Below are 144179 nucleotides of genomic sequence, written 5' to 3' on the forward strand. Positions count from 1 at the left end.
AAGCACGATTTAAAATTAATACCACAAGAGAAAACAGTAGATCTTAAAAGAGGTTGTGTAGACTTGAACTTTTGAATAAAAACTATTTAAATGCAACTGAGAACAGGTTGGTTAACCAGGTCTTTAACCAGGATTTAAATAAACTGAGTTTTTCAGCTCATCTGAGACTTTCTGGGAATCTAGGTGTAAACACCTATTGGAAACTAAAATAAAACTTGTGACAATATTTCTGTTTTTATATATTTTTTCCTATAACTATGACTGTTTTATCTTTTCACTCACCTCTCTCAGTGACATAAAGGCTTTCAGTCTGTCATATTTAGGACTATAATATTAGGCAAATGCTGACATAGCGTGGAACATTTTACAGCAGATAATGATGGTCCCCCCCCAAAAAAGCTAAACTCACTGTCAGTGAACTCCACAGATATGTTTTTTTATCATAACTTTAAGAAAAAAAAATTATAGATCTTAGGAATGGGGGTGTGAGGATGGGAATGAACCACATGCCCCCTGGGGCCAGTTTTACTTACAAGCTCTTGTGGGAGAAAATGGGCCAGCACATGGGGTAAAGTTGCCAGTAATACCAAGAGGATGCTTTAGTTATGACAATCATGGAAAGAGAAGGGTAAACAGCTGATATAGAATAACAATTCCAAGATAAGATAGCTGTGGTGTGAGTGTATGGATGCATGTGATTGGTTGGGACCCAGGAAGCATTATGGTTACAGAAAAAGTGAAGGAAATGATCAGATTTATCGAGAGGAAGAAAAATCTATTTAGGTCTTCTCTCAGCAACTGAGCTGCAACAGTTAGACCGTCCTCACATGAACAATGCTAGTTCCCTTTTAAATATTATTGATTGTGTAAATAAATCTGCATGAAAGATGAACTCTGTCTGGTTTATGTCTGTCTGTTATACTTTAAATATAATCTGAATAATACAGTAACATGTTTCTTCTACACTCTCATAGTGAAGTATAACTGGTTGAGTGAGCAGCACAAACAGTCCAAGCTTGACTTCTGAATGCACGCTTGTACAACAGTTAAGACTGTAAACATTTGTAAGTTTATCAACCTTGAAACATTATTCTGTTCTTTTTATTTTAGCTGAACCCTTAAAGAAGATAAGGGTACCAGTTTCCCTGTCTGGAGAAGAATTCAAAGATTTTCTCCAACAATCCTTTCACTGACTGGGAAATTCTGCATTCGAGCCGGCTAGAGTTGATGCACAGCGCAACCTTTTGAAACTCAACCTTCCTTTGCTCCCCCCATCTGCTCTGAAAGCCAGTAGAGTCCTGAAACGTTCAGCTCTATATATCCTCCCCAAGGTTACAATTTGTTTGTACAGATTTTGATTTAATTTGGGTAACTCTGTGTGGAAGGTCCCTGTAAGTAAGCATAAATATGTAGTTAAAAGTGACCTAATACAGCATTGTAAGATGTTTATAAGACAGCAAGAAGCTACTCAAAATACTTTTAAGACACTTATTACAGCTAACTAGGGATGTTTGTTGTGATAACCACTTATTTTTTTCAATCACTGGACCAGATCTCTGATGAGCACTTTTAAGTGTTTTTAAAGAAGGATTAGTGCCCTCTTACCATTTTGTAAATTAGCTCCTAATTAGCTACTTACTTATGCCTGTGCCCTCTATAAGGTGTAACCCTGATTTGTGATATATTTTCTATGCATTTTTACTATTGATTAAGTATGGATTGATTGTACAGCCCTTTGGTCAGCTTTTGCTGAGTTATAAAAGTGCTATAAAAACACTACTTACTATTTAAACAATTGTTTTGTGATAGGAGCCTCGTGGGCGGGTGGAGAACACTGTGATGTAGGAACAGTTATTACTGTTTGTGACACTGTTACTTTTAAAGTTCAATTTCTTCACAATGACATTGTTTAAGAGAATTTGTTGTTATTCAACATGAAAATGGTTAATATATGGCTACGCGTTTCTTGGAATTTCTACAGAAATTTGGTTTTTTTTTTACCAATGACTCTTTATAGGAAAATCTTGAGGAGGAGGCAGAAAGAGATACCCAGGAGCGAGATGTAAGACAATTCCTAGCACCTTGTAAAACTTTCAAAAGTAGTTCTCTGCTTGTTTTTGGTCTTTTTTGGCAAAACAAACATGATTCCTACAAGACTTCCTTATCTTACAATGTTATTGCTGTAAAAACTTGTAATTGTTACTTTTTTTATTTTAATATTTTGAAACTTTTATGTGTTACCTCTAACTCACTGTAGGACAATATGGAGGAATCTGAAGAAGATTCCCTGGAGGCAGAATGCAATGTAAGACTACAGCTAGAAGAAAACTGGTGCAACACATACTGTCTAAATATAATGTTTGTATTTTGATGCAAGTAATTCATCATTTAAAGATGACTGCTGTTTGGACTGGAAGTGTTCATCTGGATTTCTTCCAAAGCTGCCTTTCTTAAAACCCACCATCTAAATTTTTAACAATAACTCTTTGTAGGACGAGCTGGAGGAGGCCGCAACAGATCCTCCGGAGCCAGATAATGATGTAAGACAATTTCCAGTACCTTGTAAAACTTATATTCAAAGGCAGAGCTTTACATTTTGGAGTCTTTATGGCAAGACAAAGATCAATCCACCAAATCTTCCCTGTGCACACTTCCTCATGTATGTCCATTGTCTTCTAACTTTATATTGTGCAGCCTCATTATTCAGAACTGAAATGTGCATACCTGATGTTTTGCATAGGATGTTTGTCAAAATGAGGTAGAATATTTGTTAATTGTCATGTTATACTATTCTGCAGGTTGAGGAAATACCAGATGATGTAAGATGTTTTTTTAAACACCTTTTATGCTCTTAAATAGTATCAAACCCAGACATTTGTTTCCATTAATGACCTGATTTATTTATCTTATTACTCAGCTTTTCTTGTCTTTTAATCTTTTATTTTATTTACTTATTTATTTTTTGGAGGGGCGGTTGTGTGTTCTAAACTCCAGTGCTTCCTCATGGGGACCCTCCATGCTGGGAATGTATCTGGTTTGCCTGCTGGGATGCCGTTGAGGATCCACCTGGCCTGGGGGGACTGGTGAACTCTACATCATTTGTGGAGTGTTCCCTGGTCTTTCTGGGTTGGGGTGGTCTCTGGTGGCACTCCGTGTGTGCGCAGACTGTGTTGACCCTCAGCGTGGATGGCCTCTTATGGGTGGTTCTTCCTCACCTGGTTTCTCTGTGCCCTTTTTATTATGTGCTGTGTATGCATGAGTAGGTGCATGAGTGTGTGTGTGAGTGGGTCTATGTGTTGTGGTGGGAGCGAGGGGTTATTTCACTATTGGGATGAACTTTGTGTTGCATTTAAAGTATGAAAAGTGTTATATTAATAAAGTTTGATTTGACTTGATGCATGTTTGGTGGTGATGGGTAAAATTCATCATGACATTGTTTTTCTTCAACAAAACGTGTTCACAAGGGAAACCGATGAGCACATAATTGTGCAAACGGAGGGGTTAGTTTAATTTCATGTTAATAATAATGAATAATGAGATGTGATGATAACATGCACCAAAATCATTGCTGATGGTTAATATATCATTTTGGTTTCTGAATGGTACTAAATATATTTTATGTACTGTCCTTGTAGACCACAGTTGAAAGACTTGTTTGAAGGCCTCGCTGCACAAGTCCGCCACTTTGACATACCAAGTGGTAACATGGTCAATGTCTGCCGCAGTGCCATCTTAGAAGGAGCAAAGCGAGCATTCTACCGCCGGACCTTCAGTCCTGAGGCAAGGCTAAGCCTTGTGTTTCTGGATGACTCTATGCAGGCTGAGGGTGCTGTTGATGAGGGTGGGCCCTCTAGGGAGTTTTTCAGACTCCTTTTGAGGGCCATCAAAGATAGTACCCTCTTTACTGGCCCCGAGTCATCAAAAAATCTGTCTTTGGACAGCCATGGTCAGTACTTTTGTCTTTCCTCTTGTGTTTTTGAAGCCTTTCCTGTGATGGAGTTGTTTTCTCACTTGCCTTTTTTGTATTTTAGCATTGCAGAGAGGGTTGTACAAGACATTTGGGACAATGATAGCCGTGGCCTTTGTTCACGGAGGAGTGGCCCCTCTGTTTTTCTCTGAGAGGCTTTATAACAGCCTCTGCCAACTGACCATGCAACCTCCAACCCTGGATGAAGTCACTGATGGAGACCTCAGAGAGAAGCTAAAAAAGGTGATATTGTCAGTATGTGCAGACTTTGTAAATAAATGTTTTATATTTACCTAAACTAACAGCTTCACTCTTGTCACAAAGATAAGTGATGCAGCAAATCTCATGGAGGCCAGAGCAGCTGTTGAGGAGGCTGCTGAGAGTCTATCTCTGTTGGGGTCACTGAGGCACATTGTGTCCATGGAGGGGCAGGACCAATTGGTTGAAGCTGCAACCTCTTTTTATGTAGAGCGAAGAATTAAGGAGCCCTTGGAGCAGTATGTTGGTTTTTTTTTATGCAGTTTTACTTCACCCAACAACCAGTGTGCTGCACTATGCAATGTGGAAATGCAACACCTGTAAAAGTAAATTGTGTATGATCTAAACCAGAAACTTGTTGCATTTTGATTTAAAAAAGCAGCAACAATAAGCTTAAAACGTCTGTTTTGTTTGTAGATATCTTCCTTCACGTGACCACTTAATCAGAGATATTTTAAAAATCTTTTCCAGATTTGCTATGGGCCTCAGCACCGTGGGCGTACTGGGTGTAATGCGGTCCCATCCAACTTTGATGCGCGATGTTTTTGCCAAAAGCAACGAGGCCCTTCAGGCGGCAACTCTCATGGATTTATTTAGGGTCCAAGGATCCTGCCAAGGGACCAACAGGTGGCATGCTGAGAGGCGTACAGAGGGATTTTGGAGGGACTATCTCCTTGATATTGAAGGTGAAAAGGATGTTTGAATTTGTGATTTGCTCTTTTCTTAACCTGCCTAATATTTATTGCAACTAATAAGGCAAAACTGCCACTGAACACGATGACAATACAAAAGTAATAATAATAATAATAATAATGGATTAGATTTATATAGCGCTTTTCAAGGCACCCAAAGCGCTTTACATTGTGTGAATCCATTATTCATCCACTCCTCACTCATACCTGGTGATGGTAAGCTACGTGTGTAGCCACAGCTGCCCTGGGGCAAGCTGACGGAAACGTGGCTGCCAGTCTGCGCCTACGGCCTCTCCGACCATCACCGAACATTCATCCACACATTCATACACCAGCGATGCCAACACTGGACAAAGTACAACAAAATCAAAAAATCAAGACAAGTTAAAAAGGTTACTGTAACCCTAAACACAAGAATAGAAAACACCACTAACCTTCAAAACAGAAAAAAAGGTATGTGGGCCGTATGATTGCATCATTATATATATACTTAGTTACTGAATGACAGATGGCCATATAGCAGAAGAATCTAAATTGAGAGTGTCGGTGTTAGTGCAGATCTTGATCTTGTTTTAGCACCTTGTTTTTTACAAACGTTTCTCAAACATACTTTTGTGCTAACAGTTTTGCCTTTGTACTTTGAGCAATTTAAAATAAAAGATGTAAAGGACTGCTCTTTCTAACTTTGTGTTAACAGATGGTGCGATGGAGGTGACGCTGGAGCAAGTCCTTGTCTTTGTCTCTGGTGTGGACAGGATCCCGGTGCTTGGATTTACTCCAAGGCCAACCTTGTCTTTCCTGCATGAACACGGAAAATATTCCCAGAAGCAAACACTTGCATTGTCAACTTGAAGTTGCCAATTCACCAGACCTATGAAAATTTCTGTAAGTACATGTCAGAGGGGATCATACAGTCCCCTACGTTTGGCATGGCATAGAGCCCCCACCCCACTACCACCTGCCATCACCACCACCTCTGAGTTATTGGTTTGTTTTGTTGGTTGGTTTGAGTCATTAAAAGTGGAGGCAACACATTTACTGGTGTCTGTTATTTTTGTTGTAGAGGGAAAGACAATGAAATTAGTGATGGAGAGTAATTTTATTATCAAAGCTACAATGATTATTTATGTGCTTAAAAGAGACAAAGGAGTCAAAAAACTTTAAAAAATGCCATTGACATACTTTATTATTTGTGTTTAAGTCATGTACAGAAGCATAAAATACTTGCAAAAATAATATGAAAAGGAAATTTCAGTGTCTAACTTAACATACATCATCGTTATCTCCTCTTTGTTCGTCATCCATGTTTCTAAACTATTGTTTGGCAATGGTTTGTGAGGGTACAGCACACAGTGGTGCATAAATGTTAACAGCATTTGAAATGGCGTGAGAATTTTCTTTTGACCGGGCATGACAGGCAACAAAAAATGGAATAATGCCATAAAGGTTTCCAAGTTTGGCAGACCTGTATAGTAGTTTACTTTTTCATCTCCAGAGAAACCATCAGACATCCTGCGCCTAATGCACGCCTGAGTGCACACAGGTTACATCGTCTGTGTCACTTACTGCTGTTGTGTGTCTCATCCTCTGTGATTAATTGATCACTTTCTTCTCCAGCCTTACGTGTCTCCTCTCTGGTCTGGACTGCTTTACTCTCCAGCATCAGATGTCCCCTTCTCACTCAGTTGCACATAAATATTTTTATGTATCAATATGTACATAATTTTATCTATTTTTGATTGTATTTTCTAATAAGTCAATAAAAAATAAAGAAAAAAAATATTGACCACAGGACTCTTAAAAAACCGTAGGATGCGACTGGCCAGTAGGTGCCGCTGTTCTGCTTAGTGTATTTAATCTGCGGTCCCATGATGCCAACGTGGAACTGCTGGCTGTTGGGCTACGGCCGTATTACTTGCCAAGAGAGTTTACATCAGCCATTGTGTTAACTGCTTACATTCCCCCATCAGCTGATGCGGAGGCCGCCGCTGACGTCATCAGCTCCGTCGTCTCCCGGTTGCAGACGCAGCAACCAAATGCCTTCATGGTAATCACAGGGGACTTTAATCATGCTAGCATGGACAGAACACTGACTGACTTCACTCAGTATGTGGACTGCTCCACTCGGGACAATAAAACTCTGGACCTGCTGTATGCAAACGCACGGGGAGCATACAGTGCAACCGCCCTTCCCCCCCTCGGCAGGTCAGATCACAACCTGGTTCTGCTTTCACCAAAGTATGTGCCTATTGTCCGGCGGCAGCCTGTGCCCACAAGGAGAGTGAGGAGGTGGACACAGGAGGCTGAGGAGGCCCTGCAGGACTGCTTTGACTGCACAGACTGGGATGCACTCTGCCTGCCTCATGGGGAGGACATCAACAATATGACGGACAGCATCACGGAATACATCAAATTCTGTGAGGACACTGTCATGTCCTCCAGGACTGTTAGATGCTTCCCAAACAACAAGCCGTGGATCACTAGCGACCTGAAGACCCTACTCAACAAGAAGAAGAGAGCCTTCAGGTCTGGAGACAGGGAGGAGTTGAGGAGGGTGCAGCACCAACTGAGGGACAAGTTGAGGGAGTGTAAGGACGCTTACAAGAGGAAGCTGGAGGCCAAACTCCAGAAGAACAACATGAGGGAGGTGTGGTCTGGAATGAAGGAGATCACAGGATGTGGGGGGAGAGGCAGACTGATTGATGGTAATAGGGAGAGAGCTAACGAGCTTAACACCTTTTTCAACAGGTTTAGCTCTCAGACTCCCCCTGTCTCCTCTGCCCCTACCCCAGCCATCCCACACCTCCCCCCTCCTCTTCCAACTGCTCCACTGCTCTCCCCTCCCCCCCTACAGTGAGCCCACTGGATCAGACTGGACTTCAACCCATAACACCTCGCCCCGCCCCAACCCCTTCCCCTGGCTTGACTGTAACAGCCTGGCAGGTGAGGAGACAGCTGGAGAGAGTGAACAGACACAAGGCTGCTGGCCCGGACGGTATCAGCCCCAGGATACTGAGGACCTGTGCCAGCCAGCTGTCTGTAGTTCTCCAGCACCTCTTCAATCTGAGCCTCAGCCTGGAGAAGGTGCCACAACTTTGGAAGACCTCCTGCCTGGTTCCTGTTCCTAAGAAGTCACCTCCATCTGGCCTCAGTGATTACCGTCCAGTTGCCCTTACATCACATGTGATGAAGGTGCTGGAGAGGCTGGTGTTGGCCCACCTGAGGCCACTGGTGAAACCTTCTCTCGACCCTCTGCAGTTTGCCTACCGGCCACGTGTGGGGGTGGATGATGCTGTCATCTATCTGCTGCAGCGAGCTCACTCGCACCTGGATGGTAGTGGAGGCATTGTGAGAGTCACATTCTTTGACTTCTCCAGTGCCTTCAACACCATCCAGCCTTCTTTACTGAGTGGGAAGCTGCGGCTGATGGGTGTCGGCGGGTCCTCTGTCTCCTGGATCGCTGATTACCTGACAGACAGGCCGCAGTTTGTCCGGCTGGGCGGTGTCCTGTCTGATGTGGTGATGAGTGATGTAGGAGCCCCGCAGGGCACTGTGCTCTCTCCATTCCTGTTCACCTTTTACACCACAGACTTTCAGTACAACTCAGGGTCATGTCACCTTCAGAAATATTCTGACGACTCTGCAGTTGTTGGGTGTATAAGTGGTGGACGGGAGGAGGAGTACAGGGGGCTGGTGGACGGATTTGTGGAGTGGGCGGGTAAGAATCACCTGCTGCTTAATGTGGACAAGACCAAAGAGATGGTGTTAGACTTTGGGAAGAAGGGATCAGCTCCACAGCCCCTCTGCATCCTGGGTAGTGATGTGGACACGGTTGAAGAATATAAATACCTGGGAGTGACTATCGATAGCAGACTGAGTTGAAGACCAACAGCACAGCTGTGTACAAGAAGGCCTGCAGCAGACTCTACTTCCTGAGGAAGCTGCGGTCGTTCAACGTGTGCAGCAAGATGCTGGAAATCTTTTACTAGTCTGTGGTGGCCGGTGCCCTGTTTTCATCTGTGGGCTGCTGGGGGGGCAGCATTGCAGCCAGTGACACCAACAGACTGAACAAACTGATCAGGAAGGCTGGCTCTGTCATTGGCTGCAGACAGGACACTTTAGAAGCAGTGGTGGAGAGGAGGACACTGAACAAACTGTTATCTATCTTGGATAACCCGGACCACCCTCTCCACCCTGTGCTGGACAGACAACGAAGCTCCTTTTCCAAAAGGCTCAGACAGCTTCGCTGTCTCAAGGACCGCTTTAGGAAATCTTTCCTGCCACACGCAATAAGACTGTTTAACTCATCATCATGGTCTCAGAGATAACAATATGAGTGACTGTTGTAACTGGTGAATTTTTGCACTGACTGGATCAACCTTGCACAGTTAAACTCCTCATCTTCACTACTAATCATTGCACTGGACTATATTATTTGCTGGCTATTCTCACTCTTACTGTATATAGCTAAATATCTCCATGTATAAGTCTTGTAAATATTGAAATTTTTATACTGTTTTTTATTTTTTTTGCTACCTTAAGAAGCACAACTGCTAAATGACTGTACCGCTGCAACACCTAAATTTCCCAGCTTGGGATGAATAAAGTACTTCTATTCTACTTCTATTCTATTCTATTCTCTGCTAAGTGTTCATTATCAAGCTGAGGTACATTCAGTAATCAGGTTAACAAGATGGCACTGGAAGTCTTTTTCAATCAAGTTCAGCAAACTTTTTCCAGCTGTTCGAGGAGCTTTGTGAGGGATAATTCATCCAGTGATGGACTCAGGATACTTCTTATAAGGTATTTTTTTACAAACACGATGTTTCTGAAATGAGATCAGAATTTGCCTGTTTGGAGCACGCTAACGACTGTGGTTGTACTTTGGCCTAATTATTGCAGTCCTACCATGTTGCCTTTTAATTTCGCCTTCATGTATTGTTTATTTAGCAATTATTCAACTTATCTGCGCACACGTTTGCTGACGTAAAGTGTATTATAGTACATCTAACTATGTTACCTGGCAAAAGCTAAGAGAACCTCAGCTATGTTTTCAGCGGCAACCTCCGGCTGGAAAATGTGAAGCCTATATGGATGTGCAAAAGAATACAGTTCCCCCCTCAGCCACAGTGGCTCCACAAGGGAGTCGATTTCCATAGACTCCCATTTTAAAAAGACCACAGGTCACAGCATAAATTAACATGTTTACAACCTGGTCTTAATAACATCTGCTTAGAAGTTGTTTAATTTTGAAATACGGCATAATTGGTGTTGTGACCTTGTTATTAACAGCAATGCAGCTGCAAGAAGGCAGTGTAGCACAACCGCGGATTTTAGCCTGCGTACAGCTGCCTCAGCTTTAGCCCGCATACCTCTGTTAGCTGGTTAGTTCCGAATTAGCTTGGTTAGCTCTTAGCTACAGGCAGCTTGGCGTTTGATAAATGTCAATCATCAACCGCCACACCCACAGCCCCATAGACATACTAAAGGCTAGATGACTCACCGGCGCTGCTGGCCAATGGAGTCGAACATCCGCACCTGCAGCCATGTTGTCACAGTCAGCTAGCTCACTCATAACATTGGCTGTGTCCGAATGTCCCCCCTACTCCCTAACCCCACGTTCAATACATAGGGCTGCACTGTAGCTGTGTCCCAATTCAGGGTCTACACACTTCAAAGTCTGCTTAACGTTCGTGAAATGGGACAGCCTACCTAGTCTAGAAGAATTTCCCATAGCAACAACACAGGACGTTGAATCACGTAAACCTCTGAAATTACTTGTAGGAAATGTCAGTAGACGCTGAACACGGAGCGGCAACACCGACAGTAAAAAAAAAAAAAAAAACGGTTTGAGGCTCTGTTGTTTTCCAGCCGGTACACACTTCATTAACCCCTTAAAAGTCACTGAATATCAAATATTACCGAATTTTAATGTCACCATTTAACAAACATGCTTTAAATGTACTTGATTTTGTAACGTTTATACTAAAGTGTAGTTAAAAAAACGTACTTTTTTTAAAATAAAACTTTATTTAAACTAAATAGAACTCTTCTGAGGTTGCTGATTTGCCACCGTCCTGTGCGCAATGAATTGTGGGAGAAAAGCGGCCGCGAAGGATGCATCACCAGCAGCTACGTTTGAGGCTAAACGAAGTGCGGATTCGAAGGGTGGATTCGGAAGGTCCTTCAAATTCTGTGAATTGGGACAGTACTTCACGCACCGCGATGACGTATGTGGCCGACGAATCCGCACTTCGAAGTGTGCAGACCCTGAATTGGGACACACCCCATATAGCACACTACATAGTGACTCATTCTCTTGGCGATTCGGACACGAAGCTGCCTTATTTTCCCTCCCTCGCCACAGACCACGTGACTACCAGACATCACCACGGCAACTACAACGTCAAGATGCCATTTCAAATCCAATCCAAAGTTGTGTGTAAATATTTTTATTTCTTATGTTGTATTTTATTCTTTGTTGCATATCTATTCAATAAAAATGTTTTTTCGCCTCCTTGCACCATGTTGAGCTTCTGCCCGCAATGCATTGTGGTCTATATTGACCCGTCTAGTGACCATCGATTCTCACTACTTTTCAAGATGCTTTGTGGGTAATTTTGAGTACCCTACTTTTTTCTCTCTGGACATTCGGACACACTCCTATATAGGGCACTATGTAGGGAGTAGGGTGTAGTGATGGTAAGTTCGCCTCTTTTCACTAACCCAGGTCCTGACCTACTGACTGAGTTTATGCAGCTGCCTGCCATGTGGCAAGAGGAGGTACCACATGAAAATGAACGAATCGCTCACTGAGAGGACCCGTTACTCCTGAGTTATATAAAGGATTAGTTCATACTGAACGAATCGTTCGGGACCGACACATCACTAGTAGGGTGCACATTCTGACACAGCCATTGTTTAAATGCTGCATTTACTTTTTAAACAACCATAAATTGCTCAGTTGTATAGCGATTTTCAAAGGGTTTGGTTTGTTATAAACATCAGAGATGTAGCACGCACAGTTAGGAATAATTATAAACAAAGAATTTATAGTGGAGCTATAACCATGGACTTTCATATGAACATCAACTGATGGTTAGGTATGTATTTTAATTTTGATTAATTGCATAATAATATTTGTCCCAAAAAGCAGCTTTTTTTATTTAAATGGAATTTAGTGGATTACTAAATCAAATGATATACAGACATTAATAATGTAAAGTTAAGCTCTATTAATAACCTAAATAAAATACCTTTTTAATTGCATTTCCATTTAAAACAAAGTATAAAATCCAGACCTAAACAGACCTAAAGTTAGTGTAATTTTAAGTACGTTAACAGCTCCAGTCTACAACATGTTACAATCATTTTAACCTTTTAAATGTTTTCATCCACATGCTTCAATAATAATATCTGACAGTAAACCAGGGTGGGCTCAACCACTAGCAGCTTCAGTCTGGTCATGGTGCAGAGGTGATCACCTCCTGCTCTGACTGCAGCTTGAAGCAGGACGCTGCCTGACGACCAAGCTTCTGGTATTTTCTTCTGGACGGGGGAGGAGCTTACACAACAGCCGCTGCTGCTTATGGACAAGAGTAAACTATACATGCTTTTGTGTTACCAAAAGTCTCCAATATCGCCAGAAAAAAGTCACTAGACCTGTTTAATAGTTTTTGTCATTTAAATGGAGTTCTAAGAGGGGTCTGAAAAATCGATAAATATATCATCAAAGTTGCTGAATTACTAGTGGAAGTGAGCATATGTGAACTTGTGCACTGACAAACGTTGCATACGTTAATTTTTCTGTATTTAATTAACCGTGCCAAACGCGGTAAAGGCCTATCTTACCCACGGAAGATGTCTTCTGTTGTGTATTTTTAGGCTGGAGACCCTTTCTAGGAGCCTCACGTGGGCCAGGGGGAGGCTTATACAGCCTGGTGATGCAGACGAACTACAGTCATTAGATGCTTTATTCAGACGGTGGAAGCTGACCTTGAAACTCAGCAAGGTAACAATTTTCGGTGGTGTGAGAAATAAGACTATTTTTAACTATTAGAAAGGCATTCAAGGTGCATGAAAACATTAAGTGTATTGATGCACTGTAATGGCATTGACTTTGATTTTGACTGATCCTTTTATGAACATTTTTTCTTGTGTAGATTTGACCAGCAGTCGTTATGACGCTCCTTTGTTATGGACACACCGCTTTGGAAGATCCAGCTATAACATCACTGAGGAACAAGTGAGAATACTCCAGTCATGTGGATTCACGTCTGTCCAGATGGCTGAAATTCTTGTTATGTCTCACAGGACAGTCACACAGAGATTGAGGTATCAAAAATGATTGCATACACTTGTACATAAATACACCTATATAAATACAGACCATTTACCGTTTGATATTCATGGGCAAGGGGTCTATATTGTTGAGGGTTTTTTTTTTAATACCTCCTTGGGTTTTTAACAGATACTCAGTGTCCAGGTGTGTTTGCTGAAGACGATAGCTTATTTTGTGGAATGATTGTGCCTCCATTTAAATGTCTCTGTAACTGCAACAAATGTGTATATTGCCTGGTGTGCATAATGGCTTTTTTCCCCCTTCTTTTATTTATTTAAAAAAAAATTATCTTTTGTGTTTAGTGAGCACTGAAAATAACTCAGTGGATGTGGGTCTGGGTTAACAAGACTTGGAAATTAAGTCAAGCCTTTCATGTTTTTTCTCCCCTATTAGGCAATTCCATTTGAGACAGAGGAGATCCACAAACATTTCTGATCAGGGCTTGGATGAGATAGTCAGGGAGTGGGTTGGTGAGAGCGAAGAACTGGGAGCCAATTCTGTTCGAGCAAGATTGGTTTCTACTGGCATTCGTGTGCAGAGAAGAAGAGTGAGGGAGAGTTTGATTCGTGTGAACCCAGCTGGAGCCGCACACAGGGTGTTGGCACACCGTCTACACAGAAGAACCTACAGTGTCAATGGCCTCAATTTACTGTGGCACATTGATGGAAACCATAAGCTTATCAGGTATAGTTAATAAGTTGAAAACACAACGAAGCCATTCTCCAGTAATGTAAGAAGTTGTTGATGATGGCCTCTATTAATGTCTCATTTTTAGGTGGAAAGTTGTTATCCATGGTGGAATCTGTGGATTCAGCAGACAGGTCGTCTTCTTCCGTGCCTCAGATAACAACAGGAGCAGCACTGTCTTTGAGCACTTTGTCGAGGCGATTGCAAGCCATGGTGCACCTTCACGTGTCAGGTGTGACCAGGGAGGGGAGAACAATGACATTTGTCTGTTCATGAACGTGTACCGAGGAGTGGAGTGAGGAAGTGTGTTGAGAGGGCAGAGTGTGCACAACCAACGAATTGAAAGACTCTGGGGAGACGTTTGGCGGGGCCTGACAAATGTGTACCATCAGCTCTTCTCCTTTCGTGAGCAGGAAGGGATCATAGACTGCAGCAGTGACTTACATACGTGGGCCCTTCATTATGTGTACTTGCCCAGAATAAATCAGGACCTAGATCTCTTCAGAGGACAGTGGAACAATCATGGCTTGCGGACATCTGGTCATACTACACCAATGCAGATTTTTGTCCAGGGTTGTCTACAACGGCACACACAGCAGCTCACAGCCATGGCTGAAATATTTCAGTCCAGTGCCAACACATAGCGTAGACCTGCTGCTCCTCCTCTCAACTGGCCGGACGTACTCACTGTTCCTGCCAACCAGTTTGCTCCCAACCAAAACCAGCTGCAGCGACTGCAATAGGTAGATCCATTGGCAGAACCAGTTGGCAGTTTGGCCAGTATGGTTTATTATTTCCAGAGAAATTCCTAATTTACTACATGGGATTAAGTTTTACTTCATTGGAGAGATTTGATGAAGCTTGGAGGACACTTGTTGACGTTGCACCCTTTAAGTAGACAGGACCACGTCTTTGTGTCGGCAACTTATTTCTCCCAGTCCCAGCGGTGCATAAAGCCTTTATAATTTTCATTTTTATTGTCAGGAGACAACATATTAACTGAAAGCAGCGCACACACTCTATTGCCACTCAGATACATGCACGCACCGTCTCACTGCGTGCAGACAGGTGACGCACCGTGTTGCTTATAACGGTCTTGTGTACAATAATAAACCAGGTCTACACCAGCCTCTTAACGACCCATTATTTGAGTCAGGTGTGCTGCAGTATGGACATACTGAAAACCTGCAGGACACTGGCTCAAGAGGTCCCAAGTTGGGGAAGCCTGCTCTGTGGCAATTCAGACACACAGGCACGCACCGTGTCACTGTGTGCAGGCAGGTGACCTACGTGTTTCTCATAACTGTCCCACATTTCTGTACAACAATAAACCAGAGTAGAACAATTAATCATTGTCAAAAAGAACTGAAAAGTTTCTGCTTGATGAGTTTATTTTCCATAGAATGTATTTTGCTCCAATAAAGGTCGTAACAACATCTGCATACAGTACAGGCTATGTTCTTATAATATACTTATCACGTTATAACGTGATACGTTTCACGTTACTACAATTAAGTATCACGTTATAACGTGATACGTTTTTACAATAAAGTATCACGTTATAATGTGATACGTTTTACGTTTTTACAATAAAGTATCACGTTTTAACGTGATACGTTTCACGTTATTACAATAAATTTATCACGTTATAACGTGATACGTTTCACGTTATTACAATAAATTTATCACGTTATAACGTGATACGTTTCACGTTTTTACAATAAATTTATCACGTTATAACGTGATACGTTTCACGTTATTACAATAAAGTATCACGTTATAACGTGATACGTTTCACGTTTTTACGATAAAGTATCACGTTATAACGTGATACGTTTCACGTTTTTACAATAAATTTATCACGTTATAACGTGATACGTTTCACGTTATAACGATAAAGTATCACGTTATAACGTGATACGTTTCACGTTTTTACGATAAAGTATCACGTTATAACGTGATACGTTTCACGTTTTTACAATAAAGTATCACGTTATAACGTGATACGTTTCACGTTTTTACAATAAAGTATCACGTTATAACGTGATACGTTTCACGTTATTACAATAAAGTATCACGTTATAACGTGATACGTTTCACGTTTTTACAATAAAGTATCACGTTATAACGTGATACGTTTCACGTTTTTACAATAAAGTATCACGTTATAACGTGATACGTTTCACGTTATTACAATAAAGTATCACGTTATAACGTGATACGTTTCACGTTTTTACAATAAAGTATCACGTTATAACGTGATACGTTTCACGTTTTTACAATAAAGTATCACGTTATAACATTTCTGAGATTTCCTGAAAATTTAATCAAACTCTGTTCAAAACTTTTTGAATTATGCCGCTAATAGACATACACACAAACCAATGCTGCCGAATACATGTAATAATAATGGGGTGGCGGTGGCTCAGGTGGTAGAGCAGGTTGTCAAGTGACTGGAAGGTTGGCGATTAGAATCTCGCTCCCCCAGTCATCTGTCTGTTGTGTCCTTTGTCACATTACATTACAACACTTTGACAACACACCTTACCCTCCTTGCCTCCAGTATGCCCCAGGATGAATAATAGATCCATTATAAGCACTTTGAGTGCCATCAGCACTAAAGCTCATAAATCTAATTTATTATTATAATAAATACAAAAAAAAAAAAAAACTTTCTTTGCATGTCTGTTTTCTGACTTTGCTTCAGATGGTCAAGGCATTGCCATAAGACTGTCCAAACAGGTGGCCAACTCCAACAAAAGACTGAAACATGCAATAAAAGAATACAACGGCATACAATGGCCACCGCAGAGGAGCATCTTCCCTGCAACAATCCATTTTGATGAAGCATGTGATTCCTCTTGGCCTGTCTACTTCTGTCTTCATGATGCTGTGAGTTTAGTTACTTAATCATAAACCACCCAGGAACCATATTCCATATAGAAAATACATTATTTTAGGGACCACCTGCTAATATGGCCTTGCTCTTTGGGTTTTAAAGTTGCGGTTGTTGTTGTCTTGCCCTTTCTAGACTGAAGAAGATGAAGTTCCAAGGAGTCTGAAAAGACGAGGGATTGATGCCTTGCATATGAAGACATGGTGAGGAAAAACTCATGGTTTGCCAGGAAATGAGAAATGTAACAGATCACCTCCATCAGCAGCACACCTGTGCTCTGCCATCAGTGACACAGAGCAGCCTGATGCAAAAGCTGCTCTCATCCAACGTCTCAGACAGCTGGAAAGAAAGCTACATGAAACCACAGTGAAGTTTAATCAGCATGTACCACAAACTGTTCCCACATCTTGTCATTACATCATCACAGACAACTCCTGCCTGCCTCAGGACCTCCAGACATGAAGTGCACAGACACTGGTGTACAATGACGATTTTGGTGATTAAGATGAGGGTGATGGTGACGGTGAAGATTATGGAAATGACAACAAAAGTGATGATGATGATGTTGATGATGATGATAGGAACTAGGCAGAGTGTGGTTTCCTTTCTTTTATTCCTGCTTTTTCGATTGCAATAATATTCAATATTTTCTGTGCTTATCTAAATCTAAATGTCAGATATAACTGATCTTCTTTACTGTTAAGTTTGATGTTGTAATGGCAATAAAAGTCTATGTTGGTGGACCCATAAACTGTCCTGTCACTTTTTGAACAGCCTTTTAGCATTTTTTGTTTTATGAATAACATAATAGATATTGTTGTATCCATGCATCATGTTTATGTGTTATACATATTAGTTTATTTACAAGTGTAACAAAGTACTTGGCCTTTATGTTTATTTGTGTAAGTGAAGTTTACTGCAACAGATAAATAAGAACAGTACATACAGCTTAGGCAGGTAGATAGGTAGATTTTTTTACTTTATCTTCTTCCGATTGGATGCTGTCTGTTGACATCATGCGAAAGTCGTAATTTACTAAGGGTTTTTGTCCAAAATACCTTTAAAATCACACATTTTTACTATTTCTCATCATGAATACTTTAGGTAATAGTTAGTTCGGCTGTCCAATGTGGTAGAAATACAAAGTGAGCATTTGTTTTTATGAACCTAACAACGGAAAGAACCACCAGTCCGCACCCACGTTTATAAAATATAAACAAAAATATCTAAGATAAACGATGATCTTTACACTTTTACTAAAATATATCACTCTTAAGTAGTCAAAGTCAAAGTCACTTTATTTGTCAATTCTGCAATATGTACAAGACATACAGAGGATCGAAATTGCCTTTCACTCAGACCCAGGGTGCAGACAATAAACATTTAACATACATCTTTAAGTAAAAAAAGGTCTCTGCTATGCTATACTATATATAAAAGACTATACTATGCTATATAAAAGAAATAAAAACAAGAAATATAAATAATGAAAAGGCACAAGTGGCTGCAACATTAGGTAAAGAAAAACCAGATAGTGTAAAATGAATACAGTAGTGCAAATGGCATGGCAGTTGTGCAGGTTTAGCTTATATACTGGTAAGTTAAGTGTCCATGAACAGATCAGAGTTGATGGGAGAGGGGTTCAGAGTCTGGAGGTTTTGTGGGCAGGAGGCAGCAAGGGGAGGGGGGGCAGGGCAGGGAGAGAGTTTAGCATCCTGACAGCCTGGTGGAAGAAGCTGTCCTTCAGTCTGCTGGTCCTGGAGCTGAGACTCCGCATTCTCCTCCCTGAAGGCAGCAGACTGAAGAGGCTGTGTGACGGGTGGGTGGGGTCACCAGCGATGCCGAGAGCTTTGCGGGTGAGGCGGGTGCAGTAGATGTCGTAGTAGTGCAATAAGTAGTTCGGCTTTATTTGTTATATGATTTACGTAACATATAGCTTTTTACAACCCTAATTTCAAGCTCGTTTTGAAAACCAAAAAACCTGGCGCTGATTTATTTTCAGGATCATGGTGCTGCTATAGGGAACTGTAGTTATAACATAAATACTTTTACATGAAAATCAATTTAGTAAATGTGTAATTAACAAGATACTGGGGGTGTTAAAGAGACAGTGAACTTAACTGTGGATTAAATATTAACAATCTAATTGTTAAATTAGAGTAAATGTATTTCATCCATATTTGACAGCACCTTCACTTGGTGGGTATAACACATGAGTTATTACATGACAGCTCAGGTCAGGAGCTCTCTATAAAAATTACTCTCATGTCTTTAGCCTCTTTTTTTTGTTAAAATATAAGCCTTCAAATATGCACTGAGGTTAAGGTTCAAAGGTCAGTTTTACAAAGGAGTCGTGTAGAGTGTTATTCTCCAGAGGAAGACTTTTCCAGTGATGTATTTGGTTTAGTTTTTTTATTTTACTGACACAGCCTTAGTTAGAGAGAGCACTTGAGTGCAGTTTTTTTTTTCCTTCAATATTTTGTGATGTATGTTCCAAAATGAGTCATCTTTAGACTTATATTATTCTCAACCCAGGACATAAGTTTAAAAGGTGCACGTACGGACCGCCCTGTGTTTGAATAAATAGATGGATGAGGAAATGGGCAGAGCTCTGTGGTTTTTATATTTTCTCTTGACCTTGTAGGCTATTGCGTATTTTCGCGCATTAGTGAGTCTCTGTTGGATTATCAATTTATTCTTTATTATTAGACTACACCGACTTTGTACCTGTATTGGGATGGAAGAAATGTATAGCTGCTGACTAAGGTGGTTTGTATTTTTTATTTATTTATTTTTAAACTTGCGTCTAATAGATAACAGGCTTAGCGCACTGCATCGTTTACCAAGCAACACCGTCAGCACCGTTTTGCCACACGGGGTTCACTGAAAGACCGGTATAGCCCCATGCTCATCATTATAGTAAAAATACAGGGCAAACGCATGAGCACACACACACACATGTGCAGTGCGTATCTGCACTGTCCTTGTAAATTAATTTATCTAAATTTCAAGTTGCCAAAATGTTAAAAGTGCTGCACTGAATGACATTATAAATTGTTAATAAGTAAAGGGAAAACAAAGAAGTAAAATTGGTGTGGTTTTTATTCATGTGAGGTCATGTTATTCATCTTCTGTTCCTGAAAATATACATAAGAAAACTTGTGGTGACTTACACAGTCGCTGGTGAGGCAGAGGATGGGTTAGCTCTTTTTGTATGACGCACCGTCGATGTCCTAAATAACGCACATAGATCTGATGCGTTTCTCCCATTATTAAACGTCATTCATGTGACCATAGGTGAGGGTAGGAACATAGATCGACCGGTTAATCCAGAGCTTTGCCTCCAACGACAACCACATAAATGAAATAATCCACCATGTGATAATTACTCCAAAACACTTTGTATGGCTCATACAAACTTCATACGGTGGTCCGCCAGTAATTAGAAATGGAACGCAGCCCAAATAGCGTACAACATTCTTTGCCTTGTGGACCAGCCTGTCCATCTATTTATCCTTCCATGTATGTAGATATGTGTGAATAAAAATCTATGTTGTTGATATGATGATTAAAAAGATTTATGTCCTACAGATTTCTTCAAATAAAAATAAATACTGTATAAGCGTGCATCACATGAACTCAAATAACTCCCCAATTCAAGGTGAGTCAGGCAGGCTTCTTAATATTTTGAATTTTTAATTCATGTGTACTTTTTCCATGTGCAGTGCAATTATTACAAAAGATCTGCAAAAACATTTTCAATAAAACAAACAAGGAAATATTTCAGGTGTTTCAACACTGGCAGTGTAGGCATCTGTTGCTTTTAAAGCCACAAGCAGCATGCGACCACAAATGACACACTGTACACTGCAACCATGAACGCCACTTTTTGGTAGCATTGTTCCTCTTGTCATCAAAATGGATGCGGCAGACACAGCTCACATTGTCTTGATCTGCAAAGAAAAAAGTATGTTGTTTTATGTGAACTTATCAGTCAATTATCATATTATACATTTAAAACAAAGTCTTAAAAGCAGCTATTTCTGTTACGTATCAGCTCCACTAAAAGCTTCCAGGCTCAGTGGGTTTGAGTTGATCTGATATGGTGGGTGACTACTACACAAGGCATCTCTTTTAAGTGACAACACGAAAAAATGTACTAAGACTAACAAGCCTAATGTTATATATGTTCAACTGAAACATTTTCATACAAAAGACCCTGGTCAGGACAAGTTTTTTTGCAGGAGCAATTATTAAGGCACAAGTAATCAAAACTGGGTTCTCCGGCTTCCTCCTACCGTCCAAAGACATGCATGTTAGGTTAACTGGTGACTCTAAATTCTCCCTAGGAGTGACAGTGTGTCTGAATGGTTGTTTGTCCCTATCTATGTTGGCCCAGCAATGGACTGGTGACCTGTCCGGGGTGCACCCTGCCTCTCACCTGCTAATGCTGGGATAGGCTCCAGCTTACCCGCGACCCGTATGGACTAAGCGGTTCAGAGAATGAATGAATAATCAAAACTGCTAAATGCACCAGTTTTAACATTTCACAGGATTATAGCAAATCCCAATACCTGTCAACTTGTACCGACTGGAAATTTAATGACTGTAGATTATTGATTTATTATGTATTTATTACTAATTGTGAAGACATTATTCACCATATGAAGTTATATAATCAGATAGTTTTGCCTAAGGCATATACACAGTTATGTATTTACTTAGAGAACAATTCTTTACATTTCCCATTAATCTTTGTTTTGTTTTGTTTTGCAGTGCTGAACTTTCTGTCTGAAACTAAATTTCTTTATGTGTTACTGCCTGATGTTCCTTTGAAAGGCATCATTAACGTCAATGAGACGTTCAGGTTGCCAGGATAATGTATATTTTGCTGTGAATGACTACAGTTTAGATACATACTGTCATCTGCAGTCATCATGATGAGAACACTAGTGGCTGAAGACGTTTCTGGGGACCCCTCTGCTATCTGCTGTGCACCTACAATACAATACTTATAGATAAGCTTGATTTCAAACAAAAAGAAATACTGAGTTGTAGCAATGGACATTCAAAAAATCAGTAACAAAAGGAATTACCATTTCCACACATGGGTTCCAGTAGCTCTTCCACTGACTGGCATCCTTCCTCTGTAGGGATGTTGTCTGCCCTGGCTTCTGATTTGAAGAAGTTATACCATGACATAGAAGGGTATGATTGGGTCATAACATTTGCATTATACAGCAATGTGAAATTGTGGCCAAATGTGAATTACGCTGAGGTTAAATGACCTAAGGAACATATACATATATTGTAAGGGGATATTTACTATAAAATTTAAGAAGTACTTACTCAAAAATAATGTTGCATACCTTCCGGGTCCATGTCCTCAAGATTACTCTCTGCCATCTCAGTTGCTGTGTCTGCTTTACATGTTTAGGCAGAAAAGGCACACTTAATGTATGAAGTACAGGCAAAACAAGTAATTGTTGAAGAAAAAAAACAAAAAACAGAGTATCATAGAGGAATATGTCACAAGAATGAAGGGCATAGATGTATTCATTTCATAGTTTGTAGAAATGTAAAGCATTGTAAAGGGCAAATCCAGAGTGTCCAGCAGGTTTTCAATGCTTCCCTGCTCCAACACACCCGACTCGAATGAGTCAATTTCAGAACTTTATAGGCTGTTGGATCCATTTAATTTCAGTCAGGTGTGTTGAAGCAGGGAAACACTGAAAACCTGCTGAACGCTGGCCTAAGAGGTCCGGATTTGGTGATCCCTGCTTTACATAAATAATTTAACAAGTTACTTATAATGTCAAAGTTTCATGGAGGCATATTAGCTTATCAAGACATTGAAGTATTTGTAATTTGTTTAGATTTGTCTGAATTGTTACAAAATATGTGTACTATATCTTTGATTGAAGAGATCCTGCACTTTCTTAACCAGCTCGTTGACTTGACCCTTGGTACTGTGGGTGGTGCAAGAAGAACTGGCTGCAAAAGTAACAAACCAAAACTTTTATTTAATAGATTCGTATTATGCATCTTTGCACTATTACAAGCCAATAGTGTAGCTTTTCATAAAACTAATATCACCTTCGAAGTGCAGTGCAAAGTTGTTTGCTGTGTCTGTGGAGTCGAGGAAGTCACTGGCCCCTTTGCTGCTGACTTCACAGACCTCTAGGCCAGACTTTTGTTGGTCAAATAATAAAATGGCCGTCTCTACACCCAAACCCTCAAGTTTGGACACCTTTACCATATTGAGGTAAACAAAAAGACCAAAATTTAAAAATCAAACATACATACCAACAGTCCAACATACACTGAAGAAACATTTCATTACAAGGTTTGGCAGTCTATATAAAAACTTACTGGGTGACAACAGCGTGAGAACCTCAGACACCATGCTGAGGGAAATTACATTAATTACGCATTAGAGTTCGAATGGTGTGCTGAAGAATTTTGTGAAATGTAATCAGTGTGAATGTTGAATTAAACTATAAACACAAACAGTCATTGTGTTATGTTTACATCAGAATTATGGTTAATAATCTTTAAATCTAATACTACAGTGATGCCATTTATCAAATCACATTAAGCTCCCTTCTTTCCATACCTCTAACTTCAGCTGTTTCAGGGACTTTTTTTTTTTGAGCTCCCTCATTTCAACGCTACGGTCTTGCCTTGTGCCCTCAGCGCTGCTGCTTCTTGCTTATATTTGTCTTTGTCTTTCTCCTCTAGTGTGGACCACCTGCCTTTTATATCCTTTATAGTGCCTGAGAAAAAACAGAAAGGACAGTAAGCATCAAATCAAATCAAATTTTATTTATAGAGCACTTTTCATGCATAAAGCAACACAAAGTGCTGTACATAATAAAAACTATTAAAGAAAAATTTGAAAGCCTTCACACATCAAAGAATAGGACAAAAAATAAAAATTTACAATTGTACTCAAACTCACTCTCATGCAAACCGAGCCTATGTACACTCCCCCCACCTGCTCATACCCCATTCTGTACAAACATGAACTCCCATCACTAATAACTGTCTCTGAAAACATAATAAAATAAAAACATCTGGCTGATGCTGTTGTGAGGAAACAATATCTTTGGGATCCAGTCACAACAGAAGCCAGCCCACCCATGACCACAGACGGTGCCACCACAGGAACCTCCCAGGTGAGGACAGGCCGGGGTCCACACCACAGCCACCCAGACAAGGGCAGTCACCATGGCAACAACCCCACAGACAGAGCAGGCAGAGATACCAGTGTGAAGGATCCCCAGGAGGAAAACACTGAAGTTTAACAGTAAAAACAAGTATAAATACACTTAGAAACAATAAGAAATGATAAGAGAGGCAAGAATAAAGATACAAATAAAGGAGTTCAGGAAAAATAAAATAAAGGCATTTATAAAAACTGTACTGGATAAAAATAAAGCAATAAACAATACACAGTAAAACAATAAAACAGAAAGTCATATAAACAGATGGTAAAAATAATAGAAGAATGTATGATTAAATAAGTGAAAATCAAAACAAAATTAAATTCAGCTATAAGCTAAAAGGTCTTGAGCCTCTTTTTAAAAACATCAACAGTCTCTGCAACTCTGAGGTTCTCTGGCAGGATGTTCCACAGTCCAGGCGCGTAGTGGTGGAACGAGGCCTCGCCAGAAGTCCTGGTTCTGACTGCTGGAACAAACAAGAGGCCAGTACCAGAGGACCTCAGGGTTCATAATCTAAAAGTAGGTCTGATTAGTAAGAAGGCCCAAGACCATTAAGACATTTATAAACAACTAAAAGAAGCTTGAAATCAATCCTGAAACGCACGGGGAGCCAATGCAGTGATTTTAAAACTGGTGTATTGTGTTCCCGCCCTCTGGTCCTCAAACCTAACACTTTACAGTTTGCAGATAATCTGTATGACAACCTGGTTTGGCACTGGGTTTGAAATCCACCTCTCAATCACTTGTACATACATCAACAAACAGAGCAATCTTACATTAACATACAGTATGCAACTGTGCCTGCCAAATAGTATCCCAAAGATTAGTTTCATGACCCTTGTGGACCACTAATGAAAATCAACAACATAACATTTTAATAAAACAAATATTCTCTCTCACCTTTCTTTCGTAGAACATCCCTACTAAAAGGTTGTATGGTGAAAACTCCTGAGTATAATACTTTGGCTTTGAGGACCGGGTCTCAGAAGCTTTTTGGGATCTCTTGTAATTTCCAATCCAATTCTGAAAGAGAATACACAAAAATAATGACATGGTATTATGGTAAAGGGTGAGCCAACACCTGTCATTCCCTCCTCATAGAAGGACTTCAGAGTGCTTCTCTGATCCTCCCTTATCTCTGTTCTCTCTTGATGAGTAACAATGAAAAAACTAGTCAGTAATGAACCAGTAATTAAAAAACGTAATGCTAAAGGGAAAAGAAGATTGTGCATAATATACCAGTTTTCTTGTACACACTAAAACAAGACTTTGAGATTATCAAATGTACGGTTTTCCTCTCTGAACCATCTTCAACCTGAAACATAAATGGAGATAAACTTGTCCTTACACATATTTGACAATTAGCCCACTAAATCCAGCTTGGTTCGAAACCATATTTACAATAGTTTAGTATAGACGGATATTAGTAAGTAAATCAGATTTACCACCGCGATCTTGGAATGTACTTCACAATCTGTGAATCAGAGGAGATGCAAGACGTCAAGTACAGAGATATTACATAAGCAGGAAAGCAGACAGACCTGTGTGTACATGTTTCATATTATAAGTTCAAGGTTAATGACGGTAATGAATATCTATTTGCCTGTTGTTGCTTACTTACAAAAATACAACAGAGCAACCACAAACCTGATATCGCCTTATATGAAACATTCTGTGCTAACTCAGTGAGTATATAGCTTGAATCAAGAGTTTGTATGGAACAGACACAAAATATATGTACAGTGTAATCACTGCGTTTGAGGCTAAAGGCGAAATTTAAGAAGAAACTTAAGGTGCAATTAATCGTTTTCTCACTTATCTGCTTACTTCTCTAACTAAACAGTTTATCAGTTAGCTATAGTAGATGCTAATATTCGTGAACAAAAATTAATTAGCATTACTAACCGCTTTGCAACGATAAAAGCGTTTTTGCAGTAATATCAAGCTAGCACTGTGATGCTAGCTTGACCGCTATGTACATGCAATTATTTCAACTCTTTTATGATACTTTATTAGAGCTCTCTCTCTCTCACACACACACACACACACATATATAGTTTATCTTTTTTACATTGTTCATTAGCTCTCAGAAACAGCTTAAATGTTTTAATTTTTAACACCTTTTTACCTTGAAGTACACTGCAACGATGACGATGATAGGTCTATAGGCGGACTGGAGTCCTGTTGGAGTGGATCGGGAGTCTTTCTGTATCAGTTCTGCTGATTAGCCATGTGAATAGATGATAACGACCTACTGGATCTGCTAGTAGCCACAGTAGGGCCCTACTGTCCCATACGAATGGGCTGATAACCACAGATAATGTCCATTCAATCGGATGATAACATCCGAATCGGGTGGCAGTAATGCAGTGGCTGTGGATATTAGCAGAATGACGTTATTAGTGAATTAAACCTATGTTGTGTACTACCACAGCTCATTTATTGAAATTACAATAAAGATCAATATTCCAAACGTTTTTTCATCCTGGCCTTATTGTTCAAAATGACCTGCTGGGGACATAAATAAGTGTTTATTCCTACAATTTCATTGAGAGACCTGAAAGAATGTACACCGAAACAAAAAAAAACTACGAAGCATATATTAGATACTATGAAAATAAAGTGTTCATTTGCTACTAGAAAAGTTATCAAAACACGCGTTCTGAGCGCGTTCACGACGTTCACGACGCGCTCAGAACGCGCATTTGGACGCACGTTTTTGTTTAAAACGGCTTTCCATACACCAAATCGTCGTATTTTTCGGTGTTTACGCCGTTTTTGCCACATAAAACGGCGTATTTAATGCCATTTTATTACAAACATGCCAATAAAGTGGCGAATTTTGACCACTTTGGCTTTGGCTGTTTCAAACTGACATAACTGGACTGTACTTGGTCCGAATTTCTTGAAACTTGGAACAGTTGTATTCTTGCTTTTTGCGGCGTTAAATGAATGCGCGTAAAAAGCCCCGTTTTGTCGCACTTTAACGCACGTTAAAAACGGCGTTTTGTGCAACTAAAACGCGCGTAAAAAGTGCTGTTTTGTTGTATTATATTTATCCCAGCCCCTTTTTTGTACAGCCAGTAAAATTGAACCGTGATCATCCAATCAGTAAAGAATAAGAGCAGACCACACCAGTTCATCACTGATCTCTGCTGAGGGATTGTCTGCATTGTTCCAGTAACCCTGTGGTCTGCTTGTGTGCTTACATCTCCAGTCATATTCAAATGCACTGCCAGGATATAGATTCAGATATTGCTCAAATCTGTTTTATCTTTTCTAAAGAGAAAGAAAGAAAGAAAGAAAGAAAGAAAGAAAGAAAGAAAGAAAGAAAGAAAGAAAGAAAGACAGAGAATTCTTTCTTCACAGATGTCGACATACATACATTATTGTCTGAAACCACACTGAGCACCAACCTATTGATTGCAATGAGACAGACTAAATTAATAGCGTCTATATTTAATATTATAGATAATAAAGTGTATTTACTACTATATGTACTATAGTATCTTGTACTTAAAGAAGAACAGCATAAAATATAAGTTTTTGCCACATAAAACAACGCTTTTAAAGCCGTTTTTTAACCACAAAACGTGTATTTAATGCCGTTTTATTACAAACGTGCCAATAAAGTGGCGAATTTTGACCACTTTGGCTTGCCATAAAACGCACGATGTACCGAGGTCCATAGATCCTTTTCCATTGCTCGGTCGTTTCTCAACGGATTGTACTGAAACTCACAGGGTACATTCATGAGGAGTCGAGGAACATGTGTGAAAAGTTACACGTATGTTGCACAAAGCATGGCCGAGATATGACAATGTACTATAATAATATAGTAATAAATATTCACTAAGTGTGTTTGTGCCCCTGGTACTCTAGGGAAAAAGGTGTAAAAATGAGTAAAATTAAGTAAAAACATTAAATAAATACTTTATTGGGTCCCTGTTATAAGTATAGTTATATTCATTCTGCCCCTGGTACTCCACAGTGAAACACTTTGAAAATATTCACTAAGTGTGTTCGGGCCCGTTATTCTCGAATGAACCATGCATACTACACCTGATTCCAAAATCCAGTCAAAAATCAAGTTTCTCAGATTTCCTTCAAACTTGGGTGGATGAAAGAGTGTCCTACAAAGAACAAGTGGTGCAACTTTCAGCTCTCTAGCATCAAAAATGACCGAGCCAGACCAGTTTGAAAAAAAGAGTACACGTCTAATACTTTAACATTGGAGGTCAGGTGGACTTCAAGTACAGAAGCCATAAAGTGGTCATTTTCAAAGATATCGAGCTGGAAATAATATCACACACTCAGTGGACTTATCTGAGTCGACCTAGTAAGTTTCAGCCCTCTAGGACAAAGTATGACGAAGTTATAGCCTGTGTCCATGAACTTGACCTGAGCCTCAATGTTAAAGTTTAGCCGTGTACATTTTTTTTCCAAAACAGTATAACTCCCACATACTTTGAGCTATCGCGCTGAAATTGAAATGTGGGGTTCCCGGGGGCCTCAGGAACATGTGGTGTGAAGATGGTGATGATTGGACAAAGTTTAAGTTTTCAAACTCGTAACACTTTAAGGTCATTTTTAGGCGATTTTTTGACCTTGTCTGATTCACTCCAAACTTCAAACTCTGGTAGTACATGCCACCAGGCCCACGTGGTTGAAATTTCACCCCCCCAGACCCCAGGACAGGGTAGTTATGGACGTGGAAAGTGGGCCCATGGCCGCCCTTTTGTTTACATGTGTGTAGAAGGCTGGCGTTTTGCAAACAGACTAGTTAGCTTCACCCTCCCACTGCACACTTGTAGGCCATGACTTTAGTGATTGGTGACCCGATTTTGGGGTCTCTAGCCCCTTCCCAGGCCGAGATATTAAGATGTGTGTTTCTTCCTATACTTTAACATGGAGTCCTATGGAGGCTTGCTTTTTAAGGTGAGAAACGTGGTGGCCTTACGCACACGAATGATTTCGCGTCACCCTCCCACCGCACACTTGTAGGGCATGACCTCAGTGAATAGTGACCCGACTTGAGGGTCTCTAGCCCATTCCCGGGCCGAGATATTCAGGTGTGTGTTTCTTTTCCCATACATTAACATGGAGGTCATGGAGGCAGGGCAAAGCCTATTGGAAATTCATTGGACGTGGACGGTCATTTTTTTGTACAAAATTTGTCCAATTTTGATCAAATTTGGACAGCACACCCTTTCTCCAGGGCCCCTATCAGAATCCAAGAGCTGGGGGCGCCAAACCCTCCCGGGGGCTACTTCTTTTTTGGAGCGTCGTAGCGACATAGCGTCAACGATAGCCCACTCAGCACGTCCACCTGATGACCCTTGTCCAGTTTGGCGACAATCAGACGCAAAACCAAAAAGTTATGGCCTTAATTGATAACCAGGTGAAAGGTCATCTTAATGAAGCTGCATTGTATTTGCATTGGGGGATTTGGGTAGATTTTTTGGGTAGGCAGCATCAGGAGGGGCCCTCTGAACAGGAATCGAACGTCAAACGGGACCCCGGATCACTTTTGGGCAAAAGTTGCTCGGATCAAGCTGTTGTCGCTAGGGGGCGCTGTCTGAGTTCCCCGGAGGGTCCCCTGCGAATGGCAGTCAAATCGGAGCACTTTTAGAAAAAGTGGATATAATTACAATAAAATAAAGACAACTCAGATTTCCACTGTATTAAGAACTTTATAATAAAAAAAGTCAACTTTAACAAAGTATTTGCAGGAAAGTACCAGTGGAGAAAACTAAACATGACTTCTGCTTATAGAAACATTTTAAAATCATTAGCTTGCTGAGCTCTGTCCCAGCTCCGCGGGGCGCTGGCAGGTAGCTGGATTTCACTCAGATCAATTCATTTTCAAACAAAGACAAAACAACAGTAAAAACACCAGAAAATAAAACAAAAAAAGAGCAAACCAGGAGAAGTACAGCTCATTTTCTACCAATCAGAACAGTGCAGTAGCGAGTCCGAGTCCGGTGTTGACATGGTGCTACAAACCGGACTCCAGAGCGAGTTGCCAGCGTGACATGTGGAAGCTGAGCTCACACAGCTTCACCGCCTCTAAAAACTTCAGATAAAAGAAAAGAAAGACGTGTTCTGTGGCTGTTGACTGGACAAGGCTGGGCCCTCCCTCTGACGGCGGCTCACAGCATGTCGTCCTCTCCTCCTCCATACATGTCGGCCAGCTTCTTGAAGCGAGGCCCCCATTCGTTCAGGCAGTTGTAGTCCTGGTCGCCGCTGCTTGCTGAGTTCAGAGACGAGAGGCTCCCTGCATCCGAGCCACCGCCCTCGTAGTCAAACACCAGCAGTGAGTCGTAGGGGGGCGCCGTGGGGTCGTTGTCGGCTGCCTTCAGGTTCTGTGGGACATCAGAGTTTCATCTTAATGAATTCTACTCCGAGCTGAGGAATGACAGCAGAAATAAACCAGGTTTGGTGAGATGTGGTTTTTCACTCACGTCATCGATGAAGTTTCCGATCTCATCTGGGTTGGCGGGCCGGGGGCGGTACTGAGGGGCCGGCATGAAATTTGGGATCACATCATTCCTGAACACCTCAGGCCGGTTATCCAGACCTCGATGGAGAACACTCAGATCAAAGTCCTGATGGAGAGAGACATAATATTTACACACAGAACCAGCATCTCTGGGGCGGGGGGGATCATCACATGATCCAAACATGGCCTCCCACTAACCTTTCTGACTCCCCATCAAATATACACACGTTGGCCCCTCCCTTGTCAATCACGTCTAAAAATGAGGTTACGGTTCGTTTCCCTCTGTGTTTATTTCTTAACATGTTGCAAGTAGAATAAACAACCTGCAAATTTATACCATTCTCACCGCATACCTCAGGCCCTCATGTACCTCAGGCCGCGTACCTCAGGCCCTCATCCTGTACCTCAGGTCACGTACCTCAGGCCCTCACCCTGTACCTCAGGCCGCGTACCTCAGGCCCTCATCCTGTACCTCAGGTCACGTACCTCAGGCCCTCACCCTGTACCTCAGGCCGCGTACCTCAGGCCCTCATCCTGTACCTGAGGTTGCGTACCTCAGGCCCTCACAGTGTACCTCAGATTGCGTACACCAGGCCCTCTTAGTGTACCTCAGATCGAGTACCTCAGGCCCTCACCATGTACCTCAGGTCGCGTACCTCAGGCCCTCATCCTGTACCTGAGGTTGCGTACCTCAGGCCCTCACTGTGTACCTCAGGTCCGGCAAGTTGTTGAACGAATGAATAATAAATAAAATTTTCAGAAATAGAATGAAGATTTCCCAGATCAGAAACTGCGTTAATGAGTCTTCGTGCATGTAGAAAAATTCAGTTCCGGTTTCAACATCCTAACTCCTACAGTTTTTCAGCAGGACCTGGTCCAATGTGGTCAAGGTCCCAGGAAGCAGTGCTGAAGGTTTCCCATTACAAATCAGAAGCCAATTTCAGTAGCATCTCTGAACATGTCCCACCATTAGCTACAGTTCACATGTTCTCATTTTAAACCAACTACATGTCATTTCATCTAACATCTAGTTTTTCCTATTGTAACTATTTAATTTTCTTCTGCCTTAAGTTTTAATTAACATGCTCTATAAATAAAATAAAAGCAGCATTTGACTGTTTGTCCACACATTATGAGAGCTGGGATTGTCATCCAGACAGCAGGTTAAACATGTTTGACGTCCTCTCTGGAGAATAACTGGAAGGACCGAGTCAGATAACAGGCAGAGAGAACCCAAACTTACCAATGGCTAAAGTAAAACCTCTGGAACAGCTGTGGAACTTTGAGCCTGATGTGGATATAAAGTGGAGCTTTTCTGTTCCTGAAGTTGGATTATTTAAACCAAGTGGGACCAGAACCAACGAGTTACCTGATCGTCCTCTCCACCTCCTTCCTCGTCGTAGTAATAGATGTCGTCTCTGATGTCGTCGTCTTCCAGCAGCAGCTCCTTCTTCTCTGTTCTCCTTCGCCGTGCGAACAGAATCAGCAGCAGGGCCAGCACTAAACAGAGATAAATCATCAGTAACCCAGCAGGCCTGAGACGGGATCGAGCCGACCGTTTGCGGCTAAAAACTGTCCTCTGCTGTCCTGCAGCCACAACCTGGCTGGTGTGTAACAGGAGGAGGGCTCCAACCATACCCTGACTTAATGATTAGTTAATTAATCCTGACAATTACACATTTATTGTGTTTTCATGATGTTAACATTTGATCAACATCTAGAACATGCTTCAGTTTCAGCTGGTTTACATTTAAAATGTCTGATCAGGAAGAACGTTAAGTTCAATCAGCTGTGATGTCTCAATCGCCACGGTTACAGGATGTTTTTTAAATTAGGAATTATTCTGAATTAAATATTCTGGAATTAAAGTATTCGCCTTCGCGTTTCCATGGAAACAGTAATTCCAAATTGAGTTTTACATGGAAAACACATTTAATCGTCTTTATTTAATTCTGCTTTAGATCTGGGGGCTGGGAAGCGTTCTGATTGAACGGGGGAAACGTGAGGTATTTACGTCTACTGAAACAAAAACTCCAGTTCCTGCTTCTTCATGTTTCGTTTACAACATGGAAAACACATAAGAACCATGTTCACTCAGATGGTGATTCTAGTTTTGAAGCAGCAGCTCGACACCAGCATCACTTTGGTCAGCTGAGGAGGAGGGAGGAAGAGAACCGTATCGTCATGGCGACAGGACAAGGGAACGAGCATGCTCAGAAAGACCCGAATTCAAGTGGAAAAAACATGAGAAGTTTTACCTTCATGTTTTGCTTTGTTATTACAACTGGACGCTGCACATTTGCATTGTACACACACACACACACACAATGTAAAAGATTAAAATACATAAAAAATAAAGCAGAATGAACGTTTACATGATCAATGAATTATTCAATTCAGATTTAAAATCAGAATAAATTGGGAACAGTCATGTTCATTGGGAATTTGGTGTTTACAAGGTCATTTTAAAGAGGATTTAATTCTTATTCTGAATTAAAACTCATGTAAACGTTGCTGCTGATCTCTGATCCCTTTAAACATCAAATCCACTGTACTGATGTATCAAACTTTTAGTTAATGTTTCTTTTATGAATCAGCCTGTAAAAATAAGCTAGCGCCAACTATCTGTTTACACTGTTCTGTGTGGCTCATTTAACTCCCACTGAACAAAAACATTTTAAACAGTTCAAGTAAACTCGTGACCTTCTTTCATTTTCCTGTTCCTGGACTTTAGAAAAACCCCAAAATAAAAGCAGACTCACTGAGCAGCAGCAGGATGCCTCCCAGTATTCCCAGGATGAAGGGCAGGCCAGAGACGGCGGCAGCCCGCATGTCCTGGCACTCCACGTCCTCTCCTGTGCAGTCACATACGGTGGCCTGGACGGTACTGTCCTGGTCCAAACCCCCGACGTCTGCAACCCTCAACATCACTTTGTACACTCCAGGTTCCAGCTCTAAGGCTAAACCCAGCTTGATGGACGTTTCTGCAGGAAAGAAACGACTCGGTTGAAGATGGAATGTAGTCAAAATCATTTCAATTCTTTACTGCAAACAATTTGTTAAAAATCGGGCTGCACACATTGACAATCATCTAACGCATTAATAACGTTGACGACGATCACATTAACACCTTTTTTATTTTTCCCCATTTCTTCCTGCAGAATATGCAGAAAAAACTAAACAAAAAGAAAAAAAAAAAAAACGGTGGTACTGGCTGGGGGATGGGGATCCTTCTGCGACTCAGCCATTCAGATCACCTGTAGATGCTGTTGCAGCATAACCTGAACACGAGGAAACAAGCTACACTCGAAACTCCTTCCCAACGTACTGCGATTCCTTAACAGAATTACTCAGGAAAGTCTAAATTGTTAAACATGTTTATTTCTGCTGTGAAGTTGGTCTTTTTATGTGGATTTGCTCTGTTTTGGAGCCAGCCCCTAGCGGATGGGTAGCGGGGGGCTATAAATTTTTTACTGGTGGAGGTTGCTGATTGGTTCACACGGTTACTGAAGGAAACGTAAACGGACTCGTTAGGTCTGATTACAACTTTTTGGGTCAAAGGTCATTAGTGATAAACAGAGGTGAGAAAAGGACCTTTAAAATTTTGACATCCAGCTGGAACGCTGAGGTTTATGCAAGTCTACGGAGGGAAAGCATTTATCGACGCAGCGAGCCCCGCCCACAATGCCTCCACTTTCACTACGAAAAGGTCTCAATAGAAAACTTTGGCCCTGAATCTCCTCCCAGCCGTTTCCCTCCATCAGTTCAGGTTTTACTCCATAGGATCTTATATGGTGTTCACAATAAAAAAAGATTCTTGGTGATACAATAAAGAAACTTGTAAATTAAATTGTTTCTAAAATGAAGCCGGACTGAGGAGGAGGTCCGTCTGTGGTCCGTTCACCAACCAGCAGGTGGAAACTTCGCTGGTCTGCAGGCAGCAGTTCTGGAAAAGTTTCTTTGTACAGCACTTCCGGTTTGTGCCGGTTCCTGACATGTTCCCTGTTGGTTTAGTTTCAGTCAGAAGTGTACGTACTGTTCGAGTCCATAGTAGCGGTCCAGTTGGATTTGCCGCTGCTGGGTATAGAAACCCTGTACGGGGCAGAGAAGCCTGGTCCATCTTTATCCACCACAGTCAGGGTCTGAGGAGCTGGTTTCTTGTTGCAGATCTGAAGAAACAAGGTCACATTAGAACTTGTCTTTATTCTGATCAGGTTACTGCTTCAGGTTCAGGCTTCAGCAGCCAGTAGATTTAATGGGGCACATGGACTCTGCAGAGGTGAGTCAGTTCAGGTGGTCAGGATTATGACACACATGTAAAAAATGGACACGTATGTAGATGTAAATAACTAGCAGATGTGGAAAAGTTGCTCTGATCATTGTGTGGAATACTGGATCATTCCCGGGATTAAATGTTTTATTGATCCATGCTGATCTGGAAGCTGTGATGCACATGAAAATTCATAATGAAATAAAATGTTTATTATTTTCTATGTATTGGATAAAATAATCTCAAGACTTTAGATATAAAAACGCCTCATAAAATATCAAAGTAAATAAAAATGAAACGTGAACAGATAAAATTTTATTCTAATTTTTTCTCCAGTAATTTCACGTTGTTCATCTTGATAAAGGTCTTGTACTTCTTTGTACTAAAACTTCATTTACAGGTTAATATGCTGTTATTTTACTGGTCTGACCCCCTGGAGACCAGGCTGAGCTGAATGTGGAACCTGGACTGACTGGTTTAGGGGGAACTGGGCTGAAAGTTATCCTACAGTGGAACAATGTTGGGAAACTGGTTTAAAATCACACCAATGCACCAACAACATGCATAACAGCTTTTATCTGCAATGAAGAGCAAGACACACCCTGAAATCCCGTTCCACGATGGAGGGAGCGTGGTCGTTGACATCTTCAAGCTGAATGAACAGCGTACCAGTTCCTGTGGCTGGAAGCTCATCTGGTGACAGGACAGACGAACAGTTCAGTCTTTTATCTTAACTTTAAACACACCTCGGCTGGGTGAGGCTTCATCAAATATAAAGATCTTTTCAATCCTTGTAGAAAGCAGTTTCCAGGCAGGCTAAAGGAAGGCAGCAAGTCTAGATTCCTGTCTCTCATTCTTACGTAATTACACAATTTTTTGGACAGTCATCCAACATTTCTTCCATAATAACATCTGTACACACCAGTGCTCCACCATACGTACCATTATCATATGCACCAATAAGAGCCATGTATCTGTTGTCTTTAACAAATGGGGACTCCCTGTCCATTTTGCTTTTCACGGTAATCCGGCCATTCTCTGAGTCCACGTTCAGCCAACCAGCAGGGTCGCTTATCATCCGATACCTGGACAGAAAGCAGACAAACAGCCGCCCCGTCACCAACAGATCTGCTCCTCCTACTGGAAACTTGACTGTGTTCCATCATCATACTAGTCTGAATTAAATTATTATCGAAAACTAATCTGATTACTGTCAGCAATGCGAACCAAGCTCTGGCACCGGTCGTACAGAGACCAGACAGCTCATACAAGGGGGTCCGGCACTCCAAACTCCCCCCCACAGGATTCCCCGGGGGACACGGTTGAATGTCTTCTCAAAGTCCACAAAGCACATGTAGACTGGCTGAGTGAACTCCCATGCCCCCTAAAGACCCTGAAGAGGGTGTGGAGCTGGTCCACTGTTCTATGACCGGGTCAAAAACCACACTCTCAGTCTGTTGTGGTGAAGAAGGGGCTGAGTCAAAAGGCAAAGCTCTGGATTTACCGGTCGATCTATGTTCCTACCCTCACCTATGGTATCGAGCTGTGGGTAGTGACCGAAAGAACCAGATCGCGAATACAAGCAGCTGAAATGAGTTTTCTGCGCAGGGTGGCCGGGCTCTCCCTTAGAGATAGGGTGAGAGGCTCGTGATCCGGGAGGGGCTCAGAGTAGAGCCGCTGCGCCTCCACATCGAGAGGAGCCAGATGAGGTGGCTCGGGCATCTGGTCAGGATGCCTCCTTGGACGCCTCCCTGGTGAGGTGTTCCGGGCACGTCCCACCGGAAAGAGGCCCCGGGGAAGACCCAGGACACGCTGGACAGACTACATCTCTCGGCTGGCCTGGGAACGCCTTGGGATCCCTCCGGATGAGCTGGCGAATGTGCCCGGAAGGCTGGGTTTCCCTGCTTAGGCAGCGTAACCTGACCCCGGATAAGCGGCAGAAAATGGATGGAAAGTATATTTAAATGTTCAAAAGCAGCTGGACAAACCAAACGTAACAGGAAAAGAGCGTTCGGTGAATCACTTCTGTTAACATTGCTCCTTGGTAATAAATCTACCATTGGAAAGTATTTATTACCTTGTCTGCCACTCCCAACAGCTGATTCTAGATTTAGCTTAGCTTTAATTATACCATTGTAAGTTACAAAAAAGTTCATTTAATCTTAGTGATTAAAAAAAAAAATCATTCCCTGAAGTTAATTTATTTAACTCAAGATCATTTTAACTTCTACGTAACAGCATGACCCCGATCAGCAGCAGAACAACTTCATGCTTCCGTCTCCTGCACGTCCACGTCAGCTGCAGTTCACTAAAAATGGCCGACCAGATATTCGGAGAACAGCCACCTCGTCTCTCTGCCTGCAGCAGGAACAGGCAGCCTGAAGCTAGTCTGCAGTCCGTTCCGGTAGCAGCAGCAAAAACAACAGCTCAGTTATTTGTAGTAATAAATGGATAAACACACATCTGGGTTGTTGCTTCGTTTGTACTGAGGGACAGGAAGCTCTCCATTAACTGATCAAATGAAAACATGTTATTAATAAACTTCTGATTATTTTATCCTCCAGCTCTGAAAACATCTGTTTCACCACTTTGGCCTTACATGACTTTCTGTTTGCGTGCGGTGTCGGGGTCAGACGCCGTGTAGTCTGTCACGTGACTCTTGACTGCGAGGTCCTCGGGTTGGGAGACCTGCTTCTCTTGTGGATTAAAGATAGGAGGTTCGTTGACATCCAGCACTGTGACCACAACTGTGGCGGTGGAGGTTGGCAGTGGAACAGCAAAAGGGACCTCATTCTCCACCGTAACCACCAGAGTGTGTTTGCTGCTCCTCTCAAAGTCAAGACCCTGGTTTAATGGAGGCAAACAGCAGGTCAGCAACATCAGACTGAACAAGTTCTTCAGCCTCTGCTTTACTCATGTGGAATAAACTGCAAAATTAATTTAGGATCAAATCATTTTCCCCCAACTTTAATCCTGTAGCTCAATCCAAAACCCGACTTTCTTCCTACCTTCACCGTCTTTAGAATTCCTTCTTGTTTGTTAGGTCCTGTTTCCACGGTGAAAAAATTTCCAGGGTCTCCAAGAATAATCTTGAACTTGGAATTCCAGGCAGGGGAATTAGGCTCATCTCCATCTGTTACCTCCATTTTAATGACCACAGCATCCACTTTATTTTCTGGAACTGATGCTTCGTACTGGAAAATACGAAGCACATATTAAACTTGTTGCTGCACATTATTTAGTTGTGCATTCAGGTTTTACAATGAACACGTGGAAACTTTACATGCTTATGTACATATTTATACACTGTCCACCTGGCCCTGTTGGACCACATACTGAACATATTACTCATTTGAGTGGGTCCTTGTTTGAGATATCCCGTGACAAAGAACTTTTAACTTGAAATAAAGGTTTTCTTATTCTCAATACTGCTGTGGTCTCTGCTGGTCTCATCAGGGTGGTGTAGGCTAGAGTTTTGATCTGTGAAGTGATCGAGGAGACACATTCATCCCGGCTGCTCGGCCTTTGACACAGACTGCATTGCTGTGTCTGTTAATCGTGATGATGCCACAGCAGAAGACTCGCTGGCACGTCTGTTTGCTTCTGCCCCACATTACACAGCTCTGCAATCTCTAAGTGTCTTTCAGGTGTACATGGTGGAGGTATTCGGCCCAACAGCAACCTGGCCATCTTGGATGCTCTCTACAGACTCCTGTACTACCACAGAGGAGTGGTGGTAGTCTACCTGGCCCACAGAGCAGACCTCGATCTGTCTGGGGACCCCCAAGGACGGTTATTCATAAGTGTAACTCGCCTTCTCTGACTAATAAAAACCAGCATAATTTTTACTGCTTTAATCTGGCTAATTATTTATCCATTTGTTTTTATTCACTTGTCCCAAATACTCTGAGCAACTACAATACAAAGATTTACTGCAGTAGAGATGGATCTCTGTGGGATTTAGGGGTAATTTTTTTATGACTTCTTCATGAAGCTGATCATCAACTGTAATAACTAAACAGCAAACATGGGTTAAACAGGATGGTTATACTTACAGAGGACTGAGTAAAGACTGGAGCGTTGTCATTGCTGTCCGTCACCTTGAGAATCACTTTTGCTTCTGTACTCAACCATTTTCCCTCCCCGTCTGCAGCTCGTACCACCAGTGTGTACTGAGGTAGTATCTGTTGGAAGAAAAACAGTCAGTCAGACTTCAGTCTCTGAAGGCGACGTAAACAGACACCATGTCAGGATCTGAGTTCTCTGGTGCGCCCCCTGGTGGAATTCTCCATTAACAAACATACTCAAAGCAGAGGTCCCCAACCCTGGTCCTCAAAGCCCACTATCCTGCAGGTTTTAGATGTCTCCCTGCTGCAACACACCTGATTCAAACTAAACAGCTCTCTGACAGGCTCTGCACAAGTCTGCTAATGAGCCATTTATTTGAGTTAGGTGTGTTGCAGCAGGGAGACATCTAAGACCTGCAGGATAGTGGGCCTTGAGGCCCAAGGTTGGGGACCTCTGCGTTAAAGGGTTAACATTTATTCCCTCATAGGAGCTGGCTGCTCACATGAACACGTTTTTAAAGTCTCACCTCTCTGTCCAGCCCACCAGAATTGACTCGGATCATTCCAGTCACTTCGTTAATAACGAACATTTTATCACTGGGCTCCTTCGGGTCCTGGCTCACAATGCTGTAGCGGATTATAGAGTTGAGATTATCTGGCTCGTCTAGATCTGTAGCATTAACCTGAATCACCTCGTGACCTGAAAAAAGGAAATACACAAGTTAAAGATAAAAGGCTTCTCAAGGGTTTTAAAAAAGTAAAAAGATTTACTAAAACTAGGTCCGACAGACCAAAAACCATCTTTCCAAACTAATCTTTGTATATGTGAGAATCTCCACATCCGCAAAAGAGACCACAAAAGGACGTCCAATCTGCTCAACGGTGCAGAAGAGGGTGCCAGAGAGCAGCTCACACAGAAAGATCATAGACTTAAAGCATCAACACAGCAGCACCTCACAGATCCAACAGAGAAGCTTCAGCCATGAGTTTTATATGCATCAAATACAGATGATTCAGAATAAATGTACAAAATGTAAAAAAAAAAAATTAACTGTTAACACAATGTTGAGAAACACAAAAAAATGGAATTTAAAATGGAGGTTCAGCACCTGGACCAACAAATTCCAGATACCGAATCAGAACGCCAACGTATCTGTGCAATCAAACTGAACACCACGCTACACGGCATGCCGGTTCTACAAGTCAAAACAAAATTAAATGTAGGAGGCTCAGAGTCAGGATGACTGTACAGAACAGAGGCAGATGTTCTTCACAGCTCCAGATGTGGCTGACAACCGACTGTCGGCTTGATGCGTTAGAAGCCTGAAAGAATGCTGGAGCTAGTTTTAAATCATGCTATTTAAACGTATCACACTTGTGTGCTGGATGAGTTAACCGATGTTGATCAGAAAATGAATCTGTGACATTACCTAAAGGTGAGGCCTCAGCAACTTCTCCCAGGTAGGTGGATTGACTGAAAACAGGATGGTTGTCGTTCTGATCGCTTACTTTCACTATGATATCCATCGGCTGCTCAGCCTGTCCTGAACCTTCTGCAACAGCATGTGCTTTAAACTGCAAGGAAAACAACGTTTTATCATGAAGGGAAATCAAACCACAAACATCGTTCAGGTTCATCAGTGTAGTGTGCTCCCCAACGACATCATGCATCATGTCCAGCTAATGATCACAAGATGAAGACAACAAATCAAAAACCACAAACAGGACATTTACTCAGAGGTATGCAATACAACTCTGCTCGCACCAACACCGGTAGAATTACTGGTAGAAAATGTAATATTGTGATATCACTGGTCATCAGTGTCGGCTGTTTAACTTCAGTCGTCACATCTGCTGGTTTTAGGACAGAAATCATCACCATGGAGACGGTTAGTGAGGTGATGATGTATAAATTCTGAATTATGATCTAGAACATGGTAGAGATGATGCAGAACATATAGAAGAATTACATGCTGCATTTACTGACCCTTGGACATCTGACGTTGACCCAAGAGAAAATCAGTAAATATTTGTAGCATCGGCTCGTTCTGCTGATACGGTAAAAACGGAGAGATTTCAGGCTTAGTCACAAACGGTGATTAATCATGAGCGAGAGATGGAAACAGACCAGTTCTCTCTTCCCTTTAAAAACCTACTTTAAAGAATTCAGGTTGAGCTTTAAAATGGACTCAGCAGGTGACTGCAGGACAGACAGCATACAGGTGTATATTTACTACAGCAGCTCAGAAAGTATGTGTGTGAACGCCGCCCACTGCACACACACTGCATTCACCCCGACGCCTGACTCCACCGACCACCATGACAGTCCATCACCGGCTAGCTGGTCTGTGGGAAATGCTGCACAGCGCCCGTCTGCTGATAAACTTTCTCGGTAGTTACTGAGACTTTAAACACGGGTCGTTCACACGGTTTAGTTTTTAATAGGAAAAATAAGGTGCCTCCTCAGGACGCATCGATAGGGAGTTTACTGCGCCCTTTCAGATTTTAATGCGTCAGGGATGCAGGACATGTATCTAGCAACATCTCTGATCTCCCATTGGTATGGTTTTATCCTGCCATACGTCTTATGCCTAGTCGGGCAAACGGTGGAAGGATTTTACCGAAGCTGCGACTTCTCGTTTGGCTGAAGACATCAATATCACCTCCGGTATCGTCAAGAGATATTTGATAAAAATATTTTGGTGATATTGTCCACCTCTACTACTATTCATGAAAACTATACATCATTGTAAAACTCAAATGACATTATCTCATAAACACATGAATAGCGTGGAAATATGAGTTTGAACCATGTTTACACAAAAACACAATAACCCCTGATGATAATTTAGGCGTTTCATTTAGTTTTCTCCATATCATGATACATTACTCACAAAAAGTAAAAGGGTGTTTGGGTTTTTATATGATGACAGAATGTACCTAAGATGTATTACATCATGACGATGACTCAGTCTGTTCATTCAGCCCTAACTGCAGTAACAACAAGTCACCAGTAGGTGGCAGCAGCATACTATACCAGCAATTTTATTACATTTATACCTACTGACCATGAAATAGATGAATATAATGTAACTCAGGATGAAGTCAGACCTGGTTTGCTGCAGCAAGCCGTCTTTGGTTCAGCCTTTCATGGTCTGGGATTAAAGAGTGTAATAAGTTTTTAGAGACGATGCTTACCACATAAACTGCTTGCTTCTCTCTGTCCAGAGGCTGTGTGACATACAGAACACCAGTGTCTCTGTCGATGGTGAAAAGTTTTACAGGAGGCAGATCAGCTCCTGGACCAGTGATGCTGTAATAGATCTTCTTTTCTTTGTCCCCATCAGAGCGGATCTGCATAAACATCAGGACTTGGTTAAAATCAATAACTTTAGTTTTAATACTGGTAAATGCAGTAAAGATTTGTACTGTTTGTTGTCAGACAAATACAAATGTTTGAGCATCAATAGCTTCTTTAAGTATTATTCCATTAAATTTTACATGGACTTCTGTGCAATAAATTGAAAATGAATTTATTAAGCACGTTAAACCCTCTGGGGTCGACCTGCAACTCCAGATCGCATCTCCAGTTTAAGATGCCGTAGCAGCAAGATGCAGCGAGCATCCAATCCAATATCTCCAGTCTCCTCCAATATTAATGTCAACCTCTCATAATGAACCAAAACACACCATCTACATTGTTTTCAATAAGTCTCATTGTTTTATATCATTTTATCAATAGTTTAATTCTTCCCATGTTTTCAGGTCTCTCTGCAGCTGCTCCATATCTGAACCTCTAGCAGAGATACGGTGAAGTTTTCTTCTCACAGCTGCTATTTAACATGTTCCTCTCAGACTGAATTTACTCTTTTAAAGCCCATCAAGCTCCCCTATCAACGTAATAGGTACATCGCCGTCCTCATGCTTCCATGTGTCTTTCCGTTGCCATGGTTGTTCAGTCACTCCTCCACTAGTGGACCTGTTGGTGGCGGAAATGCGCCACTATGAAGTTGTTTGAAACCACCTGACATGCCCTGAACAGATCGTTTTCTTCTTCACTAGTTTGTTGCATGCGATGGTCGCATGTTGGCAAGACTGCTCAGTCACTGGTTTACGGTGATACTTCTCCTTTTACTGCATCAAGTGGCAGATCTGCAAGGCCCCTGACAACGGACCAATTACGCAGGTAAGCGATGCAGGAGATGGACAAACCTTCAGCTTTTAATTGATAAAACTTTTGGATTCTGTTTGGCAATTGATCATTTTTAACTATTAACTTGAACAAGGTCTTCAAATGTGGACATTTTCAGTTTTGATGCCGAGTCTGTTGGTTCTGTAAAAGTGGATTTAGTCTTTGTTCTTATAGCTTCTTTGTTATTGAATATAAATGTTACCATTTTTCTTCCTCTTCGCACTCTTTAAGGGTTAATGAACTACACTAAAAGCTGAAAGGGTGACTGCTGAGGTATTTATATAGCGCTTTTCTGTACCTGGAATGATACCCAAAGCCCTTTACATATACACCACATTTACAAGGTGCTAACCACGACCCATCAGGAGCAATTAGGGGTTCGGTGTCTTGCTCAGGGACACCTCCACATGAGCTAGACAGGCCGAGGATCGAACCGGCAACCCTCAGGCTACAAGACGAACGCTCTACCCACCAAGCCATGCAGGTCTGTGATGGTCGTCGTGCTTTAGTCTCTGAGCCAGAAGAACCAGATAATACAGATAAAACTTAAAATTTGAATATCGTGCTAAATCCTAATTTATTTCAGTAATTCAACTTAAAAGCTTAAGTGAGACATTTCAAGCATTTATTTGTTCCAATTGTGATGATTACAGCTCATAGCTGATGAAAACTCCTAAACAATCTAACCAATGCTTGAAACATCTGTGTTGATTCTAATTTAGAGTTTCACCTGTAAATACTGGTTCAGTCGTGTTGGTCACTGTCCCAAAACAAGGCAGTGAAGTGTTATCTTTAAGAGGTTTGTAATGCAACTGTGGCTTTATTGCAACCACAAAGAGAGAAAAGTCAGTTTAAACACCAAACAAACACCACGATGACCCATGAAAGTACAAATAGTTAAATCAGGTTCCTCTTACTTGAGTAATTTTTTGAGGGAATTTGTCTCTGGCATTCTCTTGAACGGACATTTCAGGAATAACCCAGCCTCTCTTCCTCCTCCTCAGACCTTTAGACTTGGGGAAGTAGATGACGGGCACATGTTGATCATCTGCAGTCTGAAAACACACCAACGTTTTATCAGTACAGAGCTGAGCTGTGAGATCTAACATCCTAAAAAACATCATTAACTTATGTTTCTTCATGTTTTTACGGTCTTCAGACCTTCCTGGGTTTCAGTGAATTTACTAACATTGTTAAGCCATTACAGCCTTCTTCGTGTCCACAAGACATTATCCCCAGTCCTCTGTTTAAAGACGTTTTTGATCGTATTGGTCCAGGTATGGTGCATGTCTGGCTGTTTTCCTTCTGCCCTGAAACATGCCGTGGTCCAGCCACTCATCAAAAAGAGTAACCTTGGATCCAAATGTGCCGTCCAACTTTAGACCCATCTAAAAACTGTCATTTGTGTCTAAGGTCTTAGAGAAAGTTGCCTACGACCAGCTGCAAGCTTACCTTGACTTAATGAAACTGGTGAAAAGTTTCAACCTGGCTTTAAATTGTGGCATAGCACTGAAACGGCCCTCTTACAAGTTTTTAATGACCTTCTTTTAACTGTCGACTCAGCGAACTCTGCAGACGCATACAGCCCTACCGGTTTCCTGTTTCTCCAATAAGAGCTTTTCTATGAATTTAGGACACAACTCTCCACTTAATTATGGTGTAGCCCAGGAGTCGATACTAGTGCCTGTTTTTCTCATTTTGTATACGCTCCCCCTAGGTTGTGTTTTTAAAAAGCATAAAGTCTGTTTGCAGACAACATTCAGATTTATCTGCCTAAAACTGCCAGTGTGCAGTTAAAACGCTGCAGGATTGTTAACTACGTACAGGCATGGATGCGTGCTAACCTCCTGAGCATAAATAAGAATAAAACTGAGATTTTATGCATTTGAATTTCTATGCAGACAGTAGCTATGAAAACATCTGATACCATGGAGGAGGTGAGGGCTCCACATTTAAACCCACCTCTGTGTTGTTACTGGACTCCACTATACTAGGGTGGTGCTCCGCATTCTGGTGGTGGTTTCCATGGTGACGCTCCGCATTCTGGTGGTGACGTACATCATGGTGCAACACCATAACAGGAACAGTGTGTTTGTGACCTTGAGTGTCCCAGGCATGGATGAAGAACCTCCGGAGTCCCTCATGAAGATGAACCCGTCTCTTCACCTGGACGAGACAAACGTCAGGAGTTACCGACAGGTCTGGATTCTGCTGTTAAAGCACCGTTACAGACTCATCCAGTCTTCAGTTTAATGTCACTCAAACCAAAAAGACCCAAACTGGCTTTGACTGCTGCATGTCCTGGTGTTTATGCTGGATTTGGGTCTGAAACCTTCTTTATGTTAAAGTACCGCAACGTTTGATCTGAAGCAGCTTGATCAAAGACTGAAAATCTAATGAAAGAGGTTCATTGGTTTTGTCCTGTTGGCCTGCAGCTGTTCTTATGCGTGGTTGGTTAATGTGAGCGAGGAACAGATCATTTACATGTTCATTCAAGTGTTAGAGATTTATGTTCATATTGATTGTTTAGTTTAGTTAGGGGATTAAATTAATAAGTGGTAAAGCAAGTTGAATAAATACATAAAATTACATAAAAAAAACATTTTATTTAATAATAATTATTATTAACATAATAATTGAACTGAAGAATCAAAGATCCACAAATCTGCAGAAAAAGCCTGGTGAACATTACTTTGGTGGTTGCTATGGTTACCAGGTTTCAGATGGTCATTACCAGCACAGAATTATAAACAAAGATTTACTTTTAGTTAAAAAACTATCATTAAATATGAAAATGATCTTTCTACATATGAAAATACTTTATAAAGCCTTTATCTGAAAAAAACTACTAACTCAACTCAAACCACATCATCATCATCATGAAATTGGACCGTTAAACTATACTCACCGTTAACGTGCCGTCGGTCTTCACCTGGAAGCGACTGTCATCGGTGCTGAACATAAACATCCTGCGCTCGGTGCAGTCGGAGAAGCCAACTGAGGACAAAAAAGGAAATAAGCTCCAGTTACAACAACCTGTCTTCATTTCAGAGAAAGTAAAGTAAAACAGATGGAACACAAAGAGGTGATTCAGAACTTCTCGTTCATGGACCGAACATCTCTGCATCGGCTAAAATATCATCCGAGAGGAGCCAGTGTCCGTCGCACGGAGCTGACAGAGACACTACACCCAAACTTTATTCACACAGTAAGCAGCTGATGCTGGAAACCAGCGCGGTGGATTATTAGAAAACTGGGTCAACAACTGATCAATGACTGGATTCTGATAATATCCTTAGAACATGGCGGAGGATGGATATGTAGCAGGGCATTAGCTGGAGGCAGTTTTGACCCGTTAAGCAGAGTTCTTATAGAAAAGTGTTTCTATAAGCCCCGTCCCTGCAAAAAAGTCGAGTTAATTCCGTTTACCGGCGTGATATTCAATTACTGCCTCACTCAAAACAAAGCTGTAATTTTAAAAAGACGAAACTTTCAGGTTTCATGTTTGGAGGAGATTTAGTACAGCTAAAAAACATGTACGGCTAGACAGCAAGGTAAAAGAAGAACACATTGATCCAACCGAGCTCTGGCTCAGGCCCGGCTGGCGGATAAGCGCCGTAAACTGGTAATGAGAGGATCACCCTACGTGTACAGACATGGCTGAAAACTATTACAAAAGGAGGCTTAATACGAGCATGGCTTTATTCAGAACCAGAAGCTGATCTGCTTTAACCAGAATATATGAGACAGTAAGAAAAAACAACCTGTACAAGGCCTGGGTGAAGAAGTCTAACAGGGGAACATCAGTGGATAAATTATGGCGAGTCCCAACAGAAAGTTAAACCTCTTGGAGAGCATTTAGTGGGAAGGAGACCCAGCAGAGCCTGCATTACTCCTCCCCACCAGCAGAGAGAAATCCAGCAGCATCAGCTTCAAAACTAAGGTTTTAAACTCTCAGATCATCTTTTCCTGTTTAACACAGCCGAAATATTCTTATCAGTCACAGAATTAACACTAAAACTCCCAGGTACAGGCTGGACCACTAGCGACGGGGAGCCAGTACAGGTTGGACCACGGTCCCGGCTGGACCACTAACTACGGGGATACGGTACGGGCCTGACCACAGTTCCGGCTGGACCACTAGATACAGGAGCTGGCCCCAGCTGGACAACTAGCTATGGGGAGCTGGTACGGGCTGGGCCTCTAGCTACAGGGAGCCGGTACAGGCTGGACCACGGTCCCGGCTGGACCACTAACTACGGGGATACGGTACAGCCCAGACCACAGTTCCGGCTGGACCACTAGATACAGGAGCTGGTCCCGGCTGACAGGAGAAAATGCAGAGCGTCTGTTTCCCTCCATTATAACCTGTAGCTGCTAAATTGGAAGGATTAAAAACATACTTTTTAATAAATGTTTCCATTAAAAAACACAACATTATATTATTTTGTCATTTTTATGAGTCAAGTTGAGGAAACAAAAGTAGTATCAGCTCCAAATGTCGGCAGCCTGTATCGGCAATCGGCTATGAGGGAAAGAATAAAGTTATCTAATGGTACAGTTTGCAGCCAGGCTAAGAAATCCATGAAGAATTAGCTGCTCTGATATATGCGTCAGTAAACCAAGTTCAAGTTAGGAAAGGTGGAAGAAATTAGAAAGAAAACAGAAAATATAACATTGAAAGACATTTTCAGTACAAACGGTATTTGGTGAAGATTATTTCCCAAGTCCTGTGTGAAGCTGAGCGGTGCAAACATTTAAATGAGTGGATCAGTCCCCAAACTTAATATAGCTGCAGGTCAGGACGTAAAGCCGTAACACTGTCGTTCATTATAACATCACAGCATCTAATCTTGGACCTGAGTAAAACTAGAGACATGTCCCTCGCTACTAAGGCCTTCGTGGACAGAAGCATTAAAATGACTGATTCAGCTCCTGCAGACGCCATCATTTATGGGTAATGTTGATACTAAGCACATAGCGGAGGTGTGTGTGTGTATGAACACTGGTGGTGCACAGGTTTGGCATTTTTTTGTTGTAACACATAAAAAGCTAAAATAAATAAATATTTCTGGTTATTTTTAAGAGTTAAATCAGTTTTGTGGCTCTATTTTTATTTTGTAGGATAGGCGGTGAACATAGTTCCTGTTAAACATTAAATGTTGCAGACCCGTGTTATACCAATACAATGGGATTCTCCAAAGGTACTAAACAGCACAGATAATCTCTACTTCTCTATGTTCAGGAGCCCCAACATGCTTCTAGGTCTTTTAGAGCTAAAAAACACATTTACAGATGCCACAGAAACATCTCCCACCGACCACTGCACACTTAAATGCTGCTTTCTACAGGTAAAAATACTTTATTCATACGTACACAAACTAACAAGCAAAGATCCAAAGCAGCCAGACCACAATAAATCCTGTAAGTTTACACTTCAGAACTAGAGTTACACTAGACTTCAGAACTGAAAACATGCACAACAGCAGCTGCATTTAGGAGTCGGACACGGTTTGAACAGCAGAGCCTGCTAAACTGGCTCGGGAACATTGTTCTGGTGTGAAGGTGGGGGCGTTACAGGCGGAGGGCACGGCAAGACGAGACCTGAAGTTGTTCAGGCTGCTTCTGACAACAACTAATCTCCAGAGGGAGCTGTACCACAGGAACATTCAGCAGACGTAAGCACATTAATAGATGACTGAATGCTCAATTCTTCTGAATAAATCTCCTCTACATGCAAAAAAACAACCTCCCAGTTTGATTCCCAGCTCTGTGCATTCGACTCAAAGGACAGCTTCCTGGTTTAGTCCCACCTTTTCCCAGTCTCGTGCCCTGCCTCAGGTACTCTCTGGTCACTTTAAATATCAGCGAGTTGGACTCAAATCCAGGTTCACATGATGCCTCCTCCACAGCATCCAGAGCCCAGGCCTAGAAAAGAGAAAGAGAGAGAGAGAGAGAGAGCCTTCATCCAACCTGAACTTTTATGAAACACACCGAATCTGCACAACTTTCAGTAGAAACGAGTCCTGATTTGACGCTTTAATGCGACATGATGTGCTGAAAAACCTCCGACTTGAATTTCTTTTTTTAAAAATACCAAATATCTAAATATTCAAATAAATAAAATAATTAGCTCTGATAGCCAATTATTGATCGGATTTGGATCAATTAAAGAAGAGTAAACAATCAGAGGGCTTAAAAAAAACAAAGATGGCGGCTCCTTTTTCTACTTGTCCTTAGTTTGGTTTATAAAATCTTTAAAATGATGGAGGATAGAATGAACCAATCTAAATCTTTGACAGAAAAGACTTAAAAATATAAATTCTAAACTTAAAAAATATATATACATTTCTAGTAAATACTGAAACTTTATTCATTACAGAACTTTTCTAAACAAATATGAAAGCCTTTAATACAACAGCATGTGAAATTAAAATCAAGTAAACCCATTTAAATGAATATATGAATACAAATTGGAAAACATTTAATAAATTTAAATACATACATTTTTTCTAAAGTTCTGCATGAAAAAGTCACGTTTTCTACTTCACATGTAGAAAAAAACATTTATTTATTCTCTGAGATTTTTAGGTTGAGGGAATAAAATGTCCATTAAACACCTGTTAGTATTGCTTATTATCTAAACATTTCTTTACGTTTAGAAACTTTTCATTAAGCCGCGTGAGCTGGAATTTAACCTGCTGACGTCACCAACGGACGCAGGGCGAGGCCCGCGTGCACGAACCTGTAAAAAACACGTAAAAAAAGGTGGTTTCCATTGACCGTTTTTAAGTGTAAACACGAACACGGAGCGAATTTTATTATTTTCTAACGAGCTTCTAGTCCATCCAGCCGCAGCAGACCCGAACCAGGACCAACAGAACTGGTCCTGAACCCAAATCTAAACTTAATCGATCAATAAAAGAGATAAAACCAAATTTCTGAGCTAAAGTAAAAGAAAAGCCCACAGCAGGGCTTTAATCACGAAAAGGCGAAGTTCGATCGCATGAAACGTCAAATTACACACAGACAACCAGAAAATGACGAGAACTGGTGGTAAAGTTAAGGTCAACAGGAAGTCTTACCTGTAAAACTAAAGAAAATCCCAAAACCGCGACCCAAGCGGTCCCCATCTGTCTGAAAACCCTCTGCTCAATATTCCTCATAAAAATTGAGAAAAACTGCAATGAAAAGGATTTAAATATATTCCGTGAGAGTTTTCGTCGAAGCTTCCTCGTCTTCTTTTTCTTCTTCTGCTACTTTCAGCGTCTGGGGACTTAATCAGCGCGAGCTGCTGCAGGTACGCTCAGCTTATGACGTCAGCGTCCAGGTGTGCCTGTTCCGGGTTTCCAGATATGGGCATCAGTCTGAGTAACACCGCAGACAGAAACCAGGAGTTTCTGTTAGCTTCTGGTCACAGCAGATAACAGCAGGTCAAATCTGCTGCTGCCATCGCTGTTATTAATGAGTAGACTCAACTTCCAGCTCAGAGCTTTCACTCCCTTCCACCTCTCTCTCTCTCTCTCTCTCTCTCTCTCTCTCCCTCTCTCTCTCTCTCTCTCTCTCTCTCTCTCACTCACTCTCTCTCTCTCTCCACAACACTCACTTTACTGTTTGTCTGTTTGCTGCTTTTAGTCAAAATGAACAATACAGCTGTTAACCAGTAAACCCAAAACGAACCATTTCCTGGTGTGGAAAGTCATTCTCGTGAAACCAGTTTGGAAACCAACAACAGCCCAAATAAAAACCAGAAAGCTGCAGAAACTAAGTTCCAAATTTCATAAATAAAAATTGAAATGGTAAAATGCAGTGAAAACATTAATACCTGCAAGGATACATACATGAAGCTGAAAGGGCTTCTATAATGGATTCTTCTCATTTTAACGACTTAATGTGGATTTTCTTTTACTTTATTCTAGTTTATTTTTCCTAAAAGCTCAAATTAAAAAATGAAAGAATTTTTTTTTTTTCAAATTATTATTTCCCTACATTTCTTAACAAATATTTCTATCAAAACTCAGCATTTTGGAAGTTTTTGCCACAAAAGCTAAGTTATACAACAAATAATGATAAATAATGAACCCCTTCTCATGTCATGGATCGGGGGTCTGCACCTTTTTCCTGTCCAGTTCTTATACTGGGGTTACCCAGATGGCCATGGACTTATGCAGGTTAAAACATCTGTGGTAAAGTGCATTTATTCAGCTATATTATATGAGCATTTCTTGCCAGCCCGCCATAACTATGGCTGTGTTGACCCATTAATCTGATTCAGGGGCCCTCTTTGGACACCCCTGCTAATAGGTGGCTGCTAGCCGCTGCTGGCTAGCCTAGCTTAAGCAAGCAGGTGCACAACAGCCAGGGACTAGCTAGCTGCTGCACTAGCTAACCCAAGTTACAGCCTAACTACTAGACTTGCTAGTCTGCCTAGTAAGTGGCTGTTTGCTTCATGGCTGTTGACTCATGGCGTTGACTAAATGTGAGTATAGCAGCCAAAAGCTGACCACATGACCACCACATGTGGCTCACCAGGAAACTGCCATAATCTATGTCCAGACAGGTTTCCTGTACGAGGACCACTTCTGGCCCACAAAATACTAGCCGTTCTACGGCTAACATCTCATGCATGTTAGCTATGAAGCCCCTTCCAGGGTCCTCTGATGTTTAACATGGAATATGTTGACCTCCCTGTTAAAGAACTACAACTATTTAAAGGCTGTTTTCTGGTATCTGTTTGGGTGAGGATGATATATTCGCAAATTACCCACGTCAGTGGGCATTCATGAGTCATCCAATAGAATGGAAAATAAATATATATACTATAAAATTTAATAATAATAATAAATTTTATTTCAAGGCGCCTTTCAAGACCCAAGGTCACCTCACAAAAGACAATTAAAATCAGTTAAAACATAAGACAAATCATCAGAACAAACATCATGCAGCAGACAGTTAAAAACATTAAGGTGAGAAGGCCAGTTTAAACAGATGAGTTTTAAGTTGTGATTTGAATGATGGAAGTGAGTCGATGTTACGGAGTTCAGGTGGGAGTGTGTTCCAGAGCTGGGGAGCAGAGCGACTGAAGGCTCTGCTCCCCATGGTGGTGAGACGGGCACGGGGCACAGAAAGGTGAATGGAGGAAGATGATCTGAGAGTGCGGGAGGGAGTAGCTATATGGAGTAGGTCAGACAGATATGGAGGGGCCAGATTATGGAGACATTTGAAGGTGAAAAGCAGGATCTTGTAGTTGATTCTGAATTTTATTGGGAGCCAGTGAAGTTGTTTGAGAACCGGTGTGATGTGTTGAAAAGAAGGTGTGCAAGTGATAATCCGGGCAGCAGAGTTCTGAAGAAGCTGTAGTTTATGAAGTGATTTATCGGGGAGACCAAAAAGAAGTGAATTGCAGTAATCGATTCTTGAGGTGACCAGACTGTGGACGAGGATAGCTGCAGCATGTGGAGTGAGCGATGAACGCAAGCGGTTGATATTTCGGAGGTGGAAGTAGGCAGACCGAGTGATGCTATTAATGTGTGAATGAAATGAAAGGGTGCTATCGAAAATGACGCCGAGACTTTTTACCTGAGGGGAGGGGAGAATAGAAGAGCTGTCAATGTTAACAGAGAAACTGTGAGATTTGGTTAAAGTGGTGGGTGTGCTGACAAGGAGAACCTTTTGTAATGTATACATTGTAATTATCAAGTTTGCCTCAGTGATAAACAGGAAAATAAGCCTGTTGTGTTTTAGTAGAACAGATATATTATACAATATGATAGGATATTATTTTATTAGTATGTTGGTAGAATGATGGAAAATAGTTACAATAAATAAAAAGTCAAATAAGATTGAAAATAAAGAAAAGCATCACTGTACACGTCTGTAGAAGTAAAATATTGTATGTAAAATATTGTGGCCCTGTTTTTTAATCGTTCATGTATCAGACAATTAAACTTAATTTATTATTATTATTATTATTGCAGGCTAGTGCATAGCTGTTTGTCTTGTTTGGCCTGGTGATGGCCCTGGTGATGGCCTGTGATGGCCCTGTGATGGCCTGTGATGGCCCTGTGATGGCCCTGTGATGGCTCTGTGATGGCCCTGTGATGGCCCTGGGATGGCCCTGTGATGGCCCTGGGATGGACTGGCAACCTGCGCAGGATGAACCCCATATTGTGTCCGATGGGTCCCTCTGGGACCAGAATGAAGCTGGTATAGAAAGAGTGGCCCTTATACACTGATCTAAAAGCAATTGCTCCAACTTTAGTCTGTTCCAACAGTGTGAACACCACTATGTCAAACATTTTTCCCACACATCACACTCAGCAAACACCAGCACCCACGTTTACTGGCTTTAAAGAAGTTGGGACATACCTTAACACTGATCCTCTAGATCTGCTGTGACTGAAAAATCAGGAGCTGGACGGATTTTTCTCGCCTCATAGTTGCTTTAGTTGAAAACCAACCTAAAAACAAGTCTAGTTAATGCAGTGGAAGCAGATTCAAAGTCATTACATGCCCCTGCTCCAGAGATTTTAGTCAGCAAGCTTTGATTTGTAAAACTGTAATGGGAATATTCTTCCTGTCATAGTCAAACGCTCTTAAAGATTTTGAGTGAATAGCCATGAAAGACAGGGGACTTCTCCAAAAGAAATTAAGTGATGTTATCTTCAGTCTTTCCCCTACATTAGTCAGCCACCCTTCCCACACAAAGACATGGGGATGTGTACTGGTCAGCTCACAGTGGCCACCACTTAGCCAGGGAAGGGTCAGTATGGGATGAAAAGAAAGGAACGGAGGCAGAGTGGGAGGAAGACAGCAAGCAGTTTCAGATTACACTCTTAGCTTCTTGAGTTTGAGTGATTCACTTCCTTATGGACGTCTATGGGTGTAATTGTTTCTTTAGTGTCTTTGTGGAGAGCTTGCTTTTCATCAGCATGGTGTGGACATGTGGAGCATGCTGTAGTTTCCATGCTTACATCTAGTTAGTAAAGCCTGTTCTGTAGGCGTGTGTTTAGGAATTCATTCATTCTAATAAGAAGTTTTCTTTTTAGGAAAAATGTTTCAGACAAAAAGTTTCTATAGAAAAAAGCAAACAATTTCTATAATGTTATAAAAATGGCTGTTTGCTATGCCGCTGAGTTATTCAGTGCAGATTGTTTGTGGATCACATTTTACTTTGATACCAGTTATACCAGGATGAGTGGAGGATGGTCTGTCATAATGAGGACAGAAAAGAAAGCAGCCTCCTGCATCTGTCGTCACAAACTAGCTGTAAACAGAGCAAACAGAAGCTGATAACTACAACTCTGGCCACGTTCCAGCATTTCGTCCATATGGAGCCGGTGTTTGGGGAGTTTTTTAAACCAGGTCCCAAAGTCAAGAAATCTGAAAATACCAGAAGAACATGGCATTGCTTTTCTTTGCTAGAGAAAGCTTCAGGCAGTAAAGGAGTGAAATGTGAAGCAGAACTTAAGTCTTTTCTCTCAGACTGGTGAATAAAAAGCTTGTTTCTAAGCTGCAGCGTGTGGTAACTCTAACTTCCAGCACATTCCACAACGGTGACGTGTCTGTGTTAATGAGAAGAAGCTAATCCTTCTGCAGCTAGCTAGCATACATGTGTAAAGGCAGCCGTGTTATCATTAACCCACATGGTACCAACAGTAAGATGAAAATGAAGGTAGCATGTCTCATTGTTAATTGTTGGGCAGCCATTTTCTTACGATTCCACGTCTTTTTTTCCAGTTATAGGAACCAGTTAATTAAGAAGTAAGAGTCAATGAAGACAAGCTTTTTTGATCTCATTGTCATTTTGTAAAGCAAAGAAAAAAGTATTTATAATAAACACTTCTGACTCCCTGTAGTGACACAGCTTGAAGACCAGAACCATAAAATCCATCTTTAAACCAAACGTACTGATGTTTTACACAGAAAGTAAGAGAGGTTGCAGCTAAAGGACCAGCCAGTAGTCTGTCTGCCTTCTTAAAGAGCCAAGAAAAGCTTTTATAAACCTTCTAGCCACCATACGTTCCATCAGAACCAGAACTAGGAAGGAAAACCTCCATCAGAACCAGAACTAGGGAGGACGGCTCTTCCTGGAGCAGTTGGAGGTGGAGAGGACAGGAAAGAGGGTAAACCAGCAGCAGAACTCTAATCCAGGGAATCCTGCTGAGAAAGAAGAAGACAAACATGGATGAACAACAACGTCAGATATTTCTACATGGAGAGTAAAGAGAGCAGAGAGGAGCCCAGTGCATCATGGGACGTCCCCCAGCAGAGAGGAGCCCAGTGCATCATGGGACATTCACCAGCAGAGAGGAGCCCAGTGCATCATGGGACATCCCCCAGCAGAAAGGAGCCCAGGGCATCATGGGACATCCCCCAGCAGAAAGGAGCCCAGGGCATCATGGGACATCCCCCAGCAGAAAGGAGCCCAGTGCATCATGGGACGTCCCCTAGCAGAGAGGAACCCAGTGCATCATGGGATGTCCCCCAGCAGCCTTGGGTGGCCTGGGTCGCTTTTGCACGATCTCACTCACCACTCTTCATCACTGATCACTCCTTATTCCTCATCCTCTGCATGCTGACACAGCCACTGAGTTGTCCAGTGGGTTTATATACTAAGAGATAATTCTTCTTTTTTTTCCCTGTGAGTTAGTATATGGTCGCTGTTGTGCTACTTTCATGATATGTCTTTTTGATTTGGTTATTATTTTAAAACTCTTAATGACTAGCAGCTCTGTTTGTTTGTAAAAGTTGTAGGAAATTCTCTGGTGTGTTCATGTACAGGTGTAACAGTTTGTTGTCTGGTGATGGTGTGGATTGAAGGGTCGTTGCTTCTGTCTGTGATGTTTTTGTCTCCTTTCTTCTTTCCCTTTTGCTTCTTTTTGCTATTTTCCATCTTTTTCTGTCCCCTCCGGTCAGGTCCAGCAAGATTACATAGATTCCGTGATTCAAAGTAAATAAATAAATAAATGAATCAGATTATCAAGAGGAGCCTTACCCATAGGCCTCCCCTTGGCAGAGCAAATTTGTTCAGCACGATACAGCAACCAGATTATCATTTTGCTTGCTGTGATGCTGGACAGGACAAGTTAAAAAAAATTAATAATAAAAAAGATCCAGTGGATCCTGGACACTGAGATCTAAGAGTTTTAAATTCTATTCAGCAGAACTTGCAGAGCTCCTCTCAGAGAGAGCAAACAAGTGTGACCTTGTCTGTGTCTCTGATACAACACAATGTTTATTCCAGTCGGATTTCTTATCCATGTGGAACTTCTGATAACAAAGTTTTCTCTCACACACATGCATGTGAGTTTGCACTATCTCTCTGGTATGTGCAGCATCCCAGACTCCAGATGAACTTGAGCTTGGTTAATGAGCAGAGAAAGCAACAGAAACTTTTATAGAGAAGTCACACTGAGCTGGGCTCCAGAAAAGGAAGAACAAGAAGGAAGTGAAAGACAACGCACAACGAGGAGAAGGGAAATACTAAAGAAGAACTGGCTGGAGTTAAAGTTAAAACAGAAGCACAGGAACCCATAAACTGACTAAAGACAAAGGAAGGGAAAATTTAACCTGATAAAATGTCAGAATTAATGAAGTAAAAATCCATCTCTGTTCAGTCTAAACAGTTTAACATGTACCTCTGAACCTCTGATCCAGGGTTCTAGCCAGCAGTTACTAGTAATAAGCTCTGATACGAGCGTCATGTCACCCACATGTCTTGTCTCTTTTGGGATCCTCTGACTTTCTTCTCATTTACACCATTCCCAGATATGTTGTGCTGCCGCAGCTTGTTGTGTGGCTGGCTGGAGAATTATTAGCCACAAGTCTTGTGTAATAAACTGATAACTGGCCTGAGATCACGTTCAGAAAGACCCAAAGCTTCGTGTTTCACCACAAAATCAGAAAATATGCACAAGAAATATCCAGATCTAGAAAACCATGCTCACACTTTTCCTTTCTACTTCAGTGAACAGGAAACTCAGGCCTGTGGACGAGGCAGTTTCTAACCTCTGCACCATGAATACTTCCTTCCTGTTACCTGGTGACCAGTCAGTGGCAGCAAATCCTGCAGCAAAGCAGAAGACAAAAGACCTCAGAGGAAACAGCTAATACAGAAGGACTGAGTTTAAGTCATGTTATCATGGAACTTCCAGGATTTTTTTGTTTAGGTTTTGGCTTTGTAAACCTCTGTTATCATTTAAGATAATTCATGGAGGCGTATCATCACTTTCCTCTACACCACAAACACTCACAAATATAACAAATAATTCCCTCCACATCAAAACTAACCCAAATCTGTGGTCAGGAAGCTTCTGGCTGGTTTTAGTCCCTGTTAGATGGTGTCTGTGTTGGTGCTGGCAGCTGTGGAAACACCTGGTTAATCATTAGCTGTCGGGTCAAAGATCGGAGGCTGCAGTGTCTGCTGGCTGCAAGCAGAAACTAGAGGATAAGACAGTTAATATGAAAAAAAATGAACTTTTACTGGTGATCGGCTGAGGAATGAATGTATAACACTGCAGAATTATTCTAACTGAGCTTTAGTTCAGATCAAGACCTTTGCATCTTTGCTTTTCATTTTAACTCACACACACATTCACATCATAACTATTTAGTTTCTATTAAATAGAGATGAAATGAAAAAGACTTTATTCATCCCAGAGGGAAATTTCAATGTTGTAATAGTTTTTTTTTATATATATATATATATATATATATATATATAAACAATGATAATTAATGAGAAGCTATCAGCTTGTTCCAGAGGAGATGGCTGCTGATCTGACTGATCCTCGGTGTTTCTTCTCTGTGTCTCTGGACAATCAGCTCCAGGATCCAGATCAGTCCCCAGAACAGAACCAGAGCTTGTGGTTCAGTCTCTGGTTGTGGTTCTGCTTTCCCAGCAGGGGCAGCAGAGAACTGAACTCTCCACTCAGACTGATAGAAGATCTGAAACATCCGGTTCAGACGCTGAAGGATCTCAGCTTCCTAAAGAAGTAGAGTCTGCTCTGTTCTTCCTTCTAGATGCTTCTAGTCTGATGTCCAGCTGAACTCTGAGGTACTGGTATTTCTCCACCTCTTCTCCCAGGATGTATAGAGAGTTGTGTTTACTGCTGTTCCTCCCAAAGTCAACAATCATCTCTTTAGTTTGTGTTGAAGATGAGGTGATTGTTTCTAATTGACCAGTTCTCTGTACTTGTCCATCACTGAAACTCCTCACCGCTGCAGAGTAATCAAATTATTTCTGCAGGTGACAGGACTCAAAGGGAAATGGTGTGATTACAGTCCCTATCATGTTTTATCATGTTATATCCAGGATCTGGTTCTTTCTGTCACTACCCACAGCTGGTGACCATCAGTGAGGTTAGGAACGTAAACCAGTAAATGCAGATCTTCTCCTTTCAGCTCAGAGTCCACATCGCTGCACCTCCTGTAGCCTCACAGGCCTCAGTGCAGAGGAGGCTACAGGTTTTACAGGTTTGAATACAGACTTTATCTGAAAATGTTGCTCATTCAAACATTATTTAATTAAAATGTTGCTTTATCTTCTACAGCACACATAAAGTTTTACTTTTAAAAGAAAGGGTTAAAGTGATATTTGTACAAGTTTGAGTGAATCATCTTTATTTTTCTTTTGAAACATCCCTCCATTTCTTGTAATATGTATGTGCAGATAGTGTCTATTAAAATGGAGGGGACATATCTCTTAGCCATATTTTTTATTTTATTAATGAATTTACTGGTTTTACTGGTTTACACCAAAGTTGAGCAGTTTTATGTTTTGCATTTGTTCCTGTAACAAAAACGAACCAAACCGTGATCTTAAAACCAAGTACGTCCCGAACCGTGACTTCAGCGTACCGTTACACCTCTAGTTAAGTTGTTTAACTCATTAAATTTGAGTCTGTGCTGCAGTTGTGTTTTGCTTGTACTGTTTAGGAATATGTCCAGATTCACTTAGACAGCACTTCAGTGGCCTCTAGAAACAACCTTTGCAAATCTGGGGGTCACCAGATCAGTGTAAAAATAGACACAGCCTACATTCATCAAATAGATTTAGGATTTTTCCAAATCATGTTGCAATCATAACCTCGCCTAGGGCATCAAAGTGGCTAGTGCCCATGAGCACTGACTAAAGTTTACTTCTATCAAATTACTTCGGGGTGCATTAACACTGACATTCATTGGTCCCCTTTAGTCCAGTGTCTCTCAGTCCTGGTCCTCAGGACCCACTGCCCTGAAGGTTTTAGAGAAAAAGCTACCTTAACACACCTGAATGAAATAAATGGCTTGTGATCAGGCTGCTTGATGTGGAAGTTTATTAATCTGAATCAGGTGTATTGGAGTAGGACCACATCTAAGACCTGCAGGGCAGTGGGTACTGAAGACCTTGATTGAGAAACACTGCTTTAGACCAACCACTTGGTCCACTTCCATGGATAGTCGGATAGTTTTTTTTTTTTTTAGCAGTGTGAAACTTTTAAACTGTGGTCAAATCAAATCAAACTTTATTTATAAAGCACCTTTCATGCCACAGGCAACACAAAGTGCTTTACATGATTAAAAACATTTATGCATATTAAAAACAAAACAAAGTGGAAATACATAATAATAGAAACACTCCCCAAAATATTTCACACAGCCGCACGCTCGCACGCATGCACGCACACACACACATACACACACCAAGCAGCCCCACCCCTCCCCATTCTTTACAAACATGATTCTCTTTCTTTATTCTCTGTCTCGAACTGAGTGTTATTATAAAATACTAAAAGTGATAAGCATGCGGCCTGATGCTGCTGTGAGGAAACAATATCAGTGTCATGGGGATCCATCCACACCAGGGGCCAATCCACCCATGTCCAACAGCGGCAACCACTCCCATCAGGACAGACCAGGGCCCACACCCCAGCCAAAAGGCTGCAGTGCAGGGCCCCAGCCACCCCAATAGGTGCAGCCCCCCCACCGAGTAGGCAAAACCCCCGGCGTGGAGGGTCCCCACAAGGAAAACACTGGAGTTGCAATTAAAATTAAACAGCCTTAAGAAACAATAAGAACAGCTAAGAATGAATGAATAAATAAGTAAATGAATAAATAAATAAAAAGTAGTACAGTTGAGTAAAATGAAAATAAAATAACGTGAAATAAAATTATGTAAAATAAATTAAGATCAAATAAAATTTAGTTAAAAGCTAAGCTAAAAAGGTAGGTCTTAAGCCTTTTTTTTTAAAAACATCAACGTTCTCTGCAGCCCTAAAGCTCTCTGGCAGACTGTTCCTTGCCGTATGTCTTGGTCCTCGCTCTTGAAACAACTTAACGGCCGGTACCAAGAGTTCATGACTTAAAAGAAGGTCTGATAAATAAGATGGCCCAAGACAAGACATTAAGACATTTACAAACTACTAAAAGAACCTTAAAATCAATCCTGAATCGCACGGGGAGCCAATGCAGCGATTTTAAAACTGGTGTGATGTGGTACCGCCCTCTGGTCCTTGTCAAAACTTGTGCTGCTGAGTTTTGAAGTAGCTGTAGGTTTAAGATGGACTCTTTTGGAAGACCAGAGAGCAGGACATTACAGCAATCTAATCTACTAGAAATAAAAGCATGCATCAGCACTTCTATACTGGCAAGGGAGAGAAATGGGCTCTGGTGATATTTTTAAGATGATAAAATCCAGTTTTTATTATATTTCTGATGTGTGTAATAAAATATAGCTTAGAGTCGAAAAGAACATCCAGATTTCTCCCACACTGAGAGGGATTAAAAGGATGTAGTTTTGATAAAAAATGATCTCTCTCTTGCCCTCGGGACCAATAATTAAAACTTCAGTTTTGTCCTGGTTAAGCTGTAAGAAGTTGTCTGCCATCCATGACTTAATATCTAAAATACAGTTTAAAAGGACATTAACTGGCTCCAGGTCATCAAGAGACACGGCGATGTAAAGCTGTGTATCATCAGCATAGCTGTAAAAATCAATGCCGTATCTCCTGATGACATCCCCAAGAGACAACACGTACAAATTAAAAGTATTGGGCCTAAAATCAATCCTCGATTTTATGGATCCTTGAGGAACATGTATCCATACTTACAAAGAATTGGCGGTCTGTGAGAGTAAAACCATTTACACTGGTCCAGTTAAAAAACCTGGGGCTCTTGGTTCATTTGCAAGGCAAGTTCATTTAGAAAGAAAGAAAGAAAGAAAGAAAGAAAGAAAGAAAGAAAGAAAGAAAGAAAGAAAGAAAGAAAGAAAGAAAGAAAGAAAGAAAGAAAGAAAGAAAGAAAGAAAGAAAGAAAGAAAGAAAGAAAAGCTTATTTGTAAATCATACTTCATGTACATGGCAATTCAAAGTGCTTTCATAAAACATTACAAGTACTACAGCGGGGTGCAGAAGCAGCATTGTATAAAGTACATTAAATAACAAAAAGAGAAACTAAACCATATTTAGACATCATTAAAAGGGTGTGCTAAAGTCATAATAAAATCATGATGTAATCATATAAAATAACTACATCTAATTAAAAGTAGCAACAGCCTAGATACTGTACCAATTTCATGCATGAGAAGAGAAATGTTTTTAACCTGAATTTAAAAGTGTCTACATTGGTGAAAGTGTTATCCCCACTGGCATGCTGCATGTTCAGCCTGAAAGTGAACCCTGGTTGGGTTCCTTTCTAGTGTGAATGCAAATGGACTGTCAAGTGCAGCAGAGACAGGAAGTGATGTAGATCAACATTTAGGATATCTGGCTGCCTCCTGTTGCTCATACTGTACAGATTCTGTAACACCAAATTATGTGCAGTGCAGTTTCTCTGCCTCAGGACGCTGCTGGACAATGACAGCTCCAGAAATGCACATGACAGATATCACTGTACCACCAAACCAGTCTGGAACCATGAGTTTTAAGGTCGGAATGTTACAGGGTGCATCTTCAAGCTGGATTTACTGGTGTGGCGTCTATGCAGGTCAGTAATGGCTTCACGGCTGTAAGCCCTGCATTGGTCAGCCACATCTCTTCCACTCTTCCACTCCTGCTATGCAGCACGGTTGTGAGGAAGCACTCCATTGTGATTGGTCAGTTTGGCAATTATGTGTTTATGGATTTCTGGCCCTACTGTACACAGACACTGCTCCTGCCGTATCCAGACATCCTACTGTACATAGATGACCATCCTACCGTACGCAGATTACCATCCTATGGTATGCAGACGCCAACATTACCATATGCAGATGCCAGCCTACCGTAAACAAACATCCTACCGTACGCAGGTGTCCAACTATATGCAGACGCTGGTCCTGACCAAGCGCAGATGCCAGCCCTACCATAAGCAGACTTTCTATCGTACTCAGACACAGGTCCTGCCGTTCACAGACGTCGCACCGTACGCAGACACAGGTCCTGTTGTACACAGTCATCCTACCGTACACAGACGTCCTACCATACGCAAATGCCGGTCCTGCTGTACGCAGACATCCTACCGTACGCAGATGTCCTACCGTAGGCAGATGCCGTCCTACCGTACATAGACACCGGTCCTACTGTACGTAGACACAGGTTCTACCGTACGCAGACACCAGCCCTATCGTTTACAGATGTTCTACCATACACAAACGATGGTCCTGCTGTATGCAGATGTCCTACTCTACGCAGGCATCCTACCGTACGCAGACACCGGTCCTACCATATGCAGACACCGGTCCTATTGTACGCAGGTGTCCTACCGTACGCAGATGTCCAACTGTACGCAGATGTCCAACTGTACGCAGACGTCCTACCGTACGCAGACACCTCCTATCATACATAGATGTCCTACCATACGCAGAGACCTCCTATCATACATAGATGTCCTACCATACGCAGAGACCGCTCCTGTGATATCCAGACGCTGGTTCTGCTGTGCACAGAAGCTGACCCCACCGTAAGCAGACGCAGCACCAGTATAAATTTGGCTTTAACCTTCACATGGCGGTGTTCAATGATCTTTTCATTCCCAGAATTAGAGATATGTATTTCTTTAAACAAAGTGCCTGTAAATGAAAGTGTGACTAGGATGTTTTAAAGCTGGACTGTTCTTGGGCAGATGGATGTGATGTGCAGATTTCTGAGCAGTGATGGGTCAGTATGGATTTCTGAGGTTATAGAAAAAGCTCCAGAGGGAAGTCAGTGCAGAAGATGGTGGGACTTAACTTTACGTCTGCAGCTGACAGCAGCATAAAAGCACTTTCATCATCCAGTAACACAGCACTTCCTGTTAAAAGCCCATCATCAGCCACACACAAGCTTTTAGCTCCCATCAGACCTTTCTGCTTTCTGATCAGTGGCTTCACGTAAACACGGTCACATGATCCTGATGAATGAACTCAGTGACGTGGGAGTAGAGGCAGATCAGAGATTAGATTATGATTAATCTGAGAGTCATTGTCTGACAGGGCCCAGTTCAGTTTCTTGGTTTCACTTGAATAGCTGGTGGGAGGGGGCAGATCCTCCTCTTCCTCCAACTAAGTCTTGCTCATGTGTTTTGAAATACTTGAACATTTTCTCACAGCAGTTCCTTTGAAAAGTGTGTTCTTACTCCCGTTTACTGTAAGACTTAGCTAGCACTGGGAGGGGCTCGTTTTGCAGGATTAGGGTGGAGGCAAATTTATAAAACATTTATAGGAATAAATAAATACATTCATTATTCATTACAACATAAATAAAAAAATACAAAAAAAAAAAAAAAAAGACTCCCAGACACCCTCCATAACCAAGACAAAAAGTATATATGTATTACAATCTCAAACTCATATTCCAGTAATATGTGTATTATGCATCAGGGAAATATTTGCTGTAAGACTGCAACATATTTTACTGCTGAGTTGGATGTTTTATGTCGTACCAACCAGAAAGGTGTGTTAATACACACATACCATATCCATTTAGTGGATAACGATTCAGTTAAAAAAATTTTACCATGACACACTCTGGATCAGACCCAGGATTCAGAGATCAATAGAAGATGATGATGATCATAGCTGATCTGAAATCTAATTCTTCCTGATCAATCAGACATATAAACAAAACAGACTGAACTACATTCTGGATGTTGAGCTGTAAAATGTTCATCATGGAGACATGAGCAGCACTGCATTTCCGACTCTAAAACTCTGTTTCTGACTCCTTTTAAAGGCACGGTTACATTCATTAAGTCCATTCTTGGAGTTGTAATTGCCCTGCAGCTGAGAAACCACACTACTTTTTTTTTCATCACATCACTTTAGAGCAGCATTTCGCTTTATGACTTAATGGAGGTAGACAGGAAAATAAAGAGAGAAGGGCAAGAGACAGAGCAAAGGGAAAAGACAGGATTCAACATCAGACTGATCTTTACTGGCAGAAGAGATCTCAGAGAAGTGACAGAATGAAGCTTACACCCGAGCAATGGTTGTTTGGATGTGTGTGTGTGTGTGTGTGTGTGTGTGTGTGTGGGGGGGGGGGGGGGGGGGGGGGGGGGGTTGTCTAAAATCTGACAAAGCCACTTTTTCATGTTCAAGTCTCAAAACATTTTTGCTGCTTAGGTAGAATAACCAAGGTAGTACAGTTTGAGTTTATCAGAGACACACATCACACCTTTTCCACATTTTCCCCATCAGGTTCATTTTGGTTGTTGGGACAATTGAAACAATTTGTAGGGTGTAAACAAAATGAAGAGCATGACGACAACAGAGGAGGTAAGTGTTTGGTTGAATTAGTCTCTGTAGATCAGCGGTTGATAAAATTGCTGAGTCAGTTCAAGCGTCTGTTGACAGGTGGAAAGAGCACCCCATCGACACCGCCCCCACTCCCCATCATCTTCCTCCGTGCACGGACTTAAGAGTTTCTGACTTGTTTCCACTTACTTTTGCACATCTGCACGCCAGCGTCTAGAGTAGTTCTGATCTCTTCAGGTTTCGTGACAAACATATTTGTGCAGCACATCCACATGTCGTAAAGATGGAGGTAACTTCAGGTCAAATTAGTCCCTACACTGCCCCCTACAGGCTACTCACATGTTGCAGCCACGATAAATACATATACGGGTGATTAAAAGCAGTGCTCTCTGCCTAAGAAATGATTACTGTATCCATGTTTGATCCATATTTTCAGTTTGGATCGATGCCATTGGCTCATTGATCACTGAATCGACGTATTGATGTAGATTGATAGATCATTACATACATGTTAACCATTAACATTAAGCTTTATTTTCTAAGACTAAAAATAGAGCAAAAGGAGGATCTGGGCTGGTTCCTGGGAAGATGTGGAACAGATCCATGAGTCTGAAGACGAATGAAAGAACATGTTGGAGCTAAACTGAAAAATTCCCTAGAGCGTGTTGGGACGCTTCAGCCAGTCATATGATACTTTCACTATTCAACTTCCTGTTTATCCTGAGTGTGTAGGTGTGTGTGCATGGCCGTGTTTGTCATGCCTTTGGGGCCTTGTGATTCAAACTGGGATTAGTCTGTCAGTCAAGCTGTGATGGGGACTTCTCTTATTTCATCATTTCATCTATAAACAGAGTGTCAGCTGTGGGTTTTGTTTCCTGGGTGCTGACAACAAACTCGAGTTAGATGTGATCACACCAACAAAACACACAGTCTGTAGAGACTGAAAACAAAACTAAAAAAGGAGGGTCTACTGGATCAGGTCCCATTTTTTAGATCTGTGAAGATCTGATAGCAACACAGTTCACTAGAACTACTAATCATACACAGAGCCTGGCAGGCAGCTGACGCAGGTGAAGCACGGCTACCTGTATGAACATGTAACGCCTGAGAAGAACCGAAGCAACAGTCCCATCCTGAATAAAAACGCTGTCAGTCCAGGTTTTCCTACAGTTTCACAATCAAGACAGTAAATCTTGTAAAAAGCCACAATCTTTAAATAAACTTCACCAAACTGGAAAAAGAAGCAGACAATGTCTGAAAAATAAAAGACGTGGAGCAGTCTGGAGCCGTTCCTCAGTTCTTTATCTTACTGGGACCGAGCTGCTGTGGATCCTGAGCTTAACCCGGTACTAGAGGTTCTGTGGATGGGACAAATAAAAATAAATTTTACTCAGTCTACTTTCCACATGTTCTACACCACCGGAAAGCTCAGATCCCTGAGATGTGAATATACCATTCCAGCTACAGTATCTAGAAATTCAGTACCTCACTTTTAGAGACAAGCTGCAGATGCAGTTTAATCTGTGAAGCGTCCTGAACTCCAGCAGCAGGTGAGGCGAGTCCAGCAGAATAGCTGCTCCATATCCATAGCTGCTTGTATCCATAAAAACACAGTGAAAACTGCAGGATTTTAAGGCCTTAAAGTGAATAACTGGTTTGAGCAGTCTGAACCTTCGGAGAGAAGCTTTCTTTCATTTCTTTAAATAGACTCCACAAACACTTCTCCAGGATCCTTGAAGGACTTTCCAGGTATAGTTCTCCTGGGTCCTGGAAGGACTCATCTCTGGATGTTTTCGCTTTTTGTTCTGTTCTCTGTCCGAGTGACCCCACACTGCTTCAATAATGTTGAGTTCCGGGTTAAGGTCCGGGTTCTGGGGTGGATCTGTCTCTCCATCAGACCCGTAAAGGTCATGGATCTGGGGTGGATCTGTCCCGCCATCAGACCTGTAAAGGTCCAGGATCTGGGGTGGATCTGTCCCTCCATCAGACCTGTAAAGGTCCAGAATCTGGGGAGGATCTGTCCCTCCATCAGACCTGTTAAGGTCCAGGATATAGGGAGGATCCATCCCTCCATCAGACCCATTTCCACTGATCTTCTGTCCAGTTCTTGGGCCACGTGACCTACCTCAGCCTTTTCTCCCTGTTTCCTTCCTTAAGAACGGCTTCTTCACAGCCATGCTTCCATTTCTGATGAGGCTTTGGTCAGGAGTAGAGGGATCAACTGAAGAACCTAATGTATCTCTCAGGTCCAGCTTCTGCCTCCCTGCTGAGACAAGTTTCCAGCTAACAGCTCTTCAGGAATCACCTTGTTGCAGCTAAAATCCAGTTTTCTGTCTGTCAGACTGTCTGATCTTTGCTGGTTTCACACATGAAACTAAAGAAATGGGAACAAATAATGCGTCTTTGTAACAAAGAGCCTAAGGATCCAGTTTAAACCGGTCCTTTGCTAAGTCGTCTGTTCTGTGTCGACAATCTCTGGTTCATCCCGCAAGTTGTTTCTGCCTGAAGGATTCAGAGGTCTGAATTAAGAACCTCTGGAACTGGTCTGGTAACAGGACTGGACCGAAACTGGTCCGGTACCAGGACTGGACTAGAAAAGAGGGAAAAGGCAGAAAATGTCTAAATAAAAACTTTAAAAGACCTTTAGAAAACTGGAGAATTATAGATCTAGAGCACTTAGACCAGTACTGCAGAGCCACAGCTGGAGCCAAGTATCATCCAGCAGGTGCTGTTCTACACCTGCGGGGTCAAACACCCTCACATGCAGGACATGTGCAAGCCCGTCAGCTGGGATTTTCTCTTAGATGAAACAGCATGTCTGGTTTTCTCTGGCTCCAGTCTCTGGCTGTAGGAGGCAACAAAAAATCATTCTGGTGCTCTTATTTCAGATTAATCAGGTTTTATATTCATTCAATCAACTCATTATATTCATACAAGTTCGCTTCACAACAAGAATCTAGACAAACTACAGAAGGATCCAGTCAGATCCAGTCCTGTTCTGTCCTCATATTACTCCAGTTCACACTGGAGGATGATCCTGAATCTTCTGTGACTCAGTCCTGAACATGGACGACATGGGGGGTGACGGGACACCTCCGGCAGAACCAGCTCAGTCCATCTACCTCACACAGCCAGCTTTCCTCTGAACATCTCGAGGGAGGTGGTCTCCCAAAGTGGACTGACCAGTCTCTCCCAGGATGTGGGATCCAAACCCGCCCTCCCTCCACCCACCAGTCTGACCAGTCACCAGTAATCTGTGTCTGTGTCCTCCACCACCACCACCACCAGTCTGACCATGTTTGTTGAGGATTAAGAAGCTCAGGAGTGAATAAGAACACCATTAAAATCCCAGTGACTGGTTTTGTTTATGAATGAAAGACGGTAGCTTGCTGGGCTTACTGGTCTGCACAGGCCAGAAGAACCCCCACCCTCCAGCTCCACTCTATTCCCGGCAGGACCAGGTCTGCCTGAGGACAAGCTTGTTATCTCCTTCAGACCACACCCTCCATAGTAACCCGCTGATCCTCCTGTGTGTGTGTTTAGCAGCTGGTCTATTGTCTTGTATGTGTGTCTGGGTGTGGCTTCTCTTCACAATTACAGTCGTTGACGCTGATAAACACAGGACCCGAATCCACCTCCAGAGATCAGGGCACGAATGTAGCTGCTCGCAGTAAAACCAGGTTCAGGTTATCATGAGAGGGTGGTTTTCCCAAACTTTCCCCACCCTGAAACAAGTCTGCCTCCACTCTGTTGCAAACACACAAAGCTGAAAGTTTGGCCGGAGAGCAGCTGCCGTACAGGAAGCAGGGCCACATCATCCACAGGACATGCAGAATTAAATGTGAAAGTATCCTCACACCTCCAAGACATCACAGCCACGTAGAGATCTAACCTCATTTATTTATTCAGTCTGTTCCAGGGAATGTTCCCAGTTAGAAGTCTGTGTTTTCTGTGTGTAAGGTGAACTTGTGTTAGTTCTTAAGCCTTCATGTCTCAGTGTGTTCACACAACATGGTGGACGAGTCTGAGGCTGACTTGTCTGGTCAGGACTGCTTCACACCCGGCTTTCACTTTCAGCTTTTCTCTTGGTTTTATGTCTGTATGAGGAAAGAAAATAAGATTAAAAAAGAAGCTGTTCCTGCAGGTCTGGAGGATTATTCTCAGGATCTGTGGAGGTTTAGGATGATTGATGTTCCACAGAAACGTGTTCTAGCTTTAGAGATAAATCAGTACATCAAGCACGAGGATGAAAAGCTGAAAAGGAAAGAAAAAAAAAAACAAAACCAGCTGCTTTTAAAGGCAGAAAAAACAGCTGCATGGTTCTGGGTTATTCTTTTTTAATCAGAGACAACCAACAATGGGACCTGAATCTGGGTGGTTTGCTTCTTCAGCAGGAACATGAAGCTAAACTTCTGGGCAGAGTTACTGACGGCACGCTAACATGGAATACACATGTCAACAGTCTGACTGCTAGAAGAGGTCATGCTATCTCATCTGTTAAAAGAAACACAACAAAACAAATCACCCCGGCACTGATATTATCATAGATTAACTATTATCCAGCAGTCTGGTCCAGAGCTTCATCTGAGCTCAGAAATAAACTTCAGATGGTCCAGAATGCAGCAGCACTGCGGTGTAATTACAGGGCCAATGGCAGCATAATGTAGGGAATATAAATAGATTCCTTTAGTCATGGTTGGTATTCTGTAGGAACACAACTGTAACTACGACCCTTTTAAACTATATATGAATTTAAACATGATTATTTTATGTAAGTTACTGACCTGATGCTAGTAGCACGCTGGTAAAATATTATCAGCTGGTGTTGATTTTATAGAGATTATATTATTATTATTATTATTATTATTATTATTATTATTATATACTGAGAGTGCATACATTCCTGTATAGTAATAAAACATCTTAATTGTTTTCATATCATAAGTTTATACATGACTTGTTATTTTTGTATGATTTATTGATCTCGCTGTATGAACAATTATTATACACCCGGAACCCGAAACCCCAGGACCCCTAGAACCCAGAACCCCAGAACCCCAGGGTCCCGGGAAGAATAGCTGCAGCTTTTTGCTGCCGTTAATGAGGATCCTAATAAAAGAAAGACAGGTGAGGACGAAATAGTGAAAATACTTCAGGAAGAAACTGTGTTTCTGGACAGATAAGAAATCATCTGTGTTTGATAACTGGGGACGTCTAGTGGTGGAAGCAGATCCAACAATATACAGGTTGGATTTTACATGAAGTCTTCACCGGATCTGGGAAGGCCAACCAGCTGACGTGGACCAGACTGTGTGCATGTTATTTCACGTTTGTGCTGCTTTTGGTTCCACTGGTTTAAATCATGAAACTGATGGAAGTTACTTCAGGTTTTCATGAAGTCATAAAAAGGATTTAGAAAAAGACGTAGAGAAAAGTGTCCTGGGAACCTTTGGTTGGTTAAAAAGGTCGGATCACGTCAGAGTTTGATTAAAAAAGGTTTTTAAACCACTTTCCTTCAGCTGGTTAGGTTTAGGCAAGAGTCCTTCTTTGTTCGCTGATCAGATGTTGGAGAAAAATTAAAACTCATGGAGAGATAAAAGCTTTACCCTCCAGGACGTCCTGCAACCCTTCTGATGAAGACCACATAGACTGAACTCCTACAAAGAATCTAGACCAGGACAGAGTGAAACAGCTGGTCGCCGTAGCAACAACACTATTAAAAACACCAACATTTGTACTTCCAGTAACAGAAACTATGCAGGACTCATCCTGAAGGGTCTTAAGCGGCAGATGGGTCCAGATACCAGGAACCTGTCCAGAACCCGGTCTGAAGCGGCAGATGGGTCCAGATACCGGGAACCGGTCCTAAAGCTGGTCTGAAGCGACAGATGGGTCCAGATACCAGGAACCTGTCCAGAAGCCGGTCTGAAGCGGCAGATGGGTCCAGATACCAGGAACCGGTCCTAAAGCCGGTTTGAAGCGACAGATGGGCCCAGATACCAGGAACCTGTCCAGAAGCCGGTCCGAAGCGACAGATGGGTCCAGATACCAGGAACCGGTCCTAAAGCCGGTCTGAAGCGACAGATGGGTCCAGATACCAGGCACCGGTCTAGAAGTCTGTCATCAAGTCTGCCATGGATAAACTTTTTAGCGTATCTTGAGCTGAACTCACATCTAAACTCTGGTAAATCGTCTTCCTTCCTCTGCGTCTTCCAGAACATCATCAGTTGTTTTGGTTTCTTTGACCAAAAGTCTAAAATGTTAAACATGTTATTTTTGTGTTTGAATTTTAAAACTTCATTCATGTCACGTCTCCCCTGAAATCATTACCTGTTGAGGAGAAAACAAGCAACTTCAGGGTCACCGTTCTTCATGTTGTCTTCCTTCTCTTCTTTATCTGACTTCCTAATGAATTTTTCTCACAAGCTGGTTCTGTTGGATGAATCACTGATTCCTCCACTTTCTTTTTCTCTTTTGTTGCAGTTATCCAGCCGTACTGCCATCAATGAGGATGAGTTGCACAAACAAATGGTTCAAGGCTTTACCAATCATCCAGCGTTGGTTAACCACATGACTGGATGTTTCTCAACAAACCGTAAGCAGTTTCCCTCCACTCCCCTCAGATGGATTGAACACAGCTTACTAGAGGGTCAGTGTTTGTCTCCCTCTGCTGGCCTGCTGTGGGTATAACAGCCGGATAAAATCATCAGATTTTCTTTGACAAGGAAGCATAAATAGTTCAGGGTCCTGTAAACAGTTTGTCTTAAACATGATGAACATGTGTGATGATGATTTTTTAGAACTTATTTATAGTTTTATCTTTTTCCAAACTTGAAAACAATTAAATCAACCCTAAATCAACAAAAAACAACATAAATCTAACAAACACATTGGTCTATAGCTGCATTTTCAGTGAATTCCATAAATGGAGTCCAGGTTTCTATAAATCTATCCTTACAACCACTGCAACTATACCACACGTCTCCAGGGGAATCGTAGAGTACTTTGTTCACTTAAAGTCTGGTACACACACAAGGATTTTTTAATCCTGTGAGATTTTTTTATCTGGTCGAGACCTCACATTTGAAGATAAAAAAATCAGGCATTTAACAATGTTGATCATACTGTGTGTGGTTTGCGCCGATAATTTAATCATAGAACAACACACATATAACGATGCCGTCCCGCAACTCATCTACAATCTAGTCCTCCGAACCGAACATCTCACGTGACCAAACATCATCTAACAAAAACTGAAGAAGAAGAAACATAGTAACAACCGGAAAACACAACACCCAGCATGGAAGAGGATATATAGGACGAGGGAATGATGGAAATGAAAAGCTAGAAATTAAAAAAATACCAGACTGGAGATAGCATGAACACAGAGTTTATATAGTTCATTGTTCTCCAGCCAGCTCGCTCTCTGATTGGCTACATTCTGGCCCATGTCACCATCTACATAGTCACAATTCACGAGTCATTGGCTTTTCTCAGAAATTAGGTTGTAAATATTGAACATGTTCAATATTTCTGATTGTCGGCTATGACCCGTTTTGGAGCCGATTATCGGGACAAATCCACTTGTAACACACCTCACACCAAATGATAATTGTACAGAAAACTCTTAGAAGAGTCAGGATAATGGGACGTTTTCCGTCCTTGGTCGAGAAGAGGCAAATTCGGGACAAAAACAGCCCCATAATCTTTATGTGTGTACCAGGCTTAATGTTTAAATGATTGAGGATTTGTTGACTTTCACTGCATGAGAATTAATCTCCGTGCCATCAGAGTCAGAAAAAATATGGCATTTGACTGTGGAGTCGTAAAATGTTCCCCTGAGGGTGCTCTTACAAAATTAGCAAATACTGGGTTGGGATCTACGCTATCAGCCCGTAAATGGAATAAAACTTTGAAGATTTTTATCCAGAAGCTGTTCAGTGACTTGCACAACTAAAACATTTGAGCCAATGTAGCTGGATTATGGCCGTATCTGGGAACAACTGTAATTAACATCAGGGTATATTCTGGCCAGATTGTCATGCAAACGATGCACAACTTGAAACGGAATGAGACCATGTTTTATGCAAAGAGATGTTGTACGTATGCATTTGAGACAGTTTTGACGTACCCTGTCAGACAACACAATACCTAAATCCTCCTCCCATGCCAATTTAGGTTTTTCCCATGACATGGGGAGGATGTCTTGTAAGGCCTGTAAATTTTGGAAGCCCTTCTACTTTGTCAATGACAGCATCCCCTACTGGGGTAGAGGTCATTTCCCTTTGTGAGGTCACAAAGCCACTTAATCTGTGAGGAACAGTGATTAAAATCGACCAGCAGTGGCAGGATTAAACAAACGGATCCAGTTCAAAAACACGAAAAGTTCAAAACTAGAAAAGGACAATAAAGAAAGCTGCCTGCATTTGTAAATATTCCTGTACACAGTCACTGTTCCTCCTCCTCCAGGGAGAGTTTAAAAAGTGGCAATCAGGTGGTAAAAGTTCAGAGAAGATGCCAGACTCGCCAGCATTCACCCAGGTGTCTGTCACAGTGATCAAATCCAGATAATTAGAGGCAAAGAAATCATTTAGTATAAAAGTTTTGTTTGACAGTGACCTGGCTTTCACCAGACCAAACCTGATAACAGCTGGAGGAGCTGAAGGCTTGACAGTTGTGGAGACCCGATGGAGAGGCCGCAGGTTCCCCACATTTACCCTGCGCCACCAGAAGCAAGTAGAATGGGGACGGCAATGCTGACGAGACTCATCCAGACCCACAACAGGAACTAACCAAGTGTACATGGACTCCAATGAGCACTGGGAGGGAAAGACGCGATGAGAAACTCCAGACTCAGACAGTGAATCCCCAGAACACTGTGTTAAATGTCTCTTGAGTTTCAACAGCCTACCGCTGCATGTACCCCGGCGGCGGTGGCGTTTCCTCCTTCAAGGTGACATCGGGGCGTGGTAAGCGGGAATCGCAGATAGAAGTGGTGGTGGAGTTTTCTGCTCATCATATTTAAACTCAACCAAATTTCTGGCTGAAAAACGTAGGGCCAGGAGAGACTGACGACCATACACAAGCATAGAGTCGCTATATTGACAGATTGTCAGTAAAAGCAGTAAAAACACAAACAAACTTGCAAGTGACAGACGGCAGGCCAGGTACACTGGCGCCATCTCATACACCGGAAGTACACTATACATAACAGAAGATCGTCTGCGTGTAATGATACCTTGTGGAATTTTTGGTTTCTGTGTTGATGTAATGTTGATTTTTTTTTTCATGTTTTCATTTTATTTGCTTTTATTAAAGATGCAAGATAAAACAAAGTATAAAAGGAAGAACACAGTAACAGAAATCCATCACCATTACAGTCATATATGAATATAACACAAACAGATGGTAGATACAACATGTCCTCGAGAAGACATTTACCACAAACAAATATTTACTGCTAAAATAAAGGAACTGCAAATATGGCAAAGAAACCCTGAGGTCAAATGTCATAAATGGTTTGTTTGCTTTGACTCAGCAGATAAGAAAAATTTTTCTTCAAAACTTTGTAAATCAGAGAATGAGTCTGAGCCAGAAAGAGGTGCAGGCATGATGGAAAATTATCACACTGAGCTGGAAAGACTCAGTGGCCTGCAGAAGTATTCACAGCAGAGCTTTTCCTACTTTTAGCAGCTTTTATCTTTTTCCTGTGTTTGTTTCTTTATCTTTTGTGATTGGATGAAGTTTTATACTTTTGTAAGATGCTGCATTATGTGTCTAGAATGGGAATCAATAGGTCAAACAATTGGCTACTTATTTAATCCAATCTGTTGGTTTGCTTAGCTAGGTCATTTTTTATTAACTGATTTAAACGAACACAGTTACAAACTGGACTGATGTGGATCATTTAATGCGTTGTCTTAGCTGGGTTATAATTGGGTTTCAGTGGATAATAAATGGACTGGACTGCATCTCTTGTCATGAATTTGTGCTATACACATAAAGCTAAGTTTAATTAAATTGTAATCATACAACTAAAAACCCACAAAGAAACCCAGAAGGACAGTAAAACAACCTGAAGTTGCTCCATGTTACCCATTCGTCTCAGCCCTGCAAACCTACAGTTTAGCGGAAGACGTTTGTTTCCACCAGCTGCAGTTTCTACTTGGTGGAGACATTGACGTCCTCCAGCTGAATGGTCAGAGTACTGGTTCCTGTGGCTGATTGTGTATCTGGTGAATAAACAACATACAATGTTTACACAACAGTGGATCAGAAACTGAAGCAAGCAGCTGCCTAGTACAAGCCTCTACCCACCATCACCATAAACGCCAATGAGTGCCGTGTATTTGCCGTCAACGAGGAACTGGGAGTCTCTGTTCTTCGGACATTTCATCGTGATCAGACCCGCCTCATCGGCGATGTTCAGCCAGCCTGCAGGGTCACTTATGATATTGTACCTGGACATTGACCAGACAGAGAAAGCCACAGACAGTTATTACATCTGGTTCATTGGTTCTCTGACAATATGATTTGCTCACTTCAGGCCAAAACTCTTTTGTTACCTAAAATATATCGCCCCATTTCAGACATGCTCATAAGTATAGTTATAATCCAGTCATGTCACAAACACAAGAAAAAAACATACACATTCCAACACAAATTGGAAATTGAATGTAATCAAGATTTTTGTAAATTCAGTTTGAAATATGAGCACAGGATGAAACGTTCTGACCATGGTGCATTGATCGATATGACTAAAAGTGGTTTATTTCCCTGAAATAGAGACATTTTATTCCATCAGTGTTGCAGAATGTGAATGCCTTTGGTAAACTAGTTATCTGTTCCTGAACGACCTTTACTCCAACGGCCTCCACAATCACCAGATCTCAGTCCAGTAGAGCAGCTTTGGGATGTGGTGGAACGGGAGATTCTCATCATGGATGCAGCCAACAAACCTGCAGCAACTGTGTGATGCTGTCATGTCAATATGGAGAAAACCTCTGAGGAAGGTTTCCACCACCTGCTTCCATCTATCACAACAATACATACAAGCAAAAGTAAAAAAAAAAATCTCTTTCCTCATCCACCCTCCCATCTCCCCCGGGGAGGCTGGGTGGCTGTTCATCTCCAGCTCGAGTCTTCTACCAGAGTCCTGGGAGCTTGAGGGTCCTACACAGTATCTTAGCTGTTCCTAGAACTGCTCTCTTCTGGATGGAAATGTCGGCTGGGTTTCCAGGTATCTGTTGAAGCTATTTCTCCACTGTGGGGAACACGGCCCCCAGTGCTCCAATGACAACTGGTACTACTGTTGCCTTCACCTTCCAGGCTTTCTCTAGCTCTTCCTTGAGTCCTTGGTATTTCTCCAGGTTCTCGTGTTCCTTTTTCCTGATATTGCCATCGTTGGGGATGGCTACATCCATCACTTTCCCTTGCCTTTCTTTGCTGCTTATCCATGATCACAGTGTCTGGTTGGTTGGCCTCCACCATTTTGTCGGTCTGTATCTGGAAGTCCCACAGGATCTTAGCTCTCTCTTTCTCCTGATGTGGTAGACCCAGGATTGTGCTTGGTGCGATAGACCTTGTCTTCCATTACTCCTGTGCTACCATGATTAGCACCTCTGTGCTGTCCTTCAGTCCAGTCCTCTTTAGCCATTGGTAGGACTTATTCTTATCCACCACTTCAGCTATCTGTCGGTGGTACATCTAATGCAGGGGCTTGTCCTTTCATGATGGTTCCTCCATTTCATTCTCCTACATGTTCCATTGCCTGAGGCATTCACTCAGTGCTTCATCCCTTGGGGCCATCTTTCTGATGTATTCATGGAGCTTGGATGTTTCATCTTGGATAGTAGCCTCTGGACACTGGATTTGGGGTTGAACCCTGCTTGGTAAACAGCTTCTGTGTTTTACCATCTGTGGTTTGAACTTCCTCCTTTGGCCAGCTTATTATCCCAGCAGGGTATCTGATTACTGGCAGGGCATAGCTGTTAATTGCCTAGATCTTGTTCTTGCTGTTGAGCTGACTTCTCAGGACTTGCCTTATTAGTTGCAGATATTTGGCTGTGGCAGCTTTCCTTGTGGCTTCTTTGTGGTTGCCATTTGCTTGTAGTATGCCAAGGTACATGTAGCTCTCCTCAACATCTGCTATTCTGCCCTCTGGGAATGCAAAGCCCTCTGTATGAACTACCTTCCCTCTCTTTGTTACCATTCGGCCACATTTCTCCAGTCCAAATGAATTTCTGATGTCCCTGCTGTAGATCCTAGTGGTGTGGATCAGTGAGTTCATATCTTGCTTGCTCTTATTGTAAAGCTTGACGTCATCCATGTAGAGGAGGTGACTGATGGTGGCTCTATTCCTTTTACTTGGGTGGCAAAGGAATGAGAAGAGGTCTTGGCAGGGGACAACTGAGCATGCTCAGTGCAACATTCTACAATCCCCTCATCTACTCATCATTATTCTTTCTAATAAAAACAACGAAAATGTTTAGACTTAAATTAATAATAATTGCAGCTGGCCTGCAGATCCGCCCCAGCTCTTGTATGGTGTTGTCTACTGGTTGCAGAATCTCATTTCCACATCTCTGCATTTAGATTTCCTCTTATGATGACCAGCCTGGTTTCTCCAGTGGGGGAGATCTTCTTGTGCCAAGTTTACCATTACGATAATTGTTTTCTTCAAGCTGAAATGGAGAGTAGTCAGGGTTCAAATTCCTCAGAGGCTTTTGGGGGAACCTTATTTTTGGTCATGTACCACTAATGCCCAAGTCACTTGCACACACATACATATTAATGTGTGACAGCAAGGTCTATTGAATAGGAGTTTTAGGAGGTTATTTTTTACAGCCAGAAAACAAGCTAATTAAGAGTTTACCGCTTCAATACGGTGCTGAAACAACAGCTCCTCTAGACCAGTGGTTCTCAGACTTTTTTGAGCCACAACCACCAAGATATCATACGTTAGTGTTTGCGACCCCCACATGACGGCTTAGTGATTAAATGTGTGATGTATCAGACACGTCATCCTGCAGCATCCCCTTAATGTAAGGCTGGAAAACTGTCAGAACCTTCATAAAGAAAGAGGATAAAATTGTTTTGATGGTTCACCACTGTGACAAGACACCAACATGCCAGAAATCACCTTCTCTCACAGACAGAATGTCAAAGTTTTAATATGGCATGTGTACTAACTTTGTTGTTTATAAGTTAATGTGTTAAAAAAAAAATAGGTGCTAATTTCAAAGATTTATTTCTTCATTAATTGGTTTAATGGTTTGACAGCCTTGGTAAAAAAAAAAAAAACATTTCTCACCATAGCGTCCTGGCTCCTCAGCACCTGACAGATACTTTTTGACTGGGCGACGTCTGAACCGGTTTTTATCTCTGTTCGTAGGCATTACCAGGTGCTCTCTACTTTAACATTGACCTGGTAAACATGGCTCAGTGATTTCTGGGTGCTTTCTTGATAAAGTTATTGCAGTGTCTGAAATGGCAACATCAGCATTAAAGGCGATAGCTACAACTTTAACTCCTCTCCACCAGTAGGTGTCGCACTCACACTCGCTCGCTCTCGCACCAACCTTAGATTCTACTAGTTGCCAGGTACGCCAAGAATCCGTATGGATGAGCTAAAGCTAACCCTGTTTATTAAGCAGCAGCTTGAAATGTAAACAACTGCAAGAAGAAAACCTCACCACAACCGAACATGGACAAATCTGCTGCAACATGCCTGTGCCGGTATACAGTACCGGCTGACTGTTAATTAGCATTAAAAATGTTACAGTAAGGCTGACCATTAATTTATGGGGAGCCAAGTGTAAAAATTCAGTATAAAAGTTGTAGCTGACACATTTTCATTATTTATCTCACTTTTCTCACATTTAGCACATTTTTCCTACATTTAACATAACTTTTAACCACATGTATAATGGTCAAATAGAACATCTAAATCTAAATTTTAAATCTAAATCTAAATGTGTCAGCTACAACTTTTATACTGAATTTTTACACTTGGCGCCCCATATTAATTAGCATTAGCATTAGCAAAACATATTACTTACCTGTTGAGAAATGGCAACCTCCACGTGACTTTTAAGCCCCTTTTCTTCCTTCAGTTGGCAGCAACTCTCAAATGCTTGACCGATGTTCACCCTCATCCTGCTTTGCTTTTGGTCCGCTTTAATTTGAGAAATGTAACGTGTAGATGCAATTTCTATACAGTGCTATTGATCTGGCAACTCTGGAGCTCCGCCTCACGTGACATCAACCTACTAATGCTATTGGCTTGGAATCCTTAAGTGTAGAAGTTGGCATTGCAACTAAATGTAAATATTAATATATTTTGCACCTGTCAAAATTTATAAAACAATTATTTATATCCTATAATATGTTTTTTTATTCAAATGAATACTTTTATTTATTTTTGAAAAATTAGTTTTTTTGATGAAAAGTTGAAGCTATCACCTTTTACAAGCAGCATTTCTGTGACTATTGATCAGATGTATCTGTGCATACGGGGGGTTAATGTAATTTAATTTGAATCCATTTTTCTGATTAATTTATCCTCCAGCTTTAGTCAGAATATTTAAAAACAAGTCTGAAAACATCTGTTTCACCACTTTGACCTTACAAGACTTTCAGTTTGCGTGCGGTGTCAGGGTCCGTGTCCACCCCTACTTCACTTTCGACATCCAGCACTGTGACCACAACTGTGGCGGTGGAGGTTGGCAGTGGAACAGCAAAAGGGACCTCATTCTCCACCGTAACCACCAGAGTGTGTTTGCTGCTCCTCTCAAAGTCAAGACCCTGGTTTAATGGAGGCAAACAGCAGGTCAGCAACATCAGACTGAACATGTTCTCCAACCTCTGCTTTACTCGTGTGTAATAAACTGCAAAATTAATTTAGGATCAAATAATTTTCCCCCAACTTTAATCCTGTAGCTCAGCCCAGAATCCGACTTTCCTCCTACCTTCACCGTCTTTAGGATTCCTTCTTGTTTGTTAGGTCCTGTTTCCACGGTGAAACGATTTCCAGGGTCTCCAAGAATAATCTTGAACTTGGACTTCCAGGCAGGGGAATTAGGCTCATCCCCATCTGTTACCTCCATTTTAATGACCACAGCATCCACTTTATTTTCTGGAACTGATGCTTCGTACTGGAAAAATACAAAGCACATATTAAAGCTTGTTGCTTGATCAGTGGAAATAAAGACACTATAATTGGTATCAATTTAGATTTGGGATTATTTTATCAACCCACAAGTTGTATATATATATATAACTATTTAACTATTTATAGAAAAAAAATAAAAGAAAATAAAAAAAATATATATATATAACTGTGCACACCCAGGTACTGGAACCTGCACCCCCTCTCAACCAGAGTCCCATTAATCCTCAGAGGGGTTTAGTTCCTCTGCTGTCTTCTCACACAGTCAACAATCCCCTCCTTGGTTGTGTATACATTCAGTAGGAGGTTGTTAGCATTGCACCACTCTGCCAGTTTCTCCACCTCCCCTGTATCTGCCCGCTCATCATTGTTGTTGATGCAACCAGCCACCACACTGTCATCCACGATCTTCACTCTGGTGTTGGAGCTGTCCATGGTTACATGGTCATGGTGTACAGGGAGAAGAGCAGAGGGCTGAGGACTCAGCCTTGTGGAGATCTGGTGGTGAGGGTTCAGGGGCTAGAGGTGTACCTGCCCACCTGCACCACCTGAGTTCTGTTTGACAGGAAGTCCAGGATCCAGGCACACAGGGTGGAGTTTAGAACGAGGCTGAGCAGCTTGGAGTGGAGCATGGTGGGGCTATAGGGTTGAAAGCTGAACTAAAATCAATGAACAGCATCTTTACAGAGTTCCCAGGGTGCTTGTCCAGGTGGGTGAGGGTGGTGTGCGGTACCTGGGAGATGGCATCGTCCATGGATCTGTTTGGCCAGTAAGTGAACTGAAGTGGGTACAGAGACTCAGGGAGGGAGGCACAGATGTGCACTGGACTTATGTTCCTGACCAGGAATGCCATCCGGTCCTGTTGCCTTCCTGCAGCTCACTGTTCTCAGTGTTCTCCTCACGTCATGTTCTGTCAGGATGAGTTCATGTACTGCTCTGGCAGGAGTCCCGACGGCTGCAGCAGTTAGCATGCTAACGGCAGCAGAGCTAGCTCCAGCCTGAAACCACTCACATAAACTATTCAGGTCCTCAGCCAGAGTGGCATCTGCACCCACAGGAGGCTCTCCTCCTGTAGACTATTATAGTTTGCAGTCCCTGCCAGTGTTGGGAGTTACAGTAACGCGTTACAGTAACAATATTACTAGTAACAAAGTAAAGTTCCAGTAAAGTACAGATATTTTACACTTAAAATATCGGTAACGAAATTACTTTACTGGACTACAGTAACGTGTTTTTCTGCATTACTCGAGCCTTGTTTGCCTATGTGTAAAGTTCATGCTGCTGCCTGTCTGTGTGCTTGCTTGGGCACGTTGCCATAGAGATCGATTTGTGTGACGTAGCTGATTGTGCGCCAACTAAAGAGAAAGAAAAATGGAGCTGGAAAGTCGCATTATTTTCAGTTCAGTCCAGTTTCAGTCCAAACTTGTGGTGAAAGATCCTGCTCGCCGGTCAGTGGAAGGAGTCCTTCAGCAGCCGACCCGCCTTAACAAGCAGCCGACCCGCCTAAACAAGCAGCCGACCCGCCTAAACAAGCTAAGCTTTTTTCAACATTTCCTGGAGCGCAGCAGCCGGTAAGACAAAAATTAACAAGCTAGTTGTCAACTATTTAATCGCCCAGGTTTAGAAAAATACCAGATAAAATGATGATGAGACAAGTGTGGCCATTTCTTCCCACAGACAGGGATGTTGTTCTTGTGGTTTTAAAGCCATTTTGTTTACAATATACAGTAAACACTATGCAGACAGGCAGCGATGATTCGGTTATGATGTTTGTCCATGTCGACACGGTGAATTAAGAAATAGTAAAATAAAGTAATAAGTAGTGGCGTTAGTTTTCAATTTACAGAAGTAACAAGTAACTAGTAACTAATTACTTTTTTAGTAACTACCCCAACACTGGTCCCTGCCACAGCCTCCTGGAGTCGTGGTGGTTGAAAAACTGTGACTCCACTTTGTTTCAATCTGTATGACTTTACTTTGTAGTCCTCCATACTGCTGTAGGTGGCAGCGCACTCCCTCAGTGCTTTGGGGACAGATTTGTCTACCCATGGCTTCTGGTTCGGGAAAACCCGCACAGTTGTCACGGGAACAACATCCCTCGAGCTGGACTGGAACATGTCCCAGTCGACATCCGACGACCTGCAGCATAGCCTCCGCCTGGTCGTTCCAGCATCTCCCTTGCCTTGTGGAGACCTCTCCTGTGCCATAGTTGACTTTTTTCTGTCTTTGTGTACTCAGATGAAGATTATTCAGTCATGTCAAAATCCAACTCAAGTTAATTTAATGTGACATAGAGAATAATCTGCTGATTAAAACTTCACGAGAAAGAAATGATAATATTTCTTGATTCAGCAAGAATATGTTTCTTTTCGTGTCCTTTTCGCTGACAATTAATTCACAGACTTTTACAGTTTTTGTTCAATAGATGCATTTTGCTATTAAGCCTAAAGAATAAAATTAAATATAAAAAATCTGAATTACTTTCCTTTACAGTTCACTCATTAACTTGTACCAAATACTTCACTCTGAGCAAGTTGAGACAGATCTTTATGGGATTTTGGAGTAATTTTTTATGAGTTTGTCATTTTGCTGCAGAATGAAGAATGTGATCATCCACTGTAATAACTGAACAGATAAATGTGGGTTTGTTGTGATTACAACAAACACTTCTATTCAGGTGAAGGACTCCTAAACTGGGAACTATATAAGAATCTGTATCCACTTCACCACCAGGGGGCTCTATGACAGAACAGGTGAATGAAAAACAGAAGAAGAGAAACATGAGCGAGACATGAAGTATTCTGCAGACTGACTAATACAGGTCACTAGTTCATCCATTGACTGTCTATGTTCTTTCCACTCACAACTAACGGGGTTAAACAGGAAGGTTATACTTACAGAGGACTGAGTAAATATTGGAGCATTATCATTGCTGTCCGTCACCTTGAGAATCACTTTTGCTTCTGCACTCAACCATAATCCCTCCCCGTCTGCAGCTCGTACCACCAGTGTGTACTGGGGTATTGTCTGTTGGAAGAAAAACAATTCAACTCAAAACAACTTCAATTCTAACCAGTTAGCAGACTCAGCCAGACTTCAGTATGTGGAGATACTTTCCACCTTAAAGCAAAACAAATTCATTATGAAATTTGGCAGATTTCCTCACTGTGGCACCCCTTAAAGAAGGCATCCATTGTCTTCATCACGTCTCTTCTCTGAGATCTACCCCAACAATGGCTAAACGCCCATTTCTGCTCCCTTACGTACGTAAATAGCGACGTCCATTTCAGGCATTGTCATGCGTCGCCGTTCTCATTTTTCCATGCGTGTTTTTCGTTGCCATGGTTAAGTCAGTTCCTCCCCTAGGGGGCAGTGCTGAGTTCAGAGTTCACTCCCATGAGCCAACATCAGTTTGACACGGTTTAGCAGCGCTAATGCGTTGCTATAAAGTTTCCAGCCACCAAACACGCCCTAAACACTCGCAAATAGTCTTTCTGCAAAAACTCACACAATTTCTACAATTCATTCCTCATCTTCATTCTTCTTCTGCTTTTTTGTTCCCTTCCTGATCCTCTTCTTCTTCTCTGGTTTGTTTCTCTCCCTGGTCCCATGTCAGCTATTCTGCTCAGCACTGCCCCTATGGTTTTCGGTGGTATTGCTCTGTCTTCTGCGTTAAGCGACGGATAACTAAACTCCCTGAAAATATAGCAAATTACAAACGTAATTGATGCAGAAGACGGACGAAATGGTATTCTTCTTCTGAATCAAGCATAAATGGGCCTTAATTTGGCACCATCTTTACCCCGTCCCTTCTATGACATCTACCCTAACGGCAGCTAATCCAGCATAATCTTCTCCTTGTCTCTAATTTATTAAGTTTCCATTTCATTCATTAGTCAGATTTAATCTAACGGAATAATAATTTTCTGAGTAATAAATAGTTTTTCATGCTCTAACTCTGCTACTAACTCAGTTACCTTTTGTGAGAAGTAACTAGTGTAGAAGAAATTTCCTTATTATTCTTTTCCATCTGTAATTATTCACTTCATTAATCTTGATCACTTTTCTTACACGTTTTTCATTTTAATCATCATAGTCTTTAACCATTTTTACAAAACATGACCTTAAGTACAAGAAACCAAGAACACTAAAACTGAACAAGAACTTAAATACCAAAACCAAGACCCAAATGTGAAACATTAAAGTAAACTAAAGAATAAAGCCAGAATCATGAAAGTACCCCCTCCCCAAAGGACAGCTATCAGATGGCCCACAAAGTCCAAAGAAAAAAAGAAGTCCAAGCATGGTGTGCTGAGCGGGTCCAGAGGAGAGACCAGGCCCAGGCAAACAGTCCGGTCAACAAAGTTCAGGAGGGGGGCCTGGAGGCCGAGACGACAGCAGGCTTGGCTCCAGAGGGCGGCCCGGAGGCCGCGGTGACAGGAGCTGGATCTCTGGAGGGCAGCCAGGAGGCCGCGCAGACAGGACCTGAACCACTGGTGAGTCCACCAGAATCCACTCCAAGACAGGTCCTGGAGTGAAAGGCGGAGATTGTGGGACATCCTCGTAGGCAGGAACCCCAGGAGACGGAGGAGGTGCAAACTCCTCAGAGACGGGAACCACAGGAGACAGAGGAAGTGCAACCTCCTCAGAAGCGTTAACCACAGGAGACAAAGGAGGAGCATCCCGACCCAGGACACCCTCTGGAACATGGATTTGAGCTGGAGACGACACTGGGGATATGGACTGTGGAGCTGGTGGCAACACTAGACATGGGCGCCAGCATGGGACACTGAAGCACTGGAGCAGACCTGGGAGCCAGCATCAGATGTTGTAGTGCTGGCGACGTGGACCTTGGAGCTGGCAGCGACACCAGAGATATGAGCCGGTGGAGCCGGCAGAGACGCTGGAGACTTGAGGCGTGGAGCTGGCAGCAACTGTGCGAAGGGAGGTCATCTGGAGCCTCGACTCCATCTGGCCATCGCCGCAGTCCAGGTAGACCCCTGAGGCATGGGTCTTATAGGAAGTGTCCAGACCACCAATCCGGACCTCCAGAACAGTGACCTCTGTGGAGAATCATCTGTCAGGATGGCACGCCACTCCAGCCAGCTCGCCAGTTCCGCCGAAGTGATGTAAGGGTAGGGATGTTATGATCAAGCCGATCTGCTTGATCACGTGTCGAGCATGTGACAAGGAACCGAGCCCTTGTTACTTCATCAGTGAGTATCAAGCAGCATGCGGGAACTTTGAAGTTTCAATCTCTCAATGCCTTAAAAGGGGTTTTAAATGCTGAGGAGATTGTGGGTTTTTGAGAGGAGGAGATTCTGCTAGTGATTGTGTGATATTACATTTGACAAACAGATTTAGGGAAAGCATCACATTAGCATTTGCTTATTCTAGATCACATTAGCTGACATTTATAAAGACACACTTAGTGACAAACACAGGAAAATTACTACATAGACTCACATACATACAGACAGTACACACATCTTCACATAGAATATATAGACAGACAAACAGGCAGGCAGGCAGGCAGGCAGGCAGGCAGGCAGGCAGACAGACAGACAGACAGACAGACAGATAGATAGATAGATAGATAGATAGATACATACATACATACATACATACATACATACATACATACAGTTAGGTGAAGACCCAAGTGCAGGCTTACAAGGCAGGAGGTTTAGTTCACACATTTTAAAATGAACTAGTTCAGTTCATAATTCATAATTCAAAATTTTAACTAAGTTCACAGTTCTAAAAATGAACTAGTTCATAGTTATTTTTTCCCAATATGTTGCTGCCTGCTATTTCCCTCATAATATGGCATTTTCCTGTTGTTGCCACCCATTCAGTCCTACTTCAGTATAAAAACATGAGGAAAAACTTGCTTGAATGTTTTTTTTTTACTGAGGAATTTTTAAACTGTCTGAGGTAGGAACCAGGCTGAGGGAGGAACAAGGGATGTACCTCAAAGTGCAAAACATTTAAACATTATTTATCTTTTCATTAAGTCACTTTTCAGTGAATGTTTTTTTCTGACCTGTTTGTCCAAAGAACCGTTCTAGAACTTGGGTCATAAAAGTGCAGAATTCAGCCCAAATTTTTTATTTTTTTTATTTCTCACATGGCTATGCACAAGTTACACAAAATTATACAAAAACAAATCAAAAGCACATCTTAAGGCACAACCATGCTTGAAAAGGAGCAGGAAGAAGAAAACTTATAATGCCTGCCCCTTTTTAAAACACAATACACCAGTAAATAATTTATCAGTTACCTATTAATCCTCAATGGAATTACTCATATATATGTTACATAATAGCCATCATTCAGCAGATTCATACACTCTAATTATATTTATATATATATATATATATATATATATATATATATATATATATATATATATATACACACACACACACACACACACATATATATATATTAGTGCTGGGCAACGATTAAAATTTTTAATCGTGTTTAATCGCATGACATGCTGCGATTAATCGTTACCCGCAAAATGTCTCTTTCCTTTAAAAAAAGGCCTACAGCTATAAAAAGAAAATGCAGTAAGTTTTGGTTTACAAACACGACATCAGGGGTCTCCAACCTGCAACTCTGGAGCTGAAAGTGTCTCTCTGGACCTTCCACAATGCCTCTAAATACGTGACTAAAATATTTTTTAAATCTATCTTTCTTGTCATTAGGTTGGAAACCATGGACTTTTTTTTCTTTCTTTTACATCATTTTCCACAAATATCTACATTCCTTAGCAGAAAGTCTGTCCATCCTCTTTTTTTTTTATATAAAGGTTTTATGTTTTTCTTTATTTTAAAACCTTAAAAATGGAAACAAAAATGTGGTTCTTCAAAAATAACAAACATCCTCTGGTGGCTCTTCATTAAAAATATATATTAAGCTGCCTTTTTGAAAAGTCTCGTAACATTTGCGTCTCTAAAGGAGTTTTATTTAGCTGGCTGAGGGAAAAATGGCTCTTTGGATTAGAAAGGCTGCAGACCCCTGCACTAAACACATAAACAGATTTAGCAGCAGTTTTCAGATAAAATATTTCTTCATTCATATTTATAAAATCAAATATTTATGAGAATGAAGGATGACATGTTCAGGATTTACTAACTAAAAGGTAAAAAGTCAGCAGGATGGATTTAAAGCTGTGAAGCTGCTTCCTTCTAAACACAGAAGGAACAATATGTGATGAATATCAGCATCAGGTGAACAGACAGAAAGCAGGATGAGAATCTCACAGCTTCTAGGTGGTGAGGAGAGAGAAATATTCACAATATGCACAATAACTTCCATCCATGCACCACTTCATGCATCACTGCTTCAATATCCAGATTTCTGGCCTATAATTTCTCTAAACTTTAATTTTCAGCCTCCGCTACCGGGAGTTAAAGGATTAATCTTCCCGGGTGTAGCGTCAGGTCTGTAGATGTAACTATAAACGTGTGGTATCCACAGAAAGTCCAGAATCTCAGCTACCAGCTCAGTAAAACTATTTCTATCACCAACACACACAGTTAAGACAACAAATTATTTAACGAGCAGCTACACAAAGTCGGTAAAATATGTAAACACAAATGATGTCTCCCCGTGTCCACCCCACGGCATGAACTCGAACAAACGACTTCTCTACTATAAGCTCACATCTCACAGATTCCACAGCTGGAAGTTTCAGCTCGCTATGACCAAGATTCACTGAACCAGAGGCAGAAGAAGACCCGATTTATGCTGCACGTTTGTAAAAGTCAGAAAGCATGTCTTACCTTTGCTGTCTTGCATAAATTAAAATCGCATTTATTAAAAAAAATAATAATAAAAAAGTTTCCCGTCCAAAAATTACGATGTTCTGTCGATCTGCATGTATTTTCACAAAGAGAAACGTCGGTTCTTTTTTTCTTCTTCCTGTTCCAGACAGAAATCATCTCTTTATTTTAATAAACCCGCTCTCTCCTGATCACGTCAGACGCACCGCTGCAGCAGGGAAGAGAGACATGGACGCCATGTTTCTGTCATCAAAGCCAGCAGCCAGAAAAAAAAAAAAAAAAAAAAAAGCACGATTAAAAAGATTAACAGCGTTAATTAAGCGTTGCGTTAACACGCAATTAACGCGTTAACGTGCCCAGCACTAATATATATATACACACATACATACATACACATACATATATACTCATAAATATACACACATACATACATACATGGACATACATGTACATGTATATACACATACCTACACTCAGGCATACATACATACACATATACATACATACAAATATACATCAAAGTGCTTCTGTCCTATATTTATGTAGTATATGATTTTTCAAAATACTTTTAAGTTTATGAAGAGTTTGACATGATTTCATTTCATCACTTAAAGTGTTCCATAGTTTAACTCCTTTAGTTGTAATACAATGATATTTTGTTTTCTTTCTTACCATAAATGTTTTTAGCATGCTTGTACCTCGTAGAGCATATGTACTTTCCCTTATCTGAAACAACCCCTGGGTACTTTGTGGTACTTTTTGATGAATAACTAAATACATAAGTTGTATTATTTTAAAGTCAACTAGATCTCTGAATTTGAGCGCTTTCAAATTGACAAAGAGTTGGTTTGTGGGTTGTCTGTACGGAGCATTGCAAACAATTCTCATTGCTTTTTTCTGAATAATATATATGAGTTCTGTATTTGTTTTGTATGTGCTCCCCCAAAGTTCCACACAATAAGTCAGGTATGGGAGTATGAAGGAGCAGTACAAAGTATATAGTGAATTTGAATTTATAAGATTTTTGGCTCTGAGTAATATTGCAATTGATTTGGATAGCTTTGACTTGATGTAACTTATATGCGATTTCCAATTTAATTTATCATCAATTATTACTCCAAGAAACTTGACAGCTGTTACTCTTTCTATTTCTATTTTGTTTATTTTTAGTTTCTTGTTTGAGTTAATTTGACGATTTCCAAAAATGACATATTTTGTTTTATTTAAATTCAATGTGAATTTATTGTTGTCAAACCATCTCTTCAATATTGACACTTCTCTTTCCACTGTATCCAGGAGCAGTTGCAGATTCTCCCCGCTACAAAATAAATTTGTGTCATCTGCAAATAATATTGGTTTCAGGTTTTTACAGGATTCTTTTAAATTATTTATATACAAAATAAACAGAAAAGGGCCCAGTACTGACCCCTGTGGGACCCCACAGGTTAGATTCTGTATTTCAGACTTTACTTCTTGTAGTTGTACATATTGTTTTCTGTCCTGTAAATAACTTCTAATCCAGTTTTGTGCTGTCCCTCTAATTCCATATTTTTGTAATTTTTTAGGTAATAGTTCATGGTCAACAGTATCGAAAGCTTTTTTCAAATCTAAAAATACCCCGATTGCATATTCCTTCTTTTCTATAGCCGAAGCTATCTTCTCTGTAAAGTCTACAAGTGCATGTGTAGTTGTCCTGTTTGCTCTGAATCCATATTGCTGATCACACAGTATGTTGTGCTTTGTAATAAAGTTCTCCGGTCTAGTGAGGAATATTTTCTCCAGTATTTTTGACAGTTGTGGCAACATTGAAATGGGCCTGTAATTTGATAGCATCTGCTTGTCACCTGTTTTATAAACGGGTATAACTTTAGCTAATTTCATTTTCTGAGGAAATTCTCCTGTTATCAGGGACTGATTACAAATATGTAATGAAAGGTTTGACGATGTATTCAATTATATCTTTAATCAATGACATGTGAACTCCATCACAGTCAATAGATTGTTTTTACTTTTAAGTTTTTTGACAGTGTCAATGATCTCCTCTTCATCCGTTCCCTTTATAAACATGGTTTCTTTAATACTTGTACTTTCCCCCTCTAGAGTCTGTTTATCGCCGGTGATTGCAATATCCTTAGCCAGATCAGGACCAACACTTACAAAAAATTATTAAATTCATTAGCAGCTGTATTTAAGTAGTTAGTTACAGCATTTTTTTTTATCTGTCTGTTTTCCCACTTCTCTTTTTAATATTATTGAGTATGTTCCATGTACCTTTAATGTTGTTTCTATTGTCCTCTATCAATTTACTATAATTATAATTCATTATTATAGTTATTGTATTTTTGTTTTTCTTATATTTTTGTTCTGCCATCACAGTTCTTTTCCGCAGAAATTCTTTATATAGCACATTTTTCTTTTTACAGGCATTAAGTATTCCTTAAGTTATCCAAGGCTTCTGTACATAGTTTTGTTTAATCATCTTTTCTATAAGTGGGCAATTTTTTTCGTACAAAGGTAACAGGATGGACAAAAATGATTCATAGGCTTCATCAGCACGCCGTTATGTAGTTCTGTCTGGTAGAGGATCTGCTTTAACACGCGTTGCCAAGTCTTTATGTTGTTTTTTAGTGACAATTAGTTCACATACCTTGGAAGGCTCGCTGGGTGCTTTATTTCAACATGCCGTTTCAGGTTTGCTGTTGATGTTGTTAATATCCAGAGTTGCTTTTTGACACCCGGCGGGCCAAGTTTACACAAAAAGGCCAGATCATCACTGACCTTTTCAGAAAATGATTTTAAGTGATCATACAAAGATTCTGTAGTGATCATTGAGTCAGAGTTGCTGCCTTTATTGGATTTTACCTCCTCGTTTCGCAATTTGATGACGCATGCATGCTTACAATAACGTTCATCAAATGGTAAACGGTCCGTATTTATATAGCTCTTTACTGTACCTGGAATGATACCCAAAGCGCTTTACATTATAAGCGGAAGCTGCCATGCAAGGCGCTTAACCACGACCCATCAGGAGCAACTAGGGGTTCGGTGTCTTGCCCAAGGACACCTCGACATGAACTCAACTTGGCCAAGGATCGAACTGGCAACCCTCGGGTTACAAGACGACCGCTCTACCTTGCTGAGCCACGCCGCCCCTATGCGCCATCAGGCAGAAATAGAGTATGTTCACTTTACGTTTACCCAGAATATGAGCCAGTTCATGAACCATCGTTCAATGAACTCGTTCAAACACACTGGGAGGCAGACCGGTGCAGGTAAAAGGTTAATAAAGTTAAACCTAAACTACATAACACAAAACGTTGTCATGGCATGGAAAAACAGAAACTAGGAAACACAAACAATGAACTGGCAAAGGAGGAACTGAATTCTATGGCTTATTTACACTAAGGACCTAACGAGACACAGGTGAGGTGAATGAACAAATCAAACCAGGTGAACTAATGAGCAGAAACCAAAAAAAAACCAGAACATGACCCTAAAAACAAGAAACCAAGAACACTGAAACTGAACTTAAATACCAAAACACATAAACCAAACTAGTCTTTATTTTTCTTTTCTGTGATAAACTTCGTTAAACTTAACTCATCTAGTCTCTTGGTGATTCATTTTTCTACAACACTAGTAATTATAAGTACTTAAAATAATGAGCCGGTACTGCTGGCGAGTAACACTGCCATAGGGCAAAAGGCAGTTGTCACATAATGCTCCAGGCTTGGTAAAAAATGCTGTGAGGTGTTGTTTCTCAGCCCCTTGTGGTGCTGCAGTGCTGCTGACCACCATCTCAGACTCAAAGCCTTTCAGTCTCAAACTGTGGTCTGTTTGTCAGCTAGTCATAAGTCCAGGTGGTGGTGGAGGTTCCACCTGGAATTTATGCGGCTTCTCACATAACAGAGAAGTTGGTACCTGGTTTTAGACATGATCGGTTTTATGGAGGCTAATCCCTGGCTTTGTGTGGATGAAAGGGTGGATTGCTAAAATACTTTTGTGGTTTTACTGCAGTTTGGCGTTGTGGGGACGGCTCTACAGGCTGATGTCCCGGTATAGCAAATAAATTAATTCATCAATAAGTGGGTCAGTAAAAACGGTCCTATGATTTGATCTAAGTATCTGAGAAGAATAAATAGTAGTGATGTGCGCCTCAATATCAAAATATCTATTCCTCCTATACCTCCTTTATTTATATAACTAAACTTTCAAGATAGGTGGGAACTACTTCTTCCGCCAGTCATAGGCGTATGCAAACAAGATGCAGGTTCATTCACTGCTCAGTGATCAGTCCGACATGTACTGATGAGTGGAGATATTTCAGCTTCACAAACAGCAACAATGTGCAGTTTAATGTGTGAAGACCACAAACCTCCTTAAAGTCTGAGAATCTATCGTAACAGAAGCAGAGGTGAGGAGGTGAACTAAAGAGGAGAGGAGGAGGAGGACAGGTGCAGCTAAAGAGGAGGTCGGCATTACTCTGAGTCTTTTGTCTGTACCACCAGGTACTATCAGGTACTACCAGGTACAATCAGAGGGATAAAATGTGGAGCAGTTTGGATATGTGGCGCACTGTCACTGGTTTTTGGGGATGTGGTTTACGTCTGCCTGCTGCTGGTTTAAGTTGTTGTGTTAATGTTTAAACATCGGGAGTTCCTGCAATCTTAAATCTAAGACTACCTGTTTAGTTCAGATGTGCAGTAATAAATATCAGCCACTCTGTAAACAGTGTGACGTCAGTGAGAATGGTCTATAGAAAATTAATGGATGGATGGATGGATGGATGGATCGCCTGCTCTCATTCCAAGGTTTGGGTGACAGTAAACCCTCCAAGCTGATGGATAGGACGTTGGATCTCTTGGGGGACCACACACCCAATTTTTCTTCGTCCAACTCTTCCTGAGACAGCTGCCTTCCCCAGTATGAGCCGTTTTGGCTAACACCAGCATCACGGACTGCTGCGTCCTGGCCAAGGAGGCCGATCACTTATTTCTGGCAAGCTGACACCACGGACTGGCTCCTTCTGCCCTCGACACCTTTACAGATGTAACACCGGACACGGATTTTTCTGCTGCCACAACAGTGGCAAGGCACTCACTGCAGCTACGTCGGCCCCCAGCCATTACTCTGGACAGAATTTGTGTTATTATAATGCACGTTTTGGATCCAAGGCCAAGCGCTGCCATGCTCCCTGCAGCTATACAGAGACGGAAAACGCCAGGGCCGGCGCAAGTTATTCATGCCACCAGCTTCTCTATGAATGCATATGAATGTAATTTAATGCTATGTGACAGAGTGAAGAACAAAGGAAATGTGATGTGGGTTGACCCGTGAGAGGGGACCAAGGGCTTGTCCAGCCCTCAACACCTAGCAGGGGATAGGAACCTTTTAAAAAATGCTGAATATTATTTTTAAGACATGATTAGACCGGAAGTTCTGATGAAAAATGGTGTAATGTAATTAGGGGCAGATGCAAAGGAACAGGGATTAGTTTCAGCCCAACCTGTACAAAACCTCGAGAGTAAAACCAGAGCCTCTGCAAGTGTAAAAGCTTAGAAAGGCCAAGCATTTTTCGAAAAGTCTCACCTGTCTGTCCAGCCCACCAGAATTGACTCGGATCATTCCAGTCACTTCGTTGATAACGAACATTTTATCACTGGGCTCCTTCGGGTCCTGGCTCACAATGCTGTAGCGGATTATGGAGTTGACATTATCTGGCTCGTCCAGATCTGTAGCTTCAACCTGAATCACCTCGAAACCTGAAAAGAAGAAATACACAAGTGAAAACTAAGGGAGGAGACTTCTGAAAAGGTTTTAGGAAAGTTCAGTAATGATTTGATTTCCCTACAAAGCTGGACCAAGCAGAATAAAACCTATGCTAGCTTCCTTCCCCAGCTAATCGTGTATTTGGTGCTTGAGAAGTTTGTTTGTTTATAGTGTAACCGTTAGCGCTGTTAGCTGCCTGTCAGCAGCTCCAGCAGCTCTGGAAAGCTGTGGAGACTCGCGGCAGGTTGTGGCAGCTGCAGGAAGTTGCTGTCGCCAGATGAAAACCAGCAGGTAAAGAATAAAGTCTGGTGTTACTTTTACTTCCCTCAGAAGCACAAATCCATCCCGTTGCAGGAATATTTCATCTGTGAAAGAATAGAAGTCTAAAATGAGCAGATCTACACCAGATAAGTTTTTTGGTGGGTGTGGTTTTCTATGCCTGCAAGGTGAGGACCCGCCTACCTGCGTCTTAAGGGAGGGGCTGTGAGGTTTTTAAAATTTTCCGTGATGTAGATAACCTCTCTGTCACGAAAAACATAACCTGGTTTTAGCCTGTAGGGCGCGCTATGAGCCATTTTTTACCCACAATGTCCCTTTTTTCAAATAAATAAAAACATACTAATTTTATTAACAGTATAGGTGGTTTTCATCAGAATTATGTAAAAATGTTCTTTACAGCTCAAATAACACATTTTAGGTGCACTACCCCTTTAAACATGTTGCCTTTGACCTCTTTCAAATTCTGGGGGAGTTCTAACCATGCTTATGTTGTTGTCAAAGTGTTACTTGTTTTAGACAAATGAGAACACATCGTGTACACTATAGTTAGCTATTAGCTTCGTGTCGTAACTGCCACCATTTACTTCACTGAACAACCAATCAGACCGAACACTCAACAGAAAAAAAAGAGGAAAGAGGCCAAAAGGAAAGAGGCTGTAAACTGAAGAGAGACAAAGCTCCAGATACAAATAGCTGACTTTCACTTCGATGACTGAAAATATGCTAGACCTGGCTTTAAAAGATGCTATTTTAATTATTTATAATTGATCACACTAGGCCTGAGTGATATATCGGATATACACAATGTATCCCAAGAAGTTTTACGTGGGCTATACTAATGTCTATATCGTGAGCATCAAGCACAAACTGACACAGCAGCGTTTAAAGCGTCTACATGGGATTTTCTTCGTAGTTTAGCTTCTCTCAGTCACAGCAGACAGCAAGCTGAATGCCAGACGTCCATTTTAACCAGAAATATGTCTCAGAAATGATGAGAATGACAAGGAGACTGATCATTCAGCTGTTCGTGTTTCCCAATGGAAATGAAGTTCTTCGTACACCAGAGCAGGAACCTCCTCCAGCTGCTCTTATTAAGTAAGAGCTGATCTTAAAGCAGATGTTTCTGTCTGTTGTACAGCTGGTTGATGCCTCTATTCCGAAGCTCTCTCTGTCTGCAAGCGGCAGGTAGAAACATGACGCAACATAATTACATGTTAACAAGAGAATAAGATAAATAAAATCAGGCTGTTCATGTTTTATAATAAAAGGACAAAGTCTAAACCTGTCCTAGAAGAAAGGGAACCCTGGACCACTGCTGTTGGGATCTAGTACAAATCTAAAATAATCTAAATAAAATAAGATAAAATTTTATATAAAATAATTGAATGAAAAAATATATCAGATATTAACTGAGTAATTTTAGAAAAACAAACTTGATTATTTAGGGGTGGTGGAGGATGATGTTGGGGGTTGGGGTGTCGCTTCTAATAAAATGTTCAGGGGAACACTGATTTTATTAAATGTTTGAGAGCAGGTTCCTGGTTGAGAATAAAACGTTTGTTGAAAGGGTGTGTCTTTTTATGCTGATGTACATCATGTATCAGGAAAAAGTCAAACAAATATCGGGATATCAGTTCATATATCACCCAGCCCTGTACCACACACAGGTAACGTAGTTTAAATAGTCGACATTAGGAAATAGAAAACAATCTGTTTCTCAGTCCTTCATACATTAAATTAATCTGTGACATTACCTAAAGGCGAGGCCTCAGCAACTTCTCCCAGGTAGGTGGATTGACTGAAAACAGGATGGTTGTCGTTCTGATCGATTACTTTCACTACGATATCCATCGGCTGCTCAGACTCTCCTGCAACTTCTGCAACAGCATGTGCTTTAAACTGCAAGGAAAACAAAGTTTAATATCATAAAAGTAAAATAAATCCACAAACATCCTTCAGTTTCAGAGCGTGCTCCCCAACGACATCATGTATGTCCTGGAATGATCGCAAGATAAACACAACACATCAACATGACTGTGAAAACAAGAAATCTACTCATCATGCATCCATACAGAAAATACTATAACACTATTTTATCCAGTATTTACCTATTATGTTTGACATAATGGATACATGCAGTGATTTTGAGAAGTTAATACATGAATCTAAACTATTTTTTACATTAAACCAACTGGTTGTCTCGGGGCGGCAGAGGTGAGGACCCAATATCAGGACTCGGGAGGTAGGCATGGAGACGGATCTCTGAAGGGTGGCGCAGAGACTGCAATGGCAGGAGGTGGGAAAACTCTGGCATGTTAACGGTAGAGGAGGAGCGACCGCCTCGGAGATGTCAACCACCGTGATGATAGAGCGTCCCAGGAGGCGGAGGAGCAGCCTGGCCCGACACGAGATGGGAGTTTAAATTCTTTCTGATAGGGGACTCCGCCAGAAATTCCCAGCAGACGCTCACAACACGCTTGGGTCCTGACCGGCATCCTTCCCTACCATCTGAGCCAACTCACCACCAGGTGGTGGTATTTTCTTCATATAGCAGTATGCCTTCTTTTAAAGAACAAGGATATTTTGCATTAAATCGCAATTAATCATGAAATTGTGCAATTAATTGCAATTAATTAAAAAAAAAAAAGATTGTTGCCCAGCACTACAATTTAAACTTTTACAAGTTTTTCTTCACTTTTTTTCCTGGTCAGTGCTCCTGCCTGGGCCCCCATCAGAACTTTTCTAGACCCGCCCCTGCATAGCTGAAATATAAATCATTTCTACTGCTACATCCTCTCATCAGCTACTGTATTAGAGAAGGTCCTACTGAAAACATTATTGGGGTAAATATGTGAACCATTAACTGTTATTTTCCTCCTTCTCAGCTGGACAATAAACGCAACAAGAGAAACAAAGACGACCAGAGATCTTCTAGAGCAGACATGTTGGTTCAAAATGCAGCTGGACTGTCGCAAGTTTAAAAAAATACAGGAAAGGTGCGGGTGTGGAACCCTCTCACCAGGAAAAGAGTGTGTGTTAAATCACCCCCATTCTCCACGGAGGCGACATCCATGGGTCGCTCCATTAACTGTTTATTCTCAAATCCATCCATAGAACCAGCCGGCTGGTCTTTTCCACCTCTCCTCTCCACGTCCCGCAGTCATAACAGAGAAATGACGGATGTATGGGGCTCGTCATGCCAAGCATGTGTTAATTGCTTTAAAAATTTTAATGCAATTAATTACATAAATTGATTATAATGTGTGTGTGTATATACTGTATATATATATATATATATATACACACACACACACATACACACAAAAATAGAGCAATATGTTTGTGTGTTTATCAGCTCTTAAGAATATTAACTGGATATATATTTCCATATATATGGACAAGATACTTCAATCCTTAACTGTCCACATGTTTATCAGTGTGAAAATGTATAAGAGTAAGAATAAAAACATTTATTAGTCCTTTAGTGAGGAACAGTACAGGTGCAGGAAGCAAAAGCACACAGGTGATATCAAACAAGAACATCCACACATTAAGTAATAACATGTCCAGTACCTGGTCTGCAAGGTGAGTATGTACAGGATATAAACATGTCTATAAACATGTATGTAAACATGTAAAGACAGTTTCATGTGTTCATTGTAAAGTGTGGCAGCAGCAGGAGGAAAGACCTTCGGTGTCTTTCCTTCCCACAGCGAGGATGGATAAGTCTGTCCCTGAAGCTGCTCTCCAGACCAGACAGGGGTCCTGCAGGGGGGGTCATGGTCCAGCATGGAGGTCACCTTCCTCCTGCACTGAGTCCAGCAACCAGCCCAGGACAGAGCTGGACTTCCTTATGACTTAGTCCAGTTTCTTCCTCTCCCTCTCTGTGATGCTGCTGCTGCAGCAGACCACACCACAGGATGGCTGATCCACCACAGACTCAGAGAAGGTCCTCAGGAGGCCCCCTTCACTCCAAAAGACTGCAGTCTCCTGAGAAGAGAGACCTGCTTTGGCCCTTCCTGTACAGTGGCCTTTGTTGTGAGTCCAGTCCAGTTTCTGGTCTAGGTGAACACCCAGGTTTTTATAAGAGTCCACTCTCTCAATGTCCGTTCCTGTTCACCAGTGAGAGGACAGCAGACTGGCGTCTGAGAAAATCCACCACCATCTCATTGGTTTTCCCTGCACTGATCAGGAGGTGGTTTTGCCGACACCAGTCCACAATGTTCTGCATCAGTCCTCTGTAGTCCACATCGTGGTCCTCAGTGATTAGTCCGACAATTGTAGAGTCCTCTGAGACCTTCTACAGACCGCAGCTGTCCATGTGGTGTCTGAAGTCTGCAGTGTAGAGGGTGTGATTCTCACAGAGCTGCCAGGCTTCTCCAGGTGAGCCAGAACATGGTGCAGCAATGCCTCCGATGCCAGGCTGGTAGGCGAACTGCAGTGGATCCATGGAGGGTCCCACCGTGGAGCGGAGGTTTTCCAGAATTGGTCTCTCCAGGGTCTTCATCAGATGGGACGTGAGAGCCACCGGCCTGTAGCTGCTGAGTTCTCTGGCATGAGATGTCTTTAGCACTGGTACCAAATAGGAGGTCTTCCAGAGCTCTGGTACCGCCTTTATCTTGAGGCTCAGGTTGAAGAACTGCTCCATAATTCCACACAGTTCATCTGCACAGGACTTCAGGAGGCAATGTCCACACAGCGCCGAAGCCGGTTCAGGTTTGAAACCAGGGGCAAAAACTAGAAGAAAGGCTTCACCATCACTCGCTGTAGTACATACAACAAGACTGTGGGGGCGCTAAAGAGTCATACTTAAAAGCTAGAACAAGATGTAGAGCATGCGCAGATAAAGGCACTGAGTGTTGCAGGAAGAAGAGAAGATGGTTGAGGATTCTCTATGAGACAAAAGAGAAACATTTGTTTGGACTGATGAAGAAGTCGAGCGTCTTCTTCGAGTAGCGCCGAACTACAAAGCAAAAAAAACAAACAAACAAAAAAGGGTGGATTGGGAATCGGCGCGTGTTCGACACATTGACTTCATATCCTCCAGTTGTGCAGCTACGCACACAGATGGTAGAGGTCTCAAACCGATCCACCTTGGTACCTGGTTTCAGACATGGTCGGTTTCATGGAGGCTAATCCCTTGTTTCGTGGGGATGAAAGGGTGGATTGTTAAAATTCTTTAGCGGTTTTACTGCAATTCACCTCTGGGGACGGCCCCTGAAGCTGATGCTGTCTGGTCCAGCAGCTTTTTTCTCCTTAATCTTCCTCAGCTCCTTTCTCATCTGGGCTGCTGTAAAGGAGAGGGGTGGGCAGGGGGCTCTGTGCTGGGGGGTGGCTGGGTCCAAGGAGATGTGGAGGGCTTTGATGGCAGACTGAGCGTGAAGGGTGTGAAGGGCTGTGTGGGGCAGTCCAGGTGTCCAGGTGAATGCAGCTGTGTGGGGGGAGGACTGGGTGCTTGATCAACCATATGGAAATGCAGATTGAGACCACTGACCCAATTCATGACATTTGGAAGCCTGAGATAGTTTTCAGGCTTCTCCACACCCCACTGATGTTCTGCTGCTGCAGCTGCTCCTCTAGCTTCCTCTTATAACTGGCCTCCCTCTCTCATATCTTTCTCAGCTCTTTCTGTTCAGTCCTCAGCTCCTCCTGATCTGAAAGCTCTCTTCTTTTCATTCAGGAGAGCTTTAATATCAGGGCTAATCCATGGCTTGTTAGCGAAGCACTGCACCCCCCTGGAGGGAACAGTGTTGTCCAAACAGAAGTTTATGTAGTCTGTGATCCAGTCTGTGATGGCCTTAGTGGGTAACAGAGATCCATCCACACAGTAGTGTTGAAGCAGTCCCTAAGAGCCTCCTCGCTCTCAGCTGTCCACCTCCTCACTGTATGTGGGACCACAGCCTGCCGTACAACAGGTTTATACACAGGCTGAAGTGTCATAGGACTCTTTATCCTTCCTCTGTGTGTGTGTGTGTGAGCATAGTTGTTTTCTCCTGACAGGTTCATGAGTTGCAGCTGCCATTCTTCCAATCAGCGCAGGTGCCGGTCATCTACTCATCACATCAGCAGTGTATTTATACCACGTTCTTCCCTTCATTCAGCGCCAGAGCGTTGATCTTTCAGCATGTGGCATCTGGTGTTTGTATTTTCCAAGAATCTTGTTTTGCTCATGCTTCCAGGTTAATTTTTGCATTGTCCTTCAAGAGAATCCGGTTTCCAGTCTTGTTCAGTTTCAGACCTGTTGGACAAACTACCACTTCTGTTCCAGAGTCCCACCCGCATATCACTGCCTTGGATTCTGTCCCAGGGGTGACAAGACTGCTTGTGGGGGGGCGTGACTGCAGCCCTGCCATCAAAGATAAGTAGTCACAGGTGTGTGTGATGAGAAAAGGCGCGGCAGCGCTTCAGACGCTGCGTGGAAAAAGGAGTGGGTTCGGCAGCAGGAATCGTGGACCAGGCTGAGGACGCATCAGAGATGTCTGGCGGGGTTGAGAGTGTGGACAGCGAAGACCGACCCGGTGACGGGACGCGACGTGTGCACGGACAGTGGAGAACTGGCTGTGTGACAGGACGCGCCGTGGGAATCCTGGAGGGGGGAACGTGCAGCAAACCCTCCTCCTCTAAGCTAAGTGTCTATTTGTGGTTGTGCTGGGCTCCGCTTTGCATGGACTCTGCTGCACAGTTTAACAGTGCAGGGCCCGGTTTACACCACCTCACACTCAAACACAGCTAGTTCCCCTCCTTTCCTCTTACCGCTGTTCTCCGTTCTGGCCACCCGCAGTAGATGGAGCTTGTCCAGTAAAACTGTAGAATCAACTTTCAAAGCAGCTTTGAGGTGTTTGAGTTTTATTTATTTGCATCACTAAATCTAAACATGAAAACGTGTCGATACCCTGAACAAGTTAAACATCTTCTCTCTTAAAATTAATAGCTTGGTGTGTCCAAATTTATCACTGGTACGTAATATTGTATTCAAATATGAAATAATATAATCAGACCCAAACGAAAACAACATAATAGTGTTAAATTAATTCAGAGTATAATGTAACTCAAGACTTGTGTCACTGCAGCAAGCCGTCTTTGGTTCAGTTTTCATGGTGTGGGTTTAAAATAGTGAATAAAGTTAGGCTATCAGAGAAGATACTTACCACATAAAATGCTTGCTCCTCTCTGTCCAGAGGCTGTGTGACATACATAACACCAGTGTCTCTGTCGATGGTGAAAAGGTTTGTAGGAGGCAGATCAGCTCCTGGACCAGAGATGCCGTAATAGATCTTCTTTTCTATGTCCTCATCAGAGCGGATCTGGATAAACAACATCAGGACTGAGTTTAAACTATTAAAACAACTGACGATATTTCAGTGCCACTATACGCAGTGAATTCTGCTGAGACAAAGGACCCTGGAGAAAGAAGAGATGCACACCTTGGAGCTGTTATCGACCAATAACTGTCTCAGTTGGATTACAAACAGCGGGCAGGAGGGTTAGCTCTCCCTGAAAGAAAAGCACTTTTTGGCTGCTCCTAAATTACGGTGAATATGGGAGGTTTGAGGCAGCTTGGAAATGGCTCTGAAGAACCCTCAACCACAAACCTGCCAGCGGAGCCATTTACAAACCAAACTGCTCCTTATTCCAGGAGTCAACAAACCTCTTTGAAATGATGGTGGGGAGTCACATACCAACAGAGGGACTCTCAGACCCCCTCAAACCAAGTCCTCTGAACAATATGAAGCTCATCTCAGGTGTTTTCCCCTGACTCTTCACAAGTGATGCCTTCCAGAACATTTCGTTGCATTGCTTGTTTCACCTCTCAGGTACACGTAAGATGTGTTTTAAAATGCTGAAAAAGTGATTTTATATTAATTTATTAATATTATTATTAATATATAAATGTGAGCTGGTCTTAATCTCTTGGACCTTTCTTGTGATATGACTCATGAAGTTCTCCGATCAACAATGATGTGATTAGAAAATGAGATGATTCTTCCTTAGAATTCCATTGCAGTCTATTGGCGACACATCCTCACAACAAAAACTTTGGTAAACATCATGTTTATATATTTTCTGTTCATGCTTCAAATGTTCATATTTTATCTTATGTAGTTTGTAGACTAGTTAAATAAATATTTAATATATCGTTTCTTTGTATGATTTCTAAAGTCAGTTCAATCAAGAAATCTATGAGTAGCATGTGAGACTGATGTTTTTAATGATATAAGTTATATAATTTTCCCTTTATAACTAGAGGGTTCTGAGGTTTTATTCATGATTTAATGTGTTAACACTACACTGGTAAACTAAAGTGAAGAGGTGGATGCTGAGGATGTGATGCTAGTTGCAGATTTTCTGGCTTCAGTATGATATTTTATCCTGCTTATAAAAAGCTCATAATCATCAAACATAAGTTTCTGTCCCTTACACACAGCAGTGAACCTCCATCTTTAACAGACAGGTGTTAGAATGTAATTCTGACTTTACTGCAAAGACAAGGAGAGAAAATTCATTTTAAAACTGGAAATATAACAAATAGTTCGGTGTAAATCAGTTTCCTCTTACTTGAGTAATTTTTTGAGGGAATTTGCCTCTGGCATTCTCTAGAACGGAAATTTCAGGAATAACCCAGCCTCTCTTCCTCCTCCTCAGACCTTCATCAGACTTGGGGAAGTTGATGACGGGCACATGTTGATCATCTGCAGTCTGAAAACACACCAATGTTTTATCAATACAGAGCTGAGCTGTGAGATCTAACATCCTAAAAAAAACATCATTAACTTATGTTTCTTTAGACCTTCCTGGGTTTCAGTTCACATATGGATGGATGGATGGATGGATGGATGGATGGATTAACATATTAAAAGATGGATGGATGGATGGATGGATTAACATATTAAAAGATGGATGGATGAATGGATATGGACCATAAACAATAAGCTGAAGGAGGTTCTGGGCACAACTTGCTTACTGCAGGCCGAATAAAGTCTGGAGCATTGTCCTTGCTCTGTGTCACACTGAGAATCACTTTTGTGTTTCCAGTCAAACCAACACCACCCATGTCAGCTGCTTCAACCACCAGGGTGTACTGAGGGTATTTCTGTTGGAAGAAAAAATAAGTCATTTTAATTTCACCACAGAGCCATAAACACCCTGCCATCAGTTTAAAGCCGGGGTTTCCAAACTTTTTCTACAGCACAACAATATGTCCAGTATAAAAACTCAAAGTTTTATTTAGCCTTGCTGCACCCCACAGTCATAACTCTGGGCCCCAACTGCTCCCAGTTTGGGAACCACTAGTTTAAAGACACTTTTGCAGCAAAGAGACAACTTTCAGGATGACATAAAAAGCCTGAACATGCAGATAATTATTAGTTTTTAAATCTCAATCACACATTCATCTTTAGGAGTTCTCACCTCTCTGTCCAGTCCATCAGCATCAACTCTGATTCCTCCAGTCACTGGATCAATGACAAACATGGAGGCACTGGGCTCCTGAGGTTCCTGACTCACAATACGGTAGCGGATATCAGCGTTGTCAGTACCTGGGTCGTCAGCATCTGTGGCCTCAACTTTTATCACCTCAAAACCTGGAGAGAGGAATTCAGAAGCTGAAATTAGGAACAGAGTCTCCTTAAAGTTTTTAGGTAATACAGGTTAACTGGCAAATAAATCTGAGCCAGTTTAGTTCTGGTTATGTCCAAACTTCTCACCACCTGCAGCAAGTGCTGGACAAGTCCAGGACTTTCTGTATTGGGTGGCAGTCTAAGGTCCAATCACTGGCTGCTAAAACTGACCATAAGCACATAAAACATCTCTTCACTGGTGGGTAGCAGTTAAATTCTACTCATGTGGGCGGTTAAGGAAAGGGCTTAGCTACATCTCAGAGCCCCATGAGGTCTTGGAACCAGTTTCCTGGAGAGAGACTTGACTTTGCTCCACTATGCAGTTGCCTGGGGTGAGGGGCAGCAGGTGGGGTTAGGCTTACTCAAAGCACCTTGTTTGTTTAATCAAAGGTTGGAGATGCTCCAGTGGATGATGGGGTGGTATGTCCCCGCCCTTGGATTAGGAAAAGAGAATACTGTAAATGGTTGTGTTTATGCGCATATTTACAGGGTGCTAAATGGTGCTCCACTCAGAAACCCCAATTTATTAAGGCCAATTTATTCTCTACCCCAGTGATTGTTAAACATGGGGCCATGAGCCTAAGCTTTGGCCTAGAGCGCCACCTAGAGTGCCCCAAAACTTTCAGTTGTGCACCTGTGGGCAATTCAGAGCCGTGGGACCACGAAAATAAATAAAGAAATAAATACATAAATGGACATTTTTATTTATATATACACACACACGCACACACATATACATATGTCTATATATATATATATATATATATATATATATATATATATTTACACATATATATATAATTCTGATTGGCTGGAGAGTGTCCATTAAAAAGTGATAATGAATACCTATGGAAGAAGTTCCGGTCAAATTGACTTATTGTTGTAAATTATTGTGCTGACTAAATGGTAGTAGGTAACCGTGGCAACAGAAACTCAGACGCCGTGCTGCAGATGCACCAAATCATGTCTGTGACGTGCATTGCTGTGAAAGGGACTTGGAGGGGGCATGGGAGTTTGCCTAACCAGTCTACATGTGCTTTGTGGACTTGGAGAAGGCGTTCAACCGTGTCCTTTGGAGACTACTGTGGTTGTGCTCCAGGAGAATCGAGTGCAGGACCTCCTTATACAAGCTGTCCCTGTACAACCGGTGTCAGAGCTTGGTCTGCATCACCGGCAGTAAACCAGAGTCGTTTCTGGTGAGGGTCGGACTCCACCAAGGCTGCCCTTTGTCACCAGTTCTGTTCATAACTTTTATGGACAGGATTTGTAGGTGAAGCCGAGGTGTTGAGAGGATCTGGTTTGGTGGCCTCAAGATTGGGTCTTTGCTCTTTGCGGATGATGTGGTTCTGTTGGCTTTATCGGGCTGTGATCTTCAGCTCTCACTGGAGCAATTCGCAGCCAAGTGTGAAGCAGCTGGAATGAGAATCAGCACCTCCAAACCCGAGACCATGGTCCTTAGTGGGAAAATGGTGGACTGGGTAGACTGGTTGAGCAAACTCCCATGCCCCCTCCAAGACCCTTAAGAGTATGTAGAGCTGGTCCACTGTTCCATGACTGTAATTAAAACCATACTGCTCCTCCTTAATCCAAGGTTTGACTATCCAACAGACCTTACCAGGGAGGCTGAGGAGTGTGATCCCCCTGTAGTTGGAGCACACCCTCCGGTCCCCCTTTTTGAAGAGGGGGACGACCACCCCAGTCTGCCAGTCCAGGGGAACTGTCCCCGATGTCCATGCGATGCTGCAGAGGCATGTCAGCCAAGACAGCCCTACATCATCCAGAGCCCTAAGGAACTCTGCGCCGACCTCATCCACCCCTGGGGCCCTGCCACCGAGGAGCTTTTTAACCACCTCAGCGACCTCAGCCCCAGAGATGGGAGAGCTAACACCAGGGTCCCCATGACTCTGCTTCCTCATTGGCAGACGTTTTGGTGGGATTTAGAAAGGTCTTTGAAGTATTTCCTCCACCGCCTTACAACGTACCGAGTCGAGGTCAGCAGCCCCCCATCCCCACTGTACACAGTGTTGACGGAGCACTGCTTATCCCTCCTGAGCCGCTGGATGGTGGACCAGAATCTTCTTGAAGCCACCCGGAAGTCATTCTCCATGGCCTCTCCAAACTCCTCTCATGCCCGAGTTTTTGCCTTAGCAACTGCCAAAGCTGTGTTCCGCTTATCCTGCTGATACCCATCAGCTGCCTCTGGAGTCACACAGGTGAGAAAAGGCCTGATAGGACTCCTCAGCTTGATGGCATCCCTTATGGCTTACTGGATCTAAATTAAATAATTTTTTGTTTTGTTTTTTTTTTTTGTTTTTTTTGTAATTAAATTTAAAAGTTTTAAATGATTTTTTTCTGTACTCATCTCACAGTTAAAATAAATATAAAGATTTTTCTGATGCACTAGTGAAGGATCACCAGCTGTGGACCTGTGGAGCCACTGTCTTGCAGCTTTTACATGTTTACCTGCTGCAACACATCTAAGTCACATTATTACTGGGTCATTAGGAGGCTTGTGCAGAACTTGACAACAAGCTGTCATTTGGAACAGGTGTGATGTGGAACAGGTGTGATGTAGATCAGGTCTGATGTGGATCACGTGTGATGTGGATCAGGTGTGATGTGGAACAGGTGTGATGTAGATCAGCTGTGATGTGGATCAGGTGTGATGTGAAACAGGTGTGATGTGGAACAGGTGTGATGTGAAACAGGTGTGATGTGGAACAGGTGTGATGTGGATCAGGTGTGATGTGGATCAGGTGTGATGTAGATCAGCTGTGATGTGGAACATATTGGTCCTGCTTTACATTCAGGAAAATGTGCTATGAACTGCATTTCTCTGTGGATGGATGGAAGAACATATTTACTAATCTGGAAAAATGTCCACGTTCATTTCCAGGTTTTCTGAATTGAGTAAAGCAGACAAATCCTCCAGAGGAGAGGGGCTGAGCATCGGTCAGTTTGAGCTACAGATCAGAGCTGTGACTGAATGCTGGTAGAGAAAGGCTGAGGGCAGATTTTAAATTCCTTGGATATTAAAATGCATCTTCTAAGCAGACCAGACGGCACATTACTCAGTCCATCTAAAGTGATGTGACTTAACTTGGACTTGTGAAAAAGGACTTGTGAACATCTCTGTTCCACATACAACTCAGGACAACTATCAGATTCAGCGTGAAAAAAGATATTTTCACAGTTTAATAAAGATGGTGACCGTACCTATTGGTGAGTTCTCAGCAAAGTCTCCAGCAAACGTGTCATTGGTGAACACAGGTTTGTTGTCATTCTGGTCGACGACATTGATCCTTACTTCTAAAACATTTTCCAGCGTAGCCGATGAACCTTCCTCTACAGCATGTGCAAGGAGCTGCAAAAAGAAAATTACCATTAGAACTTACATGCAAGTAATTTATGTCGATGCTTTAGCTCCAACTTTACAAGAACATCTATGCTACTCCCGTGTGATTGACAGGCAGCCTGTTCAGGGTGGAACCAGTCTCATGCCTAATAGCTGCCCCAGCCCAGGAACTGTTCGCTTGGGAGATGCATTTCCTAACTTTCTACTCAATAGTTGAAAGTTGCAAGTTTCTTTCTAAAGCATTTTCAGGATGCCAGTCTTGCTGGCTGCTAATAGGTTAAAATACCCTACATAGGCCTTGTGGAGCTTGATGTTTCAGCAAAGTCAAACCACGCTGTTGTTGAGGACCCTCCAGGTAAAGATGCTCCCTGCAGGAGCTTCAGGTGGTTTTACCATTACAGTCATTTAGCAGACACTTTTATCCTAAGTGACTTACAATGGTTAGGCAGCAGCAGCAAGGTGTTAATATTTATCCCTGGGGCATTCGAACCCTAATGCAATCGAGGTGTTTTTAGGTTCTCATGCACTCCCAGAAGTTGTTTTAAATGTTCATACATGTACATTTCCACATGTGTGCTCCGCCCCATCATATCACATAAGTCCGGTGTATTGAGCATTTTAAATTTATGTGCACTATGACTTTTATTTCTTTTATCTTCTGGTCTTGTTTTTAGATGCTATTCATCTTATTTATATATATGTTATTAGTTTTATAACATATTTTCCATGTGAATCTGCAGATTCATGCAGCACTTTGGTCACTTTGTCTTGTTTGAAACGTGATAAATAATGTGTGCTCATCATACAAACTGATGTCAGATCAATTAAGTAAAAAAGATATCAAAGAGCCAAGAAGTTATACCCCCCTCCTTTTTCTTACGAACCCCCCTGCAGTGTTTCCCAGTACCCCAGGGGGAGCACGTACCCCATGTGAGAAACTACAGTGATGTTGGGTCCTCCTGACTTTGTTAGCCTATCAGAGGAGCTTCCTTGATAGAGCAGGAAGTAGATGATGCTAGTCAGCTCAGCACAGAGAGGGGACGGTTTAGACTCACCTGAACTTTCAGAGACAGATCAGGGAAGATTCAGTTTTCTATTCTTTGTCTTACTAATTTAATATTAAGACTGTGATTTTAAAATAAGTCTCTGCCCCTCATTTTCCACATCTTTTTCTTTTATTAACAACTTCTGAGTTGTTATCTAAAAGTATTTTAGAAACGACGACGGGCCGGTTAGTTAAATTTTACGCGATGTCAGGATGAAACGCTGAGAGGATGCTTACTGTGTATGTTGCTTGGCTCTCTCTGTCCAGGGCTTGTGTGATGTACAGAATACCAGAATCCTTGTCCATGATGAAGAGGCCAACAGGAGGCTGATCAGCTCCTGAACCAGAGATGCTGTAATGGATCTTCTTCGCCTCATCAGAGCGGACCTGGACGAACGACAGCAGGTTATTTATATACATATATATGTATAAATGTATATATAGCTTATATATATATATATATATATATATGGACAAAAATGTTACCCTTCGGTTAATGAAAGAAAAACTCACAATAATCACAGAAATAACTTGAATCTGACAAAAGTAATAATTCTATAAAATTTAACCAATGAAAGGCAGACATTGCTTTTCAACCATGCTTCAACAGAATTATTTAAAAACATAAACTCATGAAACAGGCCCTAATTCTTTCTATCTATCTATCTATCTATCTATCTATCTATCTATCTATCTATCTATCTATCTATCTATCTATCTATCTATCTATCTATCTATCTATCTATCTATCTATCTATCTATCTATATGAAATGAAAAATACTTTATTAATCCCAAAGGGAAATTCAATATTGTAGTAGTAGTATTTTTTTTTTTTTTTTTTTTTTTTTTTTTTTTGAAAACAATCACATTAATTAATTAAGGGCTTTGTTCTTCAGCCTGATAGCTGCTGGAAGGAAGGATCTTCTGTATCTCTCTGTCTTGCATCGGACTTGAACAAGCCTCAAGTCCGATGCAAGACAGAGAGATACAGAAGATCCTTCCTTCCAGCAGCTATCAGGCTGAAGAACAAAGCCCTTAATTAATTAATGTGATTGTTTAAAAAAAAAAAAAAAAAAAAAAAAAAAAAAAAAAAATATATATATATGTATATATAGAATGTCATACATAAGTGATGGACTAGACTGAACAGAAAATTTGCCACATCCATTAACATACGTTGAGCTTTCAGAGGGACTGAGCCTTAACTCAGGGTTCAGTGGTAACCATTGTGACCTAAAGTCAGGCCTCAGTAGGTCAGTTAATGACAACTGGCGATCATTATCTATGTTGAAAATATTTTTTTTCCAAAAGTAGGTGATTGTGCGTTACTTTGGTTCGTGATGGCTGTGCTTTTTTTTTAATTCATTAAGCATTGAGATGCATTTAAAGCAGTTTGTCCAAGTAAGTGATTCAGCTCTTGTCAGAGAAACAGTAATTCATGTGTTCTACAAGTTTACATCATTAGAAAATAATGATGCTTTCAGGGCAAAATTTAAAATAACAATCTGATCCCAATGAAGCAGAAACCAACACGTTTTAATTAATACAGAATATATTAAATATTCTTCAGTATTAAACACAAACTTCCTCTTACTTGAGTGATTTTCTGGGGGAATTGTCCTCTCGTATTCTCCATAATGTTGATGGGAGGAAGAATCCACTCCCTCTTCCTCCTCCTCAGACCTTCATCAGACTTGGGGAAGTGTAAGACGGACACATGTTGATCAGCTGCAGTCTGAAAATGCCAAGATTCCACCAGTAAGCACCTGAACTGGGAAACACTCACAGTAGAAGAAGAATGCTATAACAATCTAATCTGAACAGATGAGAGTAAAAGCAGCCAGTGTGTCCTTATCACCGTTAAACCAGGTTCCATCCATGTGGAACCTCCTGTCTTTTTAAATCATAACGGTGAAGCCAGATTACAGGCTGATGTGTCTGTTAAAGACAAACCAGCCATTCATGCAGTCTTCTAACGGTAGGTCTGCAAACAATGAGGTCTTTAATAGTCCCATTTACACCTGTGTGATGTAGGTATCTATGGAACAAAAGGAGGCCACAAAGAAAAACATACATGAAGTGATTTGTGTGGGACCTGCCGCTGCATTTATCTGATAAAAGTCCATTGTGTCTTTCTGACCCATGATTAACGCAGACATAGTTTCAGGAAGTGATGCAGGTTGTGGTTCTGGAGCAGAAATGGACAGAACAGACCTTTCTCTGGACAAACTACGGTCATTTTTATCTGGAGGTGAACTGAGTTTCCACCATACTACATCATTATTTTTTGTTCGAAATAAAGAAATATCAATATTAATCAATATTTTGAAAGACTCACAGCTCTAGATGAATAAGATAATGTTTTTCCACAAATTCTCCACAGAGTGTCTCTAAACCTGCCTCTGAGTCCACTTCAGTACGATGGTTCTGGGGGATCTGGTTTTCAAGGTGATGCCCATCTTGGTGCAACACCATAACAGAAACAGTGAGTTTGTGACCTTGAGAGTCCCAGGAGTGGATGAAGAAGTCCCGATGTCCCTCATGAAGAAGGACCTGTCTCTTCACCTGCGGGAGACAAACACGAGAAGTCTAGTCAGAAACTCTGGGTTAATTTGGTCCGAGTCTAGTCAGAAACTCTGGGTTGACTCGGTCCAAGTCAAGAAAGAAACTCTGCGTTGACTCGATCTGAGTATGTTCAGTCTAGACTCAGAATTAGTTTACTCACCAGAGTTTCTCATTGTGAAAATCAGATTATATAACTGGCCCCATTCTTTCAACAACTTTTTGATTAATTTTTATGACTTTTTATTCAAATAAACTTTGAAACTGAGATTTTTTGTGATCAAATTAGTGAAATAAACCTACCACTAATGTCCCATCTATCTGAACCATGAAGTGGTCGTCATCAGTGCTGAAAAGAAATGTTGTTCGGTCGGTGCAGTCTGTAAAGTTCACTGCAAATTAAGAAAAATAAGAATGTATTTATTGTCATTTACTGTAGTACAACAAAACTAAAAGTTCATCTGAAACACTGCAAAAGATAATCAAACAGTCGCAATTACAAACATAAAAAAGATCAATACAGCACAATAAATTAATACCAACCACATACTGTCCATTAGAAATGTTCACACATGAAAACAGAGAAAAAAAATAATACATATTATTTTTCTAAAGTAATGCTACATAACAGCGTAATTTCCTGACAATTATTCTGTAATTTCCCTGAACTTACAGTGTAGAGAAGAAACCAGTAGTGTGTGTTGTCAGGATAACTGGGTAAGTAGCAAACAGTAGAAAGGAGTGATGCTGCAACTGTTAGACAAAGTAAAATGGTTGATTTTCTTTTATATTCTATCAGGACTGAGCCTTGGCACACAAAGTACCGCTGAACCCGGCCTGAAAAAGCAACAGACTGACACCTCTCTTTCTTTGGAGTAACAGGAGAGAGCCCAGTCCAGGTCAGGCTTGGTCTAGGTGGGGATCTCCTGACCTGAATTGAAGACACCATTGGCTGGTGAAAAGAAAACTTTGAGGATCTCTTTAATTCAGCCTGCATATTCTCCGGTGGGGAAGCAGAAACTGAGGTATCCTAGCCTATCACCTCGGAGGAGGTCACAGAGTTCATTAAAAAGCGTCCTAGTGACAAAATGCCAGGGGTAGACAAGCCTACCCAGAGCCTTGTCTACCTGACCCAGATAACTGTGTTTTGTAGACTTGGTGGAGATGTACGTCCACGTTAACTGAGGGATTCTCTGCAGGAGTAAGTTGAAGACGAAGCACAGAGGAATCAGGGCAGGAGCAAGGTAGAGGGAAAAGCAGAGAAAATTCAAACCATTTCGTCCTGATGGGAAATGTGAGCTCACTAGCCAACAAACTGGAAGAGTTTTAAGCGCTAACAAAGACACAGAAGGAATGCAGAGAATGCAGTATCATGTGTTTTTACCAAAACATGAGTGCAGGAACATATCCTGAACTCTAATGCATCTCTACTCTGCTTTATGACTGTTCAAGCAGTACAGGACAACGTTAGTAGAAAGTGCAAAGGTGGAGGTATTGCAGTGGCTGCAAAAACAGACGGTGTCATCTGTTAATAGAGAAGATCTGTACCAAGTACAATGAACTGTTAGCTGTGAGTCCATCCGTTCATTGTCTATAACCACTTATTCCAGTACATGTTTACGGGAAACCAAAAGCCTATCCCAGCAGCTACTAGACTAGAGTCGGGGTAAACCCTGGACAGGTCGTCTGTACATTTCAGGACCAAGGCAAGGCAAGGCATTTTATTTGTATAGCACATTTCATGTACAGGACAATTCAAAAGTGCTTTACATAAAACAAAGATATTACAGATATTTGGAAATAGATGATTAAAAGCAAGATAAGCAAGATAAGTAAAAAAAAAAAAAAAAAAAAAACAAGTTAACATGCAGATTTCATGCATAGGCACATGAGAAAAGAAATGTTTTTAACCTGGATATAAAAATGTCGACATTTGGTAAAAGTTTTATCTCCACTGGCAGTTTGTTCCACTTGAATGCAGCATAACAGCTAAATGCTGCTTCTCCATGTTTAGTCTGGACTCTGGTCTGGACTAGTTGGCCAGAGTCTTTGGATCTAAGAGCTCTGCTAGGTTTATATTCTCTGAACATATCACAGATATATTCTATATACAGATATATTTGTAAACAATCAGAAAGGTTTTAAAATCTATTCTGTGACTGACTGGAAGCCAGTGTAAAGATTTAAAAACTGGTGTGATGTGTTCAGATCTCTTAGTCCTGGTTAAAACTCTTGCAGCAGCGTTCTGGATGAGCTGCAGATGTTTAATGCTCTTTTTAGGAAGTCCTGTTAAAAGACCATTACAGTAATCCAGTCTACTGGAGATGAATGCATGGATGAGTTTCTCTTGGTCTTTCTGGGAAACTAAACTTTTATTTCTGTTGATGCTTCTGAGCTGGTAAAAAGCTTCTTAGTGAAGCTTTGATGTGGCTGCTGAAAGTCAGGTCTGAGTCTATCAACACTCCCAGGTTACGAACTTGGTTGGTGATTTTAAGAGCCCGAGTCTCCAGGTGTTTGCTAATGCTGACCCTCTTCTCTTTGCTACCAAACAGAATCATCTCAGTTTTGTCTTCATTTAATTGTAGAAAATTCTCCCTCATCCAGGTGTTTTTTTTGCTCCAGACACTGACACAGTAAGTCTATTGGGCTGCAGTCGTCTGGTGACAGAGACACATAAAGTTGTGTATCATCTGCATAACTTTGATAATTAATGCTAAAGTTCTGTAATATTTGACCCAAAGGGAGCATATAAAAGTTGAACAGAAGAGGTCCAAGGACTGACCCTGAGGGACTCCACAAGTCATGGCCACTCGCTCGGATTCATAGCTGCCGATCGTAACAAAATAACTCTGGCCTTCTAAATAGGACCTGAACCAGTTAAGGACCGCTCCAGAAAGTCCAACCCCGTTTTCCAGCCTGTGCAACAGGATTCTGTGATCTACAGTATCAAACGCAGCACTGAGATCCAACAGAACCAGGACTGATACTTGACCAGAATCAATATTCAACCTAATGTCATTTAACACTTTGACCAGAGTTGTTTCAGGGCTGTGATGAGGTCGGAAGCCGGACTGAAATTTATCAAGATTTCCACTTTCATTTAAAAAGTCATTAACCTGGTGAAATACAACTTTCTCAATAATCTTGGAAATAAAAGAGAGGTCAGAGACAAACAACCACTCACATGCACTCCTAGGAAGAATTTAGAAACACCAATTAACCTAGCAAGCAAATGTTTGTACTATTGGGGAAGCCAGAATACCTGGAGAGAACCCATGGGAAGAACTTGTAAATTCCACACAGAATAGCCCCAGCCTTCTTACCATGAGACTAACCACCATCCATTCATCTTATTTACCAAGACAATTTAGATGTGTATATATGTAGTTATACCTAGTATAGCTGCAAAAACAACATCCTGGCATATTTATAGCAACCTCTGGAGATTTTAATAATGTCTCTCTGCTATAATTTCCAACATTCCAACATTTTCCAAGCTACTCCACCAGAGAAAACACCATGTTGGGTTTTTTTGTACAAATATTGACCTGCCTCCTTTAGGAGGATAAGACCATAATCTGGTTATTTTCATGTCCACCTACAAGCCCATCGTTCAGCAGCAAGCAGTCATCACAGAGACTATTAAAACCTGGTCAATTAAAGCTGAAGATGCTCTGAGAGGTGCTTTGAGACCAGACTGGAACGTCTTCTGTGAACCGCATGGAGAGAACATCAATCCCACGATTGAGTGACAGATTAAATCAACTTCTGTGTGGACAGCGTTGTCCCAACAAGAACAGTAAGACGCTTCCCCAATAACAAATCCTGAATCCTCAGAGAACCGAAAAAGCTGCTAAAGACAGCCTGACTAATCAACTCTGTCAACTACATGTCCAAATAATGCTGCTTGTGTTTTATCCTGAGCCTTAGGTTGGGCAGAGCTGGTTCCAGGAAGCTTTGGGCGAAGTCCTGTCAGCTCCTGCTCTCACAGCTGTTTTGCATCTGCCCTCACCAAGGAGTGCAGGAGCAACCTCACCAGATTGTTCTTCTTCTTCTTCTTCTTCTTCTTCTTCTTATTATTATTATTATTATTATTATTATTATTATTATTATTATTATTATTATTATTATTATTATTATTAAAGCAAAATGTCTCAGAAACTGTATCTGACAAATATGTCACGTTGGGCTCTTATGGGTTAATTAATTTTCTTTTGTGTTTCTACTAACTTGTTGTTAATTAAGTTGCATGGTTATTTGGTTTTTATTCCTTGTGTATGTTTTTTTTATGTTGGATTGTTGATTTTGTTTCTGAATGTGTAGCACTGTAGCTGCTGTGTTTTAACCGTGTCTCCCCTTTTCTTTGTTAGGTGCTGTGGCCCAGGGCAGCCGCCCAATCCCTGGTGTTGGTCCACGATTCCCCTTGATTGCTGTGTATGTGTGAGTGATTACACGGGTGTGTAGAATGTAGACCCCTTCCCCCTGTTAGTGATTGGAGCTGCCGCATGCTGAATCGACCCCTGACAGTGATTTCCCTCTTTGCCACAGTGCTAACATTATTTTGGATTTGTGTTTTAATTTTGTTATCACTTTATTTGGTTGTTTAATAAAATCATACTGTTTTATATGATACATCTCCGGCCTGTGGTACCTTTAAAGAACCTAACTGTGTGGTGTAGCTGGTTGTCCCCTCTCTTGGTGGTTGTGTGGTGCTACATCATCATATTACATATGGAATGCTATGAATGCCAAGAATTTTTTGGCAGTAGGAATAATCAGGTCCACGCCATCAACAGTAGGAGCAGGATTCCTTTTTGTGCAGAAGAAAGATAAGAGCCTGAGACCATGCATTGACTATTGTGGCCTTAACCAGATAACCATTAAGAACAAGTTTCCTTTACCCCTCATTACCTCCAGGGAGCGACTATCTTCACCTAGCTCGATCTCTGCATTGCCTACTATTTGGTTAGAATTTGTGAGGGGTGACAAGTGGAATTCAACATTCAACAAACCTTTAGGCCACTTTGAGTATTTGGTCATGCTATTTGGTCTCACAAATGCTCCGGCAGTCTTCAAAGCCCTCATTATTGATGTACTGAGAGATCACTTGAACCTGTTTGTTTTTGTTTACCTAGACGATATCTTGATCTATTCCAAGACACCCACAGAACACAGACATGTCCAGATGGTACTACAAGGCTTCCTGGAGAACCAGCTCTATGTCAAGGCCAAAAATTTGAGCTGCTGCATTTTAACCTTCCTTGATTATATCTTCCAGGATGGGCAGGTGAAGACAGCTTCAGACAAAATCAAGGCAGTGGAAGACTGGCTGACACGTCCAACCACAAGCAGTTTCAAAGGTTCTTGGGTTTTGCAAACTTCTAATACAGATTTATCTGCAGTTACAGCACAGTTGCACATCCACAAACTAAATAAATTTCTGGACCCCTGCAGCTGACCTGGTTTTTCTAAATTTACAACGGCACCCGTCCTCTTCCAACTTGACCCTGATCGGCAGCCCATCCTGGAGGTGGATGCCTCGGACTTGGGTGTGGACGCAGTATTGTCTCAGAGGTCAGCGTCATAGGGAAAGCTGCACCCATGTGCTTTTATCTCATGGCGATTGTCAGCTGCGGAACAACACTATGATGTAGGCAACCAGGAATTATTGGCCATGAAACTTGCTCTAGAAGAATGGAGACACTGGTTGGACGGAGCTAAACAGCCTTTTATTCTGTGGATCGACCACAAGAATTTCACTTACCTTCAGAGTGTCAAGAGGCTAACTTCATGATCCCGCAATGTCAAGTCAGATGCCCTTTTCTGACTCTTCACCTTCACTAAAGAGTCAGATGAACCAAGCAAGATTGTTCTTTCATTCTGTCAAGTAGGAGGGGTCTCATGGCAAATTGAAGACCAGATCCATCAGGGGTTAGCCACAGATCCAGATCCTGGCAATGAAGCCCCAGGGCAATGGTTGTACCCTCAGCGACCCACTTTGCCATCATCCAGATGCTAAATTTTCATGTCATCCTGGGATTCATTTGACTAGCCCCTTTCTGCAACACCATTTTTGGTGGCTGTTTCTGGCAATGGATACCAGGGAGTATTTGTCGGCCTGTGCCACTTGTGCCTGAAACAAGAGTAGCAACTACCTCCCGGACTTCTGCAGCCTCTGGAAGTCCCCTACCAACCCTGGTCTCACATATTCCTGGACTTTGTCACTAGTCTACCTCCTTTTCAAGGTAAAACCGTCACTCTCACTGTAATCGATGGTTTCTCTAACTTGGCTCATTTCATTCCCCTTGACAAACTGCCATTACTAGAGACTACAGACCTCTTTGTCGATAATGTTTTTTGTCTTCATGGGATTCCGTCTGAGGTGGTGTCTGACCGGGGACCCCAGTTTGTCTTGTCTCTAAGGTATAGAAATCTTTCTGTGCCGCCCTGGTTGCTAAAGTCTCATTGTCCTCTGGTTACCAGAGACTGTACTCTATTGTGTTGCTTTTAACAACCCCTCCACCTGGATATGGCATTTGGCATGGATTGAGTATGCTTACAATCCTCTTACCACCTCTGCCACTGGACTGTCTCCTTTTGAGTCTTCTCTGGGTTATCAACCTCCCCTGTTTTTTGAGGACAGGGATCTTGAGGTTCCCTCTGTTCAACATCATCTCCAGTGAGTCCAGCGCATTGGATCCAGATCTGTGAAGCCCTGCAATGCACTGCTGAGAGCAACCACCATCTAACCACGTCTCTGACCCGCTGTACGCCCCTGCCCAGCTGGTTTGGCTGGCAGCCAAGGACATTCCACTGAAGTCCACGTCTAGGAAACTGGTCCTTAAGTTTGTTGGTTCTTACGTGATTGAGTCTGTCATCAGCCCTTCCTCTGTTTGCCTCAAGTCCCCCTCCACCTGCCCGCCCGGGTGGTGGATGATCATCCTGCATACTCCATCTGCCACACTGTTTGTTCGCCCCTAGGAACGCAGCCTGCAATAGCTTGTTCACTGGGAGGGTTATGGTCCAGGGAAGCGTTCCAGAATTCCTCGTCGGAAATCAAATAATGTTTTTAATTCTACAAAGTCTTTAACTCTTTCACACTAAATTACTAATATTTGACAGTTTCTGAGACGTTTTGCATCATATCATGGTAAAAAAAAAAACTTTGCTTTAAACCTTGTTGTATAAAATCTTATACTTGTCTGCTGCCCCCTGGTGCACAATATTTGCACTACAATTATTCTGACATATCACACGGCCATATACCATACATGCAGTCGTCTGCAATCACTGCAATCAAGTGTTTTCTGTATCCCTCAGTCAGACTTCTGCACCCGTTGACAGGTATTTTAGCCTACTGCTCATCAGCAAAGAGCTCTTATTATTCTTTTCAACTCACTTCAATTGAAAAGCAATGTCTTATTTCACTAAATTATAATGTAGAAAATTTTTACTTTTTTCAGTCTCCATTGATTTGAGTGACTATTGTGGATTTTGCATTTTCTTTGATGGAAAGGTATGAATACATTTGAGGTCGACTGTATACAAAATAGTTTTGCATTTTACATTTTGTTAAAGTAAAAAATAAAAACTTCTGATAACAAAAAAAAAAACAAACATTTTCTGTCCATGTTTTTCTGTGGTCAGGTGTTAAAGGGTTAAGTATCATGAAAGGTGTAAACTGTGAATGCGTGTTGAAACTAGTCTAAAAATCTGCAGTGAAATATAAGTGAAATATTTAGAAAACTATCAGTTTTACAGTGTCTGTAACTATTTTTCAGTTGGATAAAACCTGTTTGCTGTGAGAAAAACCAGGAAAACTCTGGACCAAGTGGACAAATACTAGAGATGTCTTGGTTCCTACCTTTCCCCAATCTCATGCCCTGCCTCAGTTGCTCTCCAGGAACTTTGAAAGTGATAATGTCTGAATCAAATCCTGGTGCACATGTGTAGCACGCTACATGTGAAGCCTGGAAGAAAAGAATTGTGTTAATGAACCGTGGTTCTGATGAACTGGAAATGTTTGACACTCATCATGGTTCAAGTTCAGGATCACAGAAATCTGGAATCAGGAGAATCATATCCTGCCAGTGTCATATTTAGGTCAATTTATGGTTAATGATTAAGTCTCAGATGATAAAATCATGCAAGAAAGTCATTGTTCTCATCCAGTTGTTGTTTGCAGATTTTATTAAGCTGTGTTTAATAAAAATCTTTTCCCAGAACATATATTTGTATTTTAGGGGTGAAGAGTGAGTCCTGCAGCCTGCAGTGTTGATGCTCACTGCTGTCAGTTTATGCAGTTTAAAATCATGAAAATCTGAACACTGAACACACAATCTTTTACATGAAATTAATATTATTTAATCTTTCCAACCGCTTCTTCTTTATTTACAGACCAAAGAATAAGGTAAGTGTAAATTGCAGTCTCACCTGAAAGATGATGATTAAAATGCCACAAACTGTCAACCAGATGGTCCCCATCTGTAAAAAGTCCTCTCCTCAATGTGCTGGCAAGTAGAAGAAATGTTTTTGGTAAAGCTGTTTGTGCTTTTTCCCTCTTGTCTCTGACTATCTTTCAGTATAAATACCAGAACAAGTTGCTTCAGGAACAGCAGGTTAATGACATCATCACTCATCTTCCTGACAGGATGATATTGAAGATGGTGAGGCAGAAAACAAGGTTTTCCAGGAATTTCCATTTATGAGCAGCAAGTCAATGCACATCAGATTTGTTGTGTAACAACCCCTGATCTTCACCAAACATGTTAACACACACCAAGCTGACAACATGCTACAGTAATGACTTCTTTCACTGTAACATTTGTGCAAAAAACTGATTTTATTTACCTATTTGGTCCGTGTCAACTTTTTATTTAATATCCAATTATAAATCAGAAATAAAAGAATACATAATTAGCTTGCTTTCCATTTTTTCTTTTAGAAATCGATTAAAAAAACACTAAAACCAGGCTGTTTTTGCACATTAAGATTTCCCTCAGACAGAAATTGAATTTCATATTTTAGCTGCTTCCTGCTCTGTGTGTTGTCCAAGTGGTGATATCGCCTGGGCTCAGTGTAGTAAGACAGAATTTACCAAACTTTGTGAGCCACAACACCTAAGATAACGTGTGGCTTTAGACGGGTTCTTTGGATTCTTCCGAAACAATCAGCCATTATGTACACTGCTCAGAAAAATAAAGGAAGCATATAATCATTAGCATATAAGTCAGAGTCAGGACCACTTCTGGGATATCAGTCTCCCACTTCTGTGGATCAACTTCACTTGCTGGTGTACAAATGGAACAAACAGGTGAAAACGAGGTAATTATCAAGATAGACAAATAAAGTATGTGCACCAGAAGCTGCTCCTGAAACATAGTAAAGTGAAGTTTTTCAGACATGTGTGAAGAAGGGCAGGCGCCCGAAACCTCACTTTATTCCATTTTTCAGGAGCAGATTCTGGTGTGCGGACTTCATTTTCTTTGTCTGATGTTGCCTTTTTGGTCCAGCATCACTCTTCTGGCATGTACAGGTTATCTTCACCTGTTCTGTAATTATTAAAACAACCCCTATAAAGGAATGAGGTCCTGCAGGAGGAGGCCACAGACCATTTCCCTGTCTTCATCCTTTCTGGATGATTTTTGCTCACGTTAGCATTTAGCCAGTGTCCTCATCACCAGAGGCAACATGAAGCGTGTCTGAAACCCACAGAAGCTGATCAGGTACTGCAGCTCATCCAGGATGTGGTAAGAAGGTTTGCTGTGTCTCCCAGCACAGTGTGGAGACCATGGAGGAGATACCAGGCGACAGACCAGTTTACCAGGAGACGTGGAGAGGGCCGATGGAGGACAACAACCAGCTTTAGGACCGCTATCTTCTCCTTTGTGCAGGAAGACCAGGAGGAGCTCTGTAGTCCTACTAAATGACTCCAGCTGCCACTAATGTTCATGTTTCTGCTCAAACTGTCAGAAACAGACGCCATGAGGTGGTATAAAAACCCACGTCCACTAGTGGAGCCTGTGCTTACAGTCAAACACCGAGCAGCCTGATTGGTATTTACGAGAGACCACCAGGATTGGTAGACTGGCTCCCTGTGGTCTTTGTGGATGAGAGCAGGTTCACATGGAGACCATGTGACAGATGCGAGAGAGTCTGGAGACGTCATGGAGAACGTTCTGCTGCCTGCAGCATACTCAAGCAGGACCGGTTTGGCAATAGCTCAGTGATGGTCTGGGGAGGTCAGATCCTTGGAGGGCTGTGCAGACCTCCATGTGCTAGCCAGAGGTACCCTGACTGCCTTTAGGTCCCGGGATGAGATCCTGAGTTTTGCTCTAAGCTTTGCATCACAAGCTAGCAAGAGGATATGAACACATTACAAATGCACTGTCGCTGATTCAGCAAAGAAACGCAAGAAGACATTATTGGAGGAAGAGAGAAAACGAAAGAGAGCAAGAGATAAAACAAGAAACGAGATAAGAGTTTTACTGGCTGAAGAGATCTCAAAGTACAGGTAGGATGAAGGTGACGGTGGATTAGTCATTGATAGGGGACAAACACTGAGAAAATCTGCTAAATTTCTGTTGCGTGTCTGAGAATCACTTTAAAGTGAAATCATTTCAAGTTTACAGTAAACTTAAAAGTTTCATAAATGATCAATTAAATCTTAAACACAGGTGCAGCGGCTTGTAGCTCTTGGGTAAAATACTGTTTGAGTGTGGTTTTGATTGAATTTTGGGAACTTCACCTGGGCAGACCAAACAAATTACAATACAGTCATGAATCACTGATACAAACTGGGTTTACACAACATTTACTGCCTGTTAAGGACATGCTGCTAATCACCAGATTCCAGAGGAGGCAGCCAAACCACCGTCGTCTCTGTGGATTGTAATACCGATCAGCAGGTGACGGAGACGGCATTGGGAGCACATCCAGAAACTGGGCTGCAGAGATGGCGCTCTTGCTCTGCTAAGGAGGAATTTGGAAGGACCACCGCTCCCTAACCTCTCTGTTCCCAATGCCAGGTCTCTCAAAGTACAATGGATGAAGTACGATTCTGCTTAACATCATGGTCACAGGACAGCTGTGTTATGGTCATCTGTGAGACCGGGCTCCACTCTAGAGTTCCTCAAACTTCAGAATGCTTATCTAGACAAGGCTTTTATTATGGCAGGTAATTTTAATCATGTGAATCTGAAGGCTGTGTTTCCAAGGTTTGAACAGCATGTGACTTGTGCCACCAGAGGAGCGAAACACTGGATTGTGTTGCCCTAACATCCCCAAAGCATACAGAGCCTTTCCCTACCGCACCGTGGATGGTCAGATCACCTGTTGTTTCTTGCCCCAGCCTATCATCCCATAAACAGACAGCTCCAACCCACCATAAAAATAATAACATGGCCAGAGGAGCTTCTGCACAGCTACAGGACTGTTTTGATGCATTAACTGGAGCCTGTTTCCCACCAAGGATATTGATGAATACACGTCAAGTGTCCTCTTTTTGACATCCTTACCATTAAGAGGCAGGTCCATGTCTTTCCACATAGAAAACCATGGAGGACAAAAGAGGTCTAGCTCCTCCAGTGGGAACGTGACACAGCCCACAAATCGGGGGACAGAGAGCAGTACAGCCTAGCCAAATACAACCACAGCAAAGGCATTAAAATGGCCACAAGGGCCTACAGACAGAGGATCTAGGCCCATTTCTGGACTGTGGATGCGACAGGTGTATGGCAGGGCATCCGTCACATAACAAACTGGGAGCAGCAGAGACCCTGCAGGGAACAACACATCCCTGCCATAGGAGCTAAATAACATCTATACTAAGTTTGAGAGACCGTCACATGATGTTGTACCACACAAAACACAAGGCTGACGATACATTCACCCTATAGACATACGAGCTTGAATGTGTCCGAAAATCTGTCTGTATTAAAAAAAGCAGCAGGTCCTGATGGGATCCAGGCAGGACTCTCAGGGACTCTCTCACCAGTTCACCAAGGTTTTAAAAGACAATTCGAATCTCTCCCTGGTGCATGCTGTTGTCCCCGCCTGTCCTAAATCTGTTACCATCATTCCAGTGCCAAAACAAGTGAACATCAGCTCCCTCAGTGTCTACAGACCAGTGGCCCTAACCTGAATCATCATGAAGTGCTTTGAGACTCATCCTGGGGCACCTGAAGACGACTCTCTCTCCCACTTTGGACCAGCATCAGTATGCTTACAGGGCAAATAGATCCACAGAGGAGGCCTTAAACTCTGCTATCCACATTGCTATGTCCCACCTGGAGCAGAAGGGGCATATGTGAGGGTTTAATTCATGATCTTAGCTCTGCTTTTAATACTGTTGTCCCCAGCATACTATTCAGAAAGCTACGGGGACCTGGGCCTTCATGAACATCTGAGTCTGTAGATCAAGAACTTTCTGACAAACCGCTCACAAACAGTGAGACTTGGTCCTACAGTGTGTGCAGAATTATTAGGCAAGTTGTATTTTTGAGGATTAATTTTATTATAGAACAACAACTATGTTCGCAATGAACACAAAAGACTCATAAATATCAAAGCTGAATATTTTTGGAAGTTGGAGTGGGGCTTTTTTAGTTTTAGTATCTTAGGAGAATATCTGTGTGTGCAGGTGACTATTACTGTGCATAATTATTAGGCAACTTAACAAAAACCAAATATATACCCATTTCACTTATTTATTTTCACCAGGGAAACCAATATAACAACTCAAAATTTACAAATATACATTTCTGGCATTCAAAAACAAAACAAAAACAAATCAGTGACCAATATAACCACCTTTCTTTGCGAGGACACTCAAAAGCCTGCCATCCATAGATTCTGTCAGTGTCTTGATCTGTTCACGATCAACATTGTGTGCAGCAGCAACCACAGCCTCCCAGACCCTGTTCAGAAAGGTGTACTGTTTTCCCTCCCTGTAGATCTCACATTTGATGAGGGACCACAGGTTCTCTATGGGGTTAAGATCAGGTGAACAAGGAGGCCATGTGATTATTTTTTCTTCTTTTAGACCTTTTCTGGCCAGCCACGCAGTGGAGTACTTGGATGCGTGTGATGGAGCATTGTCCTGCATGAACACCATGTTTTTCTTGAACGATGCTGACTTCTTCCTGTACCACTGCTTGAAGAGGGTGTCTTCCAGAAACTGGCAGCAGGACTGGGAGTTGAGCTTGACTCCATCCTCAACCCGAAAAGGTCCCACAAGCTCATCTTTGATGATACCAGCCCATACCAGTATCCCACCTCCACCTTGCTGGCGTCTGAGTCGGAGTGGAGCTCTCTGCCCTGTACTGATCCAGCCACGGGCCCATCCATCTGGCCCATCAAGACTCACTCTCATTTCATCAGTCCATAAAACCTTAGAAAAATCAGTCTTATGATATTTCTTGGCCCAGTCTTGACGTTTTATCTTGTGTGTCTTGTTCAGTGGTGGTCGTTTTTCAGCCTTCCTTACCTTGGCCATGTCCCTGAATATTGCACACCTTGTGCTTCTTGGCACTCCAGTGATGTTGCAGCTCTGAAATATGGCAAAACTGGTGGCCTATGGCATCTTGGCAGCTTCACGCTTGATTTTCCTCAGTTCATGGGCAGTTATTTTGCGCCTTGTTTTTTCAACATGCTTCTTGCGACCCTGTTGACTATTTTGAATGAAACGCTTGATTGTTCGATGATCACGCCTCAAAAGCTTGGCAATTTTAAGAGTGATGCATCCCTCTGCAAGACATCTCACTATTTTTGACTTTTCAGAGTCCGTCAAATCTCTCTTCTGACCCATTTTGCCAAAGAAATGGAAGTTGCCTAATAATTATGCACACCTGATATAGGGTGTTGATGTCATTAGACCACACCCCTTCTCATTACAGAGATGCACATCACCTGATATGCTTAATTGGTAGTAGGCTTTCAAGCCTGTACCGGTTGGAGTAGAACAACATGCATAAAGAGGATGATGTGACCAAAATACTCATTTGCCTAATAATTCTGCACACACTGTAGGGCTGAGCAAACCAAATTTTATGTCTCAATATTTTTTACCTGAATCACATATGATATGTATATCAGCATATTTTTTGTCAAGTAACCAAAGAGACAGCTCTAATTTACAGCCTTCAGTGCCAAATACACTTTAATTAAGGATCAGCAGCACATGTGCATTAAAACAGTTGACTGAAATTAAAGTATCTTTACATTAAGTTAAATCCTCCTAAAGCAAAATTTATGAAAAATACTTTCAAAGACCACAACGAAATTACAGCTGTGCAAAATGCAAAAGAAAAGATGCTTTTAACTCAAAACAAGCTATATAAACCATATTCCCTCATTCTATATCGATTTTGCAACTCCGCTGCAGTCGTCTTTATCCCTGCTCAACAATACCAAAAATTCCATTCAAGTTTGATCTAGCTGCAGTTTGTCCCTGCGCCGAGAGCCTCACACACCGATTGGCTGAGTGCACCACATGGTGTGGCTTACCTAACGTACGCCAGTTAAAATAAAAGCACCTGGTCAGATTTTATATTTTAACTCAGGTCCATTTGGGACAGGTTCTGGGTCTGGATCTGGTCTGCTATATCGCGTCTGATAAAGTCTCGATATATTGCCCAGCCCTACTTGGTCCCCACACCTCCCCAGTCCTGACACCCTAGTACAGGAGCACCTCCAGGATGTGTGCTCAGCCCTACCCTGTACTCCCCCTCCACCTGGGACTACTCATCAACGCATCCGACAAACACCGTTATAAAGTTTGCAGATGATACAACTGTCATAAGTCTCATCTCTGCAACGATGAGACCACATAAAGAGACAAAGTTCACAGACTGACTGGCTGAGGATCAGACACCAGGAGCAGGTGTCCAGCTTCAAGTTCCTGAAACATCAACACCACTGCTGTAGTGAAGAAGGCCCACTAGAGACTGGACTGCCTCAGGATTTTGAGGAAGAACTCCCCTGGACTGCTGAAAAACTTCTACCACCGCTCTATAGAGAGCGTACAGACATGTTCCTTTTTAGCATGTGTGTTGTCTCGCTCCTGGCCTCTACATGGCATCATGCCATCCACCTTGATTAATGGGTGGCAGCATGTGGATGTGTTTGACCAGCCAGGCTCTCTTCCTTCCATCTCCTGTGGTGGCTGTGGTTTGGCGTGCTGTTGGTAAGGTGCCAGCCTTCTCCGTGCAGGGCTCCTGTCTGCTGTGGTGTAGAAACTGACTGCTCTGCTGGATGCTGTGCTCACAGCTAAATGTCCGCTTGTTTGCTTTTTTACTTTTTTCTTTTCGCTCATATTCCAGCTGATGATTGCTGGGCATGTTGTAGATCACGGCACAATTGAACCGCAGCATTTGAGGATCTCTGCAAGTTTTCCGGGGCTGCGCCCATGAAAACAAGGTGGTATCTATTAATTGATTTTGTAGTTTACAGTTTTAATTCTCTGTTAAATAAATTTTCTCTGCTTTCAGAGGCACCAGATCTTGGGCTGCTTGGAGGACTGCTGCTGTTTTTGGCTCTTCATAGCTTCCTGCTCTGACGGCTGAACTGTCACGTGTTGGTGTTGTTTTGATTTATTAATGTTTGGTTAAATAAAAATTATATATTTTTTTATAACAAGTCTAGCTCGTGGTGTATTCAAATAACCTATGACCCATTTTTTATAACGTACAGTACCAGTTTCTACCTCTCAGCTGTCCATGAGCTGAACTTCCAGAACTTTAGGATATTTTCTTAGTGATCCGCCCCTATCAACAGCTAATTCAGCAGCTTCATCCTACCTGTACTGTGAGATCTGGCTCTGTCTGTTCTCCTCCTCTGATGTCGTCTTGTGTTTCTTTGCTGAATCAGTCACGGTGCATGTTCATAATAGCCGGTGTGTTTATATCTGTTTACTAGTGTGTGATGTGGAGCATAAACCAGAAACCCATCTACAACGTTGCATGGGGGTCCCGGAAGTAAAAGTAGTGAAGTGATTTCTCAGCTTTGAGACACTGCTGGACAGAAATGCTCATAACAGACGTCACTGTCACAACCAGTCTGGAACGCACGTTTTAGGGTTGAAAGTTACGAAATGCATCTTTAAGATAACCCACTGTCTTGCTATTCTTTTAAAAAGCGATAGTTTCATGATGGTTTGGAGGTGCTACAGTAGTTTCTCCTTGAATGGTGGACTTTTTTTTCCATATGCCACTTCATGATTAGTACATAGATCAGATAGCTGGATCAACTCAGTCATGGACCTCAACACAGCCTAATCTTCCTCCACACCAGAACATACTGAGACCTCTGTCTCCACCTCTAGCCTGTCTGTCTTCTGCAGTCAGATGAAGAACTAAGTGGAGAAATTGAACCGGATCAAGGCTGCAGGTCCAGGTGGTTTCAGATCCAGGGTTCTGAAAACCTGCTCAGAACAACTATGGTGGATTCTTCAGCACCTTTCCAACAGCAGCCTGAGTCAGAAAAGAGTTCCTGTGCTGTGGAAAACATCCTGCCTTGTGCCAGGAACTAAAAACACCCAACCATCTGAACCAGATGACTACAGACCAGCTGTCCTAACATCTGTCATCATGAAAGTCCTGCAGAGACTCTTATTGGCCCACCTCAATAAACAGATCAAAATCTTTCAGGACACATTACAGTTTACACCCTCAACAATACCAAAAATTCCATTCATCACATTATCTCTACATCTCAAAATGAAACAACTATAAAAGCTCATTCATCATGTAGTAACATAATATTTTCCATAAGAAGCCCATTATAAGAGTTCTCAAGTTTTTGTTTCCATTAAATCTTCGTGTAAGTGAAACCTTGTACTTTCTGATCTAACCACCGTCACATGACTACACACAGACGCCTGCCAAAAAAAACAATCTAACTTTTCACTAAACCTCTGCAAGTCAAGACATCTGAAACATTAACAAACCAAACACTGATAATTATGTTTCAGTCCTTAGTGTGTTTGAGCCTCAGACAGATCCAGTCCTGGTTGTTTTCCATGAAGCTGTAGTTTCGCCTGAAGTCACATCAAAACAAACGGTTGGGTAACAGACGGAGAGGAGGGGAGTGACTACTCAAATTCAGGAAATCCTGCTTTATTGCAGGATTTTTATAATAAAACAATGTTATAATAAAACATTTAATTTTATATTTTATATATGAATTCTTAAAATGAAACTACAGTGGAACTAATATACTGTGGCGTAAATGTGAAGTCAGGTTTAAAAGTCATCTTCAGTTTGACACAGATAAAGCAAGACATGCACTTCAGTTGGTCCACATTCATTTCAGCCAATAAATGTTTCTGAGCAAAGCTGTAGGTAAAGGTGTCCATGGTGGGAAGTTCTGCTTGGTTCTGTCCATTTATGCTTCCTAAATAGGGATGTCTGTTTCAAACGTTGTCATACGTCCTCATACTCACATGCATTTTCTACATTGCCATGGTTGTTAGGTCAGTTCCTCTACTTGTGGGCAGTGCTGAGTTCAGAGTTCACTCCCACGAACTGACATCAGTGTTAGACAGCAGTTGATGCTGGTAAAGCACCTCTATAAAGTTCTTTTCAACTGCACTCACACAGCCTTTCTGCAAAAGTTCTACATGAGTTTGCTCAATCTCAAACTGCCCTGTATACACAACCCACTGTATGCGCGTCCTCGCGGAGGCTACGGCACTTTAAGGGCCATCCCAAACCACGTAGTGTGGAGGGGAAGTGGACCATTCAGCCCTCAAATAGTGAGTCTGCAACACTCCACACTCATAACAAATTTAGCAGCTGGTTAGATGCTAAATGGAGGAAACAGCCTTCGAATATGAGTTCTGCATGTTGCACTGACAGAAAATCACAAAGGTTTAAGAGGATAAAACGAAACTAGCAAATGTTACTTTATTCTGTTGTTTGATTAATGGGGTTAAAGGACTTACTTAAAAATATTTAAAGTATAATGTAGCTCCTATCATTTTAATGGTTGGTGAATTTATGATGTTTCAGGGACAGCGCACAAAACGAGGCAGCTGGTACAGCTCTGCAGCGAGGGCAGCATGTGCTCCATACCATTTTATTTCTAAAGCACTTTAAAAACAGCTGACCAAAGGGCTGTACAATAAGTTAAAAAGAGAAAAAACATAAAAACTGTACAAATAAAGAGCAAGGATAAAAGTGTAAATAAGTCTATAAATGACAACACAGGAGCTATAAGACATTTAAAATAACACAAGTACATACAAAGGGTAAAAGACACAGATGTGAACTCATACTTGCCTGAAAGCCAAAGAGTAAAATTGTATTTTAAACAAGACTTAAAAACAAGAAAAGAAGATTTTACGAGCTAAAACTGAAAAGGTTGTGTCTCTCCCGGATTTATAAAATGTTTTGGGGCCAGTTAAAAGCATCTGATCAGCAGATCTAAGAGCATGTGATCCATATATGGGTGAAGCAGCTCAGACAGACAAAAAGACCAGTTAGGGACTTACAAACAAATAAAAGAATCTTAAAATGGACTTCCCTCTCCCCGGCCACATTCACCAGCTCCTCCAGTGGGATCCCGAGGTGTTCCCAGGGAACTGATGAGACAGAGTTCCTCCAGCGTGTCCTGGGTCTTCCCCGGGGCCTCCTCCCAGTGGGACGTGCCTGGAACACCTCACCAGAGAGGCGAGGCATCCTGACCAGATGCCCAAGCGACTCTACTCTAAGCCCCAGGTTACCAAGCTTCTCACCCTTTCTCTAAGGGAGAGCCCTGTTTGATGTCAGAATCCTGGATTGGTTGATTTGAAGTGCAACTGACATGCAGTATAGTGCCTTACTTCACAGGTGTGTAGCGTGGTGTTTTGTGGTGCGGTTTGCGGTGTACCTCTAAAGCAAGCTAGATGTGTGTTCTGAAGCAGCACGCCTCTCATCTTTAGTACTGTGGTCTCCCAGGGCAACAGCAGTTATTATTTTTCTTACCTTGTTATGTTCTCTGCTCCTGGCATATTAGTCTTCAGAAGGGATTCCTTCCACCTGCGTATCGTCTACGTATCGTCTGCAAATCCGTCTGCATATCGTCTACGTACCTTTCTCACCCGCCTGCGTATCATCTGCGTATCCATCTGCGTATCCATCTGTGTATCGTCTGCGTGGCCATCTGTGTATCGTCTGTGTATCCATCTGATTATCATTCTATTCTAATCTTTTCTATTCTATTCTTATCCAAAGCGACTTACATCTGAGTGCAAGAACAACACAAGCATCGTCTGTGTATCGTCTGCGTACCCATCTTCTGCGTCGAGCATAAATGGGCCTTGTGCTTCTGCTTTCCAGTGACTGTAGCATATTTAGAAAGAAAGACCAAAAAAGTTCAGATTAGGTGCTTCATTGTGTACCAGAAAAGTTCTCTTTTGTACAAGTTTAAATAATTTTCTAGAAACTGACAACATTCTCACATGAAGCATTGTAAACAGGGAAAAAAAAATTTACATATTGAGTCAAACTGAAAGTGAACTTTTACTTTTACTTGTTGATACAAGATGTGATATGTAGAACTCCCTGCAGGTTTGGCTTTGTCTCCCACCCACTCATTTCAAGACAGATTGGAGACAGCCAGCTTGTCTGATCTTGTTTGTTAAAGCTTTCAGATCTGATCTGTTTGTGAGCTGGAAGAGAAAAACATGTGAAGAGGTTAAAAAAGGTGAAACATTAAAAGTTGATTGAGTGATGATTCGCTGGAGGGATTATTATTATTATTATTATTATTATTATTATTATTTGACCGAGCGTGGTCACTGATATTTTGCTTTAAGCAGGTTTATTGTTACTCTGGATGTTTTTACTCTGAGAAATTAACATGAGAACATAAATATAGATTTAGGTTTAGTTTGACCAGAACAGCGCTTCATGTATTCTAGCTGAAATCTTTGGTCCCTAACATGAGCTGTACCACTTCGACTGAACAATCTCTGATAATGTTCATACTGCAGGTCTTAATGCTCTAATAGGATTATTTACAGAAATAAGTTGGGTTGTTTTTAGGTTGTTCACATATCATTTAAATGCAACCTCCATCATACTTTAGTTTTAACTGTACAAGGTCCTGAAGTGACCTGCATCCGTAAAGGAAGACCTGAAGCCACGTGCAGCTGTGTTTACGGTAGGGCTGGGCAAAACTGCAAATTTTGGTATCGATCCGATACCACGTAACTCCAGGGTCTTGACATTTCACAATCATTTAATGGCTTAGTCAGTCCTGGCACCAGGTCAGAGTTTCAGGGTGGGTAATTGATGGGCCCCATTTATCTGATTAATTTTGACTTCAGAAAACGACAAATTCCAGTTTAATAACTCAACATTTGACCCATAATGAAGCAGATTAGGTATGGAAAACAAGTAAAAACTTTTTTTCTCCACTACTGAAAAAAAAAAAAAAAATTGCTGACACTTAAAATGGGATCCATCAGGTATCAGATGTAAAAGGACAGATTTAACAGAAAAACAGAACATTTAATTTAAAAATAACAACAACAACAACAATAATAATAATAATACATTTTATTTGTGGGCACCTTTCTTGACACTCAAGGTCATCTTACAGGATAAAACAGAAGAATAAAACAAATCAGTAAATACACTCATAAATTAAAGGATGCATAAAACAATAATAAAAGCAGTGTGAAATATTACAGTGAGTCTGCCAGTTTGAACAGGTGTGTTCTGAGTTTGGATTTGAACAGCTGTATAGAATCAGAGTTACGGAGGTCTGGGGGGAGGGAGTTCCAGAGATGAGGAGCAGAGCAGCTGAAAGCTCTGCTCCCCATGGTAACAAGGCGGGCGGGGGGACGATGAGGTGGATGGAGGAGGAGGATCTGAGGGAACAGACTGGTATGGAGACATGGAGGAGATCAGAAAGGTAGGGAGGAGTGAGGTTATGGATGGCCTTGTAGGTGAACAGCAGGATTTTGGATTTTCTTATTAATTTGGAAATGGCAGAGACGGGGGAAGAGTGAAAGCAGAAAGGGAGAGGGAAAGAGGCAGAGAAGGAAATTTATAGTGGATTGTAGGAGCAAATAAAGTCATTTCCACCAATAATCAGACTTTATAATTAAATGACAGACTGTTAGAGGTCGAGATCAGTTAATAAAAAAACCTAAACAGCAACATGAGAGATTTTACACTAAACAACATAAACACTCAGCCCAACACAGATGTTTCCATCAGGCTCTGACCAGTGGGTTTATACACTAAGAGATGTTGGTTCAGGTTTTTGTTTCTGGTACTTTGATTGTTGTTGTGATTCATGTTGTTGTTGTCTTGGTTATTTTTTATGAACTCCTGATGACTGTCAGCTTAGTTTACCTGTAAAAGCTGTAGGTAATTCTCTGTTGTGTTTCTGTACAGGTGTAGCAGCTGCTTGGTTGGACTGAAGCTCGTTGCTTCTATCTGATGGATCTTTGTCTCCATTTCCGTTTTCTACTTTCCTTTTTACTTCTCGTCACTATTCTCTTTTCTGTCCATAAATTCCAAATAAATAAGAATTTTAAAAGATGAATAAATTAATAAAAAAATTATTATATATGAATGAATGAATGACAGAGGAGCCTTATACCCATGAAGCTCCCCTTGGCAAAGCACTATAGTCTTTTTAAAAATCCAGTTATTGTCTAATCACACTATTATGTGCTTGTGAAAATCTTAATGATGAATTTTGAGATAATGTGAAAGCAAAGTAGGCTTCAGACGTGTCTGATAAAAAAGAAACTGAAGACTAGTATTGGCTGGGTTAGGGTTTGAAAAAAACATCACATTATATGTGTGATATGAGATGAGAATGAATTTCTATTAATTGCATTGGATTCAGTTACAGTTCCTGTATTCAACATCCCGTGGAGTGGAGTCATTTCAATTTCAAATTCATTCAACAAATGAATAAATTCTGAATTTTGTACAAGCCTCAGGTCAGCAGACAGTAAAGACTGAGTTCAAACGGTTCATGTTGTGTCTGAGTCTAGATCTAGAATACGAGCATTTCAAACAAAAAAATCTCATTTAATGTATAAAGCATGTTTCCTTTTCATACATAAAAGCTGCACAAAGTGTTTTACACATAGACCTTACACACACAAACACACACCCAATCACACTCACACACTGACCACAATAAACAGTGATCCTACAAACAGGTCTGGGTCCGTGCAGATCAAAGGCATACCAGGGGGCTCCAAAACCAGAGAGACCAGTCGCCACCCCAGAGGTGACCACACAGCCACCAGAAGGCGGCAGAGGAAGCCAGAAAACTGCATCCATCAGGCACCGGCCCCAGGGGGCCAGAGGATGGCTGCTGAAATCTGGAGTAGTTGCAGGTTTAAGGGATTTTAGAGAGACCAGGGGCCTCATTTCTAAAGCTGGCGTAGGAACAAAAACCGACATACGCCAAATATAGTCAACTTTTGGGATTTATGAAAACCAAACTTGCCAGGAAAATGTTCCTACCTCCACGCAAACTCTGACCCAGGTGTACTCACAAAATCTGGGAAAACAGGAAACACAGACACCAACGGTCCAGAATGAAGTCAAGGAAATGATGCGAAATGTGAGCCATTTCTGCACAATCCACTATTACCTTTCACACCACGTGTTAGATAATAAAGCTGTTTGCAGACATGAGTAAAGACGCACATTCCACATTAATTCTCCTAAGAGCCACGCCTGGGGGAAAAAAACAGGATGTTCAGGAAAAAAGGAGATGATATTAATAAGAAACTCCACCACCAAAACATGTTCAGTCACTGTGAAACAAAACTTCTATGTTATAAAACCCATCCAGATAAATAAGGTGACAGTCTGCTGCCAGCATGTAGCATCAGTGTGGAAAGTAGCTTTGGTCCTTCATTCCAGCAGAGCGGGACCAGACTGGAGGCTGGAGGTCTAGAAGTGATGCTACGCTAATGAAACACACAAGAGGAGGATTTCCTTTATTTATTTATTCTTACACAATGTTATTTTATTGTTGTCCCAATTTCTGTCAAGGCGGTCTTTATTTCCCGCAACTCCTTGTCCACCTGGTTAATAGCAGAGATTGTGTCCCTCTGCACCGCCTACCTAGAAATATTTTTTAACACTAATAACACAGATTCTGTACATATTATATGAATTAAAACAAATTACCAGCATCAGCACTGTCATTTAGCAGACACTTTTCTCCAAAGCGATTCACCACTCGGGGAATCGAACTTCGGTCTCCTGCATGGGAGACGGACGCTCTACTGACTGAGATATCCAGCTGCATGTTCCGACTCCTCTGGCGTGTCTTCCCTTCTGACACTGTGATGACAGCATCTGCCACCTCCTGCCACTATTCTGCCTTTCTCACACAGTAATGCCCACATCATGTCCACCAATTAACATTTTTATATTTGTCAACATGGTCCATCAGGATCTCTGTCTCACACCCCGAAAAATTCCACTTCTTAACTCTTTTTCTCTCCCGAGACATCATGGAAATGATGTGATGAATATTTATTACAGACCATTTATAGCCAAAATGTGGGCGTGGGAAGGTGTTCCCTCACATGCGCCCGCTTTAGAGTTGATTCTAATTTATGAACGGAAACAGGCGTGGGACGTGCGTGCGCACACTTTTATAAATCTGAAAGTAGAAGTGCAGCATTTGCTTTTTGCGCCGCAGACGCCGCCTGTAGTTTACTTTGCTACACACAGTTTTATAAATGAGGCACCAGAGAGCAAGGCATTCCAATGATCTATTATACAGGAGATAGAAGCATCAGCACCTCCGTGCTGGCAGGAGAGACTTCAGCTCCATCTAGTGGTCAGCTACAGCTATTACAGCCTCTCTCCAGTCTCACACCGTGTAATTGAATGTGAGTCAGTTCTGGTCCAGGTCCTGTACCACCAGAGAGAAGTTCCTCCTCTCCAAACACCACCTGTACGACTGACAGTAAACCCAGCAGCAGAGACGATGATATTTTATCAGACTTCAGCTCTTAGTTCCAGATTAAAATTAGGCCCCCTGGCCCTGTGAGGTCTTTGTGGATTGGGCGGATGGTGAAGTCCGGATGCTGTTTGAACTCCTCAGACACACTGTCTTGGAGACTTCCCCTTCGGTGTTTGTGGGATCTGCTGCTGCAGGGAAGTCCACGTTGGGGGACAAGTCTGCAAATATGTTCAGGTAGGTGGTAGCTGGTCAGGTACATCCATGAGCAGAGTTACCGACTCCACCTGTCAGCATCTGAGGGACCTGGAGAGAAAAAGAAAAGAATTTCAGCCTCCTGCAGAGGATCACCTCACACTCCGAACGCAGCAAGGTCTGAAGATGTTTCAACAGATTTACCAGTTACTCACCCTATGTATTTTATATGATTTAGAAATTACAGGCCGCTCTGTTTCCTAGCAACGTATCCACCATGTTGGCGCTGATTGACAGTAATAGCCAGAAAGTCAGTAGGTGGTTAAAGTACTCAGTATACATGGGCATTATTCTAAAACAGGACATGGTCTGATGTGGTCAAGAGACTAGCTGTGTATTAATCAATGAATAAAATGAGCTTTTTTTGTATTTTCATTGGTAGAATAACGATTTCACAAAAAAGAGTGTGTGTGTTAATGAATCTACGTACTCTCTAGAATAATTTATTTCAGGTCTGGACAAACCTTGCAGTTTTTCAGCAGGACCTGGTCTGAAGTGGTCAAGGTCCCCAAAACAGTGGAATTTCTCTTTGGGTTTTATCATAAATCAGAAACCAACTTCAGCACCAGGCTGCATCTCTGAACACGTCTTCATCCACACTCAGCACGGTGGCGTGATATTCAACATGGCCGCCTCCACGCCAACAGACACGTGCACGCAATAAACAGGAGCCCATTAAAACGGTGAATGTCCCGGTTGTCGTGGATACCACCCACACAGCAGTGGTTGTGGGATCTTTTTGCTTGGATGTGAACTGATAAGCTGTCGGTGTTTGGTGTGAAACAGCTGGTTTAACTAACTGGACCGGCTCATTAAACACACACCATGAACTCTAGTTTAGAAAAATAACTTGTGATGTTATCGGTTGCTGCAAGATCACTCAGGAAATGTGTACGTTTTCCGGCTCGCTGGACTGAGCGCCGCCGCTACAAAACATCTGCCTGTGGCAGGAATCCGCCTGATGAGGACATACAGACTAATTATGGGACGTACGAAACCCATGAATGGACTTCTGTCACTTCCTGCTTTCATGTACCCACAAACATTGTTATTTAAAAACCAACACATGGAACAGGTTGAGCCTGGTGGGAGACATCTGAACATTGCTGCTCCAGCTTTGGCCTTTCTAGTGTTTATTTAATTTCTCCTTCATTTAACCAGACAAAACCACCTTGAGATTAGAAATCTCTGTTCCAAAAGTGACCTGGCCGAGAAGCCATCATGACCATAAGTTTATAATAAACCACAAACAGACGTCAAACATCAAACACGGCAAGTAAAACGGAGGCAGCAGGCGACATGAGGGTCATTAAATGCATCATGGACGAGCTGGGAGCATATTAACCAACAACTTGTGATCAATTATACAGAAAATGAGTGTCTGAAACTAAATTCACTGACGCAATCACAGTTTACCGTTCCTTCATACCACCAGACGGGTCTTATTAACACACGACGAGATGAGATGAGAAAAAAACTTGAATCTAGACAGAAATATATATTTTTGTGTGAAAGTGTGGGGGAACACATGAGATAAAGCCAATATAATAACAGTCGGGTCGCGAGGGTAGCTGCCTATGCAGGGAAACCCAGACTTCCCTCTTCCCGGCCACATTCACCAGCTCATTCAGGTGGATGGCCAGCAGAGAGATGTAGTCCGTCCAGCGTGTCCTGGGTCTTCCCCGGGGCCTCCTTCTGGTGGGACGTGCCTGACCAGATGCCCGAGCCACCTCATCTCGCTCGTCTCGATGAGGAGGAGCAGTGACTCTACTTTGAGCCCCTCCCGGATCACCAAGCTTCTTACCCTATCTCTAAGGGAGAGCCTGGCCACCCTGTGGAGAAAATTCATTTCGACCGCTTGTATTCACCATCTCGTTCTTTTGGTCACTACCCACAGGTCGTGACCATAGGTGAGGCTAGGAACGAAGATCGAATGGTAAATCGAAAGCGTTGCCTTTTGGCTCAGCTCCTTCACTACGACAGACCAATGCAGAGTCTGCATCACTGCAGATGGCGCACCAATCCGCCTGTCGATCTCTCGCTCCATCCTTTCCTCACCCCAAGATGTGTGAAATCCTCCACTTGGAGCAGGATCTCATTCCAGACTCAGAGAAAGCACTCCACCTTTTTCCAGCAGAGCACCATGGTCTCAAATTTGGAATTGCTGACTCTCATCCCAGTCGATTCACACTTGGCTGCGAATTGCTCCAGCGAGAGCTGAAGATCGTGGCCCGATGAAGCCAACAAAACTCATCATCCACAAAGAGCAGAAACCTAATCCTGAGGTCGCTAAACCGTATCTCCTCAACGCCTCGGCTGCACCTAGAAATTCTGTCCATAAAAGTTATGAACGAAATTGGTGCCAAAGGCATCCTTGGCAGAGTCCAACCCTCACTGGAAACTATTCTGATTTACTGCTGGCAATGCCCTGCCATGCCCCCTTCAGGACCCTGAAGAGGGTGTAGAGCTTGTCCACTGTTCCACGACGGATGAAAACCACACTGCTCCTCCTCAATCCAGGGTTTGACTATCCAACAGACCTTTTTTCTCCAGCACCCCTAAATAGACCATAACAGGGAGGCTGAGGAGTGTGATCCCCCTGTAGTTGGAGCACACCCTCCGGTTCCACTTTTTGAAGAGGAGGACCACCACCCCAGTCTGCCAGTCTAGGGAAACTGCCCCTGATGTCCACGCGATGCTGCAGAGGCATGTCAGCCAAGAGAGCCCTACAGCATCCAGAGCTCTAAGGAACTATGGGCGGACCTCATCCACCCCTGGGGCCTTGCCACCGAGGAGCTTTTTAACCACCTCAGCAACCTCAGCCCCAGAAATGGGAGAGCCAACACCAGGGTCCCCAGACTCTTCTTCCTCTTTGGAAGACATGTTGGTGGGATTGAGGAGGTCTTCGAAGTATTCCCTCCACCGCCTCACAACGTCCTGAGTCAAGGTCAGCAGCCCCTCAACCCCACTGTACACAGTGTTGATGGAGGACTGCTCTTCCCTCCTGTGCCGCCGGATGGCGGACCAGAATCTTTTCAAAGCCGTCCGGAAGTCATTCTCCATGGTCTCTCCAAACTCCTACCATGCCCGAGTTTTTGCCATAGCTACTGCCAAAGCTGCATTCTGCTTAGCCTGCCAATACCCATCAGCTGCCTCTGGGGACCCACAGGCCAAAAAGGCCAGATAGGACTCCTTCTTCAGCTTGACAGCATCCCCTACTGCTGGCACAGATGACCTTATGGCCACAGCTCTGGCTGGCTGCCAAAACAATAGAGGCATGGAACACAGCCCACTCGGACTCAATGCCCCCTGACTCATGTCAATGAAGTACACCTTGGCTCAGGTAAAAAATAATATTTCTGTCACTTCCTGTGGGGACGGAAAACGGGTGGATGGACTTCTTGGTTCCGCCAAGGCAGCTGAGATGTTTACAGTGGAGTCTGTCTGTTAGCAATGGACGGATTTTTATTTAATTTTCAGTAAATTTCAGAAATGGAATAAAGGAACAAGTCATTAGATTTTGGAGGTGATCCGGATCACCGCCTGGTTCCAGGAATTTTCTATGGATACTGAGGATTCGAAGGTCTGAGTGCTTCTAGTTTCCAACTTTAGGTACCTGAGCTTCCAGATCAGTTAGCTCTGAAATATATTCACAACACAACCATCACCCTTTTGGATGTCAGGTTCCATGTTGCACGTTGCCGTGGTTACATAACATGAAAAAACAGTGATATATGTGCAAACTGAATGAGAGAGAAGCTGTCGGCTGGAGAGGAGAAACTGGAGGCTGAAACTGAACTCTTTACAAGTCCAGCAGGAGGGGAACCTGGACTCAGTGTTTATGTCATCACTCCACCTGTTTCCAGCTCCAGCAGGTAAACCATCCACCTTCCCCGAGACGTGTGAAACTCGAAAGGCTTGGTGAAATCGGCAGGAACACACCCGTCAGGTTCCTCTCAGCTTCTGTGACATTACAGGTTCAGAAAAGCTGGAAAAACATGAAAAATTTGACTTCTTTCTCATAATCTTTATTAAAATGTCCAGATTTCCATGTTTCTTTTTGAAATCGACATCATCACCACAGGAGTCAGATAAAAATGCACATTCCACATTTCTAACACTACAAGGCTGTTGGTCCTGGAAAATAAACAAATGATGATGTAACCATGGCGATGAAAAGTTGATGCTTCTTCTTCTGAACATATTTAAATGAAGGAAGTGAGGACATTTAAATCACTGACACAATTTGAGCTGAAGATTTGTAACTGGAGCACTGACATGCTGGGAAAATCCACTCGTGACCTACTTACCAGAAGTCACATTCATTCACCCCATCCAGTCTCGTCCAGTCGGGGAAAGTCTCGTTGAGTCACATCTGGTCACGTCCAGTCGGGGAAAGTCTCGTCGAGTCGCATCTAGTCACATCCAGTCGGGGAAAGTCTCGTCGAGTCGAATCTAGTCACGTTCAGTCGTGGAAAGTCTCGTCGAGTCGCATCTAGTCTCGTCCAGTCGGGGAAAGTCTCATCGAGTCGGATCTAGTCACGTCCAGTTGGGGAAAGTTTCGTCCAGTCGCATCTAGTCACGTCCAGTCGGGGAAAGTCTCGTCCAGTCGCATCCAGTCACATCCAGTCGGGGAAAGTTTCGTGCAGTCACATCTGGTCACGTCCAATCGGGAAAAGTCACGTCCAGTCACATCTAGTCACGTCCAGTCAGGGAAAGTTTTGTCCAGTCGCATCCAGTTGGAAAAAGTCTTGGTGGTTTTCCGAACATGTCAGACTGCAGCTTTAACCACGATGAGGTCTGAACTACTTCGTCATCCGACCGCAGCATCAGAGAAAACAAACCACAAAAAACAGGGTTCAGGATGTTGAGCAGCATCCTCCTGGAGACAGATCAGGATAGGTGGACTAAAACACTCAAGATTTGTCTTCCTTCTCCTTCTTCTTCTTTTTCTCCTTTTTCTTTTTTTTCTTTTTTGACTGTTTAGTTTTAGGCGACTTGCCACCATTGCTGCTGTCGCTGCTCCTACATCTGTCCTTCTTGTCTTTCTCTCTGCTGGTCTTAGATGTTTTATCTCTGCCTTCCATATTGACTTTGCCGTAGCCTGTGATTGGCTGCTCCTTGTTAACCTCCTCCTTGACTCGGACGTTCTGAGGAGTCCGTCCACAGGCCACGGTTATGAGCATCCTCTCTTTCTTCATTTCCTCTTTCAAATACACATTTTCCTGGCCGGCCTTGTGACCTCGGAGGTCGTCGCTGTAGCGTGGGCTCCTCTGATCTTTCCCGTCCGTCCACCTCTGCTGGAACTCTCTGCCATTCCTGTGGTCGCTTCTCTCTGAGGAGTGATGGCCTCCAGTGGAGCTGTGATGCTGGAAGTGTCCTCTGCCATCTTTCATAAGCTTGTCCGACTGCTCTTTCTGGTAAAAACACAGGAAAACATTTAATGTGGCGAATTTAAGAAGTTCCACAATAAATTCAGTAAATGTGAAAACTTAGAAACGACACACCCAGGTGTGACCAGCGTCCCCATAAGACCAGAAAACACAACTGAAGCATTGCATGCTAACTGCTAGTTATCTGGCCCATGTGACGTCTGCATCTTTGCTGAGGCATAATTTCTACAACACGCTGCTCTCTAGCAAGATGATTAACTACAAAAACCCCAGAAGAAGAGTCCAAACCATTAATGGAGTGCTAAATGTTCTGGTTCAATCACATCTTCTATCTAAACAGTCCTCTTCACATGTACACGTTATCAGACCCAGACACATGACTAATTATTTATGCTGTGGTTTGCCCACCACTGCACTGCTGGTGGATTTAGTTTCTATAAAGTGTTGAGATGAAGGAATTACCATCACACGATTATACTGAAACGTCCTACATTCATGATGTAATATCAGTGGAGCATCAACTTGCTATGTTTTCCTTTAAGTACACCTGAAAGTTTAATTTCCTGAACTTTTGTAAGAAAAGGGGAAACGTGATGCATCTTTTGTCTAAAATCACCAAGGACCATCCACGGCACGTTCCCAGAGTTCTGCATGAAAGTGGAGGTTAACGGTTTTATAGCTTTGCAACGCTGTCGTGGAAGAAATATGAAAGTAGGAAACAGAACTGCATCCATCCAGTTTTAGGGCTCCGATCTGATTCTGATATATGCCAATACCCTCTGATACCAAGTCAGTTGTCCTGAACAGGATTTTGATACTGGTCATTACTGCTGCTGTTGCATGTATAAAACGCTCCACAGGTTTACCTGCATCTGTCTGTTCTGCATACAGATCTATTCTGTGTGATCGAATTCAATGTCTAGTATTAACAGATTTTATTCCAAGACAAGACTGTAATTTCTTTCATTTCTCAGCTTCAGTCTTTCATTTTCACTTCTAACCTAAAAAATGAAAACGAACTGAAGTTTGAACCAGTTTGTGAGAAGGATGAACTACATGTACATTATTGTATTATTATCGTATCCACCGACGGGCATAAGTACCAGGGTTTTGAGCAAAGTTTTTACCATAAATTAATGCAAAAGGTTTAAGTATAATTCGTATGATCCATCCATCTAGAGGGACGACAGATACTCACACTGCGGTGGGAAGCTGCATGTTTTTCAGCCGAGTTCAAATCTCTGATAAACTCCTGACATTTCTGGCAGTAAAATCCGATCACTGGTGACAGGAAGCCCTGTCCTGCAGACGGACAACAGAGATGGTCAAACATTCGGCTTTTCCAGGAGACAGAAGAAGAAAATGAACTTCTAAAAATAAAAACAGATTACCATCCTGTTTTAACAGCTCCTCCAGTTCTCTGGCCAATGCTTCCATTTCAGAGACTTTGGCTTGTTTGTTTCTCTTCCTGTCTCCATCATCACCCGCCTGAAACACACATTAGAGTTTGGAAAACAATCTGCTTCAGATTCCCAGTCTTCCATGCTTTAGTTCATCCAATCCCTTACCTGTGATGTCTGATGAGATCCATCACTTTTTGCCCGTTCCTCCTTAGTTGCTTCAGAAAGAAAGACCAAAAAAAAGAATTATAATCTAATGATGTATTCTCATTTAAAAACACTCAACTTTTAAATGGAGGATAAATCATCTCAGCAGCTGGTGTCAGCTTCACAGCTTCCCCGGCGATGTTCTTCAGGTGACCGTAAGGCTGGCTGGTTTTCTACAGTTTCCAGTCTGTCTTCAAATTGAAGGCATTTCTTTAAAGTTGTGACCATTATTTTTTATTAGTACCATATCATCGGGTATTAGGTTCAACACAGACGCTGTGTATGAGGAACTCAGGTCCTTTAATGTCTGCAGCGAACTGCTGGAGATGTTCTTCCAGTCTGTGGTGGCCAGCGCCATCATGTATGCTGCGGTGTGGTGGGGGGGCAGCATCAGCTCCAGGGATGCAGCAGGATCAATAAACTGATCCATGAGGCTGGTAAGATCATTGGACAAAACCTGGGGACACTGGACAGTCAGAGACAGGTCGTCTCTGAACCAACTGGTCTCCATCATGGACCATTCCTCACATCCCCCACACAGTAACCTGGAGGCCAGTCGAGCTCGTTCTCTACCAGACGTTCAGGAATCAATCCTTCCTTTCACAATAACCCTGAGCAACAATTCCTCCATCTCTGAATTTCCCCAAACACACCCAGTAAACCATTATCATGGTTCTAGAGGTTTGTAGAGCATTTTTATTCATTTATGTGTTTTTGGGCTTCCCTTGTATATATTTATTTTCTATTTCTCTATATGGCCTTATTTATCTGTTCTTTATTTATTTAAATCCGACGGCTGCTGTAACAGGAAAGTTTCCCTCACAGGATCAATAAAGTATCCGTCCGTCTTAAAGACGCACGGCAGAACTTCAGCAGGTTGTCTCATCGACGGCTAATCCAGCGTAATCTTCATCCCAGCTGCACTGTGGGATCGCTTCAGCCAGTAAAAGACAGTCTTTTTTTCTTATTTTGTCTAGTTCTCTTTTTCTTTTCCTCTCTTCCTCCGATCATGTCTTTTTATGTTTTTTTGCTGAATCAGCCACGATGCGAGTCCAAAACGGCCGCTAGCATGTGACGCGGTGCGTAAAGCAAAGCTCGGCTGCAATGTCACGCTGGATCGACAGAGGCCGCCTCGCTGAGGAAATCTGCTGAAGTTCAGTCGTGCTTCTTTAAACCAGATGTGTTAAATGATTTAATCCTGTATATTTTTCTGACTTTTCCCTTTATAATGTCCAGAGTACATTAATGTATCTACAAAGAAGAAAAGATAATAAATCTAATTTCAGAATGAAAATATCAGATATATATATATATATATATATATATCTAGTGTGTTTTATATGTGTTAATAAACACAGTTTACTGGTGAGGAACTCGGAAGTGGAAATGGAAACCGTAGCCGGGTTTGTGTACTGAAGCTGTTACCAGAGGATTCCACAAGGGTGCGCTTTAGAGAACTCAGTCCAGGTGGAGTTGCTGAATTTGTAGGATGTAAACATGTCGACCCTTTGACCTTCCATCTCAAACTGGCCCTACACTGCCCCTCATACTGCAGCTTGTGAACGGGCAGGATTCTGCTTCAAACAACATAAAATATGGAAGGCAATAACTAAAGGAGGAGCTCACAGTTAAAAGCAAATATATTGTCAGCCTAAAGGCCCATTTATGTTCTACGCTAAAGACTGATGCGTTTCATCCACCTGTCATTTATGTGGACTATGTGCTCCGTTTTCGGGGCCCATGAGGTTGCCTACCTGATGGAGCAAACAGTACTACTGGAGACCGTGGGGGGTGGTGCTAAGCAGGATAGCTGACCTGAGACCAGCAAAAGAAACAAAGAAGAAGAAGCCGCGACATATTTAATGGCACCACAGACCACTGCCATCTACCGTTTATATGTCACTGTGAATGAACATCATCGCGATCTCCTCTATGGTCTCCATGTTTGTGATTCTCTGGAAGTGATGTCAGAACAGGGAGGTGAACTCTGCACTGCCCCCTAGAGGATAAGTTGGCTAACAACCATGCTAACGAACAGGACACGACCCCTGTTAACGTGAATAAAGGGAGCAGAAATAGGCATTTTTCTTTTGTATGTGGAAGAATGAAGATTTGTCTCTTTGTTGACAAGCCTGGATGAGATAACAGAAAATATAATTGACCTTTTATACTGAAACCTGCTCAGATCATTACTCTGGGTTTACTGACAAGAAATTTCACTAAACTCATTGGTCAAAGGTTTGAGTAAAAGTATTAAAGTGATTGTATTTTAAACTAAAATCCCTGTTTCATTCATCTACAAAGACAATGTACTGTACATATGAACAGATTTCTGTCATAAACTGTACAACAAACTTGGTGAAGGTAAAAATCTGTAGGTGGAGCAAGGTTAATTCAGTGGAGGCTCTAACCTTTGATCAGACACTGCAGAGATTCCAGAGCCTTCCGAACGTTGGGGTTATTCAGCGAAGCTACTGCTGTATCTGAACTGAGAGGACACGGATCATTCCCGTCCTTCGGACCTGGTGTCTTCATCTTGCCAGCATCCGAAGATGCTCCCAGAGTTTTTAATATGTTCTTGACTTTCTCACATTCAGCGCTGCTCAGA

The 144179-nt window shown here is 42.0% G+C and overlaps 2 protein-coding genes across 3 annotated transcripts in view; both read right to left on the minus strand.

The window, feature by feature from the left end:
* Positions 1–29746: 29746 nt before the first annotated feature.
* Positions 29747–118967, minus strand: cdh31 (cadherin 31). 2 transcript variants are annotated; one of them, XM_042009633.1, is made up of 23 exons: positions 118813–118967; positions 118244–118349; positions 110683–110771; positions 110218–110382; positions 109412–109552; positions 108054–108203; positions 106633–106780; positions 103208–103380; positions 102762–102890; positions 102356–102496; positions 42105–42260; positions 40337–40481; positions 39434–39606; positions 38895–39023; positions 37848–38033; positions 37439–37683; positions 35782–35924; positions 35441–35532; positions 34606–34738; positions 33332–33553; positions 31939–32069; positions 30532–30675; positions 29747–30432 (listed from the first exon to the last, which is right to left on the minus strand). In XM_042009633.1, the coding sequence occupies exons 1-23, from the start codon at positions 118861–118863 to the stop codon at positions 30220–30222; spliced, it is 3405 nt and encodes a 1134-aa protein (XP_041865567.1). In that variant the 5' UTR covers positions 118864–118967; the 3' UTR covers positions 29747–30219. The 2 variants fall into 2 exon arrangements, with proteins under 2 accessions (XP_041865567.1, XP_041865568.1); XM_042009634.1 differs by lacking the exons at positions 102356–102496; positions 102762–102890; positions 103208–103380; ... (5 more) ...; positions 118244–118349; positions 118813–118967 and adding exons at positions 44016–44153; positions 45061–45264; positions 46007–46095; positions 48912–49026; positions 50184–50550.
* Positions 118968–138583: 19616 nt separating this feature from the next.
* The window catches only part of si:ch211-195b21.5 (serine/arginine repetitive matrix protein 2), a 15645-nt gene continuing 10049 nt past the window's right edge, over positions 138584–144179 (minus strand). The window contains exons 4-8 of the mRNA XM_042009912.1: positions 143983–144179; positions 141533–141582; positions 141356–141452; positions 141163–141266; positions 138584–139988 (exon numbers count right to left, since the gene is read on the minus strand). The exon at positions 143983–144179 is cut by the window's right edge and continues 371 nt beyond it. Of these exons, the coding sequence (XP_041865846.1) occupies positions 139488–139988; positions 141163–141266; positions 141356–141452; positions 141533–141582; positions 143983–144179 (949 nt within the window). The 3' untranslated portion in view covers positions 138584–139487. The remainder of the gene's footprint in view (positions 139989–141162; positions 141267–141355; positions 141453–141532; positions 141583–143982) is intronic.

Source organism: Melanotaenia boesemani, chromosome 16 (assembly GCF_017639745.1).
Source record: "Melanotaenia boesemani isolate fMelBoe1 chromosome 16, fMelBoe1.pri, whole genome shotgun sequence".
NCBI lineage: Eukaryota > Metazoa > Chordata > Actinopteri > Atheriniformes > Melanotaeniidae > Melanotaenia > Melanotaenia boesemani.

What these genes read in the sequence shown, in the direction of transcription:
- cdh31 (XM_042009633.1), bottom strand. Translation starts at nt 118,863, where the DNA reads ATGGGGACCATCTGGTTGACAGTTTGTGGCATTTTAATCATCATCTTT. An exon ending in CAGTCTTTACTCAGTCCTCT is followed by an intron (nt 38,034 to 38,894) that starts GTAAGTATAACC and finishes CGTATTTTCCAG; the next exon opens with TACGAAGCATCAGTTCCAGA. An exon ending in TATTGGTGCATATGATAATG is followed by an intron (nt 35,533 to 35,781) that starts GTACGTATGGTG and finishes TCCTGTCACCAG; the next exon opens with ATGAGCTTCCAGCCACAGGA.